Raw genomic sequence first — 127,987 nt, forward strand, 5'->3', positions numbered from 1 at the left:
CGCAGCGAGGCTGAGGGTAACTGTGCCTATTTTTCCCCATCTTTTAGCACACTCTATTGCTATGATTAAAACTAGTCGCAGTAGCAATAGTACCAACTACAATACTACTACTACTACTACTACTACTACTACTACTACTACTACTACTACTACTACTACTACTACAACTACTACTGCTACTTCAGTAAAGAGCTTTATACTAACGCTACGCGTCCACTCCCGTACCTTGCAATAATTCAAGCAAAACTCTTGTCGTCCGCCCGCCAGTTGTAGTGCAGTCTGGATAGTAAGTAGTGCAAGAAATGCTATTAAACGCTGACCACTTGGCATCAGAGGCATCGTAAGCGCAGAACGAAACAAAACAAAGCAGGGATTTCGCGACGCGCGTGCTTGCGAAGAAGACGAAAGGGGAAGGGCCCGCGGTACAGGCGCGTGAGATTGCACGGGTCGAGGAAGAAGAAGAAGCAGAAGAAGAGTACCCGCGGCTGCAGGCCATCATGACGCCGCCTCCCAGGCAGCAGTGGAAGAGCCCGAACGAATTCCTGTTCGGCTCCGTCAGCATGTGCGTCGGCCTGTCCAACTTGCTCAGGTTCCCGTACGTCGTGTACCACAACGGAGGCCGTAAGTACACACTGCACGGCGACTTGGATAAAGGAGGCGGGCGCGCCATACACGTCGCCGAACGAGACCGCCGACGCTGGCAACCTGTCGTTTTCTAACCGGGTTTCAAGGCATGCATACTGTAGTGGTGTAGTCCTCGGCATGGGCTGCGCGAACGGCTCAGTAGAACATGGGAAGGGTGTCGCAGCGTTCGACGACACGAAGCAAGAGAAGCACAGAAGCGAAGCACCTACTTCGAACTCCCGTTAATTTCTCTTGTGCGGAACCAGGTGGCGCCATCGGCGCCTTGACCATACCGTCTGGGGTGTCGCAATCCACCCGTTAAGCCTAAAGTGAACGTTCTCTGTACATCGTATAATACACCACCCATATACGAGGCTAGAATCTTTCTTTCTATCTTCTGATGCATTTGGAATTTATCGGAGAGCGTTTCATTTCATGCAACAGGAGTTGATTTTACACGAGCAGTAAGTCAGAATTGGCATTTTGTCGCGGCCTTAGTGTACTAATCATCGGAGTCATTCTTGAACTTCAATTAATGTTTGTTACCGCGCGTCTCCTGCGTTCATGAGAGAAGCGTTCTTTTTATGCGTGTGCCTCGGGTACGGTATAAGCTATACATATACAGTAAAAGCTCGTTAATTCGAACCGCAAGGGGACGCCGCTTCAGTTCGAATTAACGAAAGTTCGAACTAATTAACGAAAGTGAAGGAGAGCAACAGTACACTGCGATTTGGAAGCAGTAGGGCATGTCAGAAATTTGGCGTGTCAGAAAGTGATGGCGTGTGCCGCGGGCACACGCCATCTTCAAGTCGAAGCTCTGGGTCCGACTGTGCCACACCACCGATGTCCACCGAAACGAACGTTAGCCGAGGCTTAACGCTATCACAATGATTCGCGACGGCCGATACGTCCTAAGCTGAAAACAGAGGTGCACAACCGATGAAGACTGCCGAGACAAAGACGCTGAACGTGTGAAGGTGGCGAACCCTTATAAAAATGAACGTTAACATTCTTTAGAACTCCTACCAACTTTCTATTTACTTTATTGACAGTCTATTAACATTTACATTCTAGTAACATTTGTTCATACAGAGTCAAAAGACTTCCTTCTTACTTTTGTATAAAGATTATTTTCAATACACCGTTAACAGACTTTCTGATTACTTTTCTATAAAGAATATTTTCAATACACTGTTAACAGACTTTCTTCTTACTTTTGTATAAAGAATGTTTTAAATACACCGTTAAAAGACTTCCTTCTCACTTTTCAATAAAGAATATTTTCAATACACTGTTAACAGACTTTCTTCTTACTTTTGTATAAAGAATGTTTTAAATACACCGTTAAAATACTTCCTTCTTACTTTTGTATAAAGAATATTTTCAATACACTGTTAACAGACTTTCCTCTTACTTTTGTATGAAGAATGTTTGAAATAAACCGTTAATAGACTTCCTTCTTACTTTTGTATAAAGAATGTATTTAATACACCGTAAAAGACTTCCTTCTTACTTTTGCACATAGAATATTTTAAGGTCCCCATCAACATGTATTTTTCTAACTTTTATCTCTATAACCACTTCAGTACTGCGTCAGAAGGCTTGTTACTTTTGTGTAAAGAATGTTGTACTATACATCATCGAACTATATTTTTTTGTTTGAAGGACATGTATCCTCAGTACGTCCACAGCTCGTACTGTTTGCCAAAAAATATTTAGAATGGGAAGTAACCTGAGAGTTCTTGAGAAATTTTTCTAGCACACATTAATGCCGATATATGACATACTCAGGAGTCAAGCTCTTTGTTTTAAATCATAGTCCCAATCCAAGTCGATAGCCAATTGTTGACGGAGTGCTCCTAAAATGTTTAAAGAAATGTGTTCGTAAATTGTTAGAACTAATCTTTTAGAGGATCTACTGCACTACGTGAGCGTGCGGTGACGTCAGCACACTCCGAGAAAATTTGCTTGCGCTACACCACCTGACCGGTGTGATAGCGGACTACTGTGCAGGCCGCGCATCAGTTGCAGAGCTTTATCCCGACCTTGGGGCTGGTTAATTGAAGGCCGATTTACGCTTGAGCCATGACGCGTGCGGTCGTGCAGAAAACTGTACATTTAGCCCACTAGTTCACAAATTTTGGCATACACTGGGCTCGCACATGCAGTGTAAACCGAAATGTGTGTACCAGTTTGCGAAATGTCCAAATTTTCACCCGACCATATGCGTGCGGGCAGGCGGGTGGTGTGGTGTAAGGCTCGAGCGTAAATTTGCCCTTACCACGCACTGCTATTGCAATGCCACCAATTAGCTTTGCAACGAGATAATTAGGTCAGTGTATTCTGCGATATGAATAGTACGCCCTTAGCTGGAACGTGTCAGCATAGTAGCGTCACAATACTTGCTAAAAAGAAGAAAAAGAGCCGAAACTCAGGGTAACACGGCACTGGAACGTTGCCGCTCAAATGTCCAAAAGGCTGCAGAATACAACTATTGCTGAGTGAGAGCGGGTATTGACCTGAGAAGCTCACAGGTCGAATAGAAAAAAAGCTGAACTCTGTGCAAGCAACACTTTTCTGTGAAAAAATAATTAAATTACCCTTACAGTATAAAAAATGTAGCTTTCTACGCGTTCCTATTCGCACGCTTTCGTCCCTGCCTCCTACCGACGGCTTCTGCATATTAAAGGAAATAGGTGGTGGTGGTGAAAACGTTTATTTCCTCTGAAAAGAGGGAGTTACATGGAGGGTGCTCTGGAGTCAGGCTTAGTGCCTTTCCCCTCACAAACACTAGGTGGAGTCCCTAGTACGGGACCCCAGTGGCTTCCGCTGCCGCCATAGCTCGTTCGACCATCGCCTTTTGGGCTTTCAGGTCGCAACAGGCGAGTAGGGTCGCCTCCCAGTCCTCCCGGGTGGGGTTTGGGTGTGGAGTAAAACCAGGGTTGGAGGGGCACGCCCACACCATGTGGTAGAGGTCCGAGGATCTCTCCCCACAGTGCGGGCACTCCCCGGAGAAGGCAGGGTCAAAGTGCTTTAGCGAGGCCGGGCACATCATGGTGTTCGTGACAAGGCGGAGGAACAGGCGTTCCTCCGCTCTCGTTAATCCTTTACACGGGTAGGGGTACAGTTTATGTCTATCTTTGTATAATTGTGTTATTTCCTTGTAAGTGTAGGTCGGCGTGGCTTCCGCTGCTTCTTCAGAGGTGGCGGGGGACGAGGTTGCCCGGTTAGAGAGCGCGCGGGCGGCTGCATCTGCTGCCTCGTTTCCTCCTAGCCCCGAGTGGGCCGGAGCCCAGACTATGAAGCGGTGGGATGGATCTCCTACGTACGAGCTATTTTGCAGAAGGAAATAGGACTTTGCATCAAAGTGAAGGCAAAGTAACTATGTCAGCTGATGTGCTTTATGGCGATGGTAGCTTGCTGTGTGTGAAAACAGATCGAAAAGAAATAATTATGCACTCCTAACATTCAGTGATCTTGCTTCACAACACGGCGACAAAATTTTGAGCTCCGACAAGGGGTCATCATGACATCCGTAATAATGGCATTCCGTATACCAACAGCCAGGATATCAAAGGCCATGCTTTTGACGTGCTTCGGGCGTCTGAAAACTGCTAACGTCATAGCCGCGACGCTTCGGACATGTATTTGACTATAAAAATAGTACTACAATGTGCTTCACCGCTGGGCGCCAGGGAGCAATGTTTTGTCTTTGAAAGCAGCAAGCGCTAAAGGATGCTCTTGCGCAAAATAGGATAACCACATAATTTACCCAGTATGATTTTATTTTTCTATGTTTATTACATTTCGAGAAAAAAGTCGGTTTTCAGAACAATAATTGTCTCGAAGGATAAAACTATACAGCCCCTAAATGCCCAACAATATTGAGCCGGCTGCCTTCTCAGTTTTTTTTTTTTTCCAACCTCGGCCATGGGGTACATTCCTGCCTCTACGTGCAGTTCCCAGAAAGGGGTGCGTACACAAAGGCCGGCCTCACCAAGAGGCGAGGAATGTCTAGGTGTGAGTCAACCATCGCAAAGTAGTGGGGAAGGGGGGGGGGGGGGCATGTTTCGGCTTAAAGAGGGGCTTTAGTTCCGCGGCGGTCAAGGCGAAGCAGGTGGATGGAAAGAATGTAGCATGCCTCTCCCGCGCATGCGCACAAATTTGACAGTTGGCCGAGTCGAGGCAAAGAGGGTGACTATCGCAATCGCCATCAGTTCTTTTGCGACGCCGGCATGGTACGGTCGAGTTATGTAGGTGTTTCGTGGCGTATTGTAGCAGCAATCTAGCTGTTTTTGCTGCTTTTTATTCTTATGATGTGTTGTGGCTAATTCATCAATGCAAGCCAACCAGCAAGGTGTTTGCGAAGCCCACGGTGCTTTCTTCGTTCCGTGATGTGAGCGTTTCTGGAACTTCTCTGCCAGCTGCGATGCAGTGTCGTGTGAAGTGATTCAATATTGGCACTGTCCGTGTTTTAAACTGCACAAGTAGCGAATAGCTGTTCCTCAAGACTGCTATGCGCCGAAGTTTTCTCTATCTCCAAACTATAATAAAAGGTATGTTCTTTTCTATCATTTTTCATAAACATTTTATTTTGATGTTATTTTATTTCTTCCTACGCCGCATTCTGGCAGGTTATTATAGCGCGAACTGTAACGACGTGAAATGTTTTAAGAATGATTGTCTTACATTTGTCACCTGCCCCGCGTCATGTGGTTCGCTTGAAGTTGCTATAAACAAGAAGCGTACAAATACTTCGTTTTCACAGTGTTCGCATTGACTTAATGTGTGTTAAATATTGTCTGATCATGAAATCATTCTTTGCGCTTTCGTACTCTGGCAGCACAGGATGAGAGATAGTAAAATATTGAGCGTATAGTTTCATGGTTCACAATCACATATGTTTCAGCGAAACGGTTCACAATGACGTAGGTTGCACTGGTTAGACAAGTGCAAATGTGAAAGAAAATCATTCGCGCTTGTTAACCATTGCAACCAATGTCATTGTGAACCGGTATATTTTGACACTGATATTTTGTTTCGAGTAAAAATAAACCATTACGTCAAATTACAGAAGCGTTCCATATAATAAGGCGTGCTTAAAAATGCGTCACTCAGCCATTGGTTGCTATCACTGACAAAGCATTTGTATTCTTGAATACTGCTTGAAGCTCTGTAATCTGTTTACATAAAAATGGATGACACGTTTTGCACATGCTCGGTGCAGCTAGCTGGCGCTGTTACGTTCAGTCTTTCCAAAAATAACCAGCTGTGAGTAAGCGCTCGCGTGTCCACCGTCTCTGCGTCCGTGTCTATTGTGCGCGCTACAAGTTTCACCATGACTAAACCATTTAATTAACTTTTTGAGTGAGTAACTCATTTATGCAGATAATTGGTAGAGAAAACATTCTGGACACTTTCCTAATTTTAATAACATGTAGTAAATACAACGCAGCAAATGATATGCATTGCAAAATGTTCCCACTCCTTGCCAACTCCTCTGCAAGTAAACAGGGATGACGGTTACAATTTTAGGATTCATCTGAACCTTGTTAAAAAGCTGTTCTGTGTATGTGATATGCTAACCTGAACATGATGTTAACACTGACCATCTTGTTTCTGTGCAGGGTTGGTTCATTCTGCAAACATTCTGGACATCAGCTCTGAATGTGAAGAATACATTATAATCGATGCTTCCTAGAGATTATGCGACAGCTGCCATGCCGTAATCAACTAAGTCATCATTAATTTATTATTTTTCTTGATTTCTCTACTACTTCTTTCACAATTCTGTGTGAATATTTTTTGTGTGAATAAACTTCTTTCAGTGCAAACTTGCATTTGTTTTCCATGTACATGCACCTTCTGGGTTTCATACTGCCTTTTACCAACATGTTCACGCATACTGACACATTTTTACACTATACTACTAGGTCGTATGTGGGACAAATATTACTAGGGGGATAGTAAGACGTCAGTAGCAAGTACATAAGCACATGGAAGTAAAATATTGCCAGAGTGTTACTAAAAAGCCAAAAGACTTGAGTTGGTTGGCGGTTAGTAGAATGTTTACAGACCATCTATGAACATGCTTCAATTGAAGTACGGTAGCCAATTCTTGATAGGGTCCAATTCTTGATAGAATCCAGTTCTTGATAAGATGTTACTAGGGTGTATAAAGACATGTTAATAGGTGATTGGTAGGAAGTTGGCAGAACGTTTACAAACATTGTTCAATTGGAAGAATGTTAATACGGCGTATAAAGAAAGCTTGCTAATAGGGGATCGGTAGGAAGTCAACAGAAAATATATGAACATTTTTCTTTTGAAAGAATGTTAATATGGTGTATAAAGAAAGTTTGTTAATAGGGGTTTGGTAGGAAGTTAACAGAAAATATATTAACATTTTTCTTTTGAAAGAATGTTAATATGGTGTATAAAGAAAGTTTGTTAATAGGGGATTGGTAGGAATTTAACAGAAAATATATGAACATTTCTCTTTTGAAACAATGTTACTAGGGTGTATAAAGACAAATGTTCATAGGAAATTGGAAGGAAGTTTAAAGACATCCTATGAACATGTTTCTATTGGGAGTTGATGGCCAATTGTTTCTAGGATGTTACTAGAGGGTTGGTAGGATTGTATAAAGACATTTGGTAGAATTTCAATTGACTGTTGGTAGGTTCTAGTAACAAAAGTCTATAGACTGTCTTAAAAATATTGCTAGAAATTTTTATAAGGGAAGGCCCTGATTCTTTGGTTCTTGATTGCAAGCGCAGCTGCGACGTACTTGATTCGCTGTGTTTTTGCGCTTGCCGTGCCATCTCCGCACAACATTAGCAGCTGTACAAGATTTGCAAAGCCTCCGAGATTCGCAACGGGCAATAAGTCTTGGAGGTTACGTAGAACGGTGAGGCGGCAGCCGCCAGTGCCTTCTGGCTGACCCCGCGTCGGTTAGATTTTTTTTTCCGATTTTGCCTTCTCTCGCCGTTCTCTCCGTTTCGGAGGCAATACAGCCTTGTATGTAGGCAGTAGGCGCTTTTCTCTGGCCGTGTGCCAGGTAAGCGTAGTTCGAATTATCCGTGAGGGAACCGTCTCGCGTTCGAATTAACGGACTTTTTTATACATAGACTTCTGTGGAGCTTGGCCGGACCAAATCGTACAGTTCGAATTATCCATAAATTCGAATTATTGAAGTTCGAATTAACGAGCTTTCACTGTACATGCTCTTTAGGTAGGGATACTTCTCGGCTTGCTTGCGAGACGTGATCGGCCAGATAAAGAGCGACAGCGCGCGTTCATCGGTCTTGTGACGGAAGCGACTACCTATCGGCGGTACGACGCAACTTCAAGAGAGAAAAGGTTTGTGATTGTATTGCGCTTAGTGTTACACTGACGGCACTAATGGACGAAAATAATACGCGGAGGTACGTGGCGCAATACGCCCGCGCTTCTTCCTTCGTTCATTAGTGCCGTCAGGGTAACACTAAGCGCACTACAATCGTGAACGTCCACCAAGTAGCCCCGTTCATTGCGTTACTAAACATAACAGGTACTATCTCCCGTTGGTGCAGCAACAGACGCTTCGCGGGAAATACGAAATGATTGAGTGACGCGCGAAAGTAGGTCACCGTGGTGAGGGAAGAGCATAGGAGAGAGGGCATTGCCTCAAGGAGCAGATACGGTGACGCGACGCCGCGTCAGACGCTGATGTCTGGTTGCTTGTGTCATCCGCGCGTTCCTTGTCCATGCAAGCTCTCACCTGGGGCCGTATTCTGAAACACTTTCGGCGATACTATCGCTTTGACGACGCCTCCACCATCGGCGCGCACTGATTGGCTGTTTTAGCAAAATCGGATGAGTTGATTGGCTGGTCGAGCACTGCGTCATCCGATTTCGCTCAACCAGCCAATCAGCGCGCGCCTGACGGCGATGCTATCATTGCTGGGGACGTACTTCAAACTTTTCCTGTTACCTAAATAAGGCGGTAACCGCAAAAATAAAGTTATCAGCGCGTAATCTTCGTTTTCACTCGTCTATTATGGTGGAACGGTGAAAGTCTAATTCTTTATTGAACTGAAATAAAACGCTTGATTAGCTGCAACTATTTACTGTCAAGTTTCACTTCAGTTGGCAGTGAAGTTTCATGAGTAAAACGGATTCAGCAGTGAAAGGAACTGTGCCGCAGACTTTTGAAAAGTGAAATGCTCAGGCTCCATACACGCTGTCCATGTTTGTTGCACACCTCATTGTTTTCGCTGATGAAAAGGCTCTTCAAGAACAGCAGACGCTCCGGGAGTATCAAGTACGACACCATTTTGAAAAAAGCCGCTTGACGACGACTTTGTTTGCTTCTGTGATTGGCTGGCGGAGTAACACAACCCCGCGTGGTCCGTGTGCCTTGGTTGCCAACTGCGGTTTTTTAAAGTTTTACTGTACTATAGTAATCTTTATTTTACGATTCCTTCCTGCGTGAATCCATTTGACGTAGTTCCTTGTTCGACAAGTAAAGGAGAGGCGTATCTCAAAGGTGTACCTGCGAGATACACCTTATTTCATTTCTCTTTTGCGGGTTTACGCGTCTTTGTGTCGAATGCTTGGCGTTATTCACATTTGTACTAGTAAAGCTGTACGCCCTCCTCATTTGCATAGAAAAGTTACCTGGGCTGCCCCCCCCCCCCCCCGAACAGAAATACTGCGTACGTGCCTGTCAGTGACAAACTACGTTTCCTCTTTTTTTTTTCGGCTTACTGTTTCTCATTTTTTTCTGCATAGTTTCACTTAAACATTCTGTTAATAGCGTGTTCCGTCATTTCGCACTTCCGAGTCCTACCTACAATTTTCAGGGATACGGACATGTCAAATGCGGTGATGCGGTTGTAGACAACGGGTCGTACAAGTATGTACAAAATCGCGCTACACAAAACAAGAGAAGTGACAAGGCACCCGGCACCAAGCGATATATCGAACCGTCAACTCTACCAGTATATATGACTATGCTTTGAGTGGCATGATTGGACCGTAGAGCAGCTGTACCTTCTCCAAACATTAAGGCCAATTGGCTCACGCGTATGATACCTGTCTGCCCATGCACTTACGTGGGTGGTGAAGCTGCGCACATATCTTAATCTAGGATACCAAGTAAACTAGCCAAACTGAACTCGCACAATGTAAGATTATCGCTTTACACTATAGAGACCAATTCTATTCGAAAATAAAGAAAAAGAAACATCTTGTGTTTCATTATCAACAGAAATAAAAAGAATATTTTTAAGTCAAGGTATCTGGGTAGTTCCCCTTCAAAATTTTGCAGAAAGAAAAATTGTTTTCTGTCTTTTTTTCTCTTTTCTTCACTTGAATTTTACGTGCAAACAACGACTGTGATCATTTTCTTCCTCCGTCACTATTTTCCTGTCTTTTTTTTTTCTGCGCACTAAGTGGCCATAAATCTTCCGTGGTCGCCACATAAGCTCCTAACAATAAGTGTTCTTCTTGAGTTCTCGTTTTTTTTTTTTTTGAGCAGCATTCGGAATCAAAGAGATAAAAGAACGGACTGCCGAGGCCTTCACCCGCCCGCTTCCACCGTATATGCCCAGACGTTCAGACTACCCCCAACTGCCTGTGCTGTGGCATTCACCCGGCTACGCTTCCGCATATGCTGCGGGAGTGCCCAGCACAGTACACACACATTGACACCACGACCCTCTCGTCGAGGTTGCATGAGGCTCTGCGGAGCTCCCGCGCTCGGCGACCGAATCTGGCCGACCCAGCACGCCCGTGAGGCGGCGGCGAGGCAAGCCCTCGACGTCCCCTCATGGGAGGCTTAGGCCTGGCCACCATAAAGTGCTGGTTCTACAATAAATGTCCCCCCCTCAAGGCCTTCACGTACGCCACGCGCTGTATCCTGCCACGTTTCAAGTGTCGCGTACTAATTGTGTTGCTGACACTGCCAAATGTAGGAACTTGTAAGCAAGGATTCCAGGGAACGAGATTTGAAACGCAACGGCGTTGCACGGGCGCTTTTTCTTTTTTCCTCTCTCTTTCTCGGAAGCAAGTCATTAATGCACTTGTTTTTCACGCGTGTACAGAGAAATAAACGAACAAGGGGTAGCGAAAACGAACGTGAACATGTTTATTTAACAGCCTATAACTATAAATTGGTTCGCCGCACCGTGTGCTTGCGTTTCCCAGATGTTTCTATATGTGACTCAGTGGCTACATGGCGATTCGCTGCCGATCGCGCGGTCGCGGGATCGATACCGCATTCCGAAAGGGGGCGGAACGCGAAAAAATGCTAGTGTGTACCATGTTTTATTTTAGGTGCACGTTAAAAGATAATCATGCCGGGTCAAAAATATTCCGGTAAGCCGTCACCACGACGTCCTTCATCGCGTCCAGATTCGGGAAGTTAAAACTCCACAATTTAATTTCCGTTTTCATCAACAGTTTAATTAGCTATATTTGACTTAAGCGGGCGTCGGTGAGTGCTACCAGCAGTGACACACAGCTGTTTGTACCCCACCTAACAGAAGGAAACCGTTCGCGCGGGTGGAAACGACCCGCAGCTGTTATTAATTGCGGTCCTGCGGCTGCGTATACCATTTCCGTTTATCGCGCCCGCACAGTGAGGCCCCTCTAGAGGCTTGAACGTCTGGCGAATTAGGTGACGCCAAGATTGATTCGCTAGTGAATTACGAGCGGTCAAATACATGCGTCCTTCGTGCACGTGAAGAACGTGACGCACTTGCCGCGATCGTTTCCTTGCATGCAGTGGTCTTCATCATGGTGTACGTGCTGCTGATGGTCGTCGTCGCGTTTCCCATGGTGCACCTCGAAGTCTTCCTGGGCCAATTCAGCAGCCTCGCTGTACCGAGTGCCTTCGGCGGATTCCCCATGGCCAAAGGTGGGCTTACGTATATACACGCCCTGGATTACGCGCCAACCACCACGGGTACTGCGTCACGTTCGCTTCGCTGTTTGGGCTACAGCCCTCACAAAAAAAATTTTATAGAAAGTCTATAGACAGTCTGTAGACATTGTATCAACAAAAGACTAAATCTATAGAAAGGCAAGGTCGTCTATAAAAAGTCTATGCACTTTCTATAGACAGTCTAAACTAATTTTTGTAAGGAAGGTGACTTCGAGTTGGCTTACACTTGCATACGAGACGGCGCCGAGACGAGCGGAGCCATATAACCACAACTGTACAGGACATCGCTTCTGCCGCAGCAGAGTTTACAAGTATGGAGGGAATGGTACTAATTAAAGGTTCGAGAAAGCTTTTCGGGAAATCAGCAAACGCTTACTTTAGGCAGGACGGAAGGAGGACAATCCATGCACATTGCTGAATTGTCCTGCCAAAATAGGTGTATTTTCATTTGCCATAAAGTACGAGCCTACTAGCTCAGCTGATAACTATTGCCAGGAAAGCGTCACGTCGGTCGTACAACCACAGGTGAGAAGCACTTTTCATATATGGTTGCCACCTCACTTGTTTCCTACCGGCCCAGCCAGTTCTTTTCTTTCTTCTCGTAGTTCCGGCTGCCGGTTCCACTCCCATACACCGGCACGTCATCTGCCGGTTTTCCAGTTTTGCCTAAATTGGAGCTTGATCATTATAATTGCCCCCCCCCCCCTCACAAGCTCGTTCGTTCCTAATTCCTTAAACGTTTCGCCTTCGTATTGAGAGACTGTAAATTCGTCCTCGCGCTTCCTTCCTTTTTTTATTCTTCCTTCTTCTAACCTTTCGGCGCCGTCACTTCCTTCTCTATATATAACACCTCGGTAATCTCCCACTGTTGGCGTTTATGCAGCGTCAGTTGGCACGACCAGTCTGGCCACATGAGCGAAACGAACGCACGCTTTTCGTTATCCTGCCCTCACACAAGCCGGGACCGTGTGATCGACGGGTGTGCATTACGATAAATTACAACCATGCAGTGTTAGTGTATTCGGCGTCATCTTGTTTGCACTTTTTTTTCTCTCGCCAAAGGTGACAACACTATATTCGACGAGGTCGAAGAGCGCTGACGCCTTGGTTTGTAATTTGACTTCTGTCCGTGGCCTTGTATATGCGGCGCGCGCGTCGACTAGCAGAAGCGACGGAAGCGATTGCATTGGTTCTGCTGCAAACCAGAGCGTTGGCAGGTTCCTCGTGTTGATTGTTTTGAGGCAGGACAGACAGGCAGGCAGTTTAAACGGACAGGACAGGCATCCGGTGGGCAGGCAGGCTGGCACCTTGTCGTAACAGTAATTTCGTGTGATCTATGCGCGTCCTTCTTACCGTGGCAAATCTATATCCCTTCACAAAACCTTCAGCCTCCCTTTGATTATATCTACCTTTGTCGTAATACGCTTACCTTGGCTGCTGTTAAATCCCGAGGCTTTTTGTATGTGCATGGCTGCCTCGTCTGTTTGGGGCTGCAACGACTTCTGCTGCTGATGATGATGATGCAATCTGAAATGCCCTCATAAAGGGGACGGTGACCACGAGGCACCTAGCCTGTATGGTCGATGCAGATTTTACTAAATGTATGGCAGTCTGCCATTGGGCCTGTCTCGCCTTATTTCTTTTTCTTTCTTCATTAGAACCTCTATCCATATATTCGTAGTAACAACCCCGGTTCTGTCAGTTGCTTTCCCTTTTTATTCCACCAATACTCTAAACGGGGGGGGGGGGGGGGGGGAGGGGGGGTCTCTTGCTTGTGTCGACTGCTGACCAGTTAGTGCTTCCATCCGCTTTGAATCCAAGCTCTTCTGTGAGCTGGACGTTGCCTTCGGTATACCTGCCTGGTGAATAGCTTGGCATTCCATTGCGATGTGCTAGTCGTCTCCAGACTTTCACTCTAGAAGACACATTCCTCATCCTGTTGGAATACTTGCTCCGGTAGGTTTTTTTTTTTTTCTTTGCCTTTCTTTTTGGTCTCAGGCAGCAAGCTCAGGCCGCGAAGAGCAGCAATGCATTGCCCTTTCTGATATCGTACAAATCTTCGCTCCCCATTTCTTTCTTTCCGTATTAGTAAATCTCCACGGACATTTTCTTTTCCTCACAGGGAAATAAACCGCAGCGCCACATAGCGCATGACTGTGGAATTAACATCCGTCAAGTACTTGCTAGTATAATTTTTCGTCTCAGATAAAACTTTGCACTGACTCGCCCCTCTACGTGCCCGTTGTTTCGCTCGTTGCTGTTTTTTTCTTCTTCTTTTTTCTGTTCATGACCCAGCTATACGGGTTATATAGCCTGTCAGTCAGCCCTTCCTTGCCTCACTGTTCCGCTGGCTCCAGGTATCGGCTGGACCATGCTTTACGTCAACCTGGCCTCGTGCTTGAACTACATAGCGAGCATCGCCCACGGCGCTTTCTACCTTTTCCATTCTTTCTCGTCAACGCTTCCGTGGACCACCTGCAAGAACAACTGGAGCGACGCCAACTGCTATGAAAAGGACTACAGGAACGTGAGTAGTGCTTTGGTTGCTCGATTGCTTCTGTGGAACGCCGCAGCTGCCGCTGATCTCACGTTGAACGAGGATGTGAGCATCCTGAAAATTTTCTGCCTCACTCGGTGCCGAAAAGCGCGTGAGAGGCTGAAAGTAAGGTAACTCCAACCGTAAATACAGGGGTTAAAAAACAACTCTTTAGTGAGAGCCTCTGGGCCTAGAAATCAAGCGTACTCGAGAACAGAGTCGTTTCTTGTAAAACCGACGTGGCTCGAAGAAAAAAAAAAACACAGCTACTCTACGTGCACCAGTCCTAGTAAGACTCGTAATACAAGTCAAGGGCAGATAGATATCGAGGGTTCCATTAGCGTCTTTGGAAGCCTGGTGCTGTTACAAAGTGCACCCAAAGTTCGGCGTGGCTTGGAGATCGGAAGTTCACTTATCCCGTCACTTATGTGACGCCTGCGAGGAGTGATTTTCACCAGGCTCGGAGTGCATGCGCGCTTGTATACTGCCGCTGCCATGCTTTGTGACATCTGTAGGCAAGTGGCGATGTTTCCATCCCTAATGAATGTCGTAAATTATTAGAATAGTATTTTTCTTTTCATGAGTCGTTAACACCGCCGACTGCGGACAGAGAATCAATACTGAGGCGCACATCATTTGCTTGCATGTCACACGCCGTTAACAAAACACACTGCAGAAGGGGTCACTCAAGTCTGCTTTTTTTTTTTCAGGATAAAAAAAAACACGCAAAGCAATTTGAAGCGAGCTGCACACACACACACACGCACGCACACACACACACACACACACATATATATATATATATATATATATATATATATATATATATATATATATATATATATATATATATATATATATATATATATATATATATATATAACAGAAATGAGGCCAAGCCAGATTCACTCAAAATCAAAATCAATAGAAATCATGTGCAGCAGCGCTAATGCTCGGACTCACAGTAAATAAAAAAGATAGATAGATAGATAGATAGATAGATAGATAGATAGATAGATAGATAGATAGATAGATAGATAGATAGATAGATAGATAGATAGATAGATAGATAGATAGATGGGGGGGGGGGCGTAGTTTCGCCGGAAAGGCGAAGCAGTGTTAGTGACAGCGAAGTACACGACAATTACACGAAGGAAAATTCTTACCGTGTAAATCCGTGTACGGGCCGCACGGCCAACTTGACAGCCAATATTAAAAAAAATCCAATCGAGAAGCAATAGTATAATCGCGTTCGGTGCGCTGGTTTCGATCACGCTCAACAAGGAATTTTTTTGCGCGCAGCGTACTTTCGCGCGTCGCTACTAGATGGCGAGAGGAGGCGATCGCGAAGGTTTACTGCGGATTTCACACACGTAGCTGGATAAATTAGGTCAAATGACCCAGTCCCACGTAAGGCTCGTCAAAATCATGACGTGAAAGTGCGGCCCTTACACGAGTCTATGAGTTAGTTATACCTGCGGCCATATTCATTGTAGTAAACATTCACTTACTAATTAAAATAACAAGCATAGTGTAATGCACGGACTAAGTAAACTGAGCAAACTGTCACAACGCTGACACTGTGAAGAACGCCGGCAGCGGGGGCGAAAAAAATTAGAATTATGGGGTTTCGTGTGTCGAACCACGATCTGACGATGCACGCCGCAGTGGGGGACTCCGGAAATTTTGACCAGCTGGGGTTATTTATTGTGCACTTAATTTAAGTACACGACCGTTTTCGCCCCATCGAAATGCGGCTGCCGTGGCCGGGATTCGATCCCGCGACCTCGCCCAGCACCACAGCCCCTAAGTAAGCAACCATGGCGGGTTGCGGGGGCGAATGGCCCGTACAACCGCGATATTCACCGTGACTCGGCAGATTAGATTCATCATCATCATCTGCCTATTTTTTATGTTTACTACAGGACGGCCTCTTTCAGCGACCTCCAATTACCACTCTCTCTGAACTTAGACTATACGCGATCTGCAACACTGTGGTCGCGGAAGAATAGCCCGGAAAGGAAGACGCATGAAGTTAGCAGACATCTCTGCTCGCCCTAATCATTGCACCCACCAACGTTTACTAGCAACTAGATACAGCCCGCGGGCCACCTAAACGTCAGCCGCGCGCAGTAATTCGTAGCTATACGGCAGGGATAGAGGAAAAGACGCGCAGTCTCCTTCCCAAGCGCGCGTTTGATCACGTGACCTCCAACTAACCCGAATATTGAGCGCTTGGGAAGATAATTCCCATCAAACCTGCCTCCTTTTCGGCCCACTGTTACGTGCTTTCTCTGGCACCCACGATGTATGGGTCGCTCAATAACATGGCTTTTGGACTTTATACGGAACATCACGTCGACGGCGACAAACAAAACGAGAAATAGAAAACCTGCGTCGAGCTCGCTTCTGCTGCGCGCACGGACGTCGCAATGTGCACCGGCTAGAAACGCGGCCCGAGCACCAACGACAAGGCCAACAGTGTGCACGTCGCTTATATCGGTATTTCGCCAGAACCCGTCCGACGCTGAGAAGGAAGCGTATTTTGCACCGTATAAGCGCCAGCGGAAACACAACACTATAGGCGCGCGGAGAGACAGCTCACGCGAAGGGACCAGCATCGCGGACTGCAAACTTAACTGAACCCGGCGCAGATTATTATCTCCAAAATAAAGCGCGCCACCCGCGTATGTAGTGCTCCTTAGGCGCAGGGACAGCCAAGCGCAGTCGCTGCAGACTAGGACAAAACGTGCGCCTGACTGACTGATTCGACATAACTGACTGATTCGGAAAATTGGTCGCTCTCGTTCTAATGGAGGTGTGCGCCTTCATGAACTTTGCGTGGCGATAAGTCTTGATAGAAGCTGGGAGCTATCTCATATAGCGCTGACCCGTTCTGTACCAGGGCGCCAGTTTTACAGAACTAGTGTGCTCCTTATACAGTAAGGCATACATGAGGTATTCAGTTGGCAAAAGTTAGCAGGTGCTAATATGAGGCGAGGAGGCAGTGAGGGAAGCTTCAGGTAACTGAGGCGAGCTTCATGCAAACCACCTCGCTGATTAACAACTCGAAAAGTTATAGAAATCAACGAAAACGGCGGACATAACAGCGCAAGCAGGGTGAGGCCTTTTGGTTACGCAACGGCGTAACTTATAAAACTTCCTAGTCAATGCTGCGCATTTTCCTTAATAATTTGGATTCTTCATATGCTTTCTCAGCTGCTCAAAAACGCAATCCACGCTCTTTCTACTTGCACTCGTGTCTTTTCGCGCTTTTGAGGTATCGCTGTACGTGTCTCATTATTTATTCACTTATTTGTTAATGTGGTTGTTTATTTGTGCGCTTGATCATTTATTAGCCTGTGATCCCTTATTCCCCCGCCGGGAAATAAGTTCAACCAATGGCATAAGACACGCTTTGGTAAGTAATCATATAAACTACTGTCTTTATAAAGTCATGAGCACGTTGCTTTATGCTAGTAATTCTTATCAGAAGTTGTGTTCAGAAATTGTATTATTGTGTACTTTTTTTATATGTGATGTCTTATCTTCTCAAATGACCTTTCCTCAGGAAAAGATTTCTTGATTGTATCCATGAGTATTACAACTTTCAGAAGGCGTTAGATGACTTTTATCGTTGATATGTATTTGTGCCACCCAATACGCACCAAACACATGTATGTCCATAACGTGATTAAGTGATCGAGTCCGCTTGTCGTACGGCTTAACCGAGAGACGCCAGTCTCTTGGTGGTGCGAGGGCCTGAGCCCCTCGCACCTTGGACTGTCTCCTACTATTAAGGTCTTGTAACTACTCACATAAGGCCGTCACTTCAGTGAATTGTTCCAGGTCATATGTAGTTTCTGCAACTGCAGCTGTTATTAAAGGGTATATATGTATATATTGGTCGGGCCCTAGCAGCCCCCTCCTCCGGAAAAATGAAAACTTTCCGCCGATGGTACAACTGATAGTAAGATAAATCTGTTACTGAAAAGTTAGAAAATAAAGGCGTATGATTTTTTTTTTGGCACCACTCTTAACATGAAGTCATCCGTGGACGGAGGGAAGCAGGGATTATATGGGTTAGGGCAACGCATTTGGATGACGTCATTAAAGCCTCGCCTTGTCGATAAAGGTCAAGACGGCGTCCAGACGTGGCGTGGGGCAGCTTTCGGTGTGCCTGCAGCCTTCGTGAAGTATGATAGCCATTGTGCGTGTGCGTGATAGCATTGTGCGCTTGTTCCAAACACGGGATTAGTTCTGTCGGGGACACGAAAAAAAATTCTTTTCACGACAAGATGTCGCCACTAAAGGTACTAAGTTTTTGCCGCATTTCTACCCTCTTCGTCGTTTTATTTTCCAACTCGGTTTTTCCTTCCGTCTTCGCGTTCCTTCTTCCTCTATCTACGAGCGTGGCTCTCGTCACTTGGCATAAACTTAACACGGGACACACCCTTCGCACGCCCGTCGTCAAGCTTTGTTTTCTTCGTGTAACTCAGGGTGGCAGTAGCCTTCGAATTAAGTAGGGCTCTCGCTGTTCTGGCGTCGTGTTTTGAACGCGCAGGTGCCTTGCTTCCGCGTCAACGCCACCTTGGCGCGCAAGTACTCCTCGCACAACTACACCGACAAGGACGCCCTGATGATCCACTCGGGCTCGCCTGGCGGGGGCACCGTGATGGTTCCCGGCGCCGAGTACGAGGCCATACACAGCACCTGCGTCAACGGCACGCAGACCTCCACCGAGCAGTTCCTGCTGTGAGTATATAGACGGGCTGGGCAGTGTGATTTTTATTTCTTTTACAGTGAAGCCGTATGTGGCCAGCCGATTCGTCCGTCTGTCGCCTGTACACCGAAAACTCCTCCGGCGCAACCACATGCGCATGCGCGTAAAAATGAAAGAAACAGAAAGACAGGTGCGCTATTGGCTGCGCCAGTAGTCGTTGCCCTCCGTGACAGCTGAGCGCGCGCGCTGCAGTTTCTCTCCAGCTCCGAAATGGGTATACGCCACGCGGCATACGTACTCCTGAGGAGCAGGCAGCCGTCGATCAAGAATGCCGCGAGCAGAAGCGAGAACGAGCTCGTCTACGCCGCGCCGATGCTGCAGCCCGGGCACCAGAACAGGCTCGTGCAGCCGAGCGCGAGAAGCAACTGCGTACCGAGGATCCGGCAGCCTACCAAGCCGTCGTTCAATGAACCGTCGCGATAAACCCACTGATAAACGCCGGGCAGCTGGTTAACCATGCGTACGGAGTCCTTGGGCGGTGATTTTTCTACATGCCCACACTAATTTATGTGAGTGTGGACGACGCTGACTATCTGGTGACGAAGACTTCCTTGCGCTGTGCCAACGTGTTCATACGACAGAGCCTTCGCGTTTCTTTGTAGAATGTAACCTTTATTACGTGGCACGTCGCTGTTGCCACGAAGCGAAGCGCTTGTGATCGTAATCACATCAAACGCGAAACCAAAACATGTACTATATACGTCACCTTTGTGATTTGACTCGGCAATGTACAATTTGGCATGCAGGCAAATATATTTCGTTTGCGAAAATGAAATCAGGTCGCGGCGTGCTAGAAAAGTGTCTTTTTTTTTTCTTTCGAACGCGTGTTATATGTGGAGTATGCTACGATAGGTTTATCCTGTCGGGATCATTTGCAATATATTTTTTTACCGAGCCATTGGTTCTCTGTGAAAAGAAGTATTTTTACTCACGCAATAACACTTCGGAACTATTTACTGGATAACAATGTTATGCGTTCCGACCGCGCAAATTTGTGACAAGCTGAACCACTATACCATCGAAATTTAAAATTTGTTCGGTATTTTATTTATGCTTAATTGTGCAGTAATTTTTTTTTGTTATGCGTTTTCGAGCTTTTTGTTTTTGTCACATGTTTGAACTGGGGCGGGGGGGGGGGGGGGCGGATACTGTTATTATAAAGCTTGTGAAGGAGTGATAAGCGCGGCATTTTGCGCCGAAGTGATAAATCTTCCCAATCTGCATGCATTTTAGCGCTCAGCAAAATGTAAAACAAAAGCCAAATATTAACGTTTCGCCACCTTTGCAGAGAAATGTTTGTTTTTCTTTTTTTCTTTTTTTTCACTACTTGGGAATCAGGGGCCGAATTCACAAAGCTTTTCGTTCGTAAGTGCTGCTTTTCATTGGCCGATTGCCTGCGCTAATAATATGTCCTACATCACGACTGGCCGGCACGAGTGCTTTAAGCGGAAGAACGTCTCGTGAATACGGACCTGCAGATTCCCGAATGGCCTGGATAGATTTGGGCTCATCTTTCCACAGAGTTCTTTGGAGCTCGATTATAGCTATGGACACCCCGTTAGTAGTCGCTGCCACGTACATCGTTTGCATTGCATCGTTTCCAGGAAGAAAGTGTTGCGCCTCAGCTCCGGCATCGAAGAGATCGGCGACTTGCACCAGGACATGCTGCTGCTGATCAGCCTGTGCTGGCTTGCGGAGTTTCTCAGCATCATCAAAGGCATTCGAAGCTACGTAAAGGTGCGCCTTTGGCGATACGTAATGATGAGTAACATTTTATTTATTTATTTGTCTATTTTGTAATGGGTGCACTGAACAGTTCCGAAGGTAACGTCTCTTCGTAACCAAGGAGGCAGGTGACGCAGAGCAGGAACAGCTGGTTGCCCGAACGGCTCACACTCGTGCCAAGCACTGGCGATCCGGCTGGCCCACTGGTTGCACAGCAGGCATGGCAGAGACGATATGGCTGGCCTTGTTCTTGTGCTCTTCTTCTTCATTACCTTACGGGTCGGGGCAAATGTCGTCTTGTGATACGACGTGTCCCAGAATCATGAGCTTGCGCGTGGCGAACTGGCACTTTTTCAGGTTCACTTGCAGGCCTGCGTTGGTCAAGGACGTCAATACTTGCCTAAGGCGAAGAAGATGCGTGCTGAAATCAGGGGCGAACACAACGATGTCGTCGAGGTAGCACAAACACGTGCTCCATTTTAGGCCGCGCAAGATATTGTCCATCATTCGTTCAAAGTTAGCAGGCGCATTGCATAGGCCAAATGGCATAACATTAAATTCGTATAAACCATCCGGCGTAATGAATGCAGTTTTAGGGCGATCAACTGCTGACATCGGGACCTGCCAGTAGCCCGAGCGTAAATCCAATGAAGAGAAGAATTGAGCGCCTTGCAAGCTGTCCAGAGCGTCGTCAATGCGTGGTAGAGGGTAGACGTCTTTTCGCGTTATCTTATTAAGACCGCGATAATCTACGCAGAACCGAATAGAACCATCTTTTTTTGTGACGAGAACCACCGATGATGCCCACGGGCTATTGGAAGGTCGAATGACGCCGCGCTGAAGCATGTCGTCGACGTGCTCTCTGATCACCTGACGTTCCTTGGCGGATACGCGGTACGGGCGCTGCACCAGTGGCGCGTTGGAGCCAGTGTCGATGTGGTCGCTGACGGTTGACGTGTGACCCAGAGTAGGCTGAGCGACATCAAAAGAAGAACGGAACTGGGCAAGCAGGTGAAGAAGCTGGGAGCGCTGCTCGGAAGTAAGGTCATCGGCAATGAAAGGTGTGAATAAGTCAGGTGATGGCGGAGCAGAAGTGGAAAGTGCACAGAAGTCAGTGAGCTCTGTGTACGAAGCATCTGGCACGTCGGTTATAAACAGGTCATCAAGAGGCTGAACATGGCCAAGTGCTTCACCGCAAAGAGCCGTCAGGGCTGTGGGAAGCGGATTGCAGACAACGATGGCGCTGAGACCGGCTGAAATGTCAAGCGTGGCGAAAGGGAGGGGAACATCTTTGCGGGTTATGAAGAATTCCGAAGGAGTGAAGAGGGCAGTGCCTTCAGAGACAGCGCCACAGAAGACGGGAACAACGGCAGACGAGTACGGCGGTATGGCGATGTCTTCCCGAAGGACTAGCTTAGCGGAAAGAGAAGTGGCGCCGACGAGGGGCACGTCACAGAGGCGATAATTCGACTTCAGCACGTGCACAATTGGTGACGGCGTTATTTCGCGAAATAAAGTCCCACCCAAGTATCACGTCGTGAGAGCAGGACTGCAGAACCGCAAACTCCACAATATAGAGAACGCCCTGAATAACAACTCTAGCTGTGCATGCTGCTGAAGGCTGCACTGGCTCGGCGCTTTCTGTGCGAAGAGAAAACCCAAAAAGTGGCGTCGTAACTTTTCGTAAGGCGCGAGAGAGGCGTTCGTTTAGGACAGACACGGCTGCTCCAGTATCAACTAGCGCAACGGTGGGGAAGCCGTCCACAGTAAGGTCGACTACGTTCGAAGGCGACAATGGAGGACTTGCACAGATCGATGGCGACGCAGTTCTTGCCTCCTGAACTGCGGCGCTTAGCTTTCCTCTTGCGTGGGTGAAGGGCACCGACGCATGGGGGATAACGAGCGGCGACGCGGGGAAAGCAAACGACGTGTAAGGACCGGGCGCTCGGCTGGTGGCCTGTTCGACTGCCGACTAAAATAAGTGTCTTGAAAAGGTTGCTCGTCGGCGTAGGGAGGCGACTGCACCAACCAATCAGAGTGCAGCATGCGGCGGCGGCAGAGTCGTGCAACATGGCCGGGAATACCGCAGGCATAACATATGGGCCTGTTGTCTTGTGTGCGCCAAGGATTAGCAAACGCAGGAGCAGGTCGATGAACGGGATGACGAACGGGTGGTAGCGGCCGTGGATGTAGCGCAACGAGTGGTTGACGAGGAGGCTGCGCGGCGACGGATGCGTAAGTAGGTGGCGCGGCGCCAGGGTACAGCTGATGCTGCATAGGTAGAGCCTCAGCAACTTGCTCTTCAATAACCCGCCGGAGCGTAGGGGCGAGCTGTGTAGGAGGCTGTGACGGCAGCGGCTGCTGTAGCTCTGCACGTCAGCTCTCTCTAATGCCCTTCGCTATTTCCTCCCGCATGAAAGCTTGGATTTGTGTGAGCAGGGGGCGAGCGATCAGGGAGGATGGTCATGGAAGAGAGGGCCTCATCAGCCACTGAGGGGCGCCTGGTCAAATCGCGCTGCCTTCTCAACTCGTCGTAGCTTTGGCACAAGTTTATGAGCTCTGCTACGGTGCGCGGACTCTTGGCGATCAACATTTGAAAAATGTCATCGGCGATGCCCTTCAAAATGAGCTTCAATTTCTCATTTTCGGTTATAGAAGCATCCACACGTTTGCACAGGTCGAGAACCACTTCGATGTAACAGGTGAATGTTTCGCCGGGTTGTTGCGCTCGCTCTCGTAACCGCTGCTCGGCGCGCAACTTGTGGACGGCGGGGCGACCGAAAACTTCAGGGAAACTGGCCTTGAACGCGGACCAGGACTGAAGGTCGGCTTCGTGATTTTTAAACCACAGGTGAGCCACTCCTGCAAGGTAGAATATGACGGCATTTAACTTGGCGGTATCATCCCATCGATTGTGCAAGCTCACCCGTTCGTACGTAGCCAACCAGTCATTGACGTCATGCTCATCCGTACCGCTGAAAACCGCTGGATGGCGTTGCGGGACAGCGCCAGAGCAGGCAACTGGAGGTGGCAGCGGCGTCGGCTGGGGAGAGTCAGGCATGACGGGAGGCAGAGTCCGAGACCGGAGTTCCAGGGTGTAGATGTTCTTGAGTACCCCGCACCTTCCACCAATTGTAATGGGTGCACTGAACAGTTCCGAGGGTAACGTCTCTTCGTAACCGAGGAGGCAGGTGACGCAGAGCAGGAACAGCTAGTTGCCCGAACGGCTCACACTCGTGCTAAGCACTGGCGATCCGGCTGACCCACTGGTTGCACAGCAGGCACGGCAGAGACGATCTGGCTGGCCTTGTTCTTGTGCTCTTCTTCTTCATTACAATTTATTTATTTATTTATTTATTTATTTATTTATTTATTTATTTATTTATTCGAAGAAACACCAAATGAATGTCGCGAACTGATTAGTGGCATGTGACGAAAAAAAGACGGAGCACCTCACTAACTACTCGAAACTCGACCATAGAAAAGCACTCGAGCTTGCTGGGATAGGCGGTGCAGTGTTGTGGCAGAACAATATCCCTGTACTTAAAAAGTTGCTCTGCCCATTACAGTAATTCTGCGCATTCCTTGCACTGCCCAGTTCACTTTTCTCAGTTCATATCTACTCAGTCCAGTCAGTATTGATTATGTGCTGAACGGGAAAAAGCGATGCAGTCGACGAAAATTTTTCTGAGACAGGTCAGTGACTCACGTAGTGCGCGTTAATGTCTACTTGTTTCTCTTTTTTTCATGTTACGTACTTTATTACTGCATACAACTTAGCCATCCGTTCATTAGGACGTGGTGGTTGCATTGCTATAGCATCGAAGTGATGGGCGTTTGCAGTTCGTGATTTTGCAATAAATGAATTGGCTGAGCAGGGAAAGCATACTAAGCCAAGAAGGATAGCTAGAGTGCACATGCAAAGAAAAGGAGCGTCAAAAACATTGTGCGAGAGGTTCATGCTGTAACATTCGTCTTTGTTGCTCTGGCTTTCAACCTGTTACAGACACGGTCACAAAAATTACGTGTGGCTCTACTATCGCAAACACCAGAAACCAGAGGAACTGGGGGAAGTTAAGGCTTCAGAAAAGGCCATGCCATCTTCCTCTGTGGGCGGTTTCGGTTGGGACGGCGCGACATTTGAGGCGCCCACCGTCATATTATTGTAGGAAACTCTAAGCCCGCCGCAACAGAAGCGATTTGTTGAGACGCCATATGCGTCGGTGTCGTGTGCCAGACGCTGCACCGACGCGACGCGGTGGCAATGCTGGCTCCGACACCGTTTACCTGGTAGCAGTGGCGTAGCAACAGGGGGGGCCGGGGGCCCCGGGTGCAAGGGGCCAGTGGGGGGGGGGGGGGTGTCATATACGTCTAAAGACACCCCTCTTTCCGCCGGCTACACCCGGGGAGGGGCGTGACAGAAGACCTATGGACCCCGAGTGCCAGACGACCTTGCTACGCCACTGCCTGGTAGCTTCGAGAAATCCGCCGAAGCGGGCGTGCGGGTTTTTATCGAACAGCAATGACGTGACACCGCCTGTGTTCCCGCCGCGCCGCTCCTTCTCCCCCTCTATGCTCCACTCACCCTGCTATTTTTATACTCCGCTTTCACTCTCTCTCGGCTCTCTCTCTCCCAGCTCGGCGAAGCTGTGGACGTCAAGAGAAACTCAGCGAGGTTCTAACAGCTCCACCTTAAACATACCAAGAAGTCCCTCACAGACGCGCAACACGTAAAAAAGCAGGTATTTTGCGAGTATTTCATTATCCTATTGAGCAGTCTGTTATTCGGTGGGCGACAACGCCCGGCGCTCTGCCTACGATGATACGAAATACTTTAATTCGAGCACGATGCCCCGTAAGGTACGCAAATTTATGACGCTGCAGCATGAGGTGACGCAGCACAGTACCCGACGACACGCCGCGCCTTTGGCTCTCAGCGCGCACCTGCAATAAGTTGGTCCAGAGGGCCGCGCGCTCCCGTGTTACCCCTATAGGAGTAGACGACTCTGCCCGTACATCTAATTAGGACCTGCGACATTCATTTGTTAGCTCGCCTACAAACTGAAACTCGTGTGGCAATCGGCTACGCCTTCGCAAGCGATGTCTGGCACGTCACCGTAAGATATTCCCACGATTCACCGAGGAGCGACATGCGTGACGCAAAGAAGAGTGATCTGGGGTGGTCTGGACCACAGTCGTACAGCGTCATACCTTCAAATCCTCTAATGGCGACATTCTGAGCCTATCACGAGAAGCCGCGGCAGCTCTCTGGGCCAATCACAGCAGACAAGATGGCGAATTGGCGGACAATACGGCCAAATTGCAGGACGTCTATAGAAGAGTTATAGTACACCCCAGTGGCGTAGCCAGAAATTTTGTTCGGGGGGGGGGGGGGGCTACGCCACTGGCCCCATGTGGTGTGTATATATATATATATATATATATATATACACACACACACATGGGGCCAGTAGCGTAGCCAGAAATTTTGTTGTTGCATTTAAAAGCAAAAGCTTAATTCTAGTGACTACTGGTTTCAAATTTTTTGTTTAGGTGGTCAATTATTTATTAAAAATTGGCCAAATCGAAAATTTTCTGAAAACGAAACTATCAAGTTTAAAACTCCGTGACTCAACAATGAAAAATGATATCACAGTTCTGTGAATTGCATCTAATAGTACATCTACAGCGGACAAAATGGATATGTTACACATGAATCTCAAAAAAAAATTAGTATTGTGGAAATACGGCTTGTGCAGAATCCTTGTACACAACGTAACCAATTCACGTAAGATAAAAATTGACATAGCAAACTTGTCCGCTTTGACTGTTATAATAGATGCCGTTTACAGAACCGCAATGTCTGTTATTCATGCATAGCTATTAGTTTGTAAACGTCGTGCTTCTATATTTTCAAGCTTTCGAATTTTTCAAAATATTTTAAACAACATTCAGGCCCTAAATCGAAGTTTTGTTTCCAACAGAACTAGGATTTAACTTTCTCTCTCGAATGCAACGAATTTCAATAAAAGCGATTAGCAGGATTATCTAAGAAAAGGGTTTCTGCGTTTTACAAGTATTCGAATAGGCCGCGTCGGATTGGGCCCGAGCTAAAGCTTCCTCTTAAACAATTTGTCAAGGGATCAAATCCATGAATAATAACTGCATTGTCATTGCCAAAGATGCTGCAAACGAATTCTTGAACGCTACACACAGTCAAAACAATATGTATTTTTTCATAAAAGAATATACTCGTATGTGCCAAAAATATTGCCCAAAATAACTTATATCAATGCTTCCATATTTTTGTCTATTTAAGTAAAGAAAATATCACACGAACTTTAGAAGTATATCAGTTCGAAACCAGGAAAGCAGTGCATGCCACTGATATGAAAAATTAAAAGGCAATGAACTGGACAAGTTGAGGACAAATATGTTGATGAAACTTTGTCATTCAAGAACCATGCTTACATTCTTGTATATATGCAATGGCCAGTGAGAAATCTCAATGACGCTGTAATTTGTTTTAATGTATTACGCAGAAGCAGCTGCCACCGGTCGTGTATCGTGAGTAATTGCACCGAAATCAGTCGCAACAGAGGGCACGTACAAAAAGCAGGAATTCTGCAAGATATACGAGGGCAAGTCAAATGAATGTGAGCCAACAACGGGGTACTTCTTTTAAAAGTAGTCTTCATGAGAATTTAGACATTTGTCCCATTGACTAACGAGTCGCGTGATTCCCGTCTTATAAAACTCCTTGGGTTGCTGCTTCAAAAAGTCTGTATCTGGTTCCCTTGATCTGTTTTTTCGGTTGCCCCAAAATGTAGAAGTCGCAAGGTGACAGGTCTGAGCTGTATGGCGGACGCTGCAGCGTTTCCCACTTGAAATTTGCCAGTTTTGTATTAACCACATAAGCGACGTGGGGACAGGCATTGTCGTGGAACAAGATGACCCCATTCGTCAATTTTCCACGTTGTTCGTTCTTGATTGCGACACACTGCCGTTCTGGCGTTTCACAATATCGGAAACAATTGATAGCCTCTCAAGATTTAGCAAATTCTATCAGTAATAGACCCTGACGACCGAAAGAAAAGTCAATAACACCTTTCCAGCGGAAATGATGGCCTTTGCGTTCTTTGGGCGCGGTAAATTCGAATGTTTCCACTGTAAGCTTTGCCGTCGTGTTTCAGGCTCGTAGTAGTGGCACCAAGGTTCGTCCCCGATCACAATTAAAACATGAAGTCGTCATCCTCATTGTGATATCGGATCAGATGAGTCAAGGCAGCGCGAAACTTCTCCGTCTTCTCGCTATGGATCAAAATCTTGGGGATCCATTGCGCACCAAAGAGCCGATAACCGAGTAGCTCATGAATTAAGGCGTGAACCGAACCGTGACTGATGTTCAGACGGTCTGCCAGTTCATCGATGCTTATCCTCCGTTCTTGTTTCATCGGCTCATGAACCTTTGAAATTGTGTGGGGGGTGATTGCACGATGGTTTTGGCCCGGTCTTGGAATGTCTTTACAACGTCGTTTCAACCGTTTGCTCCAACGCTTCACAGTGGTCAATGAAATGCCGTGTTCAACGTAAACGGCAGCCATACGGCGATTAATTTCTGTTTCGGAAACACCTTTAGCTGTCAAAAACTTCGCGACACCGAGCTGTTCAACTTTTGAAGTGTCCATTATGTGACGCAACCATATTCAACCCAGTGTATGAGAGCATTAAAGAACATTTATCTTCACACCTGCGTGTCACTTTTGTAAATGAGACATGCCGTTCTCCTACGCGCATGCCTCGCAGATAATGAACCGAACCATTATTGCGCGGTTAGGGTGGGCGCACTTTCATTTGACTCGCCCTCGTACATTAGAAATCCAAAGATACAATGGGATATACAAATGTGAAAATACGGCTTGATAAAGGACAAAAAAGTGTCACTGGAAACATAGTTCACTGCATGTACAGTAAAAGCTCGTTAATTCGAACCGCAAGGGGAAGCCGCTTCAGTTCGAATTAACGAAAGTTCGAACTAACGAAAGTGGAGAGCAACAGTACACTGCGATTTGGAAGCAATAGGGCATGTCAGAAATTTGGCGAGTCAGAAAGTGATGGCGTGTGCCGCGGGCACACGCCATCTTCAAGCCGAAGCTCTGGGTCCGACTGTGCCACACCACCGATGTCCACCGAAAGGAACGTTAGCCGAGGCTTAACATCATCACAATGAATCGCGACGGCCGATACCTCCTAAGCTGAAAACAGAGATGCACAACCAATGAAGACTGCCGAGACAAAGACGCTGAACATGTGAAGGTGGCGAAGGCCCTGATTCGTTGGTTCTCGATTGCAAGCGCAGCTGCGACGTACTTGATTCGCTGTGTTTTGGCGCTTGCCGTGCCATCTCCGCACAACATTAGCAGCTGTACAAGATTTGCAAAGCCTCCGAGATTCGCAATGGACAAGAAGTCTCGGAGGTTACGTAGAACGGAGAGGCGGCAGCCACCGCTGCCTTCTGGGTGACCCCGCGTCGGTTAGATTTTTTTTCCGATTTTGCCTTCTCTCGCCGTTCTCTCCGTTTCGGAGGCAATACAGCCTTGTGTGTAGGCAGTAGGCGCGTTTCTCTGGCCGTGTGCCAGGCGAGCGTAGTTCGAATTATCCGTGAGGGAACCTTCTCGCGTTCGAATTAACGGACTTTTTTATACATAGACTTCTGTGGAGCTTGGCCGGACCAAATCGTACAGTTCGAATTATCCATAAATTCGGATTATTGAAGTTCGAATTAACGAGCTTTCACTGTATACACAAAACATCGCAACAAGATATTTAAGTATACGTATAAGTCTCCAATGAGTCTATTTATGTAAGAAAAAGTAACTGTATGTAATGCGTCAAACAAGGCAAATAAACATGTTGCACATTCATAGATTCACAGAATCCTAGATTCCGCCCCCATTCCATCCACTCCCCCCGATGTATTGCGCGCGATGGAAGGCGGCGCGCTTGCTCCCCGCTTTTCTCCTTTGCGCACACAAGACTGAGCCACCATCGTCGGCTCAGCCATTCCACCTCCCCCCCTACGCTTTCACTCACACATACAGCATGCAGCGCGTGGTCACGATTTTATCACCCTTGGACTTTATACGAAACATGAGGGCGATGGCAGGAATGCGCCTGGAGGGTCCATATAATTGCTATCGCAAAAATATAATAAACGTATCCGGCAACTGAAGCGTCCCGTCACCCATTACTTTCCGCAAAAGAAATATCAAAATCGAACTTTCACCATGCGACAATTCGCTGCGCCACAACAATGTATTTTTTTTCTGTGGGGCGGAGGCACCGAAATGAAAAAAAAAAACGCATAGGAAAGTATGTTGGCCAGAATCGAATGCCTACATCGGGCACCTAATGGGGCTACAGAATTATTACCGAAGAAAACATGAGACGATTGGCCCACTGAGAACCATACGCATATTGCTTAGTATCCTACACCGGCGAAACAAGACTTTCCGGAAAGGTTGCGCTCAAGGAACGCGGTGCAATCCTTCGAGTCCCCACAGTGATGGCGGCGAGCGACCATTGTTTTTTTTTTCTCTCGTCTGCTAGCCAGAAAGCTTCCAAAACGCTGTCAGGTGAAAATCCACTCGGCCACAGCAAACCGAACGCCCACCGATGTGCACCGCGCGGTGGTCGGGGCCATACGAGAAAAACATATGCGCTCTGGCTCGCTCTGGCAGCCCGCGGGTAGGGTAGCGAGAACAAAAAAAATTGAAGAGGCTCAATGTGTTCTCGGCGAATAAAAGTCAAAGTAGAAAAAAAATAAATAAGAGCGTAGTTACTTTGGCTTTAGTGTCTTGACATGGTTGTTCTGGCGTAGGTTAAAAAAGTGTTAATATTTTTTTATGTGACATGACGGCACAAATGAACCACCCCAACACATCGTCTCATTGGACCTCGCTGCGTGCTTTGTCAACTCGTCTGCTAGTGTGTTGATTTGGCTTGTCTCGTTGTATGTTCCGATGTAAGACTTTAGAAAAGTCAATGGACCTTTGGCGTCCAATGTTTATAACAACATTAAACCCACAAAGTTCCGCAATTGAAAATTTAAAGCACAACTTTGGAAATGTCAATGCACGTTTCACATCAAGAGCTTGTGAGATTTATACCCATAAAGTTTCGCAATTGATATCCATGCGCTCCATCGATTCCGTGGCCTCAGTGAGATGCCGCGGCGCACCCGCTCACCATCAAAGCGCCCTTGAAACATTGTGCTCTGATGGGACTGCTTGGCGTTATGTGACTGCCAGTGTATGGGCGTTGCCACGAAATCCAGCCCGAGTTCGCAATCTTCGCGGTTAAATTTCTTTTCGAGCGTCAAAAAGACATTCTAGACAAAATCCAGAGTGATTTCCGGCGCCGGGGGTCGCTTTGGTCGGCGGTGCATGGACAGCACGAAAAAATTTCGGGGGGGGCTGAAGCCCCATAAGCCCCCCCCCCCCCCCCCCTGGCTACGCCCCTGGTACACCCGACTTGGCGTTTGCATGTTTGCGAAACAGTGTTCGTGTCGTTGTTCCGGCGTACCGTGCGTGATATCTCACCGCCTGTCCGCCGGCGGCGGCCGCAGTTGGCGATGGGCATGACGTGGATGTCGTTCGCCCTGCTGTTCACCCTGTTCCTGTCGAGCGTGGTGCAGTGCGGCTCCATGCGAGGAATGGGCGCCTACTTGCACCCGGACTGGCCCAAGCTCGTAGACATCGTGGTACGTGTGCACAGCCGTCGCGAAATATGCCGTGGTGCTTCGGTGTGCGCTTTAACTATGTGGTGGTGATCGCTATTTTTTTCTTTAATTTTACAGCATTTTCGAAAAATTTTTCGAATTTTCGAATTTTCCAAAATTTTCGATTCGAATTTTCGAATCAGCTCTATAGCGTAATTCCAGTCCTTCAGTTTCAGTTTATTATTCTTTAAATACAATGAATGGGTAAAAGACAATATGCAGACGAGGGTCCCAAAGTCACAGACTTCAACGGGACCCTAGAGCTGGATTATTCAAATAGGCGGACATTGCTTGTATATACAGGGGGATCATATATAGGGGGATCATCTTTAAGTTCTACATCATTTTTAGCGATCGACCTGTATATGGCTCAGTCAGAGGGCAAGATTGTTTCCCTTCTGAATTCCACAATGAATCTAAACCTAAATTGCAGTGACGACCGCCTATCTTGTGCGCACCGACTCGGAAAATACGTCCCTGGGAAATGCCGTCCTATGATTGTTAAATTTGTTTCACTGAAACTTCGGGACAGTATCCTGGCGGCAAAGCGTAATCTGAAGAAATCTGGAGTGGATGTGACCGAAGACTTTTGCAGAGCGACTAGAGCTATGAGGAAAAAATTATTCGACTATGGCAAATCTTCTGGAAAGCAATTTTCAATTCGGCATAATAAGCTCTATATCGGCAAAAAGTGCTACGTTTACTGTTCAGCTACCGACCGTGTTTGCGTCCTTGAATCTAGTAATGGTGCTTCCGTTTCGGCAGATGCATCACCTGCATCGACGTCCGCTTCTGACAATCAGTTGTTATCCTAACTAAAAGCCCCGCTACTCACCGTGATGTATCTTTTTTATTCACGAATATTAGAAGCATTGTTAATAAACGTGAGGCACTGTCATCAGTTTTGGACGCATGCTCCGCCGATGTGGTCCTACTTACTGAAACCTGGTTATCGTCAAGAATTGACAGCTCTGAGCTATTTGAGTGTGAAAAAAAGTACACGATTTATCGCTGTGATCGCTCCGACAAACACGGTGGTGGCGTGCTCATTGCTGTGGCCGATAATCTTGTATCGCATATGATTGTAACTAACTCAGACTTGGAGTTCATTTGTGTTAGCATTTCCTTAAACCACAAAAATTTTCTTTTTTGCGCATGCTACCGCCCGCCAAATGCTGCTTCAGATTTCTGTGAAAAATTACATGATGTGCTTAATTACCTGGTTCTACAATTTCCACGCTCTCCATTATTTCTCTTGGGTGACTTCAATATGCCTAAAATTAAGTGGTCTGGACCTGTCCCGGTTGTATCTGAAACATTACCTGGTGTATCATCTTTTGCTACCTTGTGCTTAGACTTCAACTTCACTCAGATCGTTTCCCAGCCTACTAGAATTGGTCCTACATCGGCTAACATTCTTGATCTCATCTTAACAACAGCACCTGGACTTGTACACTCGATTTCATACATGCCTGGTATAAGTGACCACAGCCTTATTCATTTCGTTATAACAACTTGCAACAGGCGCCAGACTTCGACAACAAAAACGTTCAGAAATTACAAAAAGGGAGATTATGTCTCAATTAATAAGGAGCTTGAACTATTCTTGGATGGCTGCATTCCAACATTTTTCGATCGTACAGTGGAAGAAAACTGGATTTCCTTTAAAAATACAGTTACAAGTCTCATTAACAAACACATACCGTTACAAAAAATTTCAGGTAAACAACGGGCACCTTGGTTTAACACTACCTTAAAGAGGCTACTGTACAAGAAAAAGCGTCTTTTTCGTTTAGCGAAGTCTACAAACAATCTTGCTCGCTGGCGTGTATATCGTGATAGCCTGTGCTCCTATCGCATTGCTATCAAACAGGCAAAAGATTTTTTTCTGCAGAGCACACTCCCTTCTCTTCTTTCTACCAACCCTTCCAAGTTCTGGAACTTTGTTAAACCTGCACAAAGCCGTGTGATTTCTCTTGTTGACTCTGCTGGGCACGTGCTGCGCAATGAGGAGTGTTGTACGGTCTTGAATGACGTCTTCGCGGGCGTGTTTACAAAGTCACCTGCCGTTGTCACGCCGCAGCTGCCTAATCGCGATTTCTTTCCCATGGATGCAATTGTAGTGAACTTTGAGGGAATAGCTAAATTAATTGAGAAAGTAAAGCTTTCGTCTTCATGTGGTGACGATGAAATTAATGCAAAGTTTCTGAAGAACACGAAAGTTTACTCTTCAGTTTTCCTGTCATACCTCTTCACACAGTCCATTGAATCAGGTATGCTGCCATCAGATTGGAAGGTCGGGAAAGTAGTGCCACTTTTTAAATCCGGGAACACGCATTCTCCTCTTAATTATCGACCAATTTCATTAACTAGTATCCCGTGCAAACTTTTAGAACATGTAATTTACTCTAATTTAGTCTCATATCTTGAATCTAATGACTTTTTTAGCTCCTGCCAACATGGATTCCGGAAAAACTATTCCTGTGAAACACAGCTTCTGTTATTTACTAATCACATCGCCGCAGCTCTAGACCGAGGCTCGTTTCTTCATAGTGTTTTTCTTGACTTTTCTAAGGCTTTCGACAAAGTACCTCATCAACTACTTCTACTAAAAATCAGCACTTTGAAAATTGACCCAAACATTCTCAAATGGATCGAATGCTTTTTATCTAACCGAACCCAGTATGTTATCGCTAATAATCACGCTTCCTCTCCTTGTCCTGTTGAATCTGGCGTCCCTCAAGGTTCCGTTTTAGGTCCACTACTATTCCTGATCTACATAAATGATCTTCCAGATAACATTAACTCTAGTATAGGGCTATTTGCTGACGACTGCGTTATCTATCGCGAAATAAATAACCCTAATGATACACTTGTCCTTCAATCTGACCTAAATAAAGTATCTGAATGGTGCAGTAAATGGTTAATGACCCTTAACATCAGTAAATGCAAGCATATGACATTTTCGCGAAGCACTAACGCCTCAATGTCTTCAGAATACAGAATTAATGACATCGGACTGGAGCGCGTGTCTGCCTACAAGTATCTCGGTGTCTACATATCTGATGACTTGTCATGGCATACTCACATTGACTACATCATAGGTAATGCAAATCGCACTCTCGGTTATTTCCGACGAAATTTTTTCCAAGCTCCACAGCGCCTAAAATTAATGCTTTATCAAACTTTCGTTCGTCCGAAACTCGAATACGCGTGTGCAGTTTGGGATCCGGCACACCGCACTCTCATTCACTCCATAGAATCCCTTCAAAATCGATCAGCTCGTTTTATTATGTCTAACTATTCACGTACCGCTAGTGTCTCGCAGATGAAATCGTCACTTACCCTTCCTGACCTTCAAACTCGGCGCAACATCTCGCGCCTTTGTTTATTCCACAAAGTGTTCCATCACCATTCATTGAATCAGCAACTCATTTCGCAGCCAGTGTACTTATCCTCCCGTATCGATCATAGCAATAAGGTAGCTGTTCCTCTTTGTCGCACTGACATGTTCCTGCATTCTTTTATGCCGAAAACCTGTTCTGAGTGGAACCGCCTTCCCTCTTCTATCGCCACCTTAGCCGATGCGTCATCATTCAAGACCGCTGTGACAGATCATCTTTTAAAATGACTGGAATTTTGCTGTTTTTTTTTCATTTTTCTGCTCTTACTGTCTATTTATCTTGTCCTTGTGTTATACGCTTGAATGCTTTTTGTTTGTAAGCCATGTACCCACCCCCTCTGTAATGCCCATTGGGCCCTGAGGGTATGATAATAAATAAATAAAAATATACTGCTAGGTGCAAAGAATTACTTGGGCACTATTAGGGATCAAACGTTACACGACGAGCCAAGGAGAGCGCACCATGCCTGCGGGCACTTATGGATCAGATATACGAAGTGTAGGTGCGCATGCGCGAGAAAACCTATGCGCGCCGCTGGGAGGCCCGTGTTCGCAAAACTTGTCTTGTAGGTAAGTGCCGTGCGCGACTCGCACTCACCACGACCATTGCGTCGTTATCAAACCAATAGTTATCGCGAGCGGCGGGTGTCTGAACGACAACCAATCACCAATTTCCGTTACAATCAGAAGATTTGCGAACACAGGCCAAGCAAATCAGTGATAATGTACAAAGCGCTAATACGAGCCCAAAGTTCACGTGGTAAGCAACTCTGTCCATGTATAGTATAGCCTCTCTGTCGCGATTAAATTGTGCGCTAGCGCTTCCATCTGTAGTAAACTCGCAAGCTCGGTTTTCCACCCTATACTGAGCCTGTCTGTACACTGCAGAAGCTCATGCCGAAGAACACAAGCGTTGTTGTTGCCACCACCTACAAGCGTCACTTAATTGGCAGTGAAGTTGGGCAGTACGGACGCATGCAGGCCTCAGGTGGTGTAACGGTGACGCTGTGCTAAGACATCTATCGTCCTTCCAAGTGGCAAAGTGACCCTGACATTGCTGGAAAGGCCAGATGAATGCCCGCATAAAGTGGTAGCGCTGATCGCAATAGAGAGTTTTAGAATAGGGGCCCCAATAGTTTGGGGCCCCAAAGAGCTTTGCGGGTGTTAGCGTTGGGGCACGCAGGAGTGAAGAGGTTTAGAATGGGGCTTTGCATTTGCGGATAGCGTCTTGCGCTGTCAGCGCCACTACGGCGTCAAAGAAAAGCTATTAGAAATAATTAAATAAGATATACCATATTATGATAGGAATAGAAATTTTGACTTGCGTGTATTCGCGTTTAATTACGATTTAGAGGTTATTCTGTAGCAGCAAACAATTAGTTGCGCTTAGTTCTGAGCAAACCAACTTTACGTGCCTTCACGAGCCAAGCTTAGCCGTGTTAGCCCTACGAGGCATAAATCCACAATCGAATTCGGAACCAGCGGCGTCTAACGAATCAATCTTCATAACACACGCAAGTTGAGAGAAAGCGATAACCGCAGCTCCTAGCTCGCTAACTTCACGCGTTACCACGAATCGAACCCAGTTTGGTGTAAGGCTAGAGCCGTCGCTTCGATGGGTGCCGCCATGTTTGCTGACGCAAAGCTTTTGGGGCCGCTATTTGGGCTCCCGCTAAATCGGTGAAATAGCGTCACGAACGCAAAATCCAAACGCAGTTTGCGTCTCGCGCATGCGCAGTGGCTTCGACGCTATTTCTTTGGGGCCCCAAAACCTTTGGGGCCGCTATTCTAAAACTCTCTAATAACTCTTGCAGATGGTGTTCTCCGTGTGTGATGTTGCTATTCTTTTTTCATACACATACATACATACATACATACATACATACATACATACATACATACATACATACATACATACATACATACATACATACATACATACATACATACATACATACATACATACATACATACATACATACATACATACATACATACATACATACATACATACATACATACATACATACATACATACGAGCTGATCATGTACGCGTTGGAGCCCCTTCTTCGCGCGAAGGGAGATTAAGCCCCGGTCTTACCTCGCTTAATGAATTTCTGATGACGTGTGAGGACTTTTGCTGCCGACTTGTTTTCCCTAAAACTGTATTTTACGCTTTCCCTCCGACAGAAATCGTGTCGACGTAGGAGACTTTCTAACAAACTCTGACTGAACAGGTCACAAGGCCATTCGCCACTGTTAGGGCGCATTACCGAGAGAACTAGCCTCTCGGTATTGCGGTAATGATGTTATGAGTGGCACCAGGGAAAACCAGCTGTTGTGTTGCCAGAAAAAAAGGAACAAAAATATACGCGCATAAAAAACCGTATTTATTAGAATATATTCCGATCTTTCTTTTTCGCGAAAGTCTTACCCTAAGTGAGCTATCGACCTATATTCGTGACCAGACTCTCGGCCTACGTATGTTCGTCAACAAAGCTGGCATAAATACCGTGCTAGCGGAGTTCCTCCATCGTCATAATAATAATAATAATAATAATAATAATAATAATAATAATAATAATAATAATAATAATAATAATCCTGGTTGCGCCCACTTTGGGCAAAGGCCTCTCCCATACTTCTCCAACTACCCCGGTCATGTACTAATTGAGGCCATGTTGTCCCTGCAAACTTCTTAATGTCATCGGCCCACCTAACTTTCTGCCGCCGCCTGCTACGCTTCCCTTCCCTTGGAATCCAGTTCGTAACCCTTAATGACCATCGGTTATCTTCCCTCCTCATTACATGTCCGGCCCATGCCCATTTCTTTTTCTTGATTTCAACTAAGATGTCATTAACCCGCGATTGTTCCCTCACCCAATCTGCTTTTTTCTTATCCCTTAGCGTTACACCCATCATTCTTCTTTCCATAGCTCGTTGCGTCGTCCTCAATTTAAGCAGAAACCTTTTCGTCAGCCTCCAGGTTTCTGCCCCATACGTGAGTACTGGTAAGACACAGCTGTTATACACTGTTCTCTTGAGGGATAGTGGCAACCTGCTGTTCCTGATTTCAGAATGCCTGCCAAACGCACCCCAGCCCATTCTTATTCTTCTTGTTATTTCAGACTCATGATCCGGATCCGTGGTCACTACCTGCCCTAATAGATGTATTCCCTTACCACTTCCAGTGCCTTGCTACCTATCGTAAACTGCTGTTCTCTCCCGAGACTGTTAAACATTACTTTAGTTTTCTGCAGATTAATTTTCAGACCCACCCTTCTGCTGTGCCTCTCCAGGTCAGTGAGCATGCATTGCAATTGGTCTACTGAGTTACTAAGCAAGGCAATATCATCAGCGAATCGAAAGTTGCTAAAGTATTCCCCATCAACTTTGATCCCCAATTCTTCCCACTTCAAGTCTCTGAATACCTCCTGTAAACACGCTGTGAATAGCATTGGAGAGATCGTATCTCGCTGTCTGACGCCTTTCTTTATTAGGATTTTGGTGCTTTCTTTATGGAGGACTACGTTGGCTGTGGAGCCGCTATAGATATCTTTCAGTATTTTTACATGTGGCTCACCTACACCCTGATACCGTAATGCATCCATGACTGCTGAGGTTTCGACTGAGTCAAACGCTTTTTCATAATCAATGAAAGCTATATATAGGGGTCGGTTATATTCCGCACGTTTCTCTACCACCTGTTTGATAGTGCGGATATGGTCTATTGTTGAGTAGCCTTTACGGAATCCTGCCTGGTCCTTTGGTTCACAGAAGTCTAGGGTGTTCCTGATTCTATTTGCGATTACCTTAGTAAATACTTTGTAGACAACGGACAGTAAGCTGATCGGTCTATAATTTCTTATGAATTAGGATTATGCTAGCGTTCTTCCAAGATTCCGGTACGCTCGAGGTTATGAGGCATTGCGTATATAGGGTGACCAGTTTTTATAGAACAATCTGCCCACCATCCTTCAACAAATCTGCTGTTACCTGATCCTCCCCAGCTGCCTTCCCCCTTTTCATAGCTCCCAAGGCGTTCTTTACTTCTTTCGGCGTTACTTGTGCGAATTCAAATTCCTCTAGACTATTCTCTCACATTATCGTCGTGGGTGCCACTGGTACTGTATAAATCTCTGTCGAACTCCTCAGCCACTTGAACGATCTCATCCATATTAGTAATGATATTGCCGGCTTTGTCTCTTAAGGCATACATCTGATGCTTGCCTATTCCTAGTTTCTTCTTTAGCTTTTAAGCTTCCTGCGTTCCTGAGAGCATATTCAATTCTATCCATATTATACTTCCTTATGTCAGCTGTCTTACGCTGGTTAATTAACTTAGAAAGTTCTGCCAGTTCTATTCTAACTGTAGGATTAGAGGCTTTCATACATTGGCGTTTCTTGATCAGATCTTTCGTCTCCTGCGATAGCTTACTGGTACCGTGTCTAACAGAGTTACCACCGACTTCTATTGCACACTCCTTAATTACCCCCAGAAGATTGTCGTTCATTGCTTCAACACTAAGGTCATCTTCCTGGGTTAAAGCCGAATACCTGTTCTGTAGCTTGGCCCGGAATTCCTCTAGTTTCCCTCTTACCGCTAACTCATTGATTAGCTTCTGATGTACCAGTTTCTTCCGTTCCCTCCTCAAGTCTAGGCTAATTCGAGTTCTTACCATCCTATGGTCACTGCAGCGCACCTTGCCGAGCACGTCCACATCTTGTATGATGCCAGGGTTAGCGCAGAGTATAAGATCTATTTCATTTCTAGTCTCGCCATTTGGGCTCCTCCACGCCCACTTTCGGCTAATCCGCTTGCGGAAGAAGGTATTCATTATCCGCATATTATTCTGTTCTGCAAATTCTACTAATAACTCTCCCCTGCTATTCCTAGAGCCTATGCCATATTCCTCCACTTACTTGTCTCCAGCCTGCTTCTTGCCTACCTTGGCATTGGAGCCGCCCATCAGTATAGTGTATTTTGTTTTGACTTTACCCATCGCCGATTCCACGTCTTCATAAAAGCTTTCGACTTCCTGGTCATCATGACTGGATGTAGGGGCGTAGACCTGTACAACCTTCAATCTGTACCTCTTTTTAAGTTTCACAACAAAATCTGCCACCCTCTCGATAATGCTAGAGAATTCCTATATGTTACCAGCTATATCCTTATTAATCAGGAATCCTACTCCTAATTCTCGTCTCTCCGCTAAGCCCCGGTAGCACAGTACGTGGCCGCTTTTTAGCACTGTATATGCTTCTTTGGTCCTCCTAACCTCACTGAACCTCATTGTATCCCATTTACTACCCTCTAATTCCTCTAATAACACTGCTAGACTCGCCTCACTAGATAACGTTCTAACGTTAAACATTGCCAGGCTCAAATTCCAATGGCGGCCTGTGCCAGACATCGGATTATCCAGACTGGCTTCTAGAAACGCCGCATATCCAACGCACTTGATGGCACCGGCGGACGGCGTCGTTTGGAGTGCAGGGGACGCCTGCGAAGCAGCCGATGAGGACAACTTCCCTGATATTTTCGACGTGGATTCAGCTTGTAGCATCGACAACCGAGATTTAGTAGCCGTGATTACGGTAAATGAGGGCATGTCATGTTCAGAATTTATTTTCGTTTTTTTCTCACGAACTATGGGTCGACCTATATTTGAATTATATTTCATTTCTCAGCGAGTTCAGTATATAGGGAGTTGAGTTATCTTCGAGTGAATACGGTAGTTAACAATCGCATTTCGTGCACTCCCGTCCCACAAGGTGGCGAACGTAGGGGGCGCGGTGGCAATGGCGGAGGCTGCGTCATTCGCGGCAGTGAAAACGCTCTGTCGTGCTTTCCCTCGCAGACGTGGCGGGCGGCTTCGCAGCAGCTTCTCTTCAGCTTGAGTCTGTCTCTGGGCGTGCTCACCGGCCACGGCAGCTACAAGCCCTTCGAGTGGCCGCTCTCGTTGTGAGTATACAGCAGACGGCGCCCGGTTGGACGGGGAATGGCGCGTGACTTTTGCTGCCTCGCTCTGCTGGTCACGTGCGCAGGAACATCGCGCAGCTGATCGGGGCCGACTTCTGCTTCAGCTTCTTCGCCGGCTGCATGGTGTTCGCGCTGCACGGACACGCCACCGAGCTGTACGGCCTGGAGATCGACGACCTGGTCACTTCGGGTGCGTTGTTCTGCGGAGTAAAAGCGATCCTCACGGTATATACGTGCCACGTATGGGAGCGCTCCGCGCATGCTCCGCCCACCCAGCTGTGTAGGTGTCGCCTAACTATGGAGACGCGCCCCTTCTGTGTAAACCTGTATATAATTTTTCACCCTTTGACTTCTGCAGTACATGTGCTTTTTGATGCGTTCGCATTGAGAGCGCTGATATAATCTCGACCTGGTGAGGTGTGTCTTCACCGCAAGAATCGGGAAACGAGGACCAATCCAGGCTGAGTGAGGATGAAAAAAAGTAGAAAAGATTGTATTCACTTCATTGGTACATGGATGTGATTCTCATCCGTCTCTCGAGCGGTACTTAACACGGGACCAGCACGGCCTTAAATAAAATAACCCCTCGCTGTCCTGTGGTCGTCGCCGTCTTCCGGAGCCTGTGGAAGTAGTAGTGCTTTCGCCGTCCATCCTTTCTGTCAGCTTGTGGAGAGAGGGAGGGGCGCCTTCTTGCCCTTTGATCTGTCTTGCTTCGTCTCCCTTTTTTGTGTCAGCTTGTGGAGAAAGGGGGGGAATATAGGGGAAGCGCCTTCTTGCCCTTTGGTTTGTTTTGCTTGTCTACCCTTTCGTGTCAGCTCGTGTGAAAAAGAGTGACACCGTTTCGGAGAAGAGGGCAATGACATGGGGGAAGCCCGTTTGAATGCTTCTCACACCTGACAGATCGATCATAACAGTATCAAAGTGGGGAAAAACGTACATGTGTTTGAAGTGTGACAAGCCGGTCACGTGGTATACAGGTAGATAGAGAGGGGATAGGAGAGCTTATAAGAATGTATGTATGTATGTATGTATGTATGTATGTATGTATGTATGTATGTATGTATGTATGTATGTATGTATGTATGTATGTATGTATGTATGTATGTATGTATGTATGTATGTATGTATGTATGTATGTATGTATGTATGTATGTATGTATGTATGTATGTATGTATGTATGTATGTATGTATGTAAAGCGTTGTTCACGAGCTCACTCGACATACCTACTGCCTCTTCGAAGAGCGAAGTGCCACGGACAGTGGTCCGGAGCATGTTTAGAGGCTTGATATATCTATCGCATATTCCATCGCGCAGCCTTCTGTTGACCTTGCTGTCAGCGGTACCCTGGTATACTATTGCTCCTGCCGTAAATCTCTGTTAAGTAAACGTCTTGTTTAATTTTAATAGCTGAATTTTATTTAGAGATGGAAGAAAAGTTACCTAGAATACTATAGTCATTGTTGGGAAAACATGGGGAAGTCGGGAGATGGAAATTCAAGACTATGAGCAAAACGAGAACAAGGTAAAAGCAGGAGCCAACGTTTCGACAATTGGACTTGAAGAAGACAAGTCCACATGTCGAAACGTAGGCCCCTGCTTTCAGCTTGTTCTCGTTTTGCTCATAGTCGTTGTTGTATAGGAGCTTATTTCAGTGCATAAGGTTCCGAAATTCTTTGGTTGTAATCGGAATTGAGCAATGCTTCAAGAAAAAGAAAATTGAGGAACAGCAGCATTGTACTGAAAGAAGTTGTCTTAATATTCGAAAATTATTCGGATAATATTCTATTCGTATTCGATTCGCTATCATAACTATTGGATTCGTATTCTATTACGTTTCAAGATTACTATTTGCACACCACTAAAGAGTAGCCTACCTGTCTTAGCATCTCACAGAACCCACAAAATGAACATGTCGTAGATTCTTTATTTCGAGGGGATGAGTCGCCATATATCTATGCATAGCGTTATTTTCAGAGTAGTCCAGCAGGGGATCTGTGATGTGAACCATACCTTCACAGATAGTAATCAAGTGGACGGCTTCACCAGTGACAACACCGCACTTAATTGTCTTTTGGTGGCGTGCCGGGCCGGTTCTCCGCCAGGTGGCTTTCGTGGAGATGAGAACCTTCGTAAATCTTCGTACATACCGTGGCAAATATTCGCAGCAGGATGGGACATGTGTCCGCTGCAGCAAAAATACGTAGAAAAACTCGACACAACCTAATGTAATGCGAAGGTATCCATCATGCGAGACCCGTGGGTAACGTAACGTCCAACTGCCACAAGCGCTGGGATTCAAGCAGATGGAAAAATTTACCGGTCAGCAGTCGAGATAAGCTAGAGAGGTTTAGTATTGGTGAACAAAAAAGAACAATCAGGGAAGAGATTGCTAGGACCGAATCAGTTAAAGGCATAAGTAACTATACAAGGTAGATATATAAGGTTTTAAGGAGTAGAGAGATGATGAATCAAACAAATTTGGTTTCCTTTGAAAAGGAAGAGTACGAGACTAAAAGCTCGAACAGCTTGACGAGGTCCCGACCCCTTACAAGTTGCAGACCAGCAAGATGACGGCCAGTCATACGTAAGAATTGCAGAGTGGACAATCGTTATAGTGTGACAATACAGAATGAAAGCAACAAAAACGCCAAACGTTCACACAAGCAAGAATTGCAGCACAATTAATCAACAACATGAACAGCAGCGGTCAACAGGAACAGGGGGAAAAAATGGAACTGAAAGATATAGGCAAGATGCTGGATTGATAAGCATGTATAGCATACCTGGTTATCTCAAGCAGGCTAGGTGACTATTTCTTACCGCCCCGTTTCAAAGCGGATGCCAATAAATCGGCGTCACCGTCATCTCGACGTTCATGCTAGGCGCGTACCATCTCTACGTGGCTCAAACCGCACCGCCTGCTGTACACCAAGACCTTAGTTAAAGGGACACTAAAGCGAAACAATAAATCAGTTTAGACTAATGAAGCACTGTTTGAGAACCCTGCAGGCAGTCATTTCAAGAAAATAGTTCGATTATTAGATGAGAAAATGAAGGTCCAAGTGTCAGTATTTGAATTTCGCGCCGCAACCCCAGCGCCGGTACGTCAGCGTGACGTCAGGGATTCCAAAGTATGTTTTCGCGTTTGGGCCGCGTTGGCTGAATAAAGGTTCCCGAAACTTGCCATGTTTAATATTTGGTTCCTGTAGAACACAATGTAGTCAATCTGTACCGCTATATGTAATTAGTGGGCCCTCGAAGATGCCATCAAAATACAAGACGTCACAGTCCCTAGGTGCAGGAACTTAAGTAGGCGTCGCCACCCGTATTTCGTTCTTGCGCTTTTTCTGGCTTACCAAACGTCTTATCGTTGTAAGAGTGGTGTTATTGGTGTCGTAGAACGGTAATTTACAGATACAGAAGAAATCATTTTTCACTTTCGTGTCCCTTTAAATACGGAAGGCGTACAAGCCGCCCAGTCTGGATGGATGGATGGATGGATGTTATGAGTGTCCCCTTTGGAACGGGGCGGTGGGTTGCGCCACCAAGCTCTTGCTACTATACTGCCTAATATTCTACCTAGGTTGAACAATGAAAAAAGACAAAAAAACACTATGAACTGCCACGCCCAAATTTTCTGATCCCCTATTGTGAACTGTGCTTTTGTACGTCTCCGTCTTTTGTCGTTTCCCTACTTTTCTTCCACCAATCCTCCAGTCGCCTCTTACTAATGTCTATTGCGGACATGTTTGCTTTACCACTGCTCCCTCTGAACCCAAGCGCTGACCCGAACCTCTCGTCCCCTGGCGCCGCAGGGTACGACTACGCCTTCGTCACGTACCCGGAGAGCGTCAAGCACTTCCGCCACCCGGAGCTGTGGTGCATCACCTTCTACCTTCTCATCTGCGTGCTGTCCTTCGACGGCGTGGTAGGGTCACGCTACCGCTGGTTCAATATAACAACGTGGTGGGAGGCTTCGGCGGCCATTTATTTGCCTTTTGGATTCGTCTACGCTCTCATAGTTCGCCCTGCTAGCGCGTTTATTTTGTTTTCTCGAAATCTAATTGCGGTGGTTTGCTTCCGTGTGTTGGATCCTGCCACTGAGGTTATCGAAGACAACCACGATATATATATATATATATATATATATATATATATATATATATATATATATATATATATATATATATATATATATATATATATATATATATTAGTGAATCGAATACAGTCGGACCTGGTTATATTGAACAGGCTCATGCGCGAAATATAGTTTGATATGTCAGGTAACTTGACGTACCCAGACTCGTTCACTATCAATTAAAAAAAAACTTTCATGTCGTAATCTCTAGCGCAGAAAAGACGCACGAAAAAACAAAATATTGAGGACGTTTGCGCGTAGTAGACACTAATTTATTTGTCGCTGACTTTTTTTTTTTGTTTCTCAGCGTCACTACGAATGGTTTTCTCGATGCGCAGATTGCGCGGACCTGCACCAGTCTGCTATACGTCCCTTTACACAAGGCTTGGTGCTGGCCGTGGACGCTTTAAGTTCAACAGAGCTAATGCTCAGTTCGTTACCAAGGGCATTATTTCACATGAGTATCGGTCAATAAATTTAGGGTTGTTGACTTTAGGGTGAATTTGGGGTGTGACGTCGTTGACTTAACGCGATCAAACAAAGCAGTAACATAAGTTTCGATAATATTTATCTTGGCTGCCATAGCGAACATAAAAGGAAAAGTTACGTGGAAGAGCGCGCTATATACGTAACCCAGAGAGCCAAGCCTTTCCGTCTAAAGAGCGATTTTCGCTCTCTTATTCGACATTCGCTATTTTTTTTTTAGTATATCTGCTTCATGGACGGTGCACCTGTCTTTTTCTTCTGTTTAACTGTAAATCTGCTTCGGTGCAACATCAATTATTAGATATAATAGTGGCGCAATCGTGACCGTTTCAATTAGTGAAAAAGTCGTTTTCTTTTCTTCTTTTCTTTTTTTTTCACTTTGCGATTGCCACAGATGACACCGGCCTTTCACTTGGTCTCGATCGAACCAGTGCGGCAACTATTTTTTGGACAATGGTGACGGGTCGCGCATGAAAATACTCCATCTTTAGTGAAAAGTCACTAAGTGATAATGATGATGATCTATTCCCGGAATATTGTCATTCTAGATAGATAGATAGATAAATAAATAAATAAATAAATAAATAAATAAATAAATAAATAAATAAATAAATAAATAAATCATCAACTTGGACGTCTTTCTGATTATTTTTGAAACTTTAGATTTCACTTAACTCCTGCGTTGGCGAGTCAATGGTGGAAATGTCAAAAGAACCGGCCGATTTCTTAAGGAGGCTGCTTTTTTGCACACTAAAATTCCGCGATGTAGTCGCATTTGATCACCATCTTGTCAACTCTTATTGGCCCACAGGGCTCAAAATGATTGTCTCAAAACGCCAGTATACCGGAATTTTTTCACTGTCGAGAGTCGCACACCGGTATCAGGCGCAAATAAAAAGCAGCTTCGACGCACAGACAAGCTCTTTTTCGTATCTCTTTTGAAGCAGCGACAAGTGAAGGTCCATATAATCTCCTCGAGATAAAATGCAGGCGAGACACGTCACTTAACCCTAGCCACTTGAGGAATTTTACATGGGCGATTCGCTGGTTATTTACGTCACTGAAAAAAAAAAAAGTTGCGAAGACTCTGCAAAAGCGAAGTTGTCGTTAAGGTAACTGAACATTTGCTAAGTTTGTCGACTTACGCGCTAAGTTACAGACGCGATATATATAATCTCGAACCTATCCACAGCTAGATGCTACCTAGGCCCACAACACGGCATTTCTAAGCTGCATTAGATAAATGCATGTCCGCGTGCGTTCCTACGTAGGAATCCCGAGACTGTTAGGCTTAATAGTTGCTAAGCCTATTGCTTCGCCCGACGCGATGGCTCGTCCCTGATGCGTGCCGCGTCGGTCCTCCACCAGGCGGCGTTCCTGGAGGTCGGAGTGTCGACCTTCATGGACATCTACCCGGGGCTCAGGCCACACCGCCTGCGATGCACCCTGGTCACATGCGTCGTCATGTTTATCCTGTCCCTACCCGCGGCCACGGGCGTAAGTTGAACGACGGGACGTGCATGCCGATTCGTAGTCTGCGCATTGATTAGTGTGCGGTGCAATGTACCTACAACCGTACTGCACATAACAATATATATCGCATATCGCTTATAACGGTAAGCCACATTAGCGACGTCATCGTCAGCTTATTATGGTCCGCTCAGTCACGAATGGTGGGGGCTGCTGAGTATGGATGCCTGAAATATGCGTGCACTGGAAATCGCAATACGTACTTTGGGACAGACCGCGTATCATTCTTCCGGGACGACTCTCTCGCTTCGGGAAACGAGCGGCTGTAAACAGTGCTGGGTGACAAGCCGAAAGACCACGCTATGAAGTGGGGTGAACTTGCGCCTATATGCTAGCGAACTGGATGCTTATATAATGAAATACCCAGGCACACGCGCATGCTATACGTGCTTATAGCTAAAAGTGCGTCGGAGGTTCCTAATTTTATAAATGCGAGATCGGTAAATGGCTCGTGAGGCGGAAAATCCAGCGTTCACGGCGTGACCACGCGACGAAGCAGAAAGGCTACCAACCCTCGACCTTTGGTGAGAGTCGAACCAAGACCTTGGTGTTAGTAAAGATGAAGGTTCTTAAGGCAAAGTTAATTAAGATATATTTAATTAAGGCGTTCGAACCCACCACCTTTGGTGGGAGTCGAATCCTCGACCATTGCTGGGAGTTGAACCCAAAACATTTTATGTTAATTAAGGCGCAGTTATTGAAAGCACATTTTATTAAGATAGAGTTAATTAAGGCACTCGAACTCACCGCCTTTGGTGGGAGTGGAAGCCACGACCTTGCGTTCTAGCATAATGTCTAAGCATCGCGCGGTGGTGGCAGTACTTTCATAACTAAGTGCTCCTTGAAATTTTCCAAAGCGCTGCAGATTCCGTTCAGATGAAATTCGAAGGTGGTAGGATCATGCTTTTTTTTTTTATAGACGAGAACTCGCTAGAATGCGCACATAGTAATTTAAATGTGGATTAATTGCACAGCCGACACGTCACGTTCATTCGTAAAGAGAATTGAATTACCGCCTCAAAGCGCGTGCACAAGGTAATTGCTGGCGGCGGGCATTACGAGGAAGAAAAACTGTTCTTCGCCCCTGCTGACGGTAACGCGCGACACGTAGACCATGTACCGTCAAACACGGTAGTGTATCCAGCAAAGCGGTCGCGTGAAGTGTGCAGCAATATTCAGAGCTTTAACCGTGAAAGGGTGTCCCACTCAGTGCGCCAGGCTTCGTTGTACCCGTAGCTTAAGCTTAGATCCTATAAGCTCGGGCCGCGCATGCGCCGTTCATACCGTCACAGCACGGCGGCGGCGACGGTGCGAAGGCGCCTTCAGTGTCCGTGTATTGCTACCGGAATGAAATAAAGTTCTGGTAAACTTTTTTGCCGACTTTCAAGTTTAAACCATTTCGGTCGTGAATTATGATGGTCCGCCGATAAATTTTGCCAAGGTTAAGTTACTTTATACCGAGATGCCGCAAACTGCAATGAAAGCAAGTCACTGTGATCGAATGATCCGTTGTACGTTTTCTAGTGCGTCCTTGCAATCACAGAATAGTTCTCTTTTTTATATATATATATAGTTAGCAATATCGCATATTTTTTTCGTAAGAAGAGCTATCTGTGTAAGCTGGGCGCATGCATAAGTTAATTATTGGCTGCAGACATCACGAGAAAGCAAAAATTATTCCTTCAACATTGTTGACACAACGCGGAACGCGGAGCTTGCCGTAAAACGCGGTGGTGCTTTACGCGTAAAGCGATCACATGTAGGGATGCTCCGAACACCGAAGTGAAATTAAGCCTAATTTGGTAAAAAAAGGAGAAAGATGAAAGGAAAGATAGGGAAATTAACCAGGGGATATCTCCGATTGGCTACCTTGAATTAGGAAAGAGTGTACTGACGATATAGAGAAACCAGGTACAGAAGTCACGGATGGGCAACAAAATACAGTGTGGGCACTCACACAGGCTGTAAAGGTGCCACGCGCTCGCACATAGTGTCAGATACACAGCCCCACACTATGAGTAAGCATTAGAGTTCAATTTGCTACTGATGAACAGGGCGTGACATAAACAAGTTTAGTGCACAAGAAATGTGTACAGCGTGACTGAGAGAAATATAGGCTGTGCGGAAATCCTTAAGGAGGAAGTATTTACGTGTAGCTCTTTGCTGGCTTTCAGGATGGACGACTGTGTTGCAATTTGTCTGCCAAACTTGGCGCTCTATATGCTAAAGTCCGCTCTTGGACACAGTTTGGCATCGTCATAAAAATGTCCAAATGAGAGCGCTATAGCGAAGCAACAATCAGGTTCTGCTACAATCTCCACAACGATAGCACATGGGGTTGCGCATTTACAATTCATTTAAAACCGAACTTTCACTTGAGCGAACAGTTTCCGTAGCCGCTCAAATTCAAGTTGTCAGTTAAGGAAAGTATAACTTTTTTTTATAGTGAAGGAAGTGACGCATTGGCGCTTGTGTCAGTCATAGCCACAGCCGTAGTCTCGCACCTTCCACATCAATTATCATCTTTTCGACTCGGACTGCAACGCTCACATGCCACGTGATCTGATCGAAACTGCCAACTGCCGCTTGGTCGCATTCGCCTGAATTTCCCCTACGCGGTACACTATTTACTGGAATATTCATTTGCCCAGCGCGCGCGATTGTGTCCCACCCGTGGTGTTGACCAGGAGTTAGAACATTTAATTCGTAATTGCAGACGCTTTAGGACCCCGCCGGCTCTTGTGGAGGAGTTGCTCAAGCACGCGACACAACACGTGACTTGAGCTGCGGGACGTTCTCCGACCGTGCAGCGTCTTTGAACTTCGCACCACTAAGGCGCTTGTAACCTTGCTGCTATAGATACCATAGAGTTTCTCACTACATTACCTAGAGGGAAATCTGGCGCTGCTGCGCTGTGGTATGCATGGGAATGCCGGTATATTGTGGATTCGGATTGGCATCGTTCTCGTAGAGACAGGACACCTTGAAGACGCGCTTGGCAAGCACCGTTCCGTCTGTCACAATGATCCATTTTCTACTAGAACAGCGCGTGAAAAGCTGTTTTAACTTTATTATTACGCAAAAACATGTTTTGTTTAACTATGAGAACTCGTTATTGTGTGTACGACTACATGTTACGTAAAAAGTATCAGCAGGCCGCTAAAGTTGAAGGACAGACGACAAGGTTCGCGCTCGCTTTGAAACAGTTGGCCGTCTGTTCTTGCTTTTCTTCGCTTGGTCATGCATCGTGGGTGAGTAAAGATGTAATATGCGTGAATGGAAACATTTTATGAAGATTTTACTTTGAAAACGCGTTATTTGCGTAACCATATCCACGTCTTAGACGAAGCCTCTTACAACACCAGCCAACACGAGCCTCGCAGACACATATACCGTCATTCCCATGACGGCACGGTGCCCCCTTAAGAAACTCCCATAGACGGTGGCGCCAGATTACCCTCTAGGTGTTATAGTGAGAAACGCTATGATAGATACAGACCTCAATGTGGTTGTGCAAATGGCATTTTGCGATAGCGCATTCGCGCATTTCTTTTTCTTGCCATCTCACCTGGAGTAGCATGCCACGCCTGTCGCTACAGCTAACCTTTCAACACACGTATATAAATGATATATACATGTCTCTCTCGGCACCGACGATTCCACGTCACCGAGTCTGAACTTGCGCCCGCGATGCCGAGGTCTGTTGACCGAATTTCGTGGTTCCCCAGGGAGGCCTGTACGTTCTCCACCTGATCGATTACGTCACCTACCAGGACCTGGTGCCGTGGATCGCGTTGGCCGAAGTCCTTCTGCTAGTCAACGGATACGGTAAGCCGTTGGCAATTCCGTGAGCGCTTTTGAATCGCGCACCAAAGTGAATTGTTGTGTTCATATGGAAGGTTGTGGCCAAGTACTGCACCAGGGTGGCCAATCCTGCTCTGGTGAGTGAGTGCGTTACCGGTTCTGGTCACCGGGATCAGGCCACACTCCAGGCCTGTTTATGCAATTTTATCGACACGCGGATTTTCCTTTTTTTTCATTCCGGTGGAAAATTGCGCGGCACCGGGATTCGAACCATACACCTCTTGCACGCGAGGCGGGTGTTCTACCTCTACGCCACCGCTGCCGCAGAAAGTTAGGTGGGCGGGTAAGATTAGGAAGTTTGCAGGGACAACATGGCCACAATTAGTACATGACCAAGGTAGTTGGAGAAGTATGGGAGAGGCCTTTGCCCTGCAGTGGGCGTAACCAGGCTGATGATGATGATGAAAGTGATTTGTGGCATTAGCGGGTGCGCATCTAGTATATTTATATGTGACGATAATGAGCGCACAGGTGCAGACATATGTGGCAAGGAGGACAGAGCTTTTGTCGCAATTCGTATTTATTTACTTTATTTATTTACTCGTTTATTTTCCACCGTGGGGCATATCACATGAGAGGCGGGCTTATATGAACGGCTTTCGAAAATATTGATGATTTCACATACTGTCAATCCCTCATGGGATTATAACAGGAAGGGCAAGTACATATGGTAGTATTTGCGAACAAAGAATGTAAATACATTATATAATCACGTGTGTGTCATTGCAAAGGTTTTGACTTCACTAAACAAAAGGATTAACTACTTCATCACAACTGCAATATTTGGGTATACAATATGCTATAACGAAGAAGAATCTGAGAAAAAGTTGATACATATGTCATAATAGGCGACTTGAAACGGACGTAGTCAATTGGCGGCGACGGGGCAACGTGATTGGGTAACTGCCGCAGATTCTTGCAGAAACGACCAATGGTTCTTCGCTTTTTTTTACGACGGATACGTTTCTGTTGCCCTTTCGGACTTTCTCCGCTTGCTCAACAACGTACTTAATGCGTTTATTCGCTACTTTGGATACGATCATTGGCATTTCCATCACGCTGTGCACGTGCTCTCGCTCTGTCGAGTATCAGCCGTGTTGATCTTGCGCAATCGGATTCGTCGCCTAACATTATAATTAGCTGGGACGCAGTATAGCTGCTGTCGCGCGAGCGCTTTAATTGCGGCGTCTTTGAGAGAGGAAAATTCTAGTGACTGTTGGAAGCGGAAATTCGATTTAAGGCTTGAATGTTGTTAAACAGATTTTAAAATATTCGACAGTTTGAAAACATAAAAACACGAAGTTTACGAATTCATAGTTCTGCATCAAGAACAGATATCACGGATCTGTAAATGGCATCCATTAGATCATTCAAAGCGGACAAATTCTATGCGTCGTTTTACATCTTACGTGTATTCGCTACGTTGGTTACAAGAGTTCTGCAAAAGATGTATTTCCATATTACTAAATTTTTTTAATATTCATATGCGACATATCAATTTTGTCCGCTTTAGATGTACTATTAGATGCAATTTATAGAATTGTATTATCATTATCGTTGTTGAATTAATGAGTTGTAAATTTGATAGTTTCGTTTTCGGGAAATTTTTGATGTTTGCCAATTTTTAATAAAACATCGGCGACCTAACTCAAGAATCCGAAACCAACAGTCACTAGATTTTAAGTTTCTCTTTTAAATGCAACAAACCGCGTCAAATTTGGTGCAATGGTTGTCGAGAGAAACGAATTCTCGCCAAGGGAACTGTTGTTGATCGTGCACACACCATGTTACGCTGCTGCGCGTGCCGACACCTTATTGCTGACGGCTGTCCGTCGATAAGCTGTTCTCAGTGTGACATTGTCTTTCATCTTGGACCCTGTAGTGGTGTTTCGGAGGATACATACAAATCGAAACGAGGAAACGCATATAAATCCCGGAAGTTTGAGTCATGCAAGGGTGGCAGTGAATCCCGTATACGTAGAAGAACAGCCGTCCGATCGAGAGCTAATCACTCGGCTTCTTGCAATGGAAAGTAAGATTGACTCTCTCCTGGCCTTGTCTGCCAAGCTTGAGCCTCTCGAATCATCCGTCCCAACTACTCTCTGATAAGTTTTACGACTTTCGAACGCGTCTTCTTGCCCAAGAAGAGTTAACCAAGGATGTTACAAAGCGAGTTGAACAGCTCGGGAAGGGGGAAGGGGGCCAGTGAAATTGCACAGCTCAATTTGGACGTACGTAATCTAGAGTGGCGCAGCCGTCGTCTGAACTTTGAATTTCACGGCATCGCGGAGTCTGATGACGAAGATTTGATGAAGAAGGTTAACGATATAGGTACGACACTGGAGCTTAAGCCACTGTGCTCGAGCGACATAACAGCCTTACACAGGCTTCCGGCTAAGCCGGGTAAAACACGAGGCGTAATTGTTAGCTTCGCAAAATCAGCAATTCGCGACGCTTGGCTGGAAAAAAAGGAAGGCGTTACGAGACGCTAATACCAACATGTTTATCTGCGAAAATCTGACTCGGTTCTCTCGTGCTCTTCTGGCGAGTGCAAAACGCTGGGCGAAGGAATCTGGCTACGCGTTCGTTTGGCACGCAAATGGAAAAGTACTTGTGAAAAAAAAAGGCCGGCGCACGTGCAGGTGTTGTCCGTGATAAGGATGATCTTGCAAACCTGAAATGATAGCACAGTCTTCTGTTACACTTCCAAGAAAGCGCCACTCCATTCATGTCAAAGATCGCTTATCATACTGTGCAGCTGAAGGATGAGCAAACGCTTTCTTTATTTCATTTGAACTGCCAAATCTTCCGTAATATATTTTATGAGGTTGCCTTATTTTTATCGAGCCTAAACCATGAATTCGACTTCATTTGATTTAGTGAGACATGGTTCACACCAGATGATTGTTTTTTTACTACCGGGATATGACTGTGTGTCAGCCTGTCGTTCATTGAAGCGTGGAGGTGGCGTTTCCCTGTATGCCCTTTCGGATCTGCCGTACCAAATTCCACCAAATTATGATATTGTGAGCGAAAATTTTGAGTGTTCTTATTCACTGCTATAACGTAGTTCTTGCTGTCGTGTACCGACCGCCATCTGAGTGTATAAGCGAATTTATGCAGTTTGCAGAAGGAGTATTTGTGCGTAGTATTGAAATCAACCGGGAATGTGTTTTTGTCGGCGACTTTAATATAGATGCTTCTGAAAATAATGCTACCTTCCTGCATTTCAGAGAACTTTTCGAATCATATATATGGTTGTTGAAATGTAATTAACGAGCCTACCCGTGTAACCTCAAGTACTGGAACGATATTAGACCTGTGTATTCAATTCAATTCTTTTATTCAACATCGTCATGAGGATGTTGGGTTGCAAGCTTTTGCCCTGATGAAGTTAAGTCAGGTGTAATCTCTAATACCATGGAAACAAAAGCGTACATTAGAAAAAGAAACTCTGGTTAGAGACTACTCGGAACAAAACATGTTAAGGTTTAAAGAACTCATGGAACAACAGAAATGGGATAGTGTCATAAAGGAAAACGATCCAAATGTTGCTTATAATGTATTTCTGAAGTGTTCTACTTCTGCCGACAATGCCTCCTTCCCGCTAAAAGCTCCTAAAAAACACAAAAGAACAAGAAAACCTTGGATATCGCATGAATTATATACCAGAATTAAGCACAGGCAGAGACTTTTCCAGAAGTTCTTATACACAAGATGTGAAGGTGATCTTCAAATGTTTAAGAAAGTGAGGAACAAATTAAGTGCTGATATCAAAAAAGCAAAACGAGAATTCTACATGAAAAATTTTTCTGAAATTGTGGGAAATTCTCGTCTTGTATGGAAGGCGATCCGGGACATTATAGGCAAGACAAGTTTGCCAAAACGTGTTTTGTGTGAAAAGCGAGCCCATGAGTGACATCGAGGTCGCAAACTTGTTTAACGAACACTTTATTAACGTGGGTGCTTCCGCAGATGACCGCGCTAAAATACCTTGCGAACATCTTGTGAAAACACACTGTCAAAATACTATATTTATGTCACCCGCTGATCAATATGAGATAACTGATGTCATATTGGCTTTAAAAAACGATTGCGCCGCTGGAGCTGACGACATTAAAGCTAGACCACTAAAAGCTGTCGCGCAGATGGTAAGCATCCCCCTTATGCACATTGTCAACCTTATTCTTTCAACCGCAGTGTTCCCAGACGCAATGAAGTTAGCCCGTGTGGCCGCAATACACAAAGGTGACTCCGTTAAAGACAAGAACAATTACAGACCAATATCAGTGCTTCCTATCTTTGCAAAGATAGCGGAGAACATAACACATAAGACTTTTCTGGCTTTCTGACGGCAAACAATATAATAGTAAGCGAACGATTCGGGTTTAGGAAAAACAAGTCGTCTGAAAGTGCACTTCTTGAAATAAAGGAGCACATACTAGACAACATTGGAAGAAAAATAGTTACCCTGGGAATATTTTTGAATTTTAGAAAGGCTTTTGACTGCATGTGTCTAACACGATGTGCTCTTAAAGAAATTGCCATCGTATGGAATACGCGGCAAAGCTTGGTCTTTGATAAAAAGCTACTTAACTTCGAGAGCTCAATCTACATGCATAAATGGCGTAAACTCGGACTTAGGATTTGTAAAATTTGGCGTACCACAGGGATCATTACTTGGACCAACGTCATTTTTATTATACAGTAACGATATTGTAAACATTACCAAAAATACAAAGTTAATTTTATATGCAGACGATACGAATGTATTCTTCTTAGGTGCTCATGTAAGAGGCATTTCATCGAGCTAACGAACGGCTAACAGGTCTGGATTTGTGGCTTCAATCTAATAGAGTTCAATTAAACATCAGTAAAACGAAATATTTACTCTTCCGGCCGCGAGGAAACCACCCGACTGTAAACTTAGATTTAAAATTTCAGAACGTTACCATCGAACAATCTGTATCAGTTAGATTTTTGGGGGTGACATTTCAAGAAAACCTCTCATGGACGCCTCACGTTGACAAGCTCCGAAGTGAGCTAGGGCGAGCTGTTGGAATCTTAAATAAAGTGAGATATTATATCCCATCTGCGGTGAAAAGGCAGATATACTACGCGCTTATTCATTCCCGTTTATGTTACTGTTTCTTAGTATGGTCAACAATGACTAAGACCAACCTAGACGGTCTTTTTTCCTTGCAAAAGCGAGCGGTGCGTGAAATCGGAAATTTAGAACTTTCTGAAGACACTACACCCTTTCTTAAATCAAATGAAATACTGCCTATTCATAAGTTGTATAAATATAAACTGGCCCTAGAAATATTGCATCAGCACCAAACAACACCTTTCCAAACCAAATATTAAGTGAAACCTGGTCCGTACTGCCTACGAAATAATTTAATACCCACGCCACGTTCTTGTACAAAATATGGCGATCAAAAACTAAGCTTTATGATACCAGACGTTCTAAACGAATATCCGGAAATAGCTGAAGCACTCGTTACAGCTACCTCAGTGCACATTTTCAGAAAAATGCTCAGAAATTTTTTTCTTAACACAGATTAAAAATCGTGCCAGACTGATCCCAGTTGGTTTCCGCTTACTCTGTGTCCTGACTTTTTATTGTGAAAGTCCGATATACTTTCTGAACCCGGACGACTGTTGTTTCGACATACCTGTACAATGTATCTGATTGCATCTGTATTTATGTTATTGATGTAACAAAAAAGGGAAGAACACTTATTGAAGTTTAAGTTTTACCGTGTTTCAAATTGCGGCTATTGTATTCTATACTTTTTGTTATCAATTTATGTGCTTGTGTGACCGCAGCTGCCAAGGGTGGCGAGGCCCAGTCAGGCACGTTCAGTGCCTTTTGTCGCATCCCCCAAGTCATTTCTGTAAGGAATGTCTTGAATAAATGAATAAAGAACATGTATTTGGATAAGAGCACTCGAGCTAAAGCTTCCCCTCTAGCACTCCCTATACGTGGGCCGATCCCGAAGATAGTGCAATACCGGCCCTACCCGCGGCGGAGGTGAAGCAGGCGTTAAGCACTCCCCATACGTAGGCCGATCCCGAAGATAGTGCAATACCGGCCCTACCCGCGGCGGAGGTGAAGCAGGCGTTAAGCACTCCCCATACGTAGGCCGATCCCGAAGATAGTGCAATGCCGGGCCGACCCGCGGCGGAGGTGAATCAGGCGTTAAGCACTCCCCATTCGTAGGCCGATCCCGAAGATAGTGCAATACCGGCCCTACCCGCGGCGGAGGTGAAGCAGGCGTTAAGCACTCCCCATACGTAGGCCGATCCCGAAGATAGTGCAATACCGGCCCTACCCGCGGCGGAGGTGAAGCAGGCGTTAAGTACTCCCCATACGTGGGCCTATACCGAAGATAGTGCAATGCCGGGCCGACCCGCGGCGGAGGTGAAGCAGGCGTTAAGCACTCCCCATACGTAGGCCGATCCCGAAGATAGTGCAATGCCGGGCCGACCTGCGGCGGAGGTGAAGCAGGCGTTAAGCACTCCCCATACGTAGGCCGATCCCGAAGATAGTGCAATACCGGCCCTACCCGCGGCGGAGGTGAAGCAGGCGTTAAGCACTCCCCATACGTAGGCCGATCCCGAAGATAGTGCAATACCGGCCCTACGCGCGGCGGAGGTGAAGCAGGCGTTAAGTACTCCCCATACGTGGGCCTATACCGAAGATAGTGCAATGCCGGGCCGACCCGCGGCGGAGGTGAAGCAGGCGTTAAGCACTCCCCATACGTAGGCCGATCCCGAAGATAGTGCAATGCCGGGCCGACCTGCGGCGGAGGTGAAGCAGGCGTTAAGCACTCCCCATACGTAGGCCGATCCCGAAGATAGTGCAATACCGGCCCTACCCGCGGCGGAGGTGAAGCAGGCGTTAAGCACTCCCCATACGTAGGCCGATCCCGAAGATAGTGCAATGCCGGGCCGACCTGCGGCGGAGGTGAAGCAGGCGTTAAGCACTCCCCATACGTAGGCCGATCCCGAAGATAGTGCAATACCGGCCCTACCCGGGGCGGAGGTGAAGCAGGCGTTAAGCACTCCCCATACGTAGGCCGATCCCGAAGATAGTGCAATGCCGGGCCGACCTGCGGCGGAGGTGAAGCAGGCGTTAAGCACTCCCCATACGTAGGCCGATCCCGAAGATAGTGCAATACCGGCCCTACCCGCGGCGGAGGTGAAGCAGGCGTTAAGCACTCCCCATACGTAGGCCGATCCCGAAGATAGTGCAATACCGGCCCTACCCGCGGCGGAGGTGAAGCAGGCGTTAAGTACTCCCCATACGTGGGCCGATCCCGAAGATAGTGCAATGCCGGGCCGACCCGCGGCGGAGGTGAAGCAGGCGTTAAGCACTCCCCATACGTAGGCCGATCCCGAAGATAGTGCAATGCCGGGCCGACCTGCGGCGGAGGTGAAGCAGGCGTTAAGCACTCCCCATACGTAGGCCGATCCCGAAGATAGTGCAATACCGGCCCTACCCGCGGCGGAGGTGAAGCAGGCGTTAAGCACTCCCCATACGTAGGCCGATCCCGAAGACAATGCAATGCCGGGCCGAACCGCGGCGGAGGTGAAGCAGGCGTTAAGCACTCCCCATACGTGGGCCGATCCCGAAGACAATGCAATGCCGGGCCGAACCGCGGCGGAGGTGAAGCAGGCGTTAAGCACTCCCCATACGTGGGCCGATCCCGAAGACAATGCAATGCCGGGCCGAACCGCGGCGGAGGTGAAGCAGGCGTTAAGCACTCCCCATACGTGGGCCGATCCCGAAGACAATGCAATGCCGGGCCGAACCGCGGCGGAGGTGAAGCAGGCGTTAAGCACTCCCCATACGTGGGCCGATCCCGAAGACAATGCAATGCCGGGCCGAACCGCGGCGGAGGTGAAGCAGGCGTTAAGCACTCCCCATACGTGGGCCGATCCCGAAGACAATGCAATGCCGGGCCGAACCGCGGCGGAGGTGAAGCAGGCGTTAAGCACTCCCCATACGTGGGCCGATCCCGAAGACAATGCAATGCCGGGCCGAACCGCGGCGGAGGTGAAGCAGGCGTTAAGCACTCCCCATACGTGGGCCGATCCCGAAGACAATGCAATGCCGGGCCGAACCGCGGCGGAGGTGAAGCAGGCGTTAAGCACTCCCCATACGTGGGCCGATCCCGAAGACAATGCAATGCCGGGCCGAACCGCGGCGGAGGTGAAGCAGGCGTTAAGCACTCCCCATACGTGGGCCGATCCCGAAGACAATGCAATGCCGGGCCGAACCGCGGCGGAGGTGAAGCAGGCGTTAAGCACTCCCCATACGTGGGCCGATCCCGAAGACAATGCAATGCCGGGCCGAACCGCGGCGGAGGTGAAGCAGGCGTTAAGCACTCCCCATACGTGGGCCGATCCCGAAGACAATGCAATGCCGGGCCGAACCGCGGCGGAGGTGAAGCAGGCGTTAAGCACTCCCCATACGTGGGCCGATCCCGAAGACAATGCAATGCCGGGCCGAACCGCGGCGGAGGTGAAGCAGGCGTTAAGCACTCCCCATACGTGGGCCGATCCCGAAGACAATGCAATGCCGGGCCGAACCGCGGCGGAGGTGAAGCAGGCGTTAAGCACTCCCCATACGTGGGCCAGGTGCAGTTCGCCATTAAGGGGCCCACATACACAGCTTCGCTGGTCATCCTTGTTCACAGCGTGGAAGGTCACTGAGATGTTTCTTTTTTTTTTCTTGTGTAATACAGGCAATACAGCGCGCGATGCACGGCGTTGGCCAGACAGCTTGCCGGCGAGACTAGGAAGCACGGGAGAGCCCGTGGGAACTAAGGGTGGCCAGCACACGGCAGGCATGGCTTTGGTTACACACTAAAGGTATCCCGCGGTTGAACATGACTAAACCAAGTTTGTCGAGCAATAGCGTGGTTTCGCTTGATTTGGGAAAGGACACAGACGCTGCTCAGCGCCGTCGGAAAGCGTGGAAAGCGCAGCGCATACGAAGCTATCAGCACTCGGCGCACTTTGTGCACATCGCAGGTCGCTTTCAAGATATGGGCGCCCACGCGGCGTATGGAGAAGCCGCCGGTAGTGGCATGCAGGCTAAATCCCAGTTTGACCTTGGCTGAGCTTGAAGGTCAGATATACGGAACCAGGAGTTTTCTGGGTTTGTACCTGGAGTGGTAGAGCTATCGCTCTATAATGTACGAGGGCATTTAAAAGACCCCTGACTGCTTCACGCGCTTCGGGGAAAATGCAGCTTATGTAACCCGTAACGTATTCAGGGAAACGCTGGCGGCGAACGCTATGCACGAAGGCGAGCTTTCTGGTAGAAACGCGGCCTCTTGCGTGGGCCGATCCCGGAGGTAGTACGCAGCCGCGCCAGAAAATAACTTTCAGTTTTCTGTTATTGTTTCGCACCTTTAATATTTCAGCTTTAACATGAAAGGCGTGCGCTGTCGACGTTTTGTTTGATGACATTTGTTTGTGGGCTGCCATTCTGAAAATTCCAAGGAATAACTTCGAGAATGTAAGACACGGTACACGAGCAACTTTAGTGATATAATCATGTGGCACTATAACCCGCACATACCGCGTGTGATATAGCAAGGCGTGTCATGTACATATACCTAAATTTTCGCACACGGGGACGCCGACGCCGGACGCCGACAAGCGATTTTCTGCGACGCGGAGCCCTTAACGCTGTCGCGTTTAAAAGAAGACGCCTTCATTTTCTTCGTCGGCGCGTACTGTTTTCACGATACTTCCCCGGTCAACCTCCACCAGAAAGGCGGTTGCCAAGCATGATATTCTTAGCACACTAAACTTTTATGTGGGTGCCCGAAGAAGTAGACTTCGTCCATTCACACTGGCTGACCGACTCGAATACGCACCTTTCGTTCATATCCCAGTTTGATTACGGATGCCGACTTTGTCGTTGTGCGCTCAACGGAAACAAAATCTTAAGAACATACACGCGACAAGAACTGATGCCATCAAGTACTTTCGCGGCTGAAGATGTACTTTACGTTCGCTTCCGAAAGTTATTTTTGCAGCCGAATACAGCGCAGTGGTATCCCGCTGACTAAGTCATCTGGCATTGCAGCGGTCACAGACGGGACTGTTTGTGCATTTCCCCTGCCTGTTGATGACAACGAGCACTGCTGCGCGCGTGTTCACGTTACCGTTTGATTGCACGTTTTAACGGTCGCAAACAATATTACATTTCAGAAAACCTTGTTCTCAAGAACCTCCGCCCCTTACCTTCCTCCTTTTTTTTCTTCTTATTTTTTTTTCAGGCGTTGTCCGGCTGAACGACGACATACACTTCATGTCGGGGCAGACGCCTTCAGCCTATCTCCTTGTATGCTGGCGATACTTCTGCCCCGTGGCTCTTTTGGTGAGAATCAACGCGGACGGAGTACACTGTAAAATAATTTACACCCTAAAAGTTAAAAAGGGTGTAAATGTGTTTATAACTCACACCCTTAGAGTGTCCTTTATATAGATAACACCCTAAGGGTGTGAGTTATAGACACATTTACGCCCTTTTTCACTTTTTAGGGTGTAAATTATTTTAGTGTGTACTGGCGACTCCGTGCGCTTTCGCTACGAAATTCCTCGTTTCATCCGCGCTACGAAGAGCGATAGTCTGCGCCAGAAGTTTGTAGGAACCATAGAAACTTGGAAAGACGAACTTGCGAGCGGTTTGCCAGAGCGCAGCCAGTAAAAGCGCACGCGATGTTCCGCATACGTGGCGCGCCGCACCGCCTGACGAAAGCGTGACGTCGTAGTCACGTGCGTGCTGGCTGCGCTCCCCCTTGCAGCAGGCAAAAGTATCTCTTCGTCGTGTACGAATACACCCATTACCCACCAAAATAGACCTGACGGGTGTCAGACTATGTTATTCTGAACACTGCCCAGTTGCGCCATGTTTGCGTTTTGAGTCAATCAGTAATGTTCTAGCGGCCCTGCGAGCCAATCAAAGCGGGCAAGACGGCCTGCATTCTACAATATGGCTGAATTTGGCAATGTCCAGAACAAAATCGTCATCACTCGCAGACAATCTGTCTCGGCTCGGTCAACGCCCAGAGGCAGAGCCTGCTGGACTACTCTTACCCGGCCTGGACCGGCGTCATCCAGCTGGCCATCATCCTCTGCTGCATAGTGGCCGTCATCACGCAGGTCATGCGCACGTTTGCCGAGAACCGCAACGTGAGTGATGCGAACCCAGCGGCATGTCTCTTTTGTACAGGCCACTTCACCCTCCAAAAAAATGACAGTCAGTTTAGCGTACGCCAAAGAGGGTGAAGGCGAAAGCCTGCGTACTCAAGACACATTCATTTAATCACGTGACATTCTCATTCGAATGCGTTGTTACTTCTCATTACTTGTTTTCTCCCACGAAAGGTCGCGGGTCAGAGTGGCTTAATTGACGCTGCCTTAATTTAATAGGTCGTGGCTTCGACTCCCATCAGAGGTCGAGGGTGGCGACTCTTACCAAAGGTCGTGGCCGGGTTCAACTGCCTCAACTCTATAATTAACTGTGCCCTAATTAACTTCGCCTTAACACCAAACGCCGTGGGGTTCGACATCCGCATAAGCTCGAGGGTTCGACTCCCACCGAAGGTCCCGGGTTCGAATGCCTGACTTAACGCTATCTTAATTAACCTTGCCTTTTTTGGCATGATGAGCTGCATCGGAGCCAGCTGCGGAAGACGACGACGAACGCACGAGCAGTGGCACGAGCGCGTGTGTGCGCGAGGCGAGCTCGGATGACTTTCTGTACCGCAAGCCACGTTTTCCAGACCATCGGAAGTACGAGCCACTTAAGGCTTTCGCCTTAATTCATAAGCCTATTTTATGTCTGCTGCAGGACGAAGGCCTCTCCCATCGCTTACCAATTATACTCCTGTTTTGGACCAGCTGACACCGTCCGATGCCTGCAGATTGATTAATTTCATCACAGCACCTCATTCTCTGCCGTCCTCTACTGTGCTTCCCTTCCCTTGGAACCTGTTCTGTAACTATAACAGGCCACTGGTTACCATCCCTATGCATTACATGGCCTGCCCAACTCAATTTCGCTTTAGTATGCACTATAATATCGGCTACCTCGTTTTCTCTGTATCCACACCGCCGTCTCCGTGTAGCTTAATGCCACGCCTAACATGTTTAATCACTTGTTGCACAGTCTTCAACTTCTTAAGCTCCTTTGTTAGCCGCCAAGTTACTGCCTCATGTTAGTGTGAGCAGAATGAATTAATTGTGCCCTTTCCTCTTCAAGGGGGGAACGCGCCCGGCTTCCCATCATGACTTGGTAACGGCTGCCGTAAGCGCTGGCCCATTTTAGAGCGCAGCTCATAGGCGCACGTTCGTGCGTTGCGTGTCGGCATGCCTCAGCGTCCCTCGTAAACGAGCGAACGAGCAAAGAGAAAGATGAAAGGGCGAATGCGGAGCGGGGGATGAAGAGCGGCAACGGCGACGAGGAAAGCGGAGTAGAAGGCTACAGTGAAAGCGCGAGGCGGCAGGCGGAGGACGAGAATGTGGCTAACGAATGAGGAGGAAAGCACAATGCCACACGAGACTACAAGATGGCGCCATGGTATTAGCGCGCATCTCTGCGTTAGCCCGTTTCTGGGTGTGTGTGTGTTGTCGATAAAGTTATCTGTTGATAGTCAGCGCTTGTCAGTGTGTCTTTCTTGTGTAGTTCGTGCCGTTTCGCGCTGCCAATAGTTTCATGCCTGGGTCGCCGACTCGCCGTCCCTCGGCGTAACCGCTCGGAACGCGCTCGTGCCATTGCTCGCGCGTTCGTCGTCGTCGCCTTCCACAGCTGCTATGACGGAGTGAGATGCACCTGTGCTCTGAATGTTTGCGATTATTATGCATGTGCTTTATCTATCTATCTATCTATCTATCTATCTATCTATCTATCTATCTATCTATCTATCTATCTATCTATCTATCTATCTATCTATCTATCTATCTATCTGTTGATACGTGCACTTGTTTATCTTTCTCTGGTGACCGCCTTTCGCCGCCTAGCAAATGTTAACCTCTATCGCTCGGCGCCGGACACTGCTGTATGTATCATCACATTCTCGATTCTTGTAGCCGATTCTATCTGTTGTTTGTGTTGTCACCGCGAAGCCTTTGTAACGAAATCAGATTGTAATCAGGGCTCGAGGCCGTCATCTAGGTAGAGAGGGCCTAGGTCTCCTAAATCTGCTGTACTAAAATGAAGTTTACTCCTCCCCCTCCTCGTTCGCGCACATGCGGTCACACTGGAACCTTCTACGAGTCAAGCATAAATGGCCGACGCGCCTCATCAACGCCACCTAGATAGCACAAGGCCTGTCCACTCCAATCCATGACGTCATGCTACCTGGCCCGAAATTTCCATTGCCAAGGCACGAGGGACGAAAGCGGTGACGTCAAATTCACCGCGGCTTACTCGGGAGCATCCCCATTAGATTCTATGGCAGTCGGGCCAGGTAGCGTGACATCACAGATTGAAGTGAGCAGGCCGTGTGCTATCTAGGTGGTGTTGGCCTCATACAGTTTCGTACAATAATTACGAGAGGGAACTCTAGCTGGCGCTAGTGTCTGCGGGAGCTGCAATGGGAGCGCTTGAGCCAGCGCGGGAATTATGGGAAGTACAGGGATTTGCGTAAACTTCGTCTTTCCGGCTTCAAATGGCTCAGCGACTTTGTAAAATCGTCATTTTCAACGAAGTACTTTGTAATCAACAAGCAAATAATTATTATTAAAATTGTCCGACGGCAGGATTCGTGCACAGGACCTCTAGCACAGAAGCCCGATATTGATACCACTCCGCCACTGGCGCTTTCTTTTTCCTTTGTTGCCATGCGCCACGGACGCATGCATCGGCATGGAACGCCCTCCCGAATTTCTCGCTGGCCCGCCAGCGTGTTGAGACGCCTGGCGCGTTCAATTTGGCCACCTCGGCAGGTTGAGCCGCTGCATATAGCAGCCATTGCGCGTGTTGGCAGAATATTCTGCACTTAGAATTCTAAGTATAGATCGCGTCGAAATTTACAACAGTGAATATATATAAAGCGTATAATAAACAAAGCCACAAGAGCGTCTCAATCCACAAGCACGGAGACCAGACAAATCCATCTACTTCCCCTGATTCCCACGGTGGCTGAACGATCGCAGCGCCAGGGTACCCTCTAGTAGTTATTGTATAAAACTGTATGACCCGTCCGTGGCCTCTGCGATCAGCTCCGTTCCGCACCGCCGGAGCTGATCGCGGAGGCCACGACTCGTCTGACCCGCAGATCAAACTTCGACGATCGACGTCTGCACTCTCCGCTGTCGTCGTGCTTTGAGTGTCACTCGGTTTTCCTGAGCACGAGTTCGCTCAATGAAGTTTCTCGACTCGCAGTTTTTGCCACTAGGTTCTTCACCGTCACTACAACGTGGCAGTCTGTCTGTCTGTCTTATATTATCTCCGCCTCCTCCGGTGTAGGGTAGCAAACCGGATTTTTCGCACTGGTTAACCTCCCTGCCTTCCAGCCTTCTTTCATATATCTGTCTTTTCTAAGAGTGCGCTCACTAGACCACGGTAACACCTGTTCTCTCAACTTTCACTAGCACGTGAGGGATCGAGTCCTCTATTGCTTCACCTCGCTTGTTTCTTTTTTTCTTTTTTTCCAGGATATATACGCAGCGATGGAGCCCGAGGACGGTTACGGTCCCTCGGACCCCGAAACCTTTGCTCGCTACCAAGAGGCGCTGCTGGGGCGCAACGCGCTCCCGTCGACGATCACCGACGGCCGAGGGGGCAAGAAGAGCTTGTCGCGCGCGTCGCTGTCCGTCAACCAGAACGGCGGCAGCTGGCCGGCGAGCGCTCCCAGCGTGTCCCGCTGAGCCCCGGATGCGCGGGCGCTTGGCCCTTCAATGCGCCCGTGCCGACATTTCTCACTAAGCCATATGCCATATTCGGCAGCTATGCGACTGCAGCTTGCAGAAAGGCCACCGCGTTGTCAAGCTGCGTCTGCGATGCGCCTGAGGCAAATATAAAGCCTCGATCGTTAAGCCGTCTACTGCTTCGTGGCCGTCGTTATCGATTCGAAAGCGTCGAGCGGCTCATTGAGTGAATGAGCTGGCGTCTGCCGTCTGTAGCAGCGGATGAGCAGAAAAACCCGAAAGCGATGAGTTCACGGAGGCGGTTTGCGAATCCTGTACGCGTGACGTAATATGCTGCCTCCTAGTTTGTTTCGTTATTCTATATTTTCCACTATGAGACTGAATATCGTGTTTTCAAATGTGGAGTTTCGTAGAACGTCTCAACGGCGGCAGTGTAGGGGCAAAAAACTGAAACGTTGCCAGCTGGTGGTCTTTTTGGGTGAAGGCATCAACGCTGCCGTACTCGAGGCCTCGCTGAGTAACCAACGAGAACACAGGAAACGGAGGGCCCGAATGCAATGTATGATAGGAACGCATACTAACTGATACCATATGTGAAATGCTGCACTAGACTTCAGCAAAGCTTCACGAAGAGCCCTGAATATGTACGCAGCAGAACTAAGCACTCAAAATTTACTGTCGCTGCTGCCATCTCATTTTTTTTTCTACACGCTGCGCTGTTTATTGTTTAAAGCCGAAAATTCAAGTTCTACCTGCAACGTTAGACGTGGTTGCTTATTGACAATGGCGTTGGTATACTCAGCACGAGGTCGCTGGATCGAATCCCAGCCACGGCGGCACCATTTCGATGGGGGCGAAGTGCGAAGGCACCCGTATATATATATATATATATATATATATATATATATATATATATATATATATATATATATATATATATATAGTTAGATTTAGGTGCACGTCAAAGAACCCCAGGTGGTCAATGGAATGGAATGGAATGGAAAAACTTTAATTCTCTATATCTCAGAGAGATTGGCGGTGGGCCGGTGTCTTCATGTTTTGAGTCCTGGCCGCTTCACAAGGTCGGCGCCCCTATTCCAGGGCACCGCTGAGTCTTGCTGCCTCGCAGGCGTGCTGCACAATTGCCCGTTGGGCTGCGAGCTCGCTGCTGGTGAGCAGACCGTCCCATTGTTCCGCACTTGGGTTATTTACTTTATGGAATGCGAAATTACGCTTGCATTCCCACGTGATGTGATATAACGTGGGGGTTGTTCCGCACCACGGACATGTATCCCTGTACTGGGTAGGGAACATTTTGTGTAATGTGTGCAGGTTGAAGAACGTACCTGCTTGCAGTCTTCGCCAGCTTACTGCCTCATGTTGTGTGAGCGATGTGTGGGGTGGGGGGTATTTAAGTCTCCTTCCTCTGTAATGGTTAAGTATTTCTGCATACGTCGGCTCCACCGTTAAGGGGGCCTCTAGGGTTTCCGACTGCCCTGCTCGGTGCGTGAGTTCGCGAACTAGGCGGTCCACCCTTGAGTTGCCCTCTATACCGGTGTGTGCCGGTATCCAGAAGATCCTATGTTTTATCTTTTTGTTAGGAGGCTCTGTTTTGAGGAGGATTCTCAGTGCTTCCTTACTAACTCTGCCTTGTGTGTAGTTCCTGCATGTTGCTTTGGAGTCCGTTAGAATTATCAGAGATTTGTTCCTGCGGTAACCTTCAGCCGCCGCTAGAGCTACGGCGACTTCCTCCCCCTCCGTTACAGTGCAGTTTCTCAGGGTCGCGCAGCTAATTGGTTCTCCCGTGTGGTTTACCACTGCTGCCGCGACTCTAAACATTCTAGTGTTGCGGTCCCATGGGTATACGGCCGCGTCTGTGTATACGGTGTTTTCTAGTGCGGCTAGGTTTCGTTCCACGAAATCTGCTCGTGCCTGCCTTCTGGCGGCGTGGAGATTCGGGTCCATGTTTCTCGGTAGGGGGCTAACCTGCAGTGTCTGGCGAACGCTGTCTGGGATGCTAGCAGCCCGATCCTCTATTCCGTCTGTGTTATGCCCTATTCTTTTTAGGAGCTTGCGGCCGGTGGCAGTCTGCTGGAGCCTGGCGATCTGTGCAACGAGCTGCGCTTCCGCGAGTTCTTCGAAGGTGTTGCTCAGGCCCATCTGTAACAGTTTATCGTTGGGCGTGTTTCTAGGCAGATGTAGCGCCGTCTTATACGCTTTCCTTAGTAGCGTTTCCGTCTGTTCTTTTTCGTGCTTGGTCATGTTGTGGTACGGGAGCGAGTACGTGACTCTGCTGACCACTAGGCTTCTGACCAGCTTGATTGTGTCTTCTTCTCTCATTCCGCTTCTTCTTTGAGACACCCTCGTTATCATTCGGCTTACTTGTTCTGTCGATTTTTGTAGTAAGCTGATTGTGTGGCTGCATTTCTTGCTTCCTTGAATCCACATGCCTAGGACGCGTATCATGCTCCTTTCAGGTATGTTTTGTCCCTCTAGCTTTACTATTAGTTCTTCCTTGGTGGGGTTTCTTCCCACTCTCAGGATTTCTGATTTTTCGGTAGAGCACGCCAGGCCCCTTTCTCTGACGTATTCTGCCACGCACTCGGCCGCTTCCTGCAATTTTTCTTGCTTCTGTCCCAGGGAGCCTCGATTGACCCAGACCGTGATGTCGTCAGCATATATTGCATGCTGGATGCCATCAATCTTGCTGAGTCTTCGAGCCAGTCCGATCATTGCGATGTTGAAGAGTATTGGTGAGATCACGGAGCCCTGCGGCGTGCCTTTGCGTGGGGTGGTAAAGATGTCGCTTCGCAGGTCCCCCAATCCCACCGTTGCCGTGCGTTTGGTCAGAAAGGCCCTCACGTAGTCGTGGATTCTCTTGCCGCAGTTGGCGTTGTTCAGTCCTTCCATGATGGCTTCGTGGCTAACGTTGTCGAAGGCCCCTTTGATATCTAGGGCCATGATAACGTTTTCGCCTGCTCTGGGTGAGGTGTTTATGATTTCTTCTTTTATCTGTAGCAGGACGTCCTGTGCTGACAGGTGCGCCCGGAAGCCAAACATGCTGTGCGGGTATAGCTCCTTGTCCTCCAGGTGGTGTTGGATTCTTCTGGTGACTATCCTTTCGTAGAGTTTCCCGAGGCACGAGGTGAGGGAGATGGGCCTCAGGTTTTCAATCTGAAGCTTTTTGCCGGGTTTAGGTATCATCACCACGACAGCGTGCTTCCATTCCTTCGGTATCGTGCCCTCTGCCCACAGTGTGTTGAGGTATGCTGTGAGCTGATCTATCGCCTCGTCGCTGAGGTTGCGTATTAGGGAGTTTCTGATCTTGTCGGCGCCCGCGGCTGTGTTTTTGGTTGTCGCTCTAATTGCCGCGTAAACTTCCTCTCTTGTAATCGGTCTGTCCATGTGGGGGTTCTCTGTCCCCGGATACTCCCCGTCGTAGCCTTTGGGATTGTCTTTGCCGTAACATTTTACACGCACTGCCTCCAATAGTTCCTCGTCGGAGCCTTCGTGCTGGTGGACCAGTTTCTGGATTGCTTTGCCGCTTTCTGTTTTCGTTTTGGTTGGGTTCATGAGGGCTTTTAGTATGCGCCACGTCTTGGCTGTGCTGAGCGTGCCGTGCAGTGAGCTGCAGAACTGCTGCCACCCTTGCCTGGCCAGCTGTGTTGCGTACTCTTCTGCCTTCTTTGTGATCTCTGCTATCTTCTTCTTGAGTTTCCTGTTTAGCTTTTGTCTTTTCCAGCGTTTTGTGAGCCCGCGTCTTGCCTCCCATAGCCCGAGTAGCCGCTGGTCCACCTCCGGTGTTTGTTCTGTTCTATCTATTTCCTGCGTGTAGAGTTCTTGTATCTGTTTTAGCTGTTGGCTCCATTCCTCTATAGAGGTGATTTCCCTTTTTAGTTGTTCGCTGTGCTTACGGAAGGCGTCCCAATCTGTGATATGGGCTGTGCCGATTTTTCTTTTTACATTCTCCGCTTCGATTGTGGTTTTCAGTACATAATGATCGCTGCCTAGGTTCTCCAGCAGGTTCTCCCACTCGGCCTGCTTTGCTCCTTTAACAAATGTTAGATCTGGGCAGGTGTCTGGGCTAACGCTATTACCCTGGCGCGTTGGCTGATTTTCGTCCGTTAAGAGGTAGCAGCCTGTGTTTTCTGCCGCAATGCATATTTGCTGCCCCTTCTTTTCGAATTTCTGGTATCCCCAGCTCGGGCTTTTAGCATTGAAATCCCCTGCAATTATTAGGGTGTTCGACTTGGCTAGCACGTTTGCTTCTGCAAAGAGTTTGCCGAAGTCGCCGTCTTTCTGCCTGGGGGGACTGTATAGATTGACTATAAATGTGCTTTTAGCTTTGTGCTTCTTTTTGGGTATTATCTCGGTTATTATGTGTTCGATTTTCGTGTTCTCAATTCCTTTGTGTGCTATGGTGACTATCTTGTTGCTAATGAGGGTTGCGGTGCGTCCGCTCTCCTGGCACGTGTATCCTTTTAGGGTGGGTGTTGTATTAGTTTCTTGTAACATAATAATGTCTGGTGGTTTGTCTCTAGTGTTTATGTACTGCTGTAGGAGTCCCTGCTTTCGCCGGTATCCCCTACAGTTCCACTGCCATATTTCTAGGTTGTTTTGTCCTGCCATGATGTATTATTGTTGTTGTTACTTTGGCTTTCTGGTCCGAATCTTCTCTCGTTAAAGAGCCTGTCTCTGGCGTCATTAGTGGTTCTCTGTGTGTTTTGGTTTTTTACGTAACTGCGGAAGTTTTGGTCTTGCAAGGCTATTTTCTGTTGCATTTGTAACATTTGATTCTGCATTGTATGCATGAAGCTTTTTAGTTCGTTTCTAAGACTCTGTTCTTCTGATTGTTGTGTGGTCAGCTCTACTGGTGGGCTCGGCGTTCGCCCCGGTGAGTTCCCGCCTTGCCTCTGCAACTGCATTTCCCTTATTAGGTCGTCTATTCTCTTTTTTAGCTGCCGCGTTTCTTCTCGGCAGAGCTCAAGTTCTTTTTTGAGCGCTCTATTTTCCTCAGCTAGTTTCTTTTCGTTGTTTGTTTGGTTGTTTTGACCCGAGTGCGGAAACAATGACTTGGGAGGGCCTGCTCCCCAGCTCACCTGGACTCCGCCTTTCTTCTGTTGTTGTTGCTTCTGCTGCCCCGGGCTGCCGTTCTGCTTCCCCAGGGGTGGGAAGGACTCGTCCCTGGGTCCGCCACGGCTTCGACTCCGTCCTCGGCTCCGGCCCCTGCTTCGGCTCCGCGACTGGTCCTCGTACCCGGCCCCGTTGTGGCTCTGGGATCGGCCCCTGTCGCCCTCCGAGCTGAACCATCTCGGGCGTCGCCATCGGCTCCGGCTCCGGCTCTGCCGCTGGCCTTTCTGAGGGCGTCGCCCTCGCAGCTCTCCGGCCGTCTTGAGTCGCAGCTTGCAATCTTTCGTGCCGGTTGCGTGATCGCCGTCGCAAACCAGGCACCTGAGTGTGCATTGGTGTCCTTCTGCCGGATTCTGCGTCCCGCATAGTTTGCAGGCCTTGGTCTCCGGGTGCGGACAAACGTCCGATCGATGGCCTTGCTGGCAGCAAATGTAGCAAATCTGCCGCGTCGGACGGTATGGGTAGCACCACATCTCTCCTCCGTAGTATAGGACTTGCCTTGGGGTTATGGGGCCGTCGAAGGTGATGACGGCAGATTTTGATTTTCCCAGCATACGGGCGCTGTGGATCGTGACTCCTTGAGTCCGCACCCGTAGGTTGGCCTTGAGTTCCTCCGGCGATGTTCCGGGGTCTACGCCGTGGATTACCCCTCGTTGGGTGTCCTCGGGGACTGCCACGTAAGCGTTCACTTCATGGGTGCGTTCCCCGAACGTGAGATGGGTGATGCGTCTCACGCATTGGGCCGCTTCCTCGTTATCTGTGCTTACAATAATGATGTTCGAGCCGTTGCGAAGTCTGATAATCAAGTCTTCACCTTTACATTTCGAGTTGGTTGCCGCCACTACGGCCCGGGCGACTTGGTGGGTTTGCAGCGATCTCACAATGAGTCCTTTCGGTCTCAAAATTATCTTAATGTCGTCTTTCGGGAGCGGAGGCAGCCTCAGTCTGGGCCGCCGCATCGTCTCCTTCTCGCACTTTTTTTGACGCAGCTGGCGTGCCAGCTTTTATCGGAGCGTTGGCCAGTTTTTTTCCGCCGAGGCTACCCTGAGCTGCCGGTGGAGAATTTCCGGGGTTGTTCCGTTCGTTTTCTCTCTGGCGTTTCCTCTGGCGTTTACTCATGGCTAATTCCCAGTTTTGGTTTTCTTCGCGTTGTGGTCCGCTTTGTGGGTCTTGCATGGCGGCCTCCTCGTTGCCCCTGCCCGCTAGAAGCTCGGGTTCGGCGGCGTCGAGGTAATCTTCCTCCATTTCTTGAGCGTCTAATAAGTCCCTGGGTTGTCCATCTATTGTTTGTCTAGAATCGGGTTGGTTGTCGGGGCAGTGGTCGGTTCCAGGCTGCATCGTCCCACGGGACGAGGCCGGGGTGCCCACGAGCGCCCGTAGTCGTGCTAGGCACAGCGAGGCTTAGCGCTCGCCCGACCACCTGGCAAATTCAAAGTCCGGTAAAAAACCGAAAAATGGTCCCACCGTCTTGAATTTGGTGTCCTAGTGGTTCGCTTCTGGTCCTCTTTAGGCTCCAAACAAAATTTTGGAGGTCCAGTGGATCGAAAAGGTCCGGGTTGGTCAAAACTCGGCGGAGCCCATGCGACGCACGTCCGCACTCCCAGGTGGTCAAAATTACCGGAGTGAGAAAATGTGACCTAATCTGCACTTTCATGAATTTCGCGGATAGATGTCGTCACACAGGTCTCTACCCAACCCCCACCCTCCGTTTTCTGGCTTACCAATTATCATGGGGTTTTACGTGCCAAAACCACGATCTCATTGTGAGGCACGCCGTAGTCAGGTGGTCAAAATTACCGGAGTACCTCACTACGGCGTGCCTCACAATGAGATCGTGGTTTTGGCACGTAAAACCCCATGATAATTGGTAAGCCAGAAAACGGAGGGTGGGGGTTGGGTAGAGACCTGTGTGACGACATCTATCCGCGAAATTCGTGAAAGTGCAGATTAGGTCACATTTTCTCAATGCAAACTGAGTTTCCCTATAAAGAAGCGCGTATGTCACATTTTACACTTAAAACATCCCACGTACCTAACGTCCCCATTTGTTTCAAAGTTAGGCGATGTGCTCGTAACCTGCGCCTCCATCAAGACGTCTTTTCCAGAGGTGGCAGAAGAGGCCGCTATAGCGCTAGCACTCGCGCAGCCCAAGGTGGGAAGAATTGTCACCGACTCGCAAAAGGCGTATAACAACTACAGGAAGGGGTGGGTGTCTCTTGCGGCACTAGATATTCTCCAAAGTAAACGCGACGTACCTGAAAGGAAAGTTGAGTTAATATGGACACCGGCTCACTCTGGGCTGGAGGGCAACGAACTTGCCCACCAGTTCGTCCGAGAGATGGAACACCGGGTTGAGGAAGATGAGCCACAGTCCATATTTACTTACAGAGACATTACGAACCATTATAAGACGGAGAGGCGCCGTTACCCCGATCCTCACAAATCGCTTAGCAGAGAACAGCAAGCGATCTACAGGCAAATACAGGCAGGATCCTTCCCGCACCCTTACCTTCAAAACAAGATGTACCCGGAAAGGTACGAGAAGGATTGTACCTTCTGCAAAACTCATTTAGGCACGCTCCAACACGTCATTGGAGTATGCAATTTCATCAAGGCGATCCCCCCACCTCTTAACTGCCCCACTACCCTACACCATGCCTCATCCACCCTTACCGAGCGATGGGAGACCTTGCTAACCAGCACCGCCCTGGAAGACCAGCTCGTCGTGATCTCCAGGGGCCAGGCGGCTAGGGAAGCATATGGGTCCCGTGAAGAGGGAACCACTTCCATCGACGGCGTCTAAGAAGATGTCGAGCTCGGCTCAATAAAGTTGTTTCTATCTCTCTCTCTCTCTAATTGCCTTTCGTGAAAGGGTGCTGTGTATAAACGCTGTTGCTGTAATATACAGGGTGTCCCACATAACTTGAGCCAAGAATTTAAAAATGAAAGGCGCGTGGGATGCGAATTGAACCGAACGCATGTTATTCGCATTAGCCTATAGTAACTCGGACAATTTTTGTTTTCCCCATAACTCACTAATTAAGTTTAATTAACCAGCTGTTTAATTATTGGATGAGGACTCCAAGTATGATACGCATATTTGTAGAGTACTTTCATAAACCGCAGATCGAGTTCTTTCCTTTACGATACGTCGCACGTAGTCCTTTCTTTTGGGTTGCAAAGAAAGCCCGCGAAATACAAAAAAAAAAGCCACGTGACGGAGCGTTTGCGCAGTTGTGCTGCCCTCAAGCGAGCGTTCGGTGAACGGTGAGCGGAATGAAATGGTAGGACTGGCTTATTGCCTCTCGGCTGATAACCGCAGCAAGCCCTTTGTGGGGAAAAGTATAATCCCAAGTCTAAAAAAAAAAGTTATGAAATTGCCTATGGATTTTCCTGCGTCAACGACAAAGGGGACAACACTTCAGTGAACGAGGTTTGGGATTGTACTTTTCCCCACAAAAGTCCTGCTGGAGTTAAGCCAGTCCTACCATTTCATCCCGCTCATTCAAAACTCGTAAAACGCGCAGTAGTAACATCGTGTTTCAATAGTTCTCCGATGAAGTGATGTGACCACAAAGTGGAAACAAGTTTCATAGATCAGGCCAAGCGCCTGGCAGATTCTGATGCGTATGCTCACCTCTGTCGCGGGGGGGCTTAGGCAGCAAGTGTAAAAACGCATCGAAGTGAAGCAGTACCACTGCTGGAGCAAAGAAAGTTGCTGTGGTAGCATACATTCGTTGCATTTCACATAATCTCAGAAGAATGTCTATAGCGGCAAAGTCGGGAGTGGACGTAATTTTCCCTGCCTCTGAGCGTCTACATAAGTTATGCAAACAGGTTAATTCAGAGAATAACAACAGGCACGCATGTTCCACTTAACATCGCAGACAATTTTTAACCTGCACTCGTAACGTCTATACCATTCCGCTTTCGTGCGGAATAGCGTATGTTGGTGAAACCGGCAGATTTATCAACGAGAGACTAAAAGAGCATCGATAGCACTAGGGTAATTTCGGGTCATTTGGGTATTCATTGCCGAGATTGCTTCTGGAAACCCATGTTTGAAAGTGCTTCCATTTTGTGTAGGGCTCTTAGCAGGATGACGAGGGAGATTGTCGAGGCCTATGGAATTGCAAAATTAGAGGAAAGGTGCGTGAGCAAGCAATCAGTGTCGCTATCTGAAAAGGAGATACGATTCTTCGGTTTATCGTAGTAACCACTGCAGTATATGTTTTCACCATTCCTTGCACACGTGTACAGTTCATCGACATGCACCACTTAATGTTCCTTTTTTTGCTGTCACATTTGTTTCCGCTCATACGGTATATATTTATCGATAAGTGAGAAAATAAAATTTATAGTTTAAGTAGTGCTGTCTCTGTGTATCTGTTTCTACGTCCTCGTTCACTCGTGCTTACACACTCTATCATGGATTCAAACCGACTAGCCCGCCAACGTGTTTTAAACAAGAACAGGCTCGTGCAGCCGAGCGCAAGCCGCAACTGCGTACCGAGGATCCGGTAGCCTACCCAGCCATCCTTTAATGAAAAGTCGGGATTAATGCAGTGATAAAAACCGGGGCTGCACGTTTCAGCTTTGCTGGTTAACCATCTGTACGGAGTGCTTGGGCGACGATTTTTCTTTATTTCTTCATACGGTATTCCTCAATGATCAGCGGTACATGCCTACTATTAGTACGGTACGAAATATTAGACTCTTTTCTCAAAAACTTGCCCTCACAGTGGCCACAGTGTGCAGGCAAGAAGCGCAAAGGAGGGTTTTTGCCGAGCGATCTTTGATACACGCTTAATCTAGTATTAACGCAACGCTTCTTTTGACCAAGTGATCTTCGCCTCTCTGAATAACCTAGCTCAAGGACTGGAATTCTGTTAGCTGCAAAATGTTTTTTTTTTTTAAGAACGTTAGCCAATAACGTTAGCCAAGCTCTTCAACGAAAAAAAAAAACATTTAGAAATGCAGCAGATCCAACGTTTTGGAATCTACATACAAGGAAGCTTTCTGTGATTACACGAGTCGAAACACGAGTACACGCACACACACACAAACGCCGGCATAAACAAAATAGACCGAGCCTTTCTTTAAGTTGCCGGCTGCGTCTGCGGCGGCCGCCTTGAACGCATCATTTCGGGCGTCCGCAACAGCTCTGCATACGCAGGCAACCGGCGAAGGCGACAGTGCGCATGCGCAGTACGCAGGAGCACGCACGATCTCTTGCGTCCACCGCAGCTTTTCAAAACGCTGCGTAGCGTTTGTTGTGGGTCGTACGTTCTTTGCGGGACGTTCTCGAGTGTCCAGGACGTAGTCCAGGCGAGCACACACAGCTCCGACGGCTCCGACCATGGCTCCGACCGAATATATGACTCCGGCTTGTGGTTTGACTTCGTGGCAGTTGATAATGGCTACACAGTTTTATGAGCTAGTGTATGGCGGCGCTCAGCAGCACACTACCAGCTCCTGCGCGAGCGAGACATCAATTCCCTTCTCAACTTTTGAGACCAGCCAACCATTGCCGGTTCATGCACGCGCTGCTACGTACGCACGGACTCGTGCGCTGCGTACGTGGATGGGTGCGGATTCATTGTTTCAGAGGCAGTGTGCGCATACGTACGTAGCGCAATTCGAATCCATTCTATCTGCAAGAAGTGTTTACGTCCTCATTACCGTGCAGCCGCGGATGCGCGAAAGCGAGCTTTCTGGCTCTTCTTTTATGCGAAACATACTAGCCGCACAACAATGCAACAAATTTCATTAAAATCGGTCCAGGGGTTATCTCAGAAAAACGTTTTTGCGTTTTTACATGTATTTGAATAGGCCGCGTCGGAGTTGGGCCCGAGCTAAAGCTTCCTCTTAAGCTTCGCCTTCAAGAGTGGAACGCGACAGCGTTCCCGTCGACCCGCCAAGGGGTGTAAGACAATGAGCTACGGCGCAGCGACTACGCGCCCCGCATCGGACGCGGTGAGCGTCGAGCAACGCAGCGTTCGGCGCGACAACGAAATGTGCGCCTGAGCAAGCGACGCACGCCTGAGCCTTAGAAACAGCTCGTTTCTAAGGCAACACCGCGTTCACTAGAGGCGCTTTTGTACCGCTTTGAAGCATTGAACTCGTGGCCAATGCCCCCTTTACTAGATGCCAGCCGCGTTGCTCGCTTTCCCATTGCGGCGGTGGTTCCCTTGGTTGAAGTTAGTTCAGCATAAATTCCGTGAGGCGGCGCTCGTTGCCTTTTCAACTTACGGCGGATGTGGCAGCGGCGGCTGAATGCCTGTGGCTTAGCTAAGGTCAAGGAGGTTAAATAACCTCCTTGGCTAAGGTCAAGGAGGTTTTTATATAACCTCCTTGGCTAAGGTTAAGCCCAGAATGCGGCGGCGGTTCCCTTGGTTGAAGTTAGTTCAGCATAAATTCCGTGAGGCGGCGCTCGTTGCCTTTTCAACTTCCGGCGGATGTGGCAGCGGCGGCTGAATGCTCCGCCGGCGCTTTATATGTGCGGGCGTCAGTTAGCGAGCGTTATCGCGGGCCTCCGAGATGGCAACAGACGCCACGGTAATCTCAAAGGCCGCAGCACGTGATCTAGGTTGCAGACGTCCGCCACAAGTGGCGCTCGTTGCCTTTTCGCGGAGGAGAGAAAAGGGAGAGGGCCAGGAACCGAGTTTACGGACAACGCGGCTGGCATCTAGTAAAGGAGGCATTGTCGTGGCTCAGTGCAATAAAGAAAAAAAAAACTCGTGGCTCAGTGGTAACGTCTCCGTCTCACACTCCGGAGACCCTGGTTCGATTCCCACCCAGCCCATCTTGGAAGTTGTTTTTTATTCATGAAGTGCCTGCTGGGATTTATCGCTCATGGCCAACGCCGCAGACACCGACGCCGACGACACCGGCTTTTCTGCGACACGAGCTCCTTAACGCTGTCGCGTTAAAATAAAGGCTAGTATACTTCGCATTCTGGGCTTAACCTTAGCTAAGCCACAGCAATTTTTTTTATGTCGCCGCACGACCGGCGCCGCCATTGATGGATGGATGTTATGAGCGTCTCCTTTGGAACGGTTGCGCCACCAAGCTCTTTCTATTGTCACTGTTGTCACTATAATCACTGTTGCAGACATGTTTAGTTTTGCACTGCTCTCGCTGAACCCAAGGGCTTCAAGGAGGCCAGTGGTGCCTAAATCGACTGCTGGGCAGGCGTCTTCACATTTTAATAAAACATGCTCTATCGTTGCCCTAGCTTTCCCACAGCAAGCACATACTTCTTCTTCCTTCTTATATCTCGCAGGTGTGTGTTCTAAGGCATCCCGATCTCACTTCAAAAAGCAATGAGCTTCCCTTTGAGTTATAAATTGTTTCTTTCCTGATTTCGTTTTTTTTTCCTCTTAAGAAGTTACTTATGGCAGGCTTCTTTTCCATTGCCGCCACCCGCAAGATTATTTCAGCGTCTCTGACCTTCCGCTTGACGTTCTTTGTTACCATCTTGCTCACCCTACAGGCCGCATACTTGCTGGTAAGCTTCCTAGTTGTTTTCCTCCACTGTCAATGAATGTTTTTTCCGTACAAATACCTCAACTCTCTCCCAACCCATTTACTTTCTTCCATATTCCTCAGTCGTTCTTCGTAATCAATTTTACTGTGAGCTTCCCTCACTTTAAAACTTGTTGAGCCCATATCACTCTGCACAGCTTCATTTGTAGTCTTCCCGTGAGCGCCCAATGTCCGACCGACCTTTGGTTGCCATCGAGTCCTGCTGATTGTACCCCTGATTTCAAGCAAACAACGGCATTTCCAAAATTAAGTCCTGGAACCATATTACACCTTTCCGCATACCCTGGAGCACCTCGTACCTGTTGTATCCCCACAGCGCTCTGCGTTGCCGTAGTGTTCCTGTATGTGCTCCCGCAGGGAGCAGGGAGCATATGCAGGAACACTACGTTGCCGTAGAGTCACTGGAAAAAACGTTGCCGTAGAGTTACTGTATGTGCTACCTGCGGTAGCACATACAGTAGCATATACAGTAACTCTACGTTGCCGCGGAGGTGAGCGCCATCTGGTGGTGTTGCACGAAACCCAGCGGCGTGCTTGCTCCGATGTAGTTGAAATGGCATATTCAGCAAAAAACAAGAAATACAGCTGCAGCTCCGACAGTCATGAAAACATGGCAATGTTCGCAAAGCTTCGCTTTTTAAAAACCACGGTGCAAGATACGAACTTAAGACCCACATTAGCCGCGTTTACATGAATGCGACAGTGTCGCATCGCATCGCATTTCTAGCGCATCACATTCATGTAAACAGCAGTAATGCGCTGGAAGGCGCATCGCATTAATGCGCCAGGCGAGGGTAGATTTACGGGCGCGAGTCGACTCTCGCGGGGCATGTAAACGCAGGATCGTCGCATTAGGAATGATGGGAAGGAATTACCAACCAACATGGCGGCGGTCCCGGCTGCCCGCTTCGAACTGAATTTGGCGTTGCTTTTGTAAAATGCACTTCGTTCACAGCAAATGAATGTGTAAACGGCTTTCGCTTAGTCTCAGGCCGCTTCGACGACAGGGTATTATGGATAACCTTGTGGTGTTTTCGAGATAGCTTCTCGTTTCGAACGAGGCGAAGCCTAATGAAAGAAACATTCGAGATGTCAGCGCTACCTATCGCTATAGTCGGAAAATAGCCGCAACGACGACTAATGGCCTCCGAGATCCGAAGATCTCGCTGGCCAGCTAAAGCTGCAAAAAACGTGCGCTGCTTCGCGTCCGCTACACTATAGCGTATAGCGTACGCTATAAGTTGCGTACGCTAAACTAAAACTGTCTATTTCTCGGCACTCAACCACCAACGTGCACTCGGCCCACAACCGGAAACCAGTTGCACCGGAAGTCGGTTGCACTTCACTTATACGACACCATGTGGCGCTACGTTTTTGCGAGAGTTAAGGCGCTACATGTAAACGGCGTCGCATCACCTTTCCCAAATGCGCTTGGAAATGCGATGCGTCACTGTCGCATTCATGTAAACGGGACTATTGTTTGGTCTTCAGAACTCTGACGATCGAGCACAGTAGGTTCTGCAATTGCATCTCCCACCATGTTTTACAAATATTTTGTTTTATTTCTCGAACAACTGGACTAATAGCTAGGACACATGGTATATGTCCAGAGGCTGTGGAATTTCATCATGCAATCACCACTTATCCTGTATATGTTGGTGAAAACGATCTTCAGGCATGGCCGCTCAATGCAAAAGCACGGCTGTGCTCCAGGAATGTCAACAGTTGCGCGAGTTGGTGACCAATCATTATGGCAGTGCTTGTCCTGTGCGGTCTTTCTGCTTTTTTAATGCGCAAGCATTGTTTGGTGAGCTCCCCACCCCAGACGCGCGAAAGGTGTAATGCCTTGCATCTGCAGAAAAATTAGTGATTTGCAAAATTAAAACGTTTACTCGTTATGCTAATGTAAATGTAGATGATTGGTAGCTTTTAAGCGGTAAGGAACAATATTGTTACTTGTGGAAAGACACAGATGAAAGATGCTATTTACACGCTATTTACACTGGAGCCAGGCAGCCAGGCTGACGCTCGGTCGTGCCAGGGGCACCGACTAACTTCTTCGTCGTTCTCGCGGTGGCTCGTCTCTTGAGCATCGCTCGATGACATCGTAATATTACCCCCCGGCGGCAAAGGCACCGTCACGGTGCTGTTAAATATCCAATGTGCATGGAGAGTTGTAGGGCTTGAGTCGGGCAACGTGGACAATGTCACTGGTTGTCACAGCGGAGGACGTAGTGGGCGTGGCTAGAACGATTTCATAGGTGACATCGGTGAGTTTGCGTATCACGCGATATGGGCCTGTGTAACAGGAAAGCACATTTTCACAAAGGCCGACTTTACGCGATGGTGACCAAAGCACCACGAGGGCGCCGGGCACAAAATGGACATCACGGTGACGGAGGTCGTAGCGTTGTTTCTGCTTGTCTTGAGACACTTGTAGACGAGCGCGCGCAAGTTGGCGAGCATGGTCAGCATGGGCGATTGCATCACGGGCATAATCGCTAGTTGAAGCTGTGGCGGACGGAAGCACAGTGTCCAGTGTAGCATCGGTTCGCGGCCATACAAGAAGTAAAACGGGGAAAAGCCAGCAGTTTCGAGACGGGAAGAGTTGTATGCAAAGGTAATAAAGGTAGAGCCAGGTCCCAGTCACGGTGGTCGTCTGAAACGTATTTGGATAGCATGCCTGTAAGGGTGCGGTTCAAACGCTCAGCGAGGCCGTTCGTTTGGGGGTGGTAGGAGGTGGTAAATTTATGCTGTATAGAGCAGGCACGCATGATGTCGTCAATGACTTTGGCCAAAAACGTACGGCTGCGGTCTGTAAGCAATTGACGCGGGGCACCATGCATCAAAATTATATCATGTAGGACAGGCACGTACCTAGGATTTTTTTTCGGGGGGGGCCCACCACCCCTAATCATCATCATCATCATCATCATCAGCCTGTTTTATGTCCACTGCAGGACGAAGGCCTCTCCCTGCGATCTCCAATTACCCCTGTCCTGGGCGAAGCGATTTCAACTAGCGCCCGCGAATTTCCTAATTTCATCGCTCCACCTAGTGTTTTGTCGTCCACGATTGCGCTTCCCTTCTCTTGGTACCCATTCTGTAAACCTAATGGTCCATCGGTTATCTAACCGGCGCATTACATGACCTGCCCAGCTACATTTTTTCCTCTTTATGTCAATTAGAATATCGTCTATACCCGTTCGCTGTCTGATCCAAACCATTCTCTTTCTCTCTTAACGTTATGCCTAGCAATCTTCGTTCGATCGCTCTTTGCGTGGTCCTTAACTTGCTCTCAAGTCTCTGCCCCATATGCACTGGCAAAATGCACTGGGAAATGCACTGGCAAATGCATATTTGCCAGTGCATATTGGCACTGTACATATTGCACTGGCAAAATGCACTGATTGGATTGCACACCTTACTTTTCAATAATAATGGTAAGCTTCCAGTCAGGAGCTGGCAATGTCTGCCGTATGCGATCCAACCTACTTTTATTCTTCTTTGAATTTCCTTCTCATGATCAGGGATCCCTCTGATTAATTGACCTAGGTAAACGTACTCCTTCACAGTCTCTAGTGGCCGACTGGCCATCCTGATCTCTTGTTCCTTTGCCCGGTTATTTATCATTTTCTTTATCCTCTGCATAATAATATTCAACCCCACTCTTACACTCTCTATGTTAAGGTCTCCAATCATTTGTTGTAACACGTCTGCATTGTTGAATAGAACAATGTCATCGGCAAACCGAAGGTTACTGAGATATTTGCCGTCGATCTTTACTCCTAAGCCTTCCCAGTTTAATAGCTTGAATACTTCTAAGCACGCAGAAAATAGCTTTGGAAAAATTGTGTCTCCCTGCCTGACCCCTTTCTCTACAGGTATCTCCCTGCTTTTCTTGTGTAGAATTAGGGTAGCTGTAGAACCTCGGTACATATTCTAACGCGAAAGACGAGTCAGTAAGACAAGAAACTATTTACAGATTATATATACAACAACGGTTGATGCGCTGACCGGTTAGAGTCACAGCGCGAGCCCAGTTCGTTCTTCCTCCTCTTTTCTGGAGTGATTGCGCCTACGCGCCTCGTTCAAACAAATACCTCACGCATGTAGCAATATTTTCCAAGGTTTTTACGTAAGCGTTCTGTACTCCTTGATTACGTATAGTGCCTCTACGATTGCTGGTATCTCTACTGAATCAAATGCCTTGCCCTGATCTATATAAGCCACATAGAGAGGCTTATTGTACTCTGCAGATTTCGCGATAACCTGATTGATGTCATGGATGTGATCCATTGTAAGGTATCTCTTCCTGAAGCCAGCCTGTTCCCTTGGTTGACGAAATCCAGTGTTAACCTGATTCTATTGGAGATTATTTTGGTAAATATTTTATATAATACTGGGAGCAAGCAAATGGTCCCATAATTGTTCAATTCTTTAACGTCTCCTTTTTTTGTGGATTAGTATAATCTCTGCATTCTTCCAGTTTTCTGGGACCCTTGCAGTCGATAGACACTTCGTATAAAGAGCCGCCAGTTTTCCAAGCATTATGTCTCCTCCATCTTTGATTAAATCGACTGTTATTCCACCTTATCCTCCCGCCCTTCATCGTTTCATGTCTTGCAGGGCCCTTGTGACCTCATCGCTAGTTATAGGAGAGTTTCTGTATCCTGTTCATTACTGTTTCTAAGTGAACAATTGTGACTCCTCTGGGTACTGTATACAGGTCAGCTTAGAATGTTTCTGCTGCTTTTACTATATCTTCGAGATTGCTGATTATATTATCCTTCTTATCTTTTAGTGCATACATCATGGTTTGTCCTATGCCAGGTTTCTTTTTTACTGATTTCAGGCTGCGTTCATTTTTTGCGGCTTCTTCAGTCTTTCTCATGTTATAGTTTCGAATATCAGTTATTTTCGCCTTGTTGATCAGTTTTGACAGTTCCGCGAATTGCGTAACGCTGTGCGGCCGCCAGTCCCATACAACCGCGTAGAGCGCAGGACTCCAGGATTCTAGACATACTGCGCTCACTGCGAAAGGTTAGAAAAACACCCACATAAGCACAGCAGAGAGTGGTTACGTGAGGCGGTTCCACCGATAACTGTAGAAGCGTCATTCAAAACAAGTAATTGTTCTCCACTTCCGGCGGCGTTTTCTCTACTTCCTTTTTATATAAAAAGATGTTGATCCATAAATATTCTCATAAACAATGGTTAACTTTTTTATTATTCGCTTTTGCTTGCAGTTTGGTTGTTGCCTTGGCTTTCTCCCTTAGTAGATCGCTTAATTTCTCAACTCCTTGCGATTTTTGTTTCCAGTTGCCAATTTTGCACGAAAAGTGCTATACAGTTAGGGAAAAACAGACGAGGTAACGGGCGACCGTCATCTTGCTTATGGGTCTAAGGGTTATTGCAGGGTTCCATGTTGGACGCTCTTTCACATTATTTTATTTCCAACCTTATCTAACCCATATTACGTGTATATGGTTCCGGGCATCTGCCAGTGTCGCGGCGAACCGTAACTCAAGGAAACAATGAAGCAAAGGGATACGTTAGACGCAATTGGCGTTTTCTACGGCCGCAACTCGTTCCATGAGAGTACAGACCAGCTGAGTAACAGCCGCATCCCTCTCCTGGTCCCAGGATGAGCCTAAACAAAGAAGGTTGAACTAACAAAAGCAACAGCTATGCGCGTGACGGTTGAATAGATGGTGACAACTGAACGCATCTCGAGTTAATCGCGCGGGTGCGGAATCTACGAGAAAACTGCCCTTCACTATACAAGAGATGGCGATAACTACCGCTACCTAAAAGGAGTGAAAAAGGCAGCATAATGCTGACCGATGAACAGCTGCGAAGTCTCAACATTGATCTGGCGGTGCTTTATGTATGTGTGAGGAGTGGTGGCGTGGGTGGGGAGGGGGGGGGTATGCCATTTGATTTCGGGGGGGGCCCGGGCCCCCCCGGGCCCCCCCCTGGGTACGTGCCTGATGTAGGAGGAAGTCCGCAACATCAGTTGCACAACTGGTCGGAAGAGCACGGGTTATGGCGTAGCGGGTCGCGTAGTCCGCCGCGACTGCAACCCACTTGTTTCCTGATATGGATTCCGGAAATGGGCCGAGAAGGTCCAAGCCAACACGATGGAAGAGCTCGGCAGGGATGTCGAGCGGCTGCAGGTAACCAGCGGGGAGCTGGGAAGGCTTCTTGCGTCGTTCGCAAAGTTCACAAGCGGCGACGTAACGTCGTATGGAACGGGCAAGGCCTGGCCAGAAAAAACGGCGACGTACACAGTCATAGGTTCGAGATACGCCGAGGTGCCCTGCCGTTGGTGCGTCGTGAAGCTCTTCTAGAACGGTGGAGCGGAGGTGTTTAGGTATTACAAGCAGGAACTCAGAGCCGTCCGGATGAAGGTGACGACAGACAGAGTACCGTCGCAGAGGACGAAGACGCGTAGAGTAGCATCGGCCGGAGAGTGTTCAAAACGGTCGATGAGTGCTCTGACGTAGGCGCCACGGCGTTGCTCGTCGGCGAAATGAAGCAGCTGGGATACAGAGAATACGCAAGAACCACTGGCAATACTGGAGGAGTCAGAGTCGTCAACAGGGTAGCGCGACGAACTGTCAGCGTCTTGGTGCACGCGGCCAGACTTGTACACCACGGAATATGAAAATTCCTGTAGCCTCAAAGCTCATCGACCAAGCCGGCCTGTAGGATCTTTTAGCGATGAGAGCCAGCAGAGAGCATGATGGTCAGTGACTACGTAAAAAGGGCGACCGTAAAAGTAAGGACGGAACTTCGCAACCGCCCAGACAACAGCAAGGCATTCGCGTTCCGTAATGGAATAGTTGCGCTCCGATGGTGCTAGGAGGTGGCTCGCGTAAGCAATAACGCGATCCTTGCCACGCTGACGCTGGGCTAAGACGGCACCTACGCCATGACCGCTGGCATCTGTACGTAATTCTGTAGGGACATCAGGGTAGAAGTGGGCGAGAATGGGTGGTGAGGTTAGAAGAGTGACGAGACGAGGGAAGGCGGCGGCTTCTGTACACGAGAATTGTACGCCTTTCTTCAAAAGATTAGTTAGGGGCCTAGCAACTGTCGCAAAATCTGGAACAAAACGACGAAAGTACGAGCACAGCCCTACAAAACTTCGAACGTCTGCGGCTGTCTTCGGAACCGGAAACTCTCTGACAGCGCGAGTTTTGTCGGGATCAGGCTGTACTCCGGAAGCGTCAACTAGATGGCCCAGAAGAGTAATTTGTCGGTGGCCAAAACGACATTTGGACGAGTTAAGTTGCAGCTTCGCTTTTCGAAATACATCAAGTATAGTTGTGAGGCGCTCAAGGTGAGTGTCGAACGTTGGCGAGAAGACGATGACGTCGTCGAGGTAGCAAAGGCATGTGGACCATTTGAAACCTTGGAGCAAGGAGTCCATCATACGCTCAAAGGTGGCAGGGGCGTGACATAATCCAAACGGCATTACTTTAAATTGGTATAGGCCATTAGGTGTGATGAACGCGGTTTTTTCTCTGTCCATATCGCCAACAGCAATCTGCCAATATCCCGAGCGAAGAGAAATAGCTGGAACCGTGCAAGCAGTCAAGGGCGTCGTGTATACGTGGGAGCGGGTAGCCGTCCTTCTTTGTAATGCTGTTCAGATGACGGTAGTCTACAAAGAAGCGCCGCGTGCCGTCCTTCTTCTTAACCAACACCACAGGTGACGACCAGGGACTCGATGAAGGCTCAATGATGTTTTTATCGAGCATTTTGTTCACTTCATCTTGAATTACTCGGCGTTCTGACACAGAAACTCGATACGGTCGTCGGTGAATAGGCGCAGCATCGCCAGTAAGATTCCGATGCCTGACCGCGAGCGTCTGGCCTAAAGGGCGATCGTCGAAGTCGAAAATATCGCGGTAGGACGATAATACTTCGCAAAGGTCTTCAGCCTGCGTAGAGGACAGGTCCGTCGCAACCATTTTTCTTTATGTTGGGATCGACGCCCGAGGCTGGCGCTAGGGGCATGCTAAGCCGAGACAATCAATGGTGGCAAGGCAAATATAAAGAAAAAAAATAAAATAAGAATACCCATTGAGATAGATACATAGGGCTCCTTAGAAAATGCACGGGGAAAATTATAGTGGGGATTGGCCAACTTGAAACGTGGGGGTGGGTCAACATGACTTTGGGTGGGTGTGGCCCAACTTATATTTGGTGTGGCCAGACTTAAATTTGAGGTGGGCCAAATTAAATTTGGGGGTGGGCCAACTTGAAATTTGAACGTGGTACAACTGAAATTTTGGGGCAGGCCAACTTGAGATTTTGAATTAGGCCTTACCAAGGTGCAGTCAGAACGCAGGCAAGAACTTGCGTGGACAAGGAATGTGTGCATAACACAGGCTTGCGAGAGCGACAGCGGGGGTGACATGGCACCCCTCACGCAACACCCCACGCGGTACCACGGCTACAGTGTACTAGAATAGTACACTGTACCACGGCAGCTGGTGTTCCCTTTCGACTGCTGTGTTCCATCAAGGCGCGCTCGTGCCCGGCATTCCGACTGAATCGGTACGATTGCATTCGAGGGGACGGATGCGGTGAGAAAATCTGGCAATTGTCTACTCAAGCCTAAGCATTCTTTGCCACCGAAAATGCCATAGCTAGACGTGCATAATCTAAAAAAAGCAAGTAAGCAAAACTAAGCAAAAACGAAGTCACAGCCAACCCAAACAACGCTTGCACATTAGTAGACAATTCTCCTCATTTCTGTAGCTTTTGTGTCGTGTTCTTGTTTTGTGTTTCATGTGTTAAAAAGAAAATTACACTGTCGAATGTATAGAGCCATTACAATACCATTACAGGACTGCCTTGCATTTTTTCTATTGACATGTGTCACTTTTGACATTGTCTGTCCATTTTATTTTTGGCCGTCGTCAACATAAGGTTTATACTGGCACAGATTCCCTGGCAGAAGCAAACAAAAATAGAGATTTCATATTTCGAGGAACTGAGGGGGCCACTTTTTTGGTGATATTGTGACGCAGCAGTAATCACGGCTTTTATTCCGCATCAAAAGATTAGTCGAACCGACCACGCCCACAGCACGGAGCACACTCGAGAGCCAGCCCCACAAGCGATGATGAAGAAGAACCCCATATGAACCCCATATGATGATGATCGTGTACAGATGACAAAGAATAGCTTATAAATTCCCACAATATATATACCGAAAGTTCGAAATTTATAAATTATGTGCTTTGAATATATTTACTAAATACGTGCTTTCTCCCATATTTTATGTGTTATACAATTCATTTAGTTACTTTTTCTGGATTCCTTGGTAAACTATGCGAGGCACGGCATTTATATTTCGTTGAAATAGGAATCGTGTTTTGAGTGAATCTATGTGGTTTCATTCCAGCCTTTGTGGAAAGTCACTTATTCAATAGTTCCAAGATACTGTACTGCCGTTATTCCAAACGTTTGGCACACTCCTCGGCACGAACTTCAATTTCCGTAAAACTATGGATAATTTTTAGTGCAATGGCTCCGTGAAACTTTCACGTACTTGCTTAAATGTAACATTGTAAATAATTACTGAACACTCGTTTTTTCCCCCTTGTTTTGTTCATCATACGAGGCTCACAGTTTGTTTCCCCACTGACTTTGGTGAACTGTACAAGGTGCCTTGTTTAAATTTGGGAAACATTAGAGGCATGTTATGTGTAATGTGTAGGCAACGTTCGAAGTGGGTGGGTTTAATGCACCTTTCCACAATAGATTACACATGCAAATGAACCGGAGCGCTATTAGCATGTTTTATGAGCTGTGTAATACTTATACCATTGCCCTGGCATAACTACAACTACAACTGAGGTCAAATATTGCGAACATAGGAGGAACGCCACGCCAAGTTTGTGTGTGATGTCGAATGTGTGTTGATCAAATACAGCTGTTCAAAAAAAAATTATATTTTAAAAATGTTAAGCCAGTGTTTGAAAGTGTCAAGCTGCCGTTATATGCTACGCTTCCCAGAGTTTCAAGAGAACTCTGCATTTCACAAGCTATTTGTTTAGAAGGAATGGGTGCAGCTCAAGTGTGAGGTGGTGCAAATATTTAAAATTTCTGGCTTACTAGAAGCATTATGAATAACTATTGAACCCTAGTGTTGGAACGGGGGAAGGGGAGGGCGCTTAATGCGTGGTAAGTATATTAGGTTCACCTGGTATACTCACTGAACTAAACGAGGCAGCTTTTTCATGTTCGGCGACGGTAAGGATGAGGTAATGGGTGACGTGTTGGAAAAGTGGGTGGGTAATTGAGGCTGTCATAATAAATTACGTATGTGTGTGCTCTAGAGCATTATGAGTGTGCCTAACGAATAACCAATGAGGCAGAATTTAACCCGTTTGCCCTGGCAGAACTACAAAGGCCACCAAGTTAAAATTTAGCAAAAATAGGTGAAACACTATGAAAATGCCTGTGTGAAGTTCAATGAGCTGGATCAAACACAGTTTAAGTTACAAAAAATGCCTTAGTTAATTTTTAGAACATGTGATATTGCCGCTATCAGCTATGCTTCCCATTGTCCCAACTTAGCTGTAGGTTACATGTTCATATTTTGTGGAAATGGGAGGGTTGGTCATGGTGAGTGCCATGTCTAACAAAATTTTTACATTCCTGGTCCAGTTATAAGCGTTGCAAATAATTACTGAGCCCTTGTTTCTTTCCACTATTTTCATGCATCCAAGACGTTCATAGTTGGTTTCTGCGAGGTCCTCGGCGAACTAATCAAGGCACCTTGGTTATATTTGGCGAAAATAAGAGGCACGTTATAGGTAACGTGTAGCCTAAGTTCCAAGTGAGAGGACAAATTACGACATTTTCAGTAAATTACGCATGCAAGCGATCCCGCGCTTTATAAATGTGTTCTACAAACAAAGCAGAATTTATCTCGCTGCTGTGTGTGAACTGCGAACGAAATAGAGATCAAATCTAGCAAAACTAGGTGGGGGGGGGATGCTATGCTATCAGCTATGGTCAATATTCTGACAAAGTAAAATGTGTGTTCAGGAATTATTGGCTTTCAAATATTCCTAACAATAAGTGCTCGAAAGCGTCAAATGCATGCAAGGTTTCAAATGGAGCCATCATATATATGAGCGTAGTTACAGAAAACTAAAACTGTCATTTGAACTGCCTGAAACAAACAGCTTCGCTGGAAATTGGTTTGCAATTCTGCAAGGTCACAAACATCTGCTGACATTCTCTTCTTTTTTTCGTTCTCTTTTTTTGCGAACATTGCAAGTTTTTTATGTTGACCGTACTGTGTTGTGTACACGGTGGTTGTGTATAACCTCGACAATACTATTAGCTTGACTAGTGATAAATTTGTGCTGCGACACTTATACAAATTATATTATTTGTTGAATTGTTAAAACTGTAGCAAATGAATATTGTTATATATGCTTGCTGCTACTGTGCGGGGTCTGGGACTTCTGTCAAGCACTAACTGCCTTTTGTCCATTGTATCATATTGAGATATTATATAACATCATAGAACATACTGAAATATTGTTGCTTCACTATGGTTCACAATGCGTCACAGATAATCGCGTATATAGTTGCTAATTATAAATTTAACTGACAGACGCATTAACAGGCCCTAGTAATTGTCAATATGTATATACAGGGTGTTTCAGCGAACACTTTAAAAAATCTTTAAAAGTTGCCTGTGGCAGATATCACGATTCTAATCCATGAGCTGGTCTGCTTGAAGCGGCATACAATACTTGCACAAGAAATCGAGATGCAAAATCGACTAATTAATCAATATTCACTAATTAAGTTGTTAACTAATCACATAATGGCCCATATTGCAATTTACAAATTCTAGCCACGGAGTTCGCAAGGCGGATCCACTTGGAACGAATTTTCAAGACGACACCAGTTTCAAGATAGAAATTCCCTAACTTTGTGAAGAAATGCATTGGCATTCCAGTTAATTTGTTAAATGCACTAAAGCACACAAGTAACTAAACTGTCCGCACCAACCAATACATCGCGAAATAAAAACGTGTAGAGCTGCGCTTAAATTTTGCATTAGGGAGTAGTATTGTAATCGTCGGTGAATTTTTTTCAATGGCCAGTTGTACTAAAATTTAAAAATGGGGCACAGTTGCATAGTGACATCTGAATGTCTGTGGGTCAAAACTCTTCAATAGTGGCAGCAGTGAAACTTGCTTCTCTGCGAGTCTTCGGTTCGATAAACTTTTTTTTTTGCGGCATAGCATTGCCTGTACAAGGTCACCCGGCTCAATTTACAAGGTTGCCCAGTGGTAATGCTGCTCAGTGGCACCAGTTCTTACACTGTTACCTCATCTGACATGATAACGGCATGCCATCTGAGATGTGATGGCAGCTGTGAGCCTTTCATGTGCAAAGCTTGAATGCACAGTTGGCCAGATGCACAAATGAAAAACGGTAATTAACAAAATTGTGAGCACAGGGCGGGGCTTACGCAAAAAACAGAAGGGTTTTAAGGGCACTTAAGTTTCAGCGCACAAATGCCTTTGCATTCCACCGCAGCAGAGTGTCATTGTTGCAACAGGGAATGCAATCCATGTCTTCGTGCTTAGCTGTAGAGCTGCATGTCCACACAGCAATTGTGGCAGCACACGTGTCCTGGCATCAGTCTACAACTTAATGTTCACCTCTCATTACAGCGCAATGATTGCACCGAATGGAATTTTGACCGGTACAAGGCTCTTCCCATCAACGTGCCATGAAGTCGGTAAAAGCTGCTGTAGGTAACCCACAGGTGAACCAAAGTAAAACCTACTTCCAGAAATACAGCACGTAGCCAGCATTGTAAAGGAGTGTTTCGTCTCATCTCATATACACAAAACAAGTCATTTATTTATTTTATTTTTTGCTCGAGAGGGAAAAAGAGGGACATCCTTATCTCACAAAAAAGAAAAAAAGATTACAGTGAGGCTAATAAAAGAACGTTAAAGAAAAGCCTTGCCTGTGCCACCAAGGTATAACAGGCTATCCTTATCTCACAGTCAAAGACAATGGCATGGTATAACATTTTATTAAAAAATTTCTCGCACTCTTTTGTGCAAAACACTGATGTCAGACATAAGACCAGCTGCAAATCAGCTGCACAGCAGAAACGAAGTACAGGAAGCATAGCAAATGCACAACCAGACACACCGGGGACAAATATCTGTCGATTTACTCAGTGCCATCACGAATCCAATGAAACAAATTCTCCATGTGAAGCTCAAGTGTAACTTTAAAAAAAATCCAGTTCAGCTGCATTCCTCAATTATCACAATCAACCATATGGTTGACCTTAAATGATACGTTCAGAAATACAGTTTGCATTTCCCTTGCAGATCACATCTGATGCATTGATCACGTGGCTCTAGAGAAGCCATCAAGCTCATCATAATGTTTTAGACCAATCTGGCCTACAACATTGTATGCTACATGCAAGCTAGGAAAAGCCATGCAACCGCAACTTGAGAACCTCTGCTTTAGAGATTCTGCCTCAACACACGGAATATAATTATGTAATTGTAATAAATTACAACACAAAGTGCTGGCCATAACAGTCGAGCAAAAGTTGAACAGGTAACTTGAGCAACTCTTTTGGCAGCATTCAACTGCATACAGCATTTAGTTGCATTAGCCCCACTGTGTGGACACAAATAAACGATGAACAACCGACTTGCACAAATATTCAAAACATAAAAAATAAAAATAAAGCAAGTACCCACCATTTGAAAATGAACATTTCTCAGAAAGTAAATATCTATGTTTACCTAGAAAAGGGTCAGAAATGAGTTGGAAGAAAAGAGGAACTAACATGCTAGTACACAATAGCCATTAGCCACCAGATAGCATGTTCAGATAACATATTGAGCAGCCAGGCCAGTCCCAGAGGTTGTAGGTCAGAGCACAAGTACACAAGAGTGTGTAGCCCTTGCTAAACAGCCTGCGAAGCTGAGCTACAGCTGTAATTTAAGCCTTGCATCTCCACGTTCTGCAAGACTCTTCAAGTGAAAGGTGGCCAAATGCAAAGTTACTTCGCAATGTGTGGAGTCATTTACATCGCCCAGAGCACCGGTTGCTTTTACTGACTCCCAACAACTCATTAAAGGAAAAGTAAATTCCACCGATTGCTACTGATGTAAAATTTGCTGTAGTGGTGCAATGTTTAATCCAAACAAATCATGCAGCGGACAAGAAAAGAAGTAGGAAAAGCTTGCTGGCCAGAGCTCCAATGTCTACTCAGCTTGAAACCTAAACACAACAGTGCCCATTTTTAATGCAGCAAGACTTCGTAGGAATGTATTCAGAAAACAAACAAGCTTTACAATATTGAAATTGTGGTTGTGGCGGGGGCAACCACATGTAGTACTCGCAACACTGCAAAGAGTTCGAAAGGCCGGTTGGGTCCAAAAGCAATGTCTGTTGCCATCCAGTCACTGTAATGGTTCAGAGGACCACGAGGCTTGAGGAGGACAATGAGGGACACACCCAACCCGTTATTACACACACAACCCAAGAACACATGGTAGGCTGCACAAGCAGGCCCCCTGGCCTCCCGATCCAAAGCAGCCAGAAGTGGAGCCACATAACATCGTCACGGTGCGGGCAGATGCAACCGCTCCAGCTATAGCCGGCCGATAGCGCGCATGTGCGATTTCTCGTGCGTCCTGCAGTTGTCGGAGCGGGCAAAGCGCTTGCCACAGAAGCTGCACTTGAATGGAAGCTGGCCCGTGTGGCTCAGGTGGTGGCGCTTCAGGTGGCTGCTCTGGGTGAAGGACCGCGGGCACATGCGGCACTTGTACGGACGCTCGGCATCGTGGTTCCGCAGGCGCATTCGCCACTGCGCTTCTCTGCTGCCACTGTTGAGGTCAGCAGTGCCGTCTGCAAGCGCCCCTGTGCCGACTTCATCTGGGTAGCACTGCGAAGTGTAGTCGGAGATCCTCTGTCTATGCCACGGATCAATTTGGTGGCCACTTGCAGCTTCAGTGACTGCTGCCGACCACTGAACATTGGACCCACAACCTGCAAGGAGTGAGAGGTCGCTGGAGAAATGTACCATGGAGAGAGCAACCCTAGCAGATGTGCTAATGACAAGAATTATTCACTTGAGGCTGTTAGGAAACGTCACACTTGGCACAGCCAAAGTATCTGCATGTTATGGAGGCATGGAGGGCAGTTTGGCTCCAAACAATAGGATTACCCAATCGTCCATCAAAAATTATTTTTGACCATGTGCTGTTTCAAATACTGAGCAGTGGTTATACATGTGAGCAGTGGTTATACATGCGAGCAGTGTGCCGAGTGCTGCTCATTTTAATTAAGTGCTTGATATCCTGGACTGAAGTGTTTTCTACTCAAGCCAGAAGTGAGCAAAGGTAGGCCAGGTGCCATCTTTGTCAAAAGTTCCGAGCCACTGTATGCAAGACTGCAGACAACTCTGGGACATGCAAGGTCAGTCACACCACACCTAGAGACCTTTAGCAGTCTGCAGGTTTAGGAACAGCCCTATCCTTGCTGTCAACAGCTCTAAAACACTGGGAGTACCAGGTAGACTTCAACTTTCAGTCATGCATTCAATGGAATGGGAACTATCAAGAAGGATGAGACACCACACGTTTAAGGTGCTTGTCATTAAGAACCACTTGTAATTGACCGTGCTCTTTTCAGCCACACGCTGAGGTGAGTTTCTGGCATGATGATTGTAAGTGTAAGAAATGGAAGTTCAATCAACTAAAAGAAGAAAAATAAGCCTCCAATCGTAGAAAAGGACTTCAAGTGTCAATACTTTGACTTAAGGACTTCTTATATGCAGATTCTGTCATGGCCCAAACAAAAGCATACATGCTGCAGACGGGGCAGCAAATCGGAAGTACAGCTGACACCACTAAGATTTCACTTCACAGAGAAGCTTTTGCTTTTAGCCAGTTTATTCAACTTCCTCAACAAATTCAGCCCAATGCAATATGACACACACACAAGGCCAAACTCACAATGAAAATTGGCGAAGAAGTGCTGATCAAGCACTACATGGGCTGGTTGTCAATTTGTCCACCTAGCTATTTTGGTATCATTACCTTAATACCAAGAGTACTGTGAATCCTAGCCGCTAGCGCAAACAGAGCACGGCTGCCCATTACACTTACATGTCTCTCCTGACTGCTGCTCAGACTTGACATTGCGAAATTAGCAAACAAACAAACGTTCAGATCAGCATTTTACCTTGTGACACATGTAAAGCCCAATGTCCAAAGCACGCAGCTCAAAGATTATTGTACAAATATGTGTATATTATCCAGCAGCAAACTCAAGGATCCACTTATATGTTAGATAGAATGATTTAAAGTTTGATGTGATGGGCAAAGTTGAGCACATTAAAAACAGAACCAGAGCCTCTCAAAACTAATGTAGCACATAAATGCACTCTAATGCTGCTTGCATGAACTCCAGCATCAAGGAAGAAACACTACACATTGCCCATTCTACTTCCAGTGTTGAGATTCCACAATATCCTCTTGCACATTTAGAACACGAGAAAGTTATGCGATTAACATACAGGTGATAAACACCGTGTAAATATAAAACCTGCATAGTAGAACTTGTTCTCCATCTAGTTGGTTTGTACATAAAGCGATAACGGCAGTGTTAACATGGCAGACACATCCTGTCACCTTTCTTGGGTTTATTGTGTGAACACTACTGCTATTGCTTTAAGTACAAGATCTGCAGCTAGAAATCCTAGTGCACTATGATGGTTGGGCGGTACAATACACAAGTTGTACTTTCTGCATTGAGAAAGGGGGCTATTCTCTTGCATGTCCAGGACTTGCCAAAGTTCCTTGACAAAACTAAAGTGAAACTTCCATGACATTTTAATGACAGAGTTGAGCAAGTAGGAATTCATGGTTTGTAAGGATAGGCACCAGGTTATGTTAAGTGTCACGGTGTGACCTTTCAGTAGATGGCTGGTGTTTGTGTTTTTTTTTTCCCCCTCCTTTTCCTTTGTCTTCTACATATCATCTTAGAGAACATCAACAAATTTTACTTGAATGAAGACTTCAGTTGAATGACATTCATTTTTTTAGATTTCTTGCGGGCACTACATTTAACACCATGAAAGAAAGTTTCAGCCCAACAAACTCAATATGAGGCAGCTTTCAGTATAACAAGCTCTTCTGCGACATGGCAGTACCTGTACAAAGTCACCATAATTACCAAAAATTACAAAAGTTTATGAAAACCAGTATTGAATTTCGTCTCTTCCTGCTAGGCGTCACTGAACTGTGAGCAAATTAGTACTTCAAAAAACCATGAACAAATTAATTGAGAAAAGGACATTCAAAGGCAAACTGAATTGAATAATGTACATATTCATGTAGAGAAAGCAGCAAGCCCGTTAAGGAATTTGAAGTCAACCCCACTATTTCTTTAACGTCACTCTACTAAAATTATATATATATATATCTCTCTCTCTCTCTTTTTTCTGGTAGCCACACAGCACATTTCAAAGGCACGCCTTGTGTGGGGAATGCAGGAGTGACTCGTAAAACTGTCTACCAGCCTATGTGCATAGTAGTTGGTTAGTGCATTTCTCGTGGTCTAACTTGTGAGCACACAGTAAGCTGCATTTATTGATGGCTAAGCACCGAGTCACCGAGAATACATCTCTCACTTCAAATAATGAATTACCACACAAAGGGAAAATCTGGCAAACTCGTTGTATTTAGCGTCATATGGCAAGTGTTGGTTTTTTAATGTTCATGCAGTCGCAAGGGCAGAAATAAAGTAAAACGCACCGCCTTCTTGTTTCTAAAAACATACTGCTTACCATTTCATTGCTCTCTTTTTTATATACTCTGTAGACAACAAAATGATTCTGCTGCATCAAGTCCATTCTATGCATTGTAGAACCGGTACATACTTCCAATTTAATACAAAAACCTTGTGGCACACAGCAACTTACCACAAAAGCAGCTGGCATTATGATACAGTGTAGCGACAAGAAAGATACTTTTGTAGTACTACTAATACATGACATTGCAGCGCCCCACCCCCTTTGTGAACATCTTCTGGAGATTCCATTCTACATGTCTCCTTATACGTCCACGCATTCACAAGAGTATAGCGGCACGCATTTCCCACAAAAGACACAAGTGACAAGAGCTATCCAGTAATCCTAGAGCAAATGAGGCATTCACGTGACCACAAAGCAGTGCCAGACCAAGCTTTCTTCATTTATACCACATACCGATTCTTCACATTTCACTTTTGCGAGCAAGCGTGACAATTGAGGTAGTCACATGCTTTTAAATCTTATTTTATCGCCTCCACTGTCCTTTTCAACGTGGTTGCTGGTTCTTTCTTTCCTGGCCTCTGGATGCGAAAGGGGAGATAGTGGTTACAATTTTACAGAAGTCGAACACAAAAAAAAAGTGCATGTGCTGAAGTTTCAGTGCACGCCAAGCAACTGTGAATAATTCAGATTGCTCAAGATTCTCCTTCTACTGTGTCTCTCACAATATGAATGTTGCTTTCTTACCTCTGTCAAGTTTCAAAAAGTAAATTAGCCATTTCTTCCTCACCTCAGTTGCGACCAACAAAGCTCTTTTGATACACTAACTCTTGCAGCATTTCGAAAAATTATTCAGGTTATGCTTACTACCACAAATATCATAATGGAGATACAGTAGTTAACTTTGCTATTTTCATATACGTTTCTGCAATCACATTACCGGTAAAGAGGCAACATAAAACCACAAGTGATATGCTTACAATTCTAAATAAACCAACGTATAGCTCAAAAAAGACACCAAAATAGAGCACAAATACTTTGTGATTATGCGACCACTGGCAGTCAATGTTGCTCTCAAGAAACAGAGCAATTTAACAGCACAAAAAAAATGAAACCTCATCTTCTTAAAAGAGCAGAAAAGTCAGAAAATTCTTACTGCACATATCATACAATATAAAATATATTTGTTTTGCATTGTTATTCTATACAAAGAAATATCAGCATCTTTTTTTTTCTCTTTCATATACACATATAGTCTCTTTAAATAAGCGATTGTTTTACAAACCTTATTCCATAGCTTTGAAAATAATGAAGCTGAAATGCAACTACATACCCTATTAGTGGTTGTTTCTATTCAACAAATTGGGCAGCAAACTGGTGATCATGTATAACAATACAACATAAAACATGCAGCATAAATAAATACGTACAAGTATAACACAGCATGTCAACCACACGCTTGTACCATGATGTGGCCTTGCATGCCATTGATAATTAAAAATGTTATTCTAAGGCAAACAAGACTTTGTCAAGGTATAACATAAAAGTGCTTCAGCCCACTGCAATATTAAAATGCAAATACAATGGGACCATGTTGATACATTTCTCGCTGCTGCATTTTCCCAGGTGCTATGCGGCATATTCACAGTCCTAACCTAAATCACTTTTATCCTATTTGATTCCCATTTGATTCGTCACCATTCTGTAGCGTTCCTGGTTTTGCCACATTTAAATGTGACAGTTACAAAAATTCAGCTGTGCAGAGGCAAATTTGCTCTCTCACACTGCTACAAAGACAATATCGCAGCTAAGCCTGTCAAGCCCCGCCCGTGGCCCAACCCTGATATTACGGATATATGTGATCGTCAGTCCCAATAAGAGTGTGTCTGCGCAGTTGTAGTTTTACCAGTTCTTTTGCCACACTACAGCCATGTTATGCAGAGAAGTATATTAAGAGCGGAAAGAGGCCACTGCCACGGAACATAGCAAGTATCCTTAAATTATACGCCTGCACGCGCCATCTCCAATCACAGTACGAGTGCAGAGCAGGCTAATAACTGTACCGGCAGCCATTTGGAGCTGTTTCTAACATCGCTGCGGTGATTTGGAGCCTTCATCACTGTTAAGTTTTCCTGTCTCTCAAACTATTTCAGCAGTCCCTTGAAAAATGTATCAACGGGGTTCTACTGTATGTGCAATTACTTTTCTTTTCTTCCGCAGAATGTCCAAAATGTCCACAAGAATTGCTTATGGTTTCCAAAGGTTCTGTTTCACTATACACATCTATGCTACACACATGTAGTTTCTGTCAAGGGCATCAAACTAAAGCAAAGAAAAAAAAAACAGACACAGTAAGTGCTTACTAAAAATGTGACAAACAAATGTAGACAGCACTAAGCAGCACCAGAGAAGGTAACAAACACTGCTAATTGGTTGTACACATTCTGCAACAGCTATCCTGACTGTACCAGCAATGGTGGTAAACTGTCAGAGCCAAATGCTTAACAACATCTATCATCACTAAACACGATGCAGGTCTCGTTATTGACAACTACCAGCATACAGTGGTATAGGAACATCAGCGGTGATAATGCCTGCAGAGGCTGCATTTGTAATCATTACTGCCTCGCACAAACACAGCCCTTCACCTTGATAACTTCAATGGTGTTTTTTAAATACTCAGCTAAGATCATACAAGAAAGAACAAAACTGTGGATAAGAGTCAAAAGATTATGCTCATACAGAATCAAATATGGGACATCCAGATTGCCCTGATAAAACGAAATGATGACAAGTGACGCAAATTCACCACTACAACAACCAGCAAATATGGAGGCTCATGAAATTGGTTCACCATGGGCCTGTACACTTTAATACACAGATATAGTACAACATTGTTTCTCAGAGCAGAAACAATATAACTGCAGACTTCGTGGCAACAGAAAGTTTAGCAAAGAATCCTTCTGGCTAGCAGCTGAGTCAAAGTCACAGAAACGTTTTGAACACCAGCATAGCGAACACTTGGCAGTTGTACAGAATAATTTTGCATGATGACACTAAAGATGTCATAAGGGAAAGCAACTGAGTACTCTCCTCCACCGTATGGAGAACTGGTAAGCTTGAGAATGTTTACTTGCAGAAGTAAACAGACACGTTCACAACACCACTGAATTATGCCTATTGGACTATTACTGTTACCTGTTATACCTATTAGATGGCAACGTAGAGGTTCCTGACAACTCTGAATTCAACATCTCCCACACGAATGTGAAGCTGAAGATCCAATTGGCAGAATGAGAGAGACGACCATTATGTACATCTGCTAAAGATAATAATTGCCACAATTTAACTTTAGACAGAATTAATTCTACTCGCATGATGGCAAGAGGCCCTTAACTGTCGAGGCATCTAATACAGTAACTTCAAAGAATTCTGTGAGAGCCCTAAAAAATAGCCTGCCAGGTGATACTGGCACAATGAGCAGGTGCACAGGATGCGAGGAGGTCCATATCACAGGTGTAATCACCCAACATGCCCCAACATTTCCCATAAGCACGTGGAAGAAAACCTGCTTAATAAGGTTTACTCAAGTATGCAAGCATTGACAGCTGGAAGGACATTCACAGCCACTGAATTATTATAAGCAGTGTGTCGGAACGGAACTAAAACAGAAAAAAAAAACGAAAAAAAGGCCGTTATTTTTTACCGCAACAGAAATGTAACCGAAACATTATTTATTGTTTTGGAGTGAAATTGAAATATTTTTGATTGGTTTTTGGTTCAAGGGGAAAGTTGCCAATCCGAAACAACCGACGTCAAGCAATGTCAGAATTAGCATGTATCTCGGGGATCCACAGAAGCGCATATCTCGGTCAGGGATAGTGTGAGCAATAGCCGGCCAAGCACTCCACTAATCTAAGCCTGCTTCTCGGCGCACCGGCAGATCAGCATCGTAGCAAAACCCAGGGCTTACGCACTGAAGAGCTTATCGTTTCCTCTCCTACGGGGACAACGCCTTGTTACTGAAGTTTTATCATTCGTTCGACCCTTTACTGACGAGTTTTGCCAAGCACCAACATACCAGAACAAACATTTTTTTCTTGCCAAGTTTCAGTACTGAGTACAAAGTTCTTGGCTAAATGTGTTCGGCCAACACTAAATGAATGGCAGCAAGCGCTCAGTGCCTTGACTCAAGTCATTTAGTTTGATCTCAGAATTCATAATTCACTTATTGAGAAAAATAAATACTATGTTTTTGTCATTACCTTGCTTCAAAAATCGTTGCATGCGGAACAAAACCGTTATAAATCCTTACAGATAACTTTTTTTCTTTTAATGCACAGCAGAACCGGAATGGAACACTTTTCAGTGGAATGAAACTAAAACCAGGATGAAAAACATTTCGTTCCAACACCCCAATTCCAAGTGATCATGGGACTAACAGTGCCACAGAAGCTACAGTGAGCACACACGGTGAAGACAACAAAATTATGCAACTGGCAATGTGAATATAAGCAGCAGTGAGGTCAAAGCGCACTAAGTGGCTCTCTGACTTAGACAAAGATAAGGAAGCAAGCAAGCTTTCAGAAACTGTCTAGAGCAATACTACCGGGCAATTTCAGACAAAATACTACTGCGCAATTTCAGACAAAAGTTGAGAATTTGCTACCCCCATATCATATATACTTCGAATCTGCAAACAATTTGCTATCCAGCTGCACAATAAAAAAAAAATGTCATATTCCTGACACTCTTGGGGATTTTTTTTTTTGCCAGAACTTAGGCTTTAAAATAACAAAGGAGTGTTTTTTTTTTTCTCCAAATTGGCCAAACACGTTGCTCGTTCTATTCCAGCTCTCACCAGACATTTTTGCTACAAAAGCTATGTGACATGCACACATAGCGCACTTTCTTCACTGGAGTCCAGCATACAATGCTGAGTTCCAGTGAAATGGGCAATGGGCAATCTGTGATGATATCTGCTGTAGTGGCTCTTTGGCTACGACACTGCGGTGCCGAGCCTGAAGGCCATGCAGAAGCGCTCACGTACCTTGCATTTTGTGCATGTTAAGAAACCCTAGAAAGTTAAAATTATCCTTAGCCCTCTACAAGGATGTCTCTCATAACCCACTGAACAGTTTCAACATGTTAAAAACCACAATTTTTAAAATCTTTGACGAACCTTTTTTCTTTTTTCTGCAGTGCCACATAAGTTGCTACAGCAACATTTACATCATGCTCAAGCAGGCACCATTGAAGGCTCAAGATGAAGGGCCACACAAAGGTTACCACACTTAATAAGGGAATAAATATACAAAACATCCCCGTTGCTATCCTTGTATGTTACCGCGATCATAGCACATGGAATTTTTTGGGAAATGCGAGAGTGTGAAGAGGCAAAGATGACTGCAGGGCTTTCTTAAACGCCACTCTAACAAGAACTTTAAGCTGCGGCAGGTCGCTCAGTGTGCACTGATTAAGAAACGTGAAGTTATGGGCAGTGCCACCGCCGACCAAGCCTCTGGCATAGCCGATGCGCAGATCTGCCTGGCAAGGATGTCCTCTCTCTCTCACAAAACAGGGCTGTACAGCGTCAGATCCAACTTTTCCAGCTCTGTTCAGACTCGCAGCAGCTGCACACGGAAGAAACATATGAGCTCTGGGGTCACACAATGCCAACTGTGACCTGACTGAAGGGAATACTTGGGGAGATCCATGCGAGTTTTAGCAGCTGGAGACGAAAGACACTGAATAGTTGCCAAACATCGCTCAACTTGTTTTATCTAGCTGTTGGTTTAGAACTGCTTTGTATACCGTGACACACCGACGGAATGACGGCACTGCAGTCCTTCAGTAACGAAGGAGCTCACCTTCTTTACTGAATTTACAGGCAGTGAAGAACAGAATGTACAAAAGAATTTACAGGCAGCCCAGCTGTCACCTCTCGCCGCACCGTAGCGCATAAGGCAGTCGTGAACCCTCAACGATGTGACAGAAGGGGAGATGCTCCTCAAAGACCCACTCTCATTAATAATAAAGCTAACTGGATGAAATTTATGCACAATATAGAGTTTATTGTATTATATACTTCAATTATGATTTTAATTTCCCAATATCCTATCTGGTGATCTTTACGTACCAACTGGAAGTGGGAAAAGTTGTATCTCTCGTGCAAGATTTGCGCTTCTATGCCAGGTTCAAGAGAGTGTTATAAAATAATCTATGCAATGGACTCAAACGAAACCTCAAGACCAGAGAAATAGGTTCCGTTTATTGTGAGTTCTATTTACCGAGTGATTGATCTCAAGGGCATGCAAAATGCTCTTTTGAAGAGAACGGACAGTTAAATGCTGACAGCATTAATTTCTGGGGTTTTACATGCCAAAACCACGATCTAATTATGTGGATAGCATATAGCCAATAGCCGATAACGGATGTGACAGATCTGTTTATAAAGCTTCTTCTTACAATATTTCTACTTGCGCGCAGCCACTGACTGAAGCTAGCAGCACAAAGCAACTAGTCTTGAAGTCATCGACAACTTCGACAGACCTTCGTCTGCAGCGTTGAGCGCATTACGCAGGTGTTTCTGTGCCGACATTGGAAAGGTAAAGAAGAACTCACAGGTCACTGATAATGCAACACAAAGAAACCACAGCAAGCCACGATCATGGTAGAGCTACACTAACCAAGTCACTAAAGAAAGCCAGCAATGGAGCCTCGCGTGTTGCCTTGGCAAGAACGCAGAAAACTGGCGAGAGATCTCAAAAAGGAAAAGTGCAAACAGTGATGGCTGTCGCAATTCCATTTATATTGGCTGTAGGCTTCATTTTTGGCAAGAATTTTAATACCATTTTCCCGAAGCAAAAAAAAATGTAATCCCATTTAGAAAAAAATTTTTTTTTTTTTTTCGAAACCAGCCAACCAAAAGGCTGCTGTTCTGTTTAAGCAGCAATTTCATTTTTCTTATTTTAATTAACTGAAAGCCTATTGTATTAGATATTATGTGCAAAGATTTGCAAATAAGCTTAGAAGTTATATTATTTCAGCTTTATTATTTATACAAAATTGTTATCCACTATAGTTACCGAGAAAAATTTAGGACCAGTCTTCTGTGATTTCCAGTTGAAACACAGTATGGCTATAGAACTGACCATATCCGCAAAAGTACATCACGTAAATCTTGCTGTGAAGAGGCTTGGCCACATTTTAACGCGATAGCATTAAGGGCCACATATCGTAGAAAATCCAGTGTCAGCGTCCGGTGTCCCACGTCCAACGTCGACTATCGTTTCAGAAATAATCATTACGAACCATGCATACCCAACCACGCAGGCCCTCCATGTAACGCAAGGAAGTTACTGAACTAATTTAATTTCTCAAAGTAAAATACGTCAGAAAAATCGTAGCGTACGACTTACACACAACCTACAGACATGATAGCATCAGATTGTAATTTGAATATAACAGAAAACATAATTCTGTTATGCGAAAACTCAAACACAAGCCCCTTTTAACACAATAACGTTTTCCAGCTGCCATTTGAGGTCTGACATGGTAGGAGTGACGTGGCCTGCTCGGTTCCTTGCACACCATCAAAAAAAAAGAGAAACACACAAAGCTAGCCTTCATGCATAGCATTCACCGCCAGCATTTCCCAGTAAATATTACGGTGACATAAGCTGCAGTTGCCGGGAAGCGTGAGAAGCACTTGGGGATCTTTGAATGCTATCGTGTTGCACTCTTAAAGGCGAACCTTAAGCATCCTTCAAATTTTGGGGTTTGCCCCAAATACAGCGAAACAACTGCTTTTTGCTTGTCAGCCTCTCATATTTAGGGAGCATAGCCTTCGCCTAAGCACTGGTGAAAAGTGGGAGAATGAGCTGGTGCTGTCTCAGCCAGGGCTATAGGGCTCGCTTTTTGTTACACCAGGAAAGCTCACCGTACGGGCAAACCTTGTGGTTGTGAGGCTCATCAGTAGAGTATCAATGGAAAAGAAATCCCCTACAGCTACATGCCTCGATGAAAATCATTTTCTTGCAGTATTCTGGTTAGAAAATGTCTTGATTTTAATACACATAAAGATAGAATACTAACACATTACTTTGCAATCAAAATAAAAAAAAATATTTTTAAAGATTATTTTGAAAAGAAAAATGAGATTTTTTGACCTGCATCTCCCTTTACAGGGGCATAACGTGGTCAACCAACACAAATGAGTCTTGCATTGCAATGAACAGCATAGAAGCATGTTCACCAAATTCAGAAATTTCAGAGCTCTGTGGATTATAACCAATATAAAATTGGATGCTCAAAAATGCAAGCTGGAAGCTTCTGCCACCGGTAGCCAACACCATGTTGGTATACAGCCTGTAGTCACAAGAGTCACAATGTGCTATGTCTTAGATTAAATTTTAGGTCATAGAAAGTCAAGTTCGAAGTTACGCGAGTGCAGGAATCATTATTCATACACAGATCATGTTTTCTTTCCTATTGGTGCACAGCATACAAAGACCATAGCCGGGCAAACAGTTCTGTGAAAAAATATGGTGTCATGGCCCCTTTAAGCCATACTAGCAGCTATTCAGCGTTCCTAATGCACAGCTGCTGAAGCACTGCACAAATCTCCTCAGCTTTTCTCTTTTTCCCTCTCTCTCTTATTTTTCGAAGTCTTGAAGCACTAGTAAATGATCACCCATGCCCCCTCCCTTTATGCAATATCTTTGGGCTTTCACAGTGGCAACAAACGAAATGAACAGATACAATCGGTAAAGACACAAAAACTAGGAGAAGTGCAAGGGGCAAGTGGGTTGGAGGCATGACCAAAAAAAAAAGAACAGGCACAATCAACAGGTGCGGCAAGACAAAAAAGAAGAACTGAACGCTTCTTTTAAAACATGCAGGCACAAAGGGCACCAGTGAGCCAGGTCTTAAGCAGGCGGCATCTCCTCGGTGTGCACATGCATGTGTCGAGCCAACCCGCTGCTCTGGGTGAAGCGCATGGGGCAGCGGGTGCAGCGGTAGGGGCGCTCGGTCGAGTGGCACCGCAGGTGTCCCGTCAGGTGGCTGCGGATGCGAAAGGAGCGGCCGCACAGGGTGCACGGAAAGGGCTTCTCCCCGGTGTGGGTGCGCAGGTGGCGCTTGAGGTCCACCTTCCAGTTGAAGGCCTTCGGACAGACGGGGCAAGGGAAGGGCCGCTCGCCCGTGTGCGTCCGCTCGTGATGCGCGAGGTAGCTGGCATTGCTCGACACGTAGCCACAGTAGCGGCACACCAGCCGAGGCGCCGACCCACTGCTGGCATCCTTGCTTCTGGAACCTGGAGAGACAGACGAGGGTGGCTGCGGCAATGGGCGACTTTCTGAGAACTGCGTGCAAGACCACACTGGGGAAAATGCTGGGGCATGCATGCTGGGGAAAATTGTTAACTCACCACTGGCTATGCATCAACAAATGCTTGCAAAAACAAAAAGTAAAAAGAGTCTCTCGATTGCACACTAGGGGAAAGAAACTTCCACATGCAATAAGTTCAGAGTTACTGTAAAGAAAACAGTTCTAGATGCGTGATACTAGATACATGTGGGTGAGGGGAAACTAGACTATTAAGATTGCCTTCTGTGAGACTACAGTATCAGGTCTGATTGTTAAATAAAGGAACACAGTTTTTCAAATAGGGTGTTCCTAATGGCCAGATTAACAATGAGAAGTCTCAACTTAAGACATTGTGGATACAGCCGAACCCACTTATAATAATATTCAAATGCCACGAAAATTCCATTGTTATAACCCGTAATTGTTATAAACCAGGTTCCATGGAAAAAATCAAAATAGGGGGATGGCAAAGCTGATGTGAGAAAACTAATGGCGGGGACGCCCACCCCACCCCCTTCCTCCATCCGGTTGCTGATAGTGTTCGCTCGTTTGACTGCTTCCTTGGCGCTCTGATCGCGTGTAACAAGCGGCGGCTGTCGGCGTTAAAGAATGGCACTGCTTTCGTGTAACAAGCGGCGGCTGTCGGCGTTAAAGAATGGCACTGCTTTAACAACTGCAAAGAGGTGTTATGGGTGGCAAGCAATATGCGAGCACCACCGAGGCGCATAGCTTTAGTGGCCCCAAAATGGGCCTTTTAATTAAATATTGCAAGAGGGCTGTCATAGCAGCCTGTCAGCTTGAGAAATTCAGAAAAAACGCTGAAGAGAGATTGCCATAAGCATCTCGCCACCTACTTCTCACTGGCTTGCACGAGAAAAGCCAAGGCGCTTATGTCCGTCAGCCTTGCATGCTTTACGCGAAGCTTGCCGACATCCTTCTCCAAGGCATCCAGGTGCTCCGCGTAGTGCAGCGGAAGGGTGCTTGTGGAAACGAAGCTCCGGAGGGATTGAATCATCTGCCGAGCCTCCTGTGAGAACAACATTGAGGCAGCCTGCCCTACCGCGTCATCGATGCCGCCGTCGCTGTCGTTATCTGATGCAAGCACATTCACGACGACGGCCTCATTGGTTAGAAGCACTTAGTTTCCAAATCTATAGCCGTGCGCTTCCTTTTCACCGGCAATGTCGTGCATTGCCGATGATCAGCGGGCAGATCAGCCATCTTCGGTTTCGGCAGTGAGTCAAGCGAGGCTGAGAAACCGCGTGGCCAGGAACGATTCCGACGCAACCAACAAAGACGAATGCGCACGATTAAGCTGTTTGCAGAACTGTGCTGAATGAGGAGCCAGCGAACAGCATGCAAGAAGCACAGTTGGCGTTGTCCATTTGTGTTTCGGAGGGTGGTGCGATGTAGAACTATGGGCGCAGCCCATTCGTGTTCAGAGGAATGGAAGGGTGACGGAAGAGAAGAATGTGGAGAAGGCTGGAAAGTGAGTGTGTGGCGGTTATTGGAGCAGCAGGCCATCATGCAGTGGCTCCTATTTCTCGTTTCCTTTTCTCTTTTCAAGGATTTTGCATTTCACTACCTTTCGGCACAGACACTCAGCAGTCAGACTTCATCGTTATAACTGATAATGCTGCATTGGGACATTGTAGTAAGCAGGATATTTCACCATGGAAATCTTTTCATTGTTATATTGTTCAAACTGGTATCGTTATAAGTGGGTTCAACTGTAACAAGAAAACATTGATTTATTCCTCTACAGCTGGAAAGTGCTGTTATGCATAGCATGACCTTGGTGTACAGTCAGTTATCAAATAGGATCTAACAAACTAGCACGCTGGAAGACCAGCAAGGAAGCCCCCAATCTAATGGTACTTTTCACTGGTCAATCTGGAGCAGGATTTATTGCTCCAGCGCGGCAAATCCATATTTTGCTGGTCAACCTGGAGTGGGTTCACGCTTTCTTCTAGTCGTTTCGGATCAACTCGCTCCGTGCTGGATTGCCCTCACTTGTTCCGCTGCCGTGGCACAGATTCGGGCGGAAATGGGATAGCAAGCATATGTCACTTGCGCTCGCTGTGGGACGGCAATTTTGGTGGCCATGGAAATGCACAGAGTGGAAGTCAGTTTGTGTGACGTGTGCGCACAGACTTCCGGTACGATCCACCGCGAAGCATTTTCACTGTCCACTGGCAGATTCGGATTGGTGAAATGCAAGCACTTGCTCCAGATCGACCAGTAAAAAACGCCATAAGCTACAAATTTCAAGCTGACAAAAGGTAACCAATACTCATCAGTAAGTAAATCAAAATATGTCCTTCACTACTAGTAAACAAGGACAGCAAAGAAGGTGGGAAACATCTGTCTCAAAAATCAAGACATTTTTTGACTTTTGAGAACATAAAAGCATAGATCCAACGGGTGCAAGGGAAACACAACCGGAGAAAGTATGATCAAGAACAAGTGGCTGGCAAAGGAAAGTAGCGAACACTGAAAAATACTGAAAAAATGAAAATTGCAAACTTCTTGCACATGTAGTGACAAAACCGCTCACAATGCAAATGTCAACTAGTGTAGAGTAAAACATTGCAGTGACACTCAAAACATCAGTGTTTCTAACAAGAAATAAGAAAACATTTCATTTCTGCTCTTATGTGAAAATCTCGATCACTATGCACAACTTAGCAAGCAGCACGAAACAAGTTATTACACAAAGATGGTAACTTACAACTGCACACAGAGTGATTATTCCAAATGCTTTAACGGTTACCACATTATAAGAAACATGCATGACTGAGTAGAACTCTCAACTATTTAGCAAACATAACATACGATCAGGCTGTCCTTAACCAGTGTTCCTCCCCTCCAATGAAATTCAAGAAAACTCTCAAACGATGCTGGCATTGAAAGCCTGCAGATCTTCAAATACGTACTTTTGAAGATGCAAATATAAACTACGAAACAAACAGGGCCTTGACACAGAGTTCCAGTACATGCGCCTTCATTGCAGGGTTTTGCAGTTATGCTTTCTACAGTGTAACAGCACTCACTTGAGTTGGAACCTGAGCATGAAAAAGAATCCAGGGAACGTTCACCACAGTGTATTGAAACCAAGTTTCTGACAGTACAGGATCCTGCTGTATAAACAGTAAAAATGTGTGCTGTGCTATAGCATTCAGCTGCTTTGCCACTTCAAGCAGGAAAATGTTCTCCTTGCTCCAAGTGTGGAACCAGCTCACCAACTAGTCAGAAAAGAAAGGGCATCAACTACCAAAGTGTATATGTTTATCCACTCTTAGGGGAAATTACTTGTACTTACTAACTGAATTAAAGAAATTATAAATTAATGGCAATGAAAGTGGATGAAAAAGCAACTTGCCACAGGTGGACAACGATCCCATGTCTTTGCATTAAGCGTGCGATGCTCGAACCGATTGAGCTACCACAGCGGCGTTTCCCCATCCATTTGCTTGGGTATTTGCTTTTACTACTAGAACTGACTTTGGGAGTGTTAGCCAGCGCCACCACTCACAAACCTTGGCGGCGGATGTGGAACTTCCTTTCTGCCGCAGGCCTCACGAGTATGTGATCTTTTTGGGTGAAGGCAACTGATCAATAAACCCACATGTGCTACCTGAAGGCATCAATGTTGCCGGATTCGAGACCCTTGTTATGTAATGAACGAGAGGAAAGGGGGTTAACCGAGGGGCCTGATTTTAGTAGATTTAGTCGCAGTATTGGAATGCATCATGTAACCGCACAAACAACAAGGGACAAAGAAGGAAACACACAAGACAGACGCGGATCTTCAACTGTTGAACATCCGTGCCTGTCTTGTGTGTTTCCTTCTTTGTCCCTTGTTGTTCGCGCGGTTACATGATGCATTCCAATATCGACCAGCAACTAGCCCGCCTATCCCTGTTAAATCAATTAGTAGCAGTAGCAAGAGTAAGCACAGAAAAAATGTTCCACATTCACCGCCATGGTTTGTGAGTAGTGGCGTAGGCTAACACTCCCAAGGTTAGTTCTAGTAATAAAAACATAAATATCCAAGAAAGTGGACGGGGAAACGCTGCTGCGGTAGCTCAACTGGTTGGAGCATTGCATATGCTTAATGCAAAGACGTGGGATCATTCCCCGCCTGCGGCAAGTTGTTTTTTTCATCTAATTTCATTGCCATTAATTTATCATTTCTTTAATTAGTAAGTACAAGTAATTTCCACTATGTTGTCCTTGATTTCATTGTTTGTTGGCTTCTTGTGACATGATTAATAAAAATCGAGCCCCTTGGCTAATCCACTCTTAAAGCATCCTTAAGTGTAAAGTTACTTCAGGTTCTTTGGAACAACAAAGTTTCTTCCAGTAGAACTCCGGAACAATAAATTTTTGCATGCCAGAACTGTTAACAATAAGCACAAGTGGGTGGTTCTTATTGAATTTATATGTTTCCTAAGGCACGATTGCTGCCTGCCACGTTGACCAATTTGACTTTTATTATGTCAAAATTTAGACTTATTGGAATCTACACACTTTACATGCCCACGTGGCCTATGTCGCACTGTTTAGAGCTGCTGCTCAACAAGGTGTACCAACAAGTTGAAATGAACACGCTGTTCGTGATAATGTCAATGACGCCAGGTCCAGCAATTTTTTAACTGTTTCTCGACCTTCCTACTTGCTCATGTCATCCTTTTACATGCGAGGAGTGCAAGGTGGAGTTTCTACAGGTTCAAAAATATGGATAAGTACTTCTTAAATATGACAATACGTTCGCATACTTCCTACCTATTCCATGCTTTCAATGAGCTCACAGACAATGATCAAAGGTGTTTAACATGCACTTGCCAGGAGAAGCTTCACACTTCCACACTGGCCTAGATTTAATGAGCACTGCTACATTTTCGGTAGTGAACCTACGCGGGAAAGCCCCACGCACGTGCACATTTTTCAGAAGAGGCCCATCAAAACAACCCTTTGTGGATGTGGCGTTCAGGCTGGATCGTCAGCCACAAGTTTAAAGAGGCAAGAGCTTTAAGCACAAAATACTTCTTCAGGCGACTGCGAGAACATTCTGAGGAGACTTTCACAAACCAACCAAAGCCACTTGGAAAGCCATATGATGCCCAACAAAAGCCAAAGGAGGCGCAATGAATATCCATTAGCAGCAAACGCAAGTCAGCCATTCAACAAGAGACAACATAAAAGAAAAGCTTTCTGCTCAAAAAGAAAAAAGGTAAGTTTGATGCATAGGTGGTGTGAACCTGTGTTCGGCAAAGGTTTCTTTGATGTTTACACAAATGTTACGCAAATATAAGCCTAATGAGGACTAATGGGATCCTTAGCTTATGAACCGACCAATCGCGGCTTCTGAATGAAAATGGGAAACCATATTGGTTGATTTAAGTAGAATGGCACAACAGCTGTTGGGAGGCCCTAACAGTGTGGCAGCATGATGAAGTGCTTTAGTGGAAGTGAGTTTACAAAGATACTGTCAACTCATTGTGCCACAAGTGTTGGCACAGCTATAGTAAAAGCTCTGCAATTAAACATATAAGCATAGTTTCATGTTCAAAGACTTGGCTTGGATTTAAACTGACTGGAGCTTAAAAGTCAGACTGAAAGAACATAAAATAAAGTGTGTATATATTATATAACTAAAAAACAGTTCTGAAGGCATCCGTCATTTGAAAATAAGAGAGGTGGGCGAATATCCACTCTGCCGAATATGAATAGAATACGAATAGTGGGTATCGAATAGCGAATAGTAAAATGCAGACGTGTATTTACAGCAGAAATATTTATGTTGGTATAGTTAGCTACCATGCATGCTTGTGCTGATGAGTGAAAAAAAGGCAGCTGACTGTCAGTGACAATTAGGATTACGTTGAAACACAAGGTCACAAATGGCCATTAAAAGAACTGCATGAATAGTCTCTCGACATTTTTAGATCGTGGTTGTACACAAGCTTTCCAGAATGCTGCCTCAATGCTGTCAACACTGGAATAAGCCACCAGGCAGGACATTTGATTAAAAAAAGTGAAATGGAAAATGAAATGGCTCGTTACAAAATATGGACCCTGGTTTTATTTTATATATTTCCTCAATTACAAAGAAAAATTTTTTATTCAATTTCGTTTAGCCCAAATTATGACCGGATATTGGTTTCAACAATTATAAATATTTGGCATCTAAAGTTACATTTATCATGAAATAAATTTGGCAACGCGAAACCAATCTTGTTTTCTTTTTCTCATGCTCACTTCGGCCCCAACTGGATTAAATATTTTGGTAACAGCAGAACCTTGCAGTTCTTACTTGTATTTCGTAACTAATCAAGTTCTATGAATGCAACGTCCATCAAGTTCACGCGGTGTACTAAAACATAAACCACCCTCACTAAAACTTGGCGTATGTTTATGCTGTTTATCAAAAGCATCTCTGAACAATAGCACTTTGTACCTTTTCGCGGCGTGCAAATGTACAAATTCCATGGACATTGTTTAGCATCCTATGTGTAAATTTGCCTGTGTGCTTAAGCCACAAGGGCAGCGGGTGAAGCTGGTCTTGTGCCGTATGCAAATTCCGAGTGGGGGATAAGAGTGACATAAACGCTCTGGAAAACATCCAAGGGCGAACAAGTATGGGTGACGAGGACGCGCTCTCTAGGTACAGTTAAACAAAGTCGATAACACCAGGTGAGCAACTGTGACTGCAAGGCCAGAGCTTCCTAACCCAGTACGAAAAGTGACAGCTGTAACGTGGGTGGACCCATGGACCCACGTGAAAATAAACTGCAGCCCAAGTTTTACACTGCGCTCAACTCGGGAAAAGTTCAGTAACTACACAAAACCCACAGAGGCCCACAATGAGCCTGACAGGCGAGGACGGACACGAGCGAAAACAAATAGCATCATGCTGGTGACACAGTAAGCCGAGGAGGAAGTAGGCGTTCACACTTATCGCTGCTTCTCACATTGTCGCAATTTGTTTAACTGCACCCACAGCCACTGGCTAGTGATAGTTGGCGCAAAACAGACACTTCGCGGGGTGTGGACTCATCACACACAGATAGCACATGAGACTCCAAAGGCGAAGACGGAAACAGTCGACGGAAACGATGGTCACTTCCGAGAAGCAGTCGCTGCTACACAAAGCAGTGCCGATGCTGCGAAAGCAAAGCGGTTTTGCACAAAAGCACAGCACAAGTTAGTCATGTCAACAATCGCAACACCGCGCATGCTTTGCTTATGCACAGAACGCGCTATCACGGCGATGGAGGCGTCACAAACAAGTTTACTTCCGCATTTCCTACATCGCGTAAGTGGAGAGACTCCTGACAGCCGCCATCACGGCGATGCACGGTGATGTCGATAGCGGTTGGCACCGCTTGACGATAGCGGGCACTGCTGGGCTCGGTGCGCTGGACGTCGTATTTCTCGATGTTTTATAACAGTTCATCCAGCTTTTTTGAGGCGCATGTACTATTTAAAAGGAAACCAGAGAAAGTGGCTAAGAGTTTACTGCAAGTAATTCTGAACGATTTGCCATACTGCGAAGTTTTTGTCGAGTGAAAGTAAACTATTTCGAAATTTTCCATGGCTTCGGCTATCGAGCGCTCTACCATCACAAAAGCAAGTGCTTAAATGCGCTGAAAAAATGCACTCAATTTGGACCACAATTCCCGAATACAGAGCCGAACAAATTTGGCGGCTTTGCGGCAAACATTAACGTATCTGTTAGTTATACTAATGCTAAGAAAAGAAGCAAAAACAGCAAAACGGGTGTACGTCAACGGTTGCCAAATCACTGCCGATTTGGCAAGATGTCAGCCGAACGATTTCAATAAACTTCTTTCAATAAAACCCCTTCTGACAACCTAGCACGGTCCATTGACGGGAAGAACCCAACCAAATGCGGCTCTCAAAGCAGAAAGAGACTTCTTGCGTGTGGGGAAAATGTGCCTACGTCTTCTTACAAGTAGTACCTAATAACTCAGATCGGGCATCATTATTACCCGACGAACGATTAAAATCGAACCAAGGCGCGATCAGCGATCGGTGTCTCCTGCCCGGCGCTCAGCGCGCGGGCAGCTGGCCAGCTGGTTGCCATAGCAATGACGCACCTCGACGTCAACACCACGCCACCAGCTCTCGACCAATGAGATTAGCCCATGATGCGAGGCACACCTCCGCCGCAGGATACTTTTCTTTTTGTTTGTTGATGGTTCCGCCGACCCTGCGGCAGAGAGAAATTGGTGCGGCGTTTCGCGACCGCCAAACTGCTGTTGCAGCTGCTGCTGCTTTGAAAAAGAAAGAAGCTGTGGTACCATTCGCTACGCCTTTTACGTAGGTAAGGACGATTTTAACGCGCCGTTAGTGCACAGTGAGCAGCACAGAAAGCCGACGACGAGCGACACCCGCTCGGTGCTGTGCGAGGAGGCGCCCGCGCGCGGATTACGTCTTCGGGAAACACCCAAACAAATGTGACGCCTCCCCGGATGAGGAGGAGAGGCGCATCTGCGGCGAGCTCTCGTGACTTGGGCGATGTCGGCGGCAGAGCTGTCGAACGATCGCTGTCCGCTGGATGCGTAACTACGCTGTTTCCTTCTGCGCATCAAATCGACTCTGCAAAGGCGTCCATCGGCTACGATCTCGCAGACATTTGCGAAGGAGAGCGAGTGCAGTGTAACCAAAGTCGACATTTTCTTTAAACAGTAGAGCACCGTTTGAGTTGTGTTGTGCGCGGAGACTGCGGAAGCGAAGACAGAGGAGCGTATCTTGCGGGTTTTCATTGTCCGCGCGGACGTCGTGAGTGCGACGTTGGGCTGCACTTGAATCGAGCGCCATGAATCTATCATTCTCCGGTTGCGGTTTCCTGGGCATCTACCACATAGGAGTGGCCAGCGCATTTCGGGAGTACGCACCGCAGATATGCCTCAACAAGATCGCCGGAGCATCGGCTGGATCTCTTGCCGCTGCAGCCCTCGCGTGCGAAGTTCCGTTGGGTAAGTGCATTGCTCCCCGTTCCGTTTTCATCTATTATGTACATAAATGTTTTTCATCCTCCGTCGTACTGCGCCGGGTGGTTCTAGTAGAATACAGACGATGAAGCTAACCTTTGCGCGCGCCGCCAAAGCGTTCGCAGCTGACCTTGACCAACATGCGCGTACACGCATCGCCTGCTTTGCGAGTGCGTACCGTGTTTAGCAGACGCTGTGGAGTCGTCAATACAAAAACGCGTGCATTAAAAATACCGCTCTTATGTTTGAAGCTGAATCTGATTATTCTCACGAAAACTTCAGAAAAAGAAGTATTCGAGTGGTAGATCACTTTGACTCTCGGAAACATGTATATATCTCTGAAATAAGTGCGAAATAATGGGAACGGTTATGCGTATTAAAGGTAGACGTGATTCGGACAGCGTAAAATACTGAGAAAATCCGTCAATGTTCCTTTCTGGCGAACTTTCATAGCGCGCAATAATTAGCTGTTCGGTTGCTTACTGTAATCGGTCTCCATTAAAGGTTGTCGCAATTATTATCAAATATTTACGCATCATCCGAAACTAAGTATCCTCAGGAGGAGTGAATTTGCTTCTACGGATTGAAGACAGAACAATAAAGGGGGCTTGTTGGTTGATTTCGTGTTTTCGTCTTGTTTCTTCGCGCAGCGCTTTTAAATCAGCGCGTTCTTAAAGGAAATCGAACAGAAGACACCAATTTTCTTCACGTTAATTGCATTCGGGATGGTTGAATTAATTACATGAACGGAGGTCATGCCTGCGCTGAAGGAAAGTGCAAAGCGCCTTTACAGAGACCGTTGTGGGGCTTCAAAAAGAAAGAAAAGAAAGGGGAGGGGGTCGACCCTGATCGTCGATTTTGACTCGGTTGTGTCGGTAACATATATATAAGACCGCTGCTTGATTACAATCTATTTTGCGAATATGTCTGCGTCATTGACAGAAGCGCCGGGCCAAGGCTATGCTGTGTTGGAAGCAGTCCCGTGTCTTTTCTCTCCGCGTCTTGTTTTTCACGGTCGTTGTTTGTTAATGGAAAGCATGCAGTTCGCCGCTATGTATACTGATGCGAGTCCCTGACACGTGCGAAGAAGCATGTGCCAGTGCCAGCGCCAGCTCTTTTCGGGGCAAGTTTAGTGCAGAAAGAGATCATCGATTGCGCAATTGCAGCGACGGTGCCTGTCAAGTTCGTGTCACCACCTGGACCATCAGCGTCGCCTCGCGCGCCTTCGCAAACTCGTGCGATATTCCAGTAACCGTCGCTGCCTCGCCATGTCTGTGCTCGTTCTTCTTTTATTTTATTTTTTAATTCTAGTTCGCAGTCGTCTGCAACGTAACCGCGAGGCCTCTCGACAGATGCGAGTCGCCTTGCGTGGGATAATTTGAGCACAAGTCCCTTGCAGTCGCGTCTAAAGAAAACAAATAATCAATAAAGGGAAAATAATTAATTAATAGGGGGTGGATGTCTGTTTTTCCCTTTATTAATTACTTCTCTCCGCCTTGCGGGTTTCCGCAGAACTACTACGTCAAAACAAATAATGATAAAATAGGATAGCAGAAGTATGCGAACTTGGGTCGGGAGAGGGGTACTTGGGTCGGCGTACAGTTTTACTTATTCTCTTATTGTGCTCGGAATAGTTGGCAGTGCACAGTGTCACGTCAAAGTAGATCAGTTCCAAATATACACTGGCAAGCAGACACACACACAGAAAGAAGGAAACAGAGAAAAGAAAGAAGTGCAGCAGATTGACGAACTTGCGAAATCGCAACGACTATTTGAGCAGTTGCAATAAGAATTTCAGTTGTCGGTAATTAAATTGCGTAGTTTAAGATGTTGCCCTCGTGCGACTGCTCCGATTGAAACATTGGCGCCATATGACGATTTCGGGCACGAATGCAGTAACTCATTCACGCACATTTTACTTCACCCGGTCATTGGCCATCAGATTAGTGCAAAGGCCGCAGATAATAACCCACACACTTCGAATTAGGCCTCCACATCATCCAATACACTCACCATATGTGCATAAACAAGGTGCCTCGTTTAGCTTACGGAGGACACAGGGAGAAGCTTACTATAACGCATTAAAAGAGAGGCGAAAGAAACGAGAGTGCAATAATAATTTTAACCCTCCTAATTTATGCCAGTAACGTTAGACGTTTGCGATCCATTGCACTTACAATTTCTATTGAACATAAAGGTTGCGTAACGCATAGTCATCTCGGAACACTGGGAATAGTTAATAACGGTCGCGTTTGCATAACTTGTATTTTATTCCAAGGCATTCAATTTCGCGCACAGGCTTCCCATAGTGGCCAGCCCCATTTTTCTAAGTTTGATCTTGGTTTCACAACGCGTTAATCTGAACATTTCCCTTATTTTCACCTGATTCAGAGTTGGTGTCTTGCACAGTTGTTTTAGGACTCTGAGAAATATTGCGGATAACGGTGGCATATGGTACCGTGGAACGCTTGAATAAGTAATTTGCCGCAAGGGCTGTGTTATTGCCCTACACAGATTAAGCATTTATCGTTCGATCGCCACTCGCAACATGCTTCCTTGCTTCAACGAAATATAAACGCTGTTCCCCTCATAGTTCACCGAGGAGAACCATTAAAAAGCGACTGTACGTGCCTCGTATAACGCACAGAAAAGAAATGCAGGAATACGCGTATTCGGTAATTATTTTGAAAGCACGTAATTAACTTACATGCACCCGTCACACATACAGGGGCCGCCGTTTCTTGTAAATATCAAACCTCTGCCGCTTTCCGACCTCCCAGAAACGTGGGGTAGCTTTTTTTTTTAAGCGTTTCTTATAACGTCTCTATTAAGTGTGCTGAAAACGAAAATTTATAGCGATTTTCATTTAAACCCCCAATTGAGACACACACTTCAAAATTTGCCTGCTTATTGCTCGTAACTTTCCGCACATTTCCTTAAAATGCTAACTTCCCGAGTGGTATAGCGTTTTTTTTTTCTTTTTCAGAAAGCCATGAGAACTGTGCGTTTAACTTTTTTTTTTATTAAGCGCTTCAATATAGTCGCATTAATAGCTTCGATCTACGATCGATGAACTATCGTCGCATTGATCGCTTTGGCCTCCCGGCCGCCTCTCACGGTGCCCATGAAAAAGCAGTATCTGCAGGCCTGTCGGGGTTCAATGCCAGATCGATCGGAATCTTGGCGAGATTTCTTTTTTTGTTTATTCGCGAGGTTGAACGTCCCAAAGGAACGCTTATAGACGGGGTCACGAAAGGCGCCGTTGCGGAGCGCTCCGGATCGATTTTCACGTACGCGACGTAAACCCAAGCACCATGGACTCTTGGCGTGCTGCAGCACTCAGTGACCCGCATTACCACGGCGGTGCGTGACTATCCCACTCGCAACATATGTTATCCCCACTACCGCCCACATCCCCCGCCCTCATTCACCCACATGTTTTTCTCCCGTCCTCTCTTTCAAAGATACGCCAATCTCAACACTCGCTGCTAATCGATGCTAACCGTATCTTTTCGTTTATTTATGTCATCTCGAAGCGCGCGTTCGAATCCTGTTTCGGAAGAGGATAAAGAATGACGCAGAGAGAGAGAGGGGGAGAGAGAAGGGCGGCGAACAGAAGGCAACTACTTGGCGAGGAGAGGGATCGGCGATCGCGTCACGCGTCACCCCCGCGAGGCCCAAGGTCTGCCGGCGGCCGAGCTTTTGTGGGCCAAGAGCGAACCGTTTTGTAAACGTCCATTGTGGAGCCTAGCCTACGTTCGCTTTCGCTTCTTTTTTTTGGACTTGTCGCGTGCCCGTGTCTCCGCCTCAATGCGTCACGCTGAAGGTGCGCGCGCGCGCTCTCGGCGAAACCGCGCTGGATGCAAACCGTGCGCTGACAGGCACACACTCTCAACGTTCGACGACGGCCTGTTATTTGAAGTGTCGCTTTCTAACAGCAATATAGTAGGTGTGACTAAAGATACTTCGTTCGCGACAGTTGTGCGGGAACCTGTTGGTTCCTTCGACGCCCGTGTTTTCGAGGTTATAATCTGTACAAAATTGGAAACCGGGGTTGCGCACTTTCAGCTTCGCGCGTCGTGTGTACTGGACTAGGGGGGGGGGGGGGGGGGAGGTTCCTTACGCCCCTGTGGTGCCGAGTGCACCCCCCCCCCCCCCATTCCAGTGTGTACGTTCGCGAAGCTTCGCATCTGGCGCGCAGTGTACACATCAGCGCATTGTTTTGCGTCGTAGGGCTGTGTGTGCGGCGTCGCGTCGTCTCGCGCAGCAGCTGCAGCAGGGTTCGCGGCGCGGGGACGAAGCACGCGCCGCTGCCGAGACGAAAAGTAGGCCACCGGAAGATCGGCCGCCTCGGAGAAACAGCAGGCGAGGCCCGCGCCATTGTAATATCGCGCGGGAAAAATAAATAAAAAATGCGAGCGAGCGCTCAAGGCCGCCGGCACGCGCCGTGGCCGTATCGGGCACGGATGGCGCACACTTCCGCCACTGGCAAATCGGATGCAAAACGTGTGGTATAAATATGTCTATAATGGAAATAACGATTAGTTTTTTCTTTTTTTTTGCAGCGATAGCTGTATATGACTAACCTTCCGTAGTATTTTTGGGCGTCCGGCAACAGAAACCGACTTGGCAATTTCTCACAAACCCACACACAATGGCCTTCATCGTTTGCTTTGTGTGCGATCGCGTACGGGTGCAGTGCGGTGGCGCAGGTGTCAAAATGCGGAACAGGTTAGAACGCTCGCCGTGAAAAATAGCGCGACGTGAAGGTTATCGCAGTATATATGCAAGAGAGGTATGGGCTCTATTATAACGGACGCGTTATCAATGGGGCGGACGGGTACAATTCGTACACCCGAAGAACAACGTGCGTACGAGGAACGCCGCCGCGAAACGACCACCGACGAAGAACTTTCACGCGATGCTGAACGAAAACGACAATCGCGAGCGCGGTGTTAGGAATGGCCGTACGGGGTGGCAACGTGCCAGCTTTCAGCCCGCTGCACGTGTTCCAATTCAACTAGACGAGCCGCACTTCAGAGAACTGCGGATGACCGGCAGCCACGTGGCGCGCGGTCAGCGCAGGAATGTGGTACTCGGCCGCGCCAACCGGGACAAAGCAGAGTTCTACGAAGCCCTCTGACGTCGGCTGCGGACCTTTGCACCTGTGTGTGTGTGCGACACGAGTATGTGAGCCCGCCTCCACTTCCAAAAAGGCGGGTCATCTTCGGTGACATCGAACGGTGACGTCGAACGGTGACGTCGAACGACGACTGGACGAACGTTTCCGTTCGCTTGGAATCAAGAGGATATAAGCAGCGTTTGCCGGCTGCTAGTGTGTGCTCGTCGTCGGGAGCTGAGTGCTCGTTGTCATGCTAGAAATGTACTCGTGAGCTGTGTGCTCGTAAGCTGTTTGCTGTATGTTAGTATTGCGGGCTCCATATGGGAGTCGCGCTAGACTGCTAATGTATCTTGCAAAGATGTTAATATGTAAATAAATCCTGCTCTCCTAAGTCCCGACGAAGAGTCAAGCTCCTTCCTACAGCTACGACTGCCAAATCCTACACCGGGCAGCCATTTCCTCTCCGTGAAGATGGAATGGCACCGAAAGCACCGTGCTTTTCGTTTGAGAGCTTTGGCTGTCGTCGGCTTTCGCTGCCATTCCATCTTCACAGAGTTGAGTCGCCGTCATTTTACGTGTCGCTATATGCTCTGAAGCGCTCAACGCGCGCGCACACACACACACACGTTTCGAAACGCAGTGCTTCTGCATTCGTGTCCATGCGAGGACTGTGTCTCTGCTTCTCTTCTCCCACGACTCGCCGGAGACGATAAGCGCGCTGTGCTGCAATGCACTCTTGCAGTTTTCGTTCTCGCGAAATTTGCGAGGTGCGGCATTCAGGTCACGCACGTAGCAGGAGACGTCCTTTGACGAGACTTCATTCCGTCCATTTTCGCGCATGGAAAACTGTCTCCGCGGTGCCGGCGATCGCGGGGTCGTGGCTTCGTTTATTACGAGGAAATCGTTCGACGATCGAGACGCGTTCAGCAAAGACGTGCGTATACGTACATCCACCGTCGGAAAGGCCCCCAGACGGCGCGTATACCGCTGAATACCGAATTACGTCCGTTGACGTCAGCCGAATCGGTAATTTAACGATTAACGACGGAAGCGGGTTTAGTGGGGTCACTTTCTTCTGGTCGGAGCATATGCCGTCGGCCATCCGTGTACGCCACGAACGACGCGCTCTGGCTTTGATGCACAAACTTGTTGCAGACGCTCATATTTTAAGCAGTCGCTTCGCGTCGTCCAGCCGGATTTTCAAGTCAGGGAGTGGGTGATGATTTACGACAGTACAATGTATTCGTTGGAAATATTTGGTGAATCCTTTACTTTCTTTTTTTCGTTTCAGTTCTTGTTTGTTGTTGTTGTTGTTGTTAACTCTTCTTCCCCCTCCCTTAACGCTTACTTGCGTGTCTGTTCTTTTCATACACGTGAGGTCTGTCACGTTTTTGCCCCGTGTTCCATTAACACTACCCGAGCCCTGAAGAGGTCGAATGGGTTGTCAGTCGCTCTATGTAGCCTAAAGGACTTGCCACGACTCCTTTGTGCTTTTAGGGTTTCCGGTGCAGTTCAATAGGATTTTTAGCGTTACCTCTAGAAGTACCATAAGCGGCAAGTAAAATGACGGCATGCACTTGATCCTTCCTCTTCTTCTCTTCCTTCCTTAACGGTACGCCGGAGCTTCCGCGAAGCGTTCTGCGATCTCACGATCGCCACTTCGTGCGTTGCCACGGAGGTCAACATCCGAGCTGCAGGCGACCTCGTTTTCATTCAGTGCGTGCGCTGGAGCCACTCCAAGCCGGCATCCCTCGCGCCATGCGGTCGCTGTCGGGTGGATGGCGTGATGCGGACACGCGATTCGAAACAACAACAAAGAAGAAAGAAAAATAAAGGAGAGCATATAACCATCTGAGCGTGCTTGCTGTATGTTTGAACGCTTCTTTTTTTTTTTTCTTCTCCGTGGGTTATGCCGGCTTCGGTTGGACCCTTTATTATACCTCTTGGGACACATTTTCGTCTGCTATTGGCAGCATCAACAGTTCACTAGCAGGCGGCCGTTAGTCAGTTCGCAAAGATTTTCTTGACCTTCTTTTTTCTCTCTCTCTTTGGAACGCGTTGCGAAACCATTTGCGCGATATTGCATTTGTTCAAAAGAAAAGCGACGCGAGAAGGAAAAGGAAATATGCTAATTGGGGAAGATGACTCGAGGCCGCCGGAGAATCTTTGTTTGTTGCGGCATTTTGGCAGGTTTATAGTCTTGGAAACAAGATATGCCCATGGCGTTAAGGTATATATATATATATACTTGCGAGCCGGCGTTTATGAGCCCTGTCATTTTAAAGCAACCACGCGTCTGAGCGAGGCCCACATTTACTGAGCGCCAGCCTGTTATCTTTTCTATGGCATTCAGTTGATGAATTATTAATGTTTCGAGCTCCCCGCGGTATCTATACTTTCTTGGAACCCCTTGTGTAGCACTTAGCCGATGAGAGAGCGGTTTCTGAAGGTGACTCTTCAGTATGCTACTTCGCCTGTTCAGTGTGTGATATACGAGACGGACGAGTCTCTTTTTCTGACCAGAACAAGTAAAATAAACGTTTGGCCGACTCGTTTACGGCCGTTGTGGCTCTTGTCGGGGATGTCGGCGCTGGCGTGTCTTTCCTTTGACGACGACGTCGTCCTTCGTCTGACGTCGTGCCGAATACCGAAGTAATGGCTGCCGGGAACAGGTCGAGTTTCGATGCAGTCTTGCAAGGCGTGGAAAACACGTATTTCGGCTCGCACGCGCGGAATGTGTTCATACAAACGAAACCTTGACTCTTCTTTTGGGGGGGAGCGGGGGGGGGGGGGGGGGGGGGTTGTTGTCAACTCTCATATATACGGCGCACAACTTTGGTGCGTGGCGCCACCAGATGCGCCCCCTCGAACTCGCCTCGAATTAGTCGAGCTTATAAGACAAACTGCGGATGCTCGACTTAGGCGAGTCTCGTTCCCAGAGATGGCCTCCCCGTTCCTGCTTTTGTCGATGAGCTTGTACGATTTCGTGCGGAGTGAGAGAATCTTGGGATTGGGGCCTAACGAACCTGACGCGTAATTCCGTGTATACCGACGCGGGTTCGACGTAGGCTCCGCTATAGAAACTTCCTTGGCATTTCGTGTCGCAGAAACGGCTCGCAGTTCCCTGAGGCGCCACTCAATGCGCGTCATTTTCACGTGTATTGCGCGTCCTTCTTTTCCTTCGTTCCCGATCAGCGGCGACTTGCGGGCAACGGTATAATAGAACTGCCGGCGTTCGTCATCTTCCTGTGCCACAAGGCGCCGAGTGCCCTTCAATGGTGCACCCCCTCTCCCTTCCCGTCAGACTCCGGTAGTCCTCGTTTCCTTTTAACCCACTTGATTCGCTCTCGGTTTGTGCGATACGGCGGGCTTCCGCACACATCGGCGAGTGTGGAGCAAGCTTCTTTCCTTCTGCCGCTTTCTTCGACTGCGACTGACTCTGTGAGCAATCTCGCGGCGCTCTCGCAGAACGAAAGGGAAAACGTCGACGAGAGTCAAAGGCGCAAGCGCTGGAGGAGACAAAGATTCGTCGAGTGGAGTGCGGATAGAGCCTTTGATAAGAGCGCACTCGTCCGCGGATACTGGCCGCTGCTCGTTCCTCGGCAGAAGAGAGCGAGAGTATAATACGAGACGACGGAGGGCGAATGCCAGGCCAACCGTTTCCGCGAGCCACTACGCGAACTGCCGCGATGCGAGTTTTATTATCTCTCTCTCTCCCCTCTCTCTCTCTCTCGAATAACAATTAGCACCGAGGGTGGTGCGTGTACGTCCGAATGCGTCCTATAGCGATGCTCCGAAGAGTGAGAAGCTAGCTGCACGCAGTGATCGAGGGTCAGCGTCCTTCCGTCTCGCCAGTAAAGCGTGGCGGCGCGGGTCTTCGACTGTCGTTCCCAGGAAAATGGCGTCCGCCGTGCCGTCCGGTTACCCGCTGCGTTAATTCGCTGCACGGAATGTGTACGGGCAGTCAAAGGAGCCTCGGGGGCAGTGTGGCGCTGGCGATTACAATGCGGAGCGTTGCCGTCGAAACCGATTTCCGGTTATGTCAACGTCGAGCAGACGCTTTGTACTCAAAGAAAGAAAGAAAGAAAGGAAACGAGACAAGTACGATGATTACAACGAATGAGTCACGAAAGCTTCGTCGCTTCGTTTTGATGCGAAGGCGCTGCCCGAATTGCGTTCCCGTATCGTCCCCTTCATTTTACAGACGGTTAGTTGTTTCTCCGAGCCGGGGCCGTATTCTGAAACGATCCACTTGGGCGATACTAGAGAGTTCGGTCTGCGCATGCGCAGTACCGTGGCCCCTTTAGTTGTTGCGTACGCAAGCCGTTTTGCGTCCCCTAATCTAAAACTCTCTACTATCGCCTCGGTGACAGTTCGCCGTCAGAGGCGCGCTGATTGCTTGTTTTAACAAAATCGGAGCAGCTACGTCATCCGAGTTTGCTCAACCAGCCAATCAGCGTGCGCCTAACGGCGAACTATCGTCGAATTTCATCTCTTCAGAATACGGCCCCTGTAGTCGATCCCTGGTAACACGTATACGTTATCGTGTGGTGCTCTGGGGCCGAAAAATGCACCGGACTGTCCGCGTATCCGTCCGCGTATGTGTATCACGGGCAGCCGGGGTCACTCGCTAAGGGATATCGCTGGTGATAATAAAGTAGCCCCGCTTTATCGGCTCGGTTTCCGATAGAACATGACGCCGCAGATGTGTTTGTGTAGAAGAGGAGGGCGCGAAGTCAGACAAATATACCGAGAAATCGAGAGCTAGTTTATGTTCGTCTATCTTGAGCGCTTCGCGACATGTATTCCCGACTCATTACGCGACGAATTAATTTAGATCTCGCGAGATTTCCGAGAACACAGTCGGAAAACGTTTCCGATCACCGTGGTTTTCCCAGGTCGGGTCTCTGCTATCGGAAAACACCCGTTGAAATGTTGAACTGTCTTCTGCACGGAAAAAACAATAAACATAAAGAAAAAAAGACGAGAGAGAGAGAGAGATTATAGCCTTGCAGAACATTTCGAGCGGTAAACGACGTTTGTTGTGACGAGCGGTAAACAAAACGTCCGAGCCAAGAAGGCTCGCATTTGTAACTTCAGCGATGGTTTCCCCGCCAGTCGCCGGCGCTCGTGCCAGCCGCAAGCTCGAGTTAATTGACTTCGTACTCTCTCTCTCTCTCTCTCTCAAGTTCGGCGCCGCACAGCGAAAGCTATACGGGCGCCTCGACCAACCAGGAGGCGAACTCTGTCTGGAGGTACCCGTACGCGCTGTTGTCGTCCCGCGCACGCATCTGCTATTGCATGTCTCGCAGCCTTGGCCCTGCTGCACGGAACTATTGGCGCCTTATATCGTTTGCTTCCAGTTTTGTTTTTGTTCCATCGACGGCCATCGGGGAAGCCCAGCCGACCGCTCGCGCCGGGACGTCTCTTCGGGGGGGAAAAAGCTAAAAAATAAAGATTTGTAACCGGTGGTCGTGCCAGCGGAAGTATATAGCATATACGTGCGTCACGCTGACGTCATCGCATCACGCCACCGGTGCTCCGTTCTTTGAACCGCCTTCGGCAGATCGGCTTTTACAGTCGCCTTATCGCCTCGATCATTGAATTATGCCGACATGTAACTCGTTCCTGTAGTTAAGCTCCTGACGAAAAACAAAACAAAAAAGTAACTACGGTACTTACTTTGGACCTCGTGCTGCATAACTGTCGCCCTTACGTAATTTCGACGCGTTTGTGCACTCATTTTCTTTTTTTCGCTGTCCAGACAGCTCTCTTGCAAATTACACGTTGTCTGTCGGCCTTGTAGCTGCTGGGGTCTAACGTTTCGAAGTTGCACAGTGGGAGGCACTGCATTAGCTTAGACTATTTCGGTTTCTTTTAACGTACGCCAAGTGCACGAGTGCTTTGTTTGTCTGTCTGTTTGTTTGTTTGCATTTGGCCCACCAGAGTAGTGCGGCCGCCTCGAGGTCGCGCTGCAGCAACAGCGAGCCACGGCTACATTAAGCCGCAGCGAAGAATATATCGCATACGGTGGAGGTAACCGAACGTGTTGTAGACGGTTCGTTGCACGTAATTCAATCAACCTGGGTATAGAATTTAATGCGTGGCTCTGAGAAGTGAATACGGGAACACTTCTGCCGTTTGCCTACAACATGAATGGTATTGACACCTCCATAGAGAGTAGCTAAGAAAGAAAGAAAGAAAGAAGGAAAGAAAGAAAGAAAGGAGAAGTGTACACTTCGAAGCTACGCTTTTTTTAATTGCCGAAGCTCGCCAGTAGAAAGCGTTAAAAAAAAAAAAACTTTCTCCAAGGCTCTCCTCTTCCGACAAGGTATTCGCCAAGAGGAAGTCCGTTAGCTCGCATCAATCTCTCTTCTCTCCACCAACACTGACGATAGCAGCGCCGCCGCCGCATGTACGCGTAACACCCTGTACGTGCACATGGTGCTTTGGGCCGTGAAGAAGTCCTCTAAGCACCGAGTCCTGTAACGCGTGGGAAAGCTGCCTATAGGTGCAGTAAATGTTCCACAGGAGAGGCACCATATGGCGGTGCGTGAGGAAGTTGTACACCGCACTACCGACGGCCGCAGCATTGTGGAAATGTTCGCAATAGCGACTTTGCACGTATTTCCCCAACGTATACCTGGGGGTTTTCGGCCATGCCCATGGGCAGTAATCTAGCTATTTTAGAGTTCTTTAAGCTCCCCCTGTCACCTGAGCGGGCCATTCGCGTCCCCTTTTCATTCATTCTTTTTTTTTTTACATGGGAAGAGGGAAAACAGTGTGCCTTAACTCAGCCCTGAAAATGGTAACATCTTGAAGATTAAAAAAGAACAAGGGGGCGGGAGGTCAATTGAAGCAGTCTATTTATGGCCTGAGATCGCCGACGAGAGTGCCTGTACTTCCCATACTATTGCGCTCACTGCGCGCATGCGGGCTTGCAGATGACAATCGGACGTATACTTACGCAGCGCGAAAACCGCGTTTCAAGGCCAGGCGCACGGCGGCAGTTGTGCCGGTCCTTCTTCATTGCGAGACTGGAAAATTTTCCTCACGCCGCGAGCTGTTGACGCGCGCATGTCAGCTGCTCGCCGTCGGCACGGACGCGAGGCTGTTCGCCAAAGTATGCTAATTCCACCGCCGAATCTGATCGGGGGAGGGGGGGGCGGTATTCCGTAAGAGTCCACCTATAGTGGACTATCCATTTCGGCCGCTGCTGATTGGCTAGGGCCGCTCGTCTCCTCTTCTCCCGTAGAGCTGCATCCAATCAGCAGCGGCCGAAGTGGACAGTCCACTGGGTGGACTCCTACGGAATACCCCCTCAGAAGTAAGAAAATAAAATTGGACGCTTAAAGCTTCGTCTTTCAGAGTGGAACGCGATAGTATTCAAAGATCCCTGACTGCTTCTCACGCTTCCCGGCAACTGGAGCGTATGCAACCGTAATGTTTACCGAGAAACGCTGGCCGCGAACACTGCACGAAAGTGGGCTTTGTGGTAGAAACGCGGCCTCTTGCGTGGGCCGCGATGCGACGGAGGCGAGCGCCATCTGGAGGTGTTGCAAGGAACCGGGTGCGCCGTTCCGAGGCGCCTGTGACACCCGCACGCAGCTGCGGCCGCTCTGTGGATTGTAGAAACGGCTGGAAAATAGGTTTCTTCTAAGTTTTCGCGTAACAGAATTATGTTGTTTCGTATACTTAAATTACAATACGATAGTTTTCACGTCCTAAGGTTGTGTGTGAGTCGCAGTTTACGATTTTTCCACGTGCTTTTTAGCTTGAGAAATTCAATTAGTTCAGTGAATTCCCTGCGTCACATGAAGGGCCTGGGTATTGGTGGCTCGAAATTTGTTTTTGCCGGAACGACGTCCGATGCCGGACGCCGACGCCGGATTTTCTGCGACACGGACTGCTTAATGCTATCGCGTTAATATATATATACGTAGGTGTTTACCGCACTCTATTCTTGCGCGTGGCGTTTGGTCCTTGCGCTCTGATGCACGCAACGATACCGCTTCGGCATCGCTCGTCAGCATGGCCGAAGTCTGATTACGAGAGGGCTGCAACCCGCACCGAAGAAAACTAGGAAGATGGCGCCAAAATTTCCGCGGGATTTCTATCTTGTTGGTCAGCGGTCTGCGTTTCCGCTCGTTATGATGCCGTTCTTCGTACCCATCTCGGGTGTTAAGGGCAATCTGAACCGAGATATGTTGTTTTGACAAGCTCGCACAGAGATAATGTGTGTGCGTGTCAG

The 127,987-nt window shown here is 46.9% G+C and overlaps 2 protein-coding genes across 2 annotated transcripts in view; both read left to right on the top strand.

The window, feature by feature from the left end:
* Positions 1-427: 427 nt before the first annotated feature.
* LOC139057905 (sodium-dependent noradrenaline transporter-like) lies at positions 428-65,827 on the top strand. Its single transcript, XM_070536689.1, has 14 exons — positions 428-621; positions 11,397-11,528; positions 13,913-14,082; positions 18,656-18,846; positions 20,479-20,611; positions 31,227-31,361; positions 40,645-40,748; positions 40,832-40,956; positions 44,584-44,696; positions 46,764-46,892; positions 50,654-50,753; positions 61,094-61,194; positions 61,857-62,009; positions 65,478-65,827. The coding sequence occupies exons 1-14, from the start codon at positions 498-500 to the stop codon at positions 65,688-65,690; spliced, it is 1,923 nt and encodes a 640-aa protein (XP_070392790.1). The 5' UTR covers positions 428-497; the 3' UTR covers positions 65,691-65,827.
* A 47,982-nt stretch (positions 65,828-113,809) lies between these two features.
* The window catches only part of LOC139057570 (patatin-like phospholipase domain-containing protein atgl-1), a 73,087-nt gene continuing 58,909 nt past the window's right edge, over positions 113,810-127,987 (top strand). The window contains exon 1 of the mRNA XM_070536011.1: positions 113,810-114,599. Within this exon, the coding sequence (XP_070392112.1) occupies positions 114,440-114,599 (160 nt within the window). The 5' untranslated portion in view covers positions 113,810-114,439. The remainder of the gene's footprint in view (positions 114,600-127,987) is intronic.

The sequence above is a fragment of the Dermacentor albipictus genome, chromosome 3 (assembly GCF_038994185.2).
Source record: "Dermacentor albipictus isolate Rhodes 1998 colony chromosome 3, USDA_Dalb.pri_finalv2, whole genome shotgun sequence".
Classification (NCBI taxonomy): Eukaryota; Metazoa; Arthropoda; class Arachnida; order Ixodida; family Ixodidae; genus Dermacentor; species Dermacentor albipictus.

What these genes read in the sequence shown, in the direction of transcription:
- LOC139057905 (XM_070536689.1), top strand. Translation starts at nt 498, where the DNA reads ATGACGCCGCCTCCCAGGCAGCAGTGGAAGAGCCCGAACGAATTCCTG. An exon ending in ATGAAAAGGACTACAGGAAC is followed by an intron (nt 14,083 to 18,655) that starts GTGAGTAGTGCT and finishes TTGAACGCGCAG; the next exon opens with GTGCCTTGCTTCCGCGTCAA. An exon ending in CCAAGCTCGTAGACATCGTG is followed by an intron (nt 31,362 to 40,644) that starts GTACGTGTGCAC and finishes TTTCCCTCGCAG; the next exon opens with ACGTGGCGGGCGGCTTCGCA.